At 43.4% G+C, this 130,491-nt stretch overlaps 1 protein-coding gene across 1 annotated transcript; it reads right to left on the reverse strand.

The window, feature by feature from the left end:
• Window positions 1–5,591: 5,591 nt before the first annotated feature.
• Window positions 5,592–121,670, reverse strand: ADAMTS13 (ADAM metallopeptidase with thrombospondin type 1 motif 13). Its single transcript, XM_082262781.1, has 32 exons — window positions 121,491–121,670; window positions 117,015–117,078; window positions 112,968–113,236; window positions 108,827–108,950; window positions 108,498–108,646; window positions 106,763–106,846; window positions 104,768–104,892; window positions 102,113–102,259; window positions 96,549–96,683; window positions 95,679–95,829; window positions 94,637–94,741; window positions 92,327–92,478; window positions 91,919–91,982; window positions 74,452–74,578; window positions 71,201–71,346; window positions 70,050–70,170; window positions 69,358–69,438; window positions 68,979–69,160; window positions 68,757–68,892; window positions 63,502–63,631; window positions 61,832–62,011; window positions 61,352–61,541; window positions 55,046–55,160; window positions 49,592–49,721; window positions 47,388–47,567; window positions 47,083–47,268; window positions 43,690–43,894; window positions 41,056–41,374; window positions 38,195–38,341; window positions 32,619–32,795; window positions 30,249–30,433; window positions 5,592–5,887 (listed from the first exon to the last, which is right to left on the reverse strand). Exons 1-32 carry the CDS (start codon window positions 121,566–121,568, stop codon window positions 5,699–5,701), a joined length of 4,773 nt encoding a protein of 1,590 aa, XP_082118907.1. The 5' UTR covers window positions 121,569–121,670; the 3' UTR covers window positions 5,592–5,698.
• Between the last annotated feature and the right edge of the window lie 8,821 nt (window positions 121,671–130,491).

Genomic DNA, 130,491 nt, shown 5'->3' on the forward strand with positions numbered 1-130,491 from the left:
CAGCCACTCACGAGAGCGGTGCATGCGCTCTGAAGGTCCGGGGGGACCTTCAGTTTTGCTTGCCGGGAGCTTGCCAGGAAATTCACTCCCGCGCATGCGCGGGAGTGACGTCGTCGCGGCTCCGGCCAATCACAGCGCCGGAGCCGCCGAACCCGGAAGAGACGCCGAGGGATCATGGCAGCGCCCGCAGCGATGTCCGGGGGTCCGTGTCGGGGCTTCGTTCTAAGGTAAGTAATACATAATGAGCTAGTATGCGATGCATACTAGCTCATTATGCCTTTGTCTTGCAGGGTTTTTTTTGTTAGCGTTTTTGGGTTTACAACCGCTTTAAATACGTTTTGAATCACTTATAGGTGTTGGCTAGAAATTCATTAAGCACAGATTGCATTTATTTTATTGGATTGCACTGATTGACCACTTGTACACAATACTTGAGAGGACTATCGATAACTGCAGACCATAAAACAGATATTGGGGAACTGGAGAAAGTGCAGAGAAGGGCAACCAAACTGATAAGAGGCAGGGAGGAGTTCAGCTATGAGGATACATTAGAGGAACTGAACTGATTCCCTCTTGAGAAGAGTAGATCAAGGGGGAAAAGGATCAATGTGTATAATATTTATGGGTAGTTATAATGTGAATGGGTGGGTATAGTATTTATAGGTGGTCCATATAGTGAACTTGGTGTTGAGTTATTCACTTTAAGGTCATCACACAGGGCAAGGGGGCAATCCTTACATCTGGAGGAAAGGTAATTTAATCTCAAAATGCGGAAAGCCTTCTTCACTGTAAAAGCTGTGAAAATGTGGAAAAGCTGGTTCTGGCCAGCTCAGTAGATTGTTTAAAAAAAGGCCTGGATTCTTTCCTAAATGTCCATAATATACATAGATACTAACATTTATAGGTAAAGTTCATCCAGGGAACATCCGATTGCCCTTTGGGGGGTCAGGTAAGGAAGGATTTTTTCCCCTGCTGGAGCAAATTAGATCATGCTTTGTTGGGGTTTTTTGCCTTCCTCTGGATTACTTGTGGGTATGGGATTGTGTATATACGATTGTAAAAAGTTTTGTTTGTTTTCCCCTTTTAAATGGTTGAATCAGATTGACTTGTGTCTTTTTTCAACCAGACTAACTATGTGAATGTTATAGTTCTTAAAGAAAACTTCAAAACTACTCAGGAAAGGAAAACTTTTGAACTAGAAATGATTATTTTTTTAAGAGGTGTTTATTTAAGTTTCGGATTGTACAACTCAAAGTACAAAACAAGAACAAAGAAAATTGGTTATACAGTATACAAACAACACCATGAACTGAGCAGTAAAAGACGAATGTCTTTGAAATGGTATAAACCGTTTGGGCTACGCAGAGCCCATATATCACAGAGAACATCATTGACAATAATATGAACTAAGGATGATAATTCTAATTGACACAACAGATAATGAACTAGATGTGGACCTCAGTTTTCTAGATCACTTTCCAACCCAGTACATAGCCCTCTCCCTGTCTTATCTCTCTAGCAACCCAAGTTTAATTAAATCAGAGTTATGCCTCCCCCTCCACCCCCTCCAAAAATTAAAAGTCAGCAGCTACACATACTGTAGTTGCTGACTTTTAATATTAGGACACTTACCTTTCCTGGAGTCCAGCGATGTCGGCACCGCAGCCGATGCTTCCATCGGCTGTCGGGTGCTTCCGCCGCCATTGCCGGTAAGGGAACAGAGCAGTGAAGCCTTGTGGCTTCACGGGCGGGTCCCTACTGCCCATGGGTGAAGCGCGCTGCGCATTCCTATTGGCTCGGCAGCGGAAAAGGGGGCCGAACTTCTGAGGGACGGCGCCGCGGCGCCGTATCCCGGAAGTGGGGAAGGGTACCTGTCAAAAACAGGTACCTGTTCCCCCACTCCCCCCCCCTTAAAGTTGCCAAATGTGGCACCGGAGGGGGGGAGGAAACAAAAGAGTGGAACTTCCACTTTTGGGTGGAACTCCGCTTTAATAAGTATGTATGTGTTTTTTTCCCCCCAGAGATTGTCTTCCTAACATTTTGCTAAAAAACTTTGTGTATTAGTACTGCCTGGACCTTGAAGAAGGGGTTATACCCCCAAAGCTTGTCCTGAAAATTTGGATGTTAGTGCAAATAAAAAAAGTATGACAGACAGTACTCAATTATTTTTGTAAAAAATTACAAAACTAGCAGATCTAAGTGCGGTTAAGACAACTCTTTGTGGCAATGGTAACATTTTCTCTATATAAATATATAGATTATTTCAGAAGGCTGCATTTAAACAACACCTATAGTGGTTAAAGGGTTAGTTCACTTTTACAAAAAAAAAAAAAAGCTGCCTATGCAGGTAAGGGGTGACTGTAGATGTGAACAAACTGTGCAGCATTGACAGAAGTTAAATAATGTCCTTGCTATAGTTGGGGTCATTTACATATCTAGAAATCTGTCTGAAAAGCTGCCATCCTGCCTTGTTGCTAAGATGTTGCTAAGACCCTGCCAGGCTCAAACTCTCTTGCATGCACTCTCTCCTTTCACTGTAGTTCTGAGCTCAGCGATGCTGGGACAGTGGGACAGAGGAAACCACGGAATACACATGTGTGGGGGTTTGAGAGCCCACTCCCTTGATAGTGGGGGTGAACAGTAACGGCTGGGGGTGTCTTAGCAATGTCCTGGTAACAAGGAAGGATGGGATGATGCCATCTCTGGGAGTTTTTAGGTCAGGCTACAGGAGGTACAAAAATGGTCTACACCTATAGCAAGGGCATTATTCAACTTTAGTCAAAGCTGCACAGTTTATTTGTCTAAGGGTGCTCCTTACCTGCATAGCCAGTTTTTAGGTAAAGGTGAAATAATCCTTTAAGTATGCTTCTGCTGAAAATGCTAATGTCTGGCTGTCACCCTGATCCTATGATTTTAGTAATTTGAGTCATTAGCTTGGAATAAATATGCAGATTTTTACTTGACAGTCGACATGCTTGTTCTTGGTATAGTGATGCATGGAACAACCACGGCACATAGTATTTTTCAGTACGAGGTCAATGGTAATAGTGGTAATAGTAAACTTTGTATTTCTCTAAGTACAGGTTTTACTTAGCACGAAAATAAAATCCAGTCATCAAACTTCTCTTTTTGTTGGATTGAAAGCCTTCAAATAATGATGGTACTTTATACCTCCAATGTCAAATACACTATACTACCAAAAGTAGTGGGACACCTGCCTTTACACACACATGAACTTTAATGGCATCTCAGTCTTAGTCCGTAGGGTTCAATATTGAGTTGGCCCACCCTTTGCAGCTATAACAGCTTCACCTCTTCTGGGAAGGCTGTCCACAAGGTTTAGGAGTGTGTCTATGGCAATGTTTGACCATTCTTCCAGAAGCGCATTTGTGAGGTCAGACACTGATGTTGTACAAGAAGGTTCGGCTCGCAGTCTCCGCTCTAACTCATCCCAAAGGTGTTCTATCGGGTTGAGGTCAGGCCAATCAAGTTCCTCCACCCCAAACTCCCGCATCCATGTCTTTATGGACCTTGCTCTGTGCCCTGGTGCGCAGTCATGTTAAACTAAGACTGGGATGGCATTAAAGTTCATGTGTGTGTAAAGGCAGGCGTCCCAATACTTTTGGTAATATAGTGTATTTCACATGTCACTCCAGATGAGATCAGGTTCCACAATCACATTCCAGGTGTTGACTCGGCTCATCTCCACCAAAGCAACCAACCGTACCAGTTCAACCGTACCGGCAACCCAAACCTGCACACCAAGATGCAAAACAAGGTTCCTCCTCCATCAAAATATTCAGAGCGAGCTCTGTGCATAGCGCAAAACGTCAAAATAGAACCTGTTCCTGCTGGATATTTTGATGGAGGATGAATGTTGTTAGGCATGTCGGTGTGGCTTTCCTGTTGCTGGTATGGTTGAGTACTTTATATGTCATGTTAATAGTGCATCAAGTATGGTGATTTCTTTGTGAATCTGTCATACAACCATTTTTTAAATAAGCCTGTGGGTATATTGTTACACACAGACTGCTCTCAGTTCATCCACCCACCATGAAGATACAGTTTGAAGTGGATGTTTTCATTAAGGCCCCTTTCACACTTGTGCGACCTGAAAGTTGCGCGATTTTGCTGTAATTGTTTGTCCTGATATAGCAGTGATTTTGACGCGCCTTTGACTAGACTTGAAGCAATGTCTGTGGACCTCAAGTCGCATCAAAGTCAGACCAAAGTAGTGCAGGGACTACTCTGAAGTCGCACAGATATGAACGGTACTCATTGGAAATCATGGAGTATGACTTGTCATGCGACTTTGCAGTCCCAAGCCGCAGGCCAAGTCGCACATGTGTGAAAAGGGCCTAAAGAAAATTTCACGTAAAAAATCCTTTAACGCTTAAAGCTGCCGTGTACATGTGTGCAACATGAATCACACCTCCAACAAAAGCTTGTCATAGGGGCATATTTATACAATTTGCTGGATTCCTGACACAATGGCGTGGGTTTGACCACATTAACCCTCCAAATTCACGATGGGTGTAAATATAAGTAGATGGCAATAAATATTCCAGCCTATATCTGCAGTGTGGCATTTGTGGGTCGGACTCAGACAATTAGGTCATATCCTTAATAGACCAGGGTTTCTCAACCAGGGTTCCTCCTGAGGTTACTAGGGGTTCCTTGAGCAATGGGCAATTTCTGCCTCTCCAATAAGTTCCCAATGACACCATTATTCCTTTTAGCTATCTGTAAGAGGGTAATTCTTCCCAATGATGACAAGAGTAAGGAGCATTCTTCCCACTGACTGTCACACTAATGTGGTATGAGTTGTAGATTTTTAATTTTTAGCAGGGGTTCCCTGAGACCAGAAATTTATTTCAAGGGTTCCTCTGTGTTGAAAAGGTTGAGAAAGACTATAGACAATAACTCCTAAAATCATTTTTTGCCGGTTGAACTTCGCCAACAATCAGCGAAGGAGAATATAACATTAGATGTGATAAGTGTTTCAAATACTACTGCATTATACATTTTCTGGTAAACTGCAGGAAAATCAGGGTGTTTTTTTTATAAATATATGGAATTATTTTACAGCAGGAACCTGGAAAAAATGGCAGTGAATGGATGACGAAACAATCAGTTTTCTATGCACAGTATGAGAAGGCAGCAGATCTGCTCCTGTTTTTAAGGTAATCCTAAACACACTTGTGGTCCAGGTTCAGGTGTGCGCAGCCTATGGCATTAGGGTGTGCACCTCAAAGCTCAAACACGTGTGTGTGTGTGCATGTGTATTTATACTGACGGTGTCAGTAGAGCAGTGGGCAGTGTGAGTAATGCAGGAATTGGTGCCAGTGGGGCAATGGATGGTGTTAGCAGTTTTTATTTTTATTCTTTTTTTAAATTTTTTTTTTTTTTTGTGTTTCACAAAATTTTTAGGAGCTCCATTAGGGGGCTTTGGTAAAATATCAGGGGTTTAAACAGGGGCAATCTGCGCCTCACAAAGTGATTAGGGTGTGCCCAGGCACGCCTGGCATACCCTGTGCGCACACCCATGCATCAGCTGACATATTAAAGTGAGGGAGGACAATGTACAAAGGTAATCAGCCGTCTAATCATACAGAGTCTGTTTTCTCCCTACTCAGCCAGTGGCCACTCTAAATTTCAACAAACAAGATCTTTGCTGGGAGAGGCCATGATGGCCTGGTCAGACAACAGACTCTCCTTTCTGGGTTTGTTTCCCTCTCTCCTTCGCCCAGTACTGCGCTCGGAAACTGACTCTGTCCTGTGAGAAGTCACCATTGAATTCAACCTCTGCCCGGTTCCCTGTGGACTCCCAGTAGAACAAGTTGTTCCCATGGAAAGCGGTGGACTTCATCGATTTCATGTCGCGGATCTGGAGACGAGAACACACACAGATCAACACTTAAATACAGAGGTAGAGAAGGAACAACATTGTGAAAGTGATACTTTTTAGTGGCTAAGTAAAAAAATTCAAGATTTCAGGGCTATAAAGCCTGTTCTTTAGGTATTATGAGAGCTAAAATGCTGAAAATGTGAATATACTATAAATATACTGTGTATTGCATTTTCAGCATTTTATCGCTCATAATATTTTAGGAAGGCGTTTACAGACCTGAAATCTTGATTTTTTTTAAATATTCTAGTCAGCAACTAAGGGTATTCCTTTGACATTTTCTTTGCCTTTTCTACATTAGTATGATGAGCTACAGTAAAATTGACTTATGACTATTTGCACTGGTGTATGCTGGGGGAGAGTATAAACATTTGGAGAGGCCAAGTGATTGGGCTCTTCCATCCAGCCCTGCCCTGGGGTGAGTGTAGGTGGAGAAGCTGTGTGACTATTCCTGAAGCCTGAGCCTTACCATGTGCTCAAGGTTCTGAGACTTGGGAGCATTTCTGAGGATACTGAGGGATCTGATGAGGACCAGTGATGAAGTACCATTGGTTACTCTGCCATAGGGGGAAGCCGTGGAGAGCCTGGGGAAGCATCAAGATGGACATATCCAATCAATTTCTGCATTTTTCTGTAAGTCATGGTTGCTATTGGGGGACAGCTGTTGCTAAGAAGATACAGAACACATGGTACAGCCTAAAAGCTCTTTACTATACTGCTGTCTATTTTTGGAGGTGTCTGCTTGATTGCATGCTTTTCTGCAGGTTTCCTATCCCTCTCTCCCAAAAAAAAGTTTGAGCAAAAAAAAAAAAAAATATATATTTTTGTACTAAAAGTGACTGGAGTCCATCTATTCACATCCAACCATGCTTAACAACCTACACCCTGAGGTGACATGTCAGCCTGCCCTGTCTCTGGGTCCCCATCATGACCCTGGGGGTCAGGGAGGCACTACACACATTTCTTTTGTGTTGCAAATGTAGCACTGCCCCCTTGAGGACTGCTGGATTTCACACTTACAGGTCCCCCTGGGTTACCAATAGCAACTTTGACATTCACAGTCTATCACTTTACTTCTTGGCTCAGTCAATAATCCATCCAGGGGTATGTAGTTGTTTTGTATTTTTTTAAATTTAATTAGGGATGGGAGAAGGGAATAGTGGGATATTCCAGATTAACTATTCACAAAATGGAGGACTTCTAACTTTCGGTATAGCCAGGCTGTTAATCCACCTTGCCACTTAGGTGGGTTCAGGGTTAAGTCTCTTTCCAGATGACTTGATGAACTAAATTACCTTCAGGACACTATCCTAGTATCCTCTTTCTTGACTGCTGACACCCATCCGCTGACTATCCTACTCTTTGGGTAGCCCCCCTCAGGTCAGGCCCCCTGACACAATCCCCTGTGCTCACGATTCTGTTTTTCTAGCGTCTCCTGTGTCTCCCCCTCAGTCAGCTCTCCTGGACCTCTGGGTTCAGCTCCGTTCCTACTGGCCCTCAGGACGCCACATGCCACTGCTACAGAGGAGGAGGCAGCCGCCACCACCCTCCCTCCGGAACTCTACTCAGCAGCCAAAGACCTCACAGCACATGTGCTCCTGGCTTTTATACAGTATCCCAGAATGCACTGAGACGACCTGCCCCTGCCAATCACCAGGACTGTACCAAAGCCTATGCATCCATTGGTCAGGTTTCCTCCCACTGTCCAACCTGCCTCCCTATTGCACCAGTTTGAAACACTCTCTAGACATAATGAATCACATACTGAGCACAATGAGCAGACCTCACTAACAGATCCTGCTCTCTAATGGGCAAAGAGCAACAAAGATTTCCCTGCTGCTCCTCTGATAGGCAGACAGAGCCAAAAACTATACTCTCTCTTTAGCACCTACCTAGGAGGGGGCTACACAAATATAACTGGTTCTATTTATAATCAGGGGGGCCTGACCAGTTAGTGAGGCTGTCATGTGTTTCCAGGTGTGGTCTGTTGGGTCTGGGTAGTCTCCCCACTGCATCCAATGAGGGCTCTTGTTGGACAGTGGAGGAAACCTGGCCAATAGTGTACCAGGGTTTATGGCTGTCCCAGTGGGCAGAGTTTGCTGCAATGCACCCTGGGATTGGGTATAAACCTGGAGGGAGCATGTGACAGAGCGTCTTTGGTGGGAAGTGAAACGCAGGGTCCTGGATTTAGTAACACTTTAGGATATTTGCACAGCAATTTTTTTTTAAAAGACCCCAGTGTGCTTTTCAGAACAATTACATTCAACATAAAATTCTCTTCTGTTTTTATTTATTTATCTTTGTTTCCAGGTGTGGTCTGTTGGGTCTGGGTAGTCTCCCCACTGCATCCAATGAGGGCTCTTGTTGGACAGTGGAGGAAACCTGGCCAATAATGTACCAGGGTTTATGGCAGTCCCAGTGGGCGGAGTTCGCCGCAATGCACCCTGGGATTGGGTATAAACCTGGAGGGAACATGTGACAGAGCATCTTTGGTGGGAAGCCGAGTCCCAGGAGGAGGCTGACAGCTGTCTTGTCTCCTGTCAGAGCGAGTGAAGGTGTCCTAGGCAGTCGGCCTAAAGGACCGGAGGTTGAGCTGTGCTGCAGAAAGGGATCCAGAGTGTTGCTGACCGAGTGGAGCTGCTGGGCAGGAGTTTCAACAAAAACAGTGTCGTGAGTACTCAAAATCTGCCCAGAGGTCTGCCTAAGAGAGGGGGGGCACTCTAGAAGGTCAAAGGGATCCAGGTGCCAGATAACCAGTAGTTGTGGCATAGAAAGGGGGCGCCAAGTGTTAAGCCCTGAAGATAAGGGAGTGAAAGGGGGCGCCAGATGCGGGCCCTGAAGCGTTCAGCAGTGCAGCAAAAGTGTACAAGTAGCTACCTTAGGAAGGAGTACCTAAGGCAGTTAAGAGAGGATCTCTTTAACCACTTTACCACCGGAGGATTTTGCTGTCTTACGTCTGGGCCACTTTTTGCGATTCGGCACTGTGCGAATTTAACTGACAATTGCGCGGTTGTGCGACGCCGTACCCAAACTAAATTTACGTCCTTTTTTCCCACAAACAGAGCTTTCTTTTGGTGGTATTTGTTCACCTGTGCGATTTTTACTTTTTGCGCTATAAACAAAAAAAGAGCGTACATTTTGAAAAAATAACAATATTTTTCAAATTTTTTTATATGAAATTCCCCCCCCCCCCCCCCAAAAATGTAAAAATCAAAATTTTTTTACATTTTTGGCCAATTTGTTTTCTGCTACCTTTGTTTGGTAAAAAAAATCACAATAAGCGTATTTTGATTTGGTGTTTTTTTTTTTAACGAGTAATGGCGGCGATCTGCGATTTTTTTTTTGCGGGACTGCGACATTGCGGCGGACAGATCGGACCCTTGACTGACATTTTTGACACTTTTGGGGGTACCAGTGACATTACTGCAGTAATCAGTGCTATAAATATGCACTGTTACTGTAAAAATGACACTGGCGGGGAAGGGGTTAATTTTATTGGAGAGGGAGGGGTTAATGTATGCCTGGTGCTTACTAACGTGTGTGGGGGGAGGTGACTGCTATGCTGAACCCTGCAATCTGACCCTGTCTGTCACTTAGGAGATCCGCCCGCTTTTGTTTACACAAGCGGGCGGATCTCCACACTTGATTCCCCGACGATCGGGGAAGAGCAGTGGCGATCGCCGCCGCTCCTCCCCTGGCCCGACTCCCGCTGTGACTGAATACAGCGGGAGCGAGCCTCCGGCGGCGCCGCCGAGAAAGGGGAGTGTCTGACGACGTATGTCTACGTCGTCAGGCCTACAAGAGCCACTTTGCCGCAGTACAGCTCTAGTGAGCAGTCGGCAAGTGGTTAATTGAAGCTCAGTTATAAGAATAGTTCAGCGTTAACCGGCATCCGGCCAGCGTTAACCAGCATCAAGTCAGCATTGACGGGCATTCAGCCAGCGTTAATCAGCGTCAAACAGTACTTCTTAAGTGTCTCCGCCCAATTGTGCATAGTTGAGTTAAAGGAGTATCCCACTCATCCCTTCTCCCATCAAAGTTCCTAAATAAATAAAGATACTGGAATGGTCACTGTCTCAGTGCTCACACTTGGAGAAACATGCTTAAATGTGCTGTTGTTGTTAGCGGTAACCCAGGGGGACCCATATCCAGCAAAACGGCTGGGAATTGTGCTACATCTGCATTGTGTAAAAAGACTGTTTGATCCTGTCTTCTCTGATCCTCCCCTTCTTCCATCGACTCCAATATATTTCCCAGACATGGGAGTAAGTCACACATGTGCAAGTCACAAGTCTTAACCTTCAAGTCTCAAGCAAGTGCCAAGTTACTGTGGCAAAAAGCAAGCAAGTCAAGTCGAGTCCCTGCTAGAAGTCAAGCAAGTCAAGTCATTTATTTTGGTCAAGTCACAAATCAAGTCAAAATACTGATCTACCCCAATTTTCACCTTTAAATCAGTTAAAAGTCCACTAGTGGTGAGGAAAGGTTTTGTTTTATTTTCAACATTAACAAAACTGCTTAGTGCTTTTTTCTTGGCATATTAAAGAAACACTTTGAATGCCCAACAGTGTTAATTTTGGCAGCAAATTTCAATTTAGTTTTAGTCTTAGTCTTAGGACTAAAATGGCATTTTAGTTTTAGTCCTATTTTAGTCTTCTGCAAGTGTTTTAGTTTTAGTCGTATTTAGTCGACTAAAACTCCAGTATATTTTAGTCGACTAAAACGCCCTACATTTTAGTCGACTAAAACGCATTTTAGTCATCTATAATCAAATGGGTGTAGTTCAATTGTAATTTGTAATGCATTATTTAAGCATTTCTCTACAATTTCCAAACTCATTATATAGGGTTGAGCGGACACCTAGATGTCCGTGTTCGACGGGTTCGGCCGAACTTTAAAAAAAAGTCCGGGTCCGTGTCCCGGACTTTTACCGAACTTTTCCCGGACACCGAACCCCATTGAAGTCAATGGGGACCCGAACTTTAAGGCACTAAAATGGCTCTAAAACACCAAAGGAAAGGGCTAGAGTGCTGCAAATGGCAGCAAAACGTAATTAAGAGCATGGCAAGTGCTCTGCAAACAAATGTGGATAGGGAAATAACTTAAAACAACAAAAAAAAACAGAAAAATAAAACAATGTTCTTCTTCATCTCTGAAGGACGAGGCCCATATGGAGTAGGAGGGAGGTTGAGGTGGTGGTGGATGTGGCGGTGACATAGGCGTGCGCACAGGGTGTGCTGGGTGTGCCTGGGCACACCCTAATCACCTAGGGCACATAGCATTGCCAGTGAGGAGATGGGAAAGATCTCCCTGGGACCTGCTCTGCTCTATTTCTCCTTGCCTACAGGTACATGGCCCCGATACATTACTCTCCCTGCTGGCAAACACATGCATGTGTATTTCAACTTTGGGGTGCACACCTTAATGCAATAGGCTGCGCACACCTATGGGCGGTGTAGGTGGAAGCGGCGGTGGAGGAGGACCAGGGCCGGATTAACAGCATCATGGGCTTGGTGCTGAGGATTTTGAAGGGCCTTAAGGGCCGTGCCTTGCCATGCACCCAGAGGAGGAAGGGTGCAGCCATGCATGCCTAATTCAACATGGGATGCTGTCTCTGAAGCCCATAAACACATCCATGCATCGCCAACTGTCCCTCCTTGTCCGGCCTTCACGCTGTGTGGGGAGGTTCTGAGGGTGCTGCCTGGGGAAGCGAGCATAGAAGCCAGACTTCTGTGTTTACAAGTGACAGAAGAGCGGTAACAGTGAATATGGCCAACCCGGGGCCTATATAAAAGGTAGGGGCCTGGAGCTGCAGCTCCAATAGCCCCTACATTAATCTGGCCCTGAGGAGGAGGACGAGGTAGCCAACACTGCTTCTTTTCAAAAATTTTAAATGAGGGTACACCCCAAAAGAGTGAGAAAGAGCAAAAATGGAACAATGGGTGGGTAAGGTCGGTATCCATTGCTATTCTGCATAAGGTACGGAAAAGTCCCGTGGGATCCATGCCTGGTTCATTTTAATGAACGTGAGCTTGTCCACATTGTCTCTGGACAGGCGGCTGCGCTTGTCTGTTATAACGCCCCCAGCCGTGCTAAATACCCGTTCAGATAATACACTGGCTGCAGGGCACGCCAGCACCTCCAAGGCGTAAAGGGCAAGCTCAGGCCATGTGCCCAATTTGGAGACCCAGAAGTTGAAGGGGGCAGACCCGTCATTCACTACATGTAGGCGTGTGCACACATACTGCTCCACCATGTTGGTAAAATGCTGCCTCCTGCTAAGACGTTCCATCTGAGCTGCTGGTGCTGCTGTTTGTTGTGGCGTGCTGACAAAGCTTTTCCACATTTCGGCCATGCTAACCCTGCCTTCTGAGGTGCTGGCGGTGCCCTGGTTGCGTTGGCGACCTCCTCCTCCTCCTCCTCTGCCTTGTGCTTCCACTGTGGCCCCGCTGTCAGATGGGAATGCCAGCAGCATGGCGTCTACCAGCGTGCGCTTGTACTCGCGCATCTTGCGATCGCGCTCCAGTGAGTGAATTAAGGACGGTACGTTGTCCTTGTAACGGGGATCCAGCAGCGTGGCCACCCAGTAATCAGCACAAGTTAGAATGTGGGCAACTCGGCGGTCGTTGTGGAGACACTGCAGCATGTAATCGCTCATGTGTGCCAGGCTGCCCAGAGGCAACGAAAGGCTGTCCTCTGTGGGAGGTGTATCGTCCGTGTCCTCTGTATCCCCCCAGCCACGCACCAGTGATGGCCATGAGCTGGCCTGGGTGCCACCCTGCTGTGAACATGGTTCCATCTCCTCCTCCAGCTCCTCCTCCTCCTCATCCTCCTCATCCTCCAGAACTGTGCCCCTGCTGGACAATTGCGTCCCTGGCGTTTGCGTGTGCAGGAACCCACCCTCGGAGCCCCTTGCGAATGACTGCCCTGAAAGCCTTGGAAATGTTACCTCTTCATCCTCCTCCTCCTCCTCATCCTGTGCCACATCCTCTTCCATCATCGCCCGAATTGTTTTTTCAAGGAGGCATAGAAGTGGGATAGTTAAGCTGAGAACGGCGTCATTGCCACTGGCCATGTTGGTGGAGTACTCAAAACAGCGCAACAAGGCATACAGGTCTCGCATGGAGGCCCAGTTATTGGTGGTGAAGTGGTGCTGTTCCGCAGAGCGACTCACGCGTGCGTGCTGCAGCTGAAACTCCACTATGGCCTGCTGCTGCTCGCACAGTCTTTCCAGCATGTGCAAGGTGGAGTTCCACCTTGTGGGCACGTCACATATGAGGCGGTGAGCGGGAAGGCCGAAGTTACGCTGCAGCGCTGCCAGGCGAGCAGCAGCAGGGTGAGAACGCCGAAAGTGCGCACAAACGGCCCGCACTTTCTGCAGCAGCTCTGACATATCGGGGTAGTTTTTAAGGAACCTCTGCACCACCAAATTCAGCACATGCGCCAGGCAAGGGATGTGCGTCAAACCGGCTAGGCCCAGAGCTGCTATGAGATTTCGCCCGTTATCGCACACCACCAGGCCGGGCTTGAGGCTCGCTGGCAGCAACCACTCATTTGTCTGCTGTTCCATGCTCCTCCACAACTCCTGCGCGGTGTGTGGTTTGTCCCCCAAACAGGCAAGTTGTAAAACTGCCTGCTGTCGTTTACCCCTGGCCGTGCTGAAGTTGGTGGTGAAGGTGTTACGCTGTCCGGATGAGGAGGCGGTAGAGGATGAGGAAGCGGAGTAGGAGGAGTTAGGAACAGGAGGCAAACTGAAGCGCCCTGCAATCCTCGGTGGTGGAAGGACATGCGCCAAATTGCTATCCGCCTCAGGCCCATCCGCCACTGCATTTACCCAGTGTGCCGTTAGGGAGATATAACGCCCCTGACCGTGCTTACTGGTCCACGTATCCGTAGTTAGGTGGACCTTGGCACAGATGGCGTTGCGCAGTGCACACCTGATATTTTCCCCCACTTGGTTGTGCAGGGAAGGGATGGCTTGCCTGGAAAAGTAGTGGCGGCTGGGCACGACGTACTGTGGGACAGCCACCGACATAAGGTTTTTAAAACTGTGCGTCTCCACCAGACGGAATGACAGCATTTCAAAGGCCAATAATTTTGAAATGCTGGCATTCAGGGCCAGGGATCGCGGGTGGGTAGGGGGGTACTTCCTCTTCCTCTCAAGTGTTTGGGAGATGGAAAGCTGAACGCTTCCACGGGACATTGTGGAGATGGTTGTTGGTGACCCAGGTGGTGGTGTTGCTGACAGATCGTCTGTTTGCGGGGTGGCAGGTGCCGGTATCACTACAGATGTGGCTGGAGCGGCCGAGACTGCAGCAGAAGAGGAAGCAGGATGAGCCAGAGACGTTTCTTGGTTTTGAAGGTGTGTACTCCACTGCAGCTCGTGCTTTGCACTTAGATGCCTGATCATGCAGGTTGTGCTCAGGTTGAGAAGGTTTATGCCTCGCTTCAAGCTCTGATTGCACAGGGTGCAAACCACTCGTGTCCTGTCATCAGCACATTTTCTAAAGAACTTCCACGCTAGAGAACTCCTTTGAGCTGACTTTGGTGCGCTCGTTCCCTTGCTGCGTTGGGCAGTAGCGGGCGTAGTGTCTAGGGCACGGCCGCTCCGCTTCTGCACCCTGCTCCCTCTTCTGCTGTGCTGGTGGCTCTGTGCGACCACCGCCTCTTCCTCCAAACTACTCAGGTCACCTGCATGACGTTCATTCCATGTGGGGTCGAGGACCTCATCGTCCTCCACATCATCTTCCACCCAGTCTTCACCCCTGCCCTCCTTGTCGGTCTCCACAATGCTGAACGCCGCAGCAGTTGGCACCTGCGTTTCGTCATCATCGGAGACGTGCTGCGATGATCCTTGCATGTACTCATCTTGAGAAATAAGTGGTTGGGCATCGCTGCACTCAATCTCTTCCACTTCTGGGGCAGGGCTAGGTGGATGGCCCTGGGAAACCCTGCTGACAGAGTCCTCAAAAAGAATAAGAGACTGCTGTATGGCTTGGGGCTCAGACTGCTGGCCTGATTTGCAAGGGGGTGAGGTGAAAGACGGTTGGACATTGGCTGCAGGTGCCAACTCTGACCTTTCTGCAGTAGACTGGGTGGGAGACAATGTGAAGGAACTGGAGGCACTGTCAGCAGCAAACCAATCTACTATCGCCTCAACTTGTTCTGGCCTCATCACTTCTAGGGGCGTTTGATGCCCTACCAAATACTGATGCAGGTTCTGTCGCCTACTCACACTTGAGGAAGGTGTTTCACTTGTGCGTGTAGCTGGCACAGATCGACCACGTCCTCTCCTTGCAACAGGAGCTCTACCAGCAGCACCACGACCCAGGCCACGGCCCTTATTTGACGGTCTCCTCATATTTCTGTAATTTAAGATCTTGCCCTAGAAAGGTTTTTATTGAATAGCGGAATAGGAAATATGATCCAAAAAAGTGTATGTATCTCGCACGTACAAAACCACACTAGGCCCCAATTACTATTGTTTCTACCCCTAAAAGGATGGATGAGGAGTAGGAGGAGTATGGAACAGACAGCACCCTCAAATCTTCAGAAGTATGAGATGAACCCCAAAAACTTGGAAAGGTGGATCTCACACGTACCGACACAGACTATCCCGCAATTCAATTGATCCTCAAAGGTTTTTATTGAATAGCGGAATAGGAAATATGATCAAAAAAAGTGTATGTATCTCGCACGTACACAACCACACTAGGCCCCAATTACTATTGTTTGTACCCCTAAAAGGATGGATGAGGAGTAGGAGGAGGAGTATGGAACAGGCAGCACCCTCAAATCTTCAGAAGTATGAGATGAACCCCAAAAACTTGGAAAGGTGGATCTCACACGTACCGACACAGACTATCCCGCAATTCAATTGATCCTCAAAGGTTTTTATTGAATAGCGGAATAGGAAATATGATCAAAAAAAGTGTATGTATCTCGCACGTACACAACCACACTAGGCCCCAATTACTATTGTTTGTACCCCTAAAAGGATGGTTGAGCAGTAGGAGCAGGAGTATGGAACAGGCAGCACCCTCAAATCTTCAGAAGTATGAGATGAACCCCAACAACTTGGAAAGGTGGATCTCACACGTACCGACACAGACTATCTCGCAATTGAATTGATCCCCAAAGGTTTTAATTGAATAGCGGAATAGAAAATATGATCAAAAAGAAAGTGTATGTATCTCGCACGTACACCACCACACTAGGCCCCAACTACTATTGTTTGTACCCCTAAAAGGATGGTTGAGCAGTAGGAGGAGGAGTATGGAACAGGCAGCACCCTCAAATCTTCAGAAGTATGAGATGAACCCCAAAAACTTGGAAAGGTGGATCTCTCTCACACGTACCAACACAGACTATCCCCCAATTTAACTGATCCCCAAAGGTTTTTGATTAAATAGCGGAATAGAAAATATGATCCAAAAAAAGTGTATGTATATCACACGTACACAACCACACTGGGCCCCAATTACTATTGTTTGTACCCCTAAAAGGCTAGATGAGGAGTAGGGGGAGTATGGAACAGGCAGCACCCTCAAACCTTCAGAAGTATGAGATGAACCCCAACAACTTGGAAAGGTGGATCTCTCTCACACGTACCAACACAGACTATCCCCCAATTTAACTGATCCCCAAAGGTTTTTGATTAAATAGCGGAATAGAAAATATGATCCAAAAAAAGTGTATGTATATCACACGTACACAACCACACTAGGCCCCAATTACTATTGTTTGTACCCCTAAAAGGCTAGATGAGGAGTAAGGGGGGTATGGAACAGGCAGCACCCTCAAACCTTCAGAAGTATGAGATGAACCCCAACAACTTGGAAAGGTGGATCTCTCTCACACGTACCAACACAGACTATCCCCCAATTTAACTGATCCCCAAAGGTTTTTGATTAAATAGCGGAATAGAAAATATGATCCAAAAAAAGTGTATGTATATCACACGTACACAACCACACTAGGCCCCAATTACTATTGTTTGTACCCCTAAAAGGCTAGGAGTAGGGGGAGTATGGAACAGGCAGCACCCTCAAACCTTCAGAAGTATGAGATGAACCCCAACAACTTGGAAAGGTGGATCTCTCTCACACGTACCAACACAGACTATCCCCCAATTTAACTGATCCCCAAAGGTTTTTGATTAAATAGCGGAATAGAAAATATGATCCAAAAAAAGTGTATGTATATCACACGTACACAACCACACTAGGCCCCAATTACTATTGTTTGTACCCCTAAAAGGCTAGATGAGGAGTAGGGGGAGTATGGAACAGGCAGCACCCTCAAACCTTCAGAAGTATGAGATGAACCCCAACAACTTGGAAAGGTGGATCTCTCTCACACGTACCAACACAGACTATCCCCCAATTTAACTGATCCCCAAAGGTTTTTGATTAAATAGCGGAATAGAAAATATGATCCAAAAAAAGTGTATGTATATCACACGTACACAACCACACTAGGCCCCAATTACTATTGTTTGTACCCCTAAAAGGCTAGATGAGGAGTAGGGGGGGTATGGAACAGGCAGCACCCTCAAATCTTCAGAAGTATGAGATGAACCCCAAAAACTTGGAAAGGTGGATCTCTCTCACACGTACCAACACAGACTATCCCCCAATTTAACTGATCCCCAAAGGTTTTTGATTAAATAGCGGAATAGAAAATATGATCCAAAAAAAGTGTATGTATATCACACGTACACAACCACACTAGGCCCCAATTACTATTGTTTGTACCCCTAAAAGGCTAGATGAGGAGTAGGGGGAGTATGGAACAGGCAGCACCCTCAAACCTTCAGAAGTATGAGATGAACCCCAACAACTTGGAAAGGTGGATCTCTCTCACACGTACCAACACAGACTATCCCCCAATTTAACTGATCCCCAAAGGTTTTTGATTAAATAGCGGAATAGAAAATATGATCCAAAAAAAGTGTATGTATATCACACGTACACAACCACACTGGGCCCCAATTACTATTGTTTGTACCCCTAAAAGGCTAGATGAGGAGTAGGGGGAGTATGGAACAGGCAGCACCCTCAAACCTTCAGAAGTATGAGATGAACCCCAACAACTTGGAAAGGTGGATCTCTCTCACACGTACCAACACAGACTATCCCCCAATTTAACTGATCCCCAAAGGTTTTTGATTAAATAGCGGAATAGAAAATATGATCCAAAAAAAGTGTATGTATATCACACGTACACAACCACACTGGGCCCCAATTACTATTGTTTGTACCCCTAAAAGGCTAGATGAGGAGTAGGGGGAGTATGGAACAGGCAGCACCCTCAAACCTTCAGAAGTATGAGATGAACCCCAACAACTTGGAAAGGTGGATCTCTCTCACACGTACCAACACAGACTATCCCCCAATTTAACTGATCCCCAAAGGTTTTTGATTAAATAGCGGAATAGAAAATATGATCCAAAAAAAGTGTATGTATATCACACGTACACAACCACACTGGGCCCCAATTACTATTGTTTGTACCCCTAAAAGGCTAGATGAGGAGTAGGGGGAGTATGGAACAGGCAGCACCCTCAAACCTTCAGAAGTATGAGATGAACCCCAACAACTTGGAAAGGTGGATCTCTCTCACACGTACCAACACAGACTATCCCCCAATTTAACTGATCCCCAAAGGTTTTTGATTAAATAGCGGAATAGAAAATATGATCCAAAAAAAGTGTATGTATATCACACGTACACAACCACACTAGGCCCCAATTACTATTGTTTGTACCCCTAAAAGGCTAGATGAGGAGTAGGGGGGGTATGGAACAGGCAGCACCCTCAAACCTTCAGAAGTATGAGATGAACCCCAACAACTTGGAAAGGTGGATCTCTCTCACACGTACCAACACAGACTATCCCCCAATTTAACTGATCCCCAAAGGTTTTTGATTAAATAGCGGAATAGAAAATATGATCCAAAAAAAGTGTATGTATATCACACGTACACAACCACACTGGGCCCCAATTACTATTGTTTGTACCCCTAAAAGGCTAGATGAGGAGTAGGGGGAGTATGGAACAGGCAGCACCCTCAAACCTTCAGAAGTATGAGATGAACCCCAACAACTTGGAAAGGTGGATCTCTCTCACACGTACCAACACAGACTATCCCCCAATTTAACTGATCCCCAAAGGTTTTTGATTAAATAGCGGAATAGAAAATATGATCCAAAAAAAGTGTATGTATATCACACGTACACAACCACACTGGGCCCCAATTACTATTGTTTGTACCCCTAAAAGGCTAGATGAGGAGTAGGGGGAGTATGGAACAGGCAGCACCCTCAAACCTTCAGAAGTATGAGATGAACCCCAACAACTTGGAAAGGTGGATCTCTCTCACACGTACCAACACAGACTATCCCCCAATTTAACTGATCCCCAAAGGTTTTTGATTAAATAGCGGAATAGAAAATATGATCCAAAAAAAGTGTATGTATATCACACGTACACAACCACACTAGGCCCCAATTACTATTGTTTGTACCCCTAAAAGGCTAGATGAGGAGTAGGGGGAGTATGGAACAGGCAGCACCCTCAAACCTTCAGAAGTATGAGATGAACCCCAACAACTTGGAAAGGTGGATCTCTCTCACACGTACCAACACAGACTATCCCCCAATTTAACTGATCCCCAAAGGTTTTTGATTAAATAGCGGAATAGAAAATATGATCCAAAAAAAGTGTATGTATATCACACGTACACAACCACACTAGGCCCCAATTACTATTGTTTGTACCCCTAAAAGGCTAGATGAGGAGTAGGGGGGGTATGGAACAGGCAGCACCCTCAAACCTTCAGAAGTATGAGATGAACCCCAACAACTTGGAAAGGTGGATCTCTCTCACACGTACCAACACAGACTATCCCCCAATTTAACTGATCCCCAAAGGTTTTTGATTAAATAGCGGAATAGAAAATATGATCCAAAAAAAGTGTATGTATATCACACGTATACAACCACACTAGGCCCCAATTACTATTGTTTGTACCCCTAAAAGGCTAGATGAGGAGTAGGGGGAGTATGGAACAGGCAGCACCCTCAAATCTTCAGAAGTATGAGATGAACCCCAAAAACTTGGAAAGGTGGATCTCACACGTACCGACACAGACTATCCCGCAATTCAATTGATCCTCAAAGGTTTTTATTGAATAGCGGAATAGGAAATATGATCAAAAAAAGTGTATGTATCTCGCACGTACACAACCACACTAGGCCCCAATTACTATTGTTTGTACCCCTAAAAGGATGGTTGAGCAGTAGGAGCAGGAGTATGGAACAGGCAGCACCCTCAAATCTTCAGAAGTATGAGATGAACCCCAACAACTTGGAAAGGTGGATCTCACACGTACCGACACAGACTATCTCGCAATTGAATTGATCCCCAAAGGTTTTAATTGAATAGCGGAATAGAAAATATGATCAAAAAGAAAGTGTATGTATCTCGCACGTACACCACCACACTAGGCCCCAACTACTATTGTTTGTACCCCTAAAAGGATGGTTGAGCAGTAGGAGGAGGAGTATGGAACAGGCAGCACCCTCAAATCTTCAGAAGTATGAGATGAACCCCAAAAACTTGGAAAGGTGGATCTCTCTCACACGTACCAACACAGACTATCCCCCAATTTAACTGATCCCCAAAGGTTTTTGATTAAATAGCGGAATAGAAAATATGATCCAAAAAAAGTGTATGTATATCACACGTACACAACCACACTAGGCCCCAATTACTATTGTTTGTACCCCTAAAAGGCTATATGAGGAGTAGGGGGGGTATGGAACAGGCAGCACCCTCAAACCTTCAAAAGTATGAGATGAACCCCAACAACTTGGAAAGGTGGATCTCTCTCACACGTACCAACACAGACTATCCCCCAATTTAACTGATCCGCAAAGGTTTTTGATTAAATAGCGGAATAGAAAATATGATCCAAAAAAAGTGTATGTATATCACACGTACACAACCACACTAGGCCCCAATTACTATTGTTTGTACCCCTAAAAGGCTAGATGAGGAGTAGGGGGAGTATGGAACAGGCAGCACCCTCAAACCTTCAGAAGTATGAGATGAACCCCAACAACTTGGAAAGGTGGATCTCTCTCACACGTACCAACACAGACTATCCCCCAATTTAACTGATCCCCAAAGGTTTTTGATTAAATAGCGGAATAGAAAATATGATCCAAAAAAAGTGTATGTATATCACACGTACACAACCACACTAGGCCCCAATTACTATTGTTTGTACCCCTAAAAGGCTAGATGAGGAGTAGGGGGAGTATGGAACAGGCAGCACCCTCAAACCTTCAGAAGTATGAGATGAACCCCAACAACTTGGAAAGGTGGATCTCTCTCACACGTACCAACACAGACTATCCCCCAATTTAACTGATCCCCAAAGGTTTTTGATTAAATAGCGGAATAGAAAATATGATCCAAAAAAAGTGTATGTATATCACACGTACACAACCACACTAGGCCCCAATTACTATTGTTTGTACCCCTAAAAGGCTAGGAGTAGGGGGAGTATGGAACAGGCAGCACCCTCAAACCTTCAGAAGTATGAGATGAACCCCAACAACTTGGAAAGGTGGATCTCTCTCACACGTACCAACACAGACTATCCCCCAATTTAACTGATCCCCAAAGGTTTTTGATTAAATAGCGGAATAGAAAATATGATCCAAAAAAAGTGTATGTATATCACACGTACACAACCACACTAGGCCCCAATTACTATTGTTTGTACCCCTAAAAGGCTAGATGAGGAGTAGGGGGAGTATGGAACAGGCAGCACCCTCAAACCTTCAGAAGTATGAGATGAACCCCAACAACTTGGAAAGGTGGATCTCTCTCACACGTACCAACACAGACTATCCCCCAATTTAACTGATCCCCAAAGGTTTTTGATTAAATAGCGGAATAGAAAATATGATCCAAAAAAAGTGTATGTATATCACACGTACACAACCACACTAGGCCCCAATTACTATTGTTTGTACCCCTAAAAGGCTAGATGAGGAGTAGGGGGAGTATGGAACAGGCAGCACCCTCAAACCTTCAGAAGTATGAGATGAACCCCAACAACTTGGAAAGGTGGATCTCTCTCACACGTACCAACACAGACTATCCCCCAATTTAACTGATCCCCAAAGGTTTTTGATTAAATAGCGGAATAGAAAATATGATCCAAAAAAAGTGTATGTATATCACACGTACACAACCACACTAGGCCCCAATTACTATTGTTTGTACCCCTAAAAGGCTAGGAGTAGGGGGAGTATGGAACAGGCAGCACCCTCAAACCTTCAGAAGTATGAGATGAACCCCAACAACTTGGAAAGGTGGATCTCTCTCACACGTACCAACACAGACTATCCCCCAATTTAACTGATCCCCAAAGGTTTTTGATTAAATAGCGGAATAGAAAATATGATCCAAAAAAAGTGTATGTATATCACACGTACACAACCACACTAGGCCCCAATTACTATTGTTTGTACCCCTAAAAGGCTAGGAGTAGGGGGAGTATGGAACAGGCAGCACAGCACCCTCAAACCTTCAGAAGTATGAGATGAACCCCAACAACTTGGAAAGGTGGATCTCTCTCACACGTACCAACACAGACTATCCCCCAATTTAACTGATCCCCAAAGGTTTTTGATTAAATAGCGGAATAGAAAATATGATCCAAAAAAAGTGTATGTATATCACGCGTACACAACCACACTGGGCCCCAATTACTATTGTTTGTACCCCTAAAAGGCTAGGAGTAGGGGGAGTATGGAACAGGCAGCACCCTCAAACCTTCAGAAGTATGAGATGAACCCCAACAACTTGGAAAGGTGGATCTCTCTCACACGTACCAACACAGACTATCCCCCAATTTAACTGATCCCCAAAGGTTTTTGATTAAATAGCGGAATAGAAAATATGATCCAAAAAAAGTGTATGTATATCACACGTACACAACCACACTAGGCCCCAATTACTATTGTTTGTACCCCTAAAAGGCTAAATGAGGAGTAGGGGGAGTATGGAACAGGCAGCACCCTCAAACCTTCAGAAGTATGAGATGAACCCCAACAACTTGGAAAGGTGGATCTCTCTCACACGTACCAACACAGACTATCCCCCAATTTAACTGATCCCCAAAGGTTTTTGATTAAATAGCGGAATAGAAAATATGATCCAAAAAAAGTGTATGTATATCACACGTACACAACCACACTAGGCCCCAATTACTATTGTTTGTACCCCTAAAAGGCTAGATGAGGAGTAGGGGGAGTATGGAACAGGCAGCACCCTCAAACCTTCAGAAGTATGAGATGAACCCCAACAACTTGGAAAGGTGGATCTCTCTCACACGTACCAACACAGACTATCCCCCAATTTAACTGATCCCCAAAGGTTTTTGATTAAATAGCGGAATAGAAAATATGATCCAAAAAAAGTGTATGTATATCACACGTACACAACCACACTAGGCCCCAATTACTATTGTTTGTACCCCTAAAAGGCTAGATGAGGAGTAGGGGGGGTATGGAACAGGCAGCACCCTCAAACCTTCAGAAGTATGAGATGAACCCCAACAACTTGGAAAGGTGGATCTCTCTCACACGTACCAACACAGACTATCCCCCAATTTAACTGATCCCCAAAGGTTTTTGATTAAATAGCGGAATAGAAAATATGATCCAAAAAAAGTGTATGTATATCACACGTACACAACCACACTAGGCCCCAATTACTATTGTTTGTACCCCTAAAAGGCTAGATGAGGAGTAGGGGGGGTATGGAACAGGCAGCACCCTCAAATCTTCAGAAGTATGAGATGAACCCCAAAAACTTGGAAAGGTGGATCTCTCTCACACGTACCAACACAGACTATCCCCCAATTTAACTGATCCCCAAAGGTTTTTGATTAAATAGCAGAATAGAAAATATGATCCAAAAAAAGTGTATGTATATCACACGTACACAACCACACTAGGCCCCAATTACTATTGTTTGTACCCCTAAAAGGCTAGATGAGGAGTAGGGGGGGTATGGAACAGGCAGCACCCTCAAACCTTCAGAAGTATGAGATGAACCCCAACAACTTGGAAAGGTGGATCTCTCTCACACGTACCAACACAGACTATCCCCCAATTTAACTGATCCCCAAAGGTTTTTGATTAAATAGCGGAATAGAAAATATGATCCAAAAAAAGTGTATGTATATCACACGTACACAACCACACTAGGCCCCAATTACTATTGTTTGTACCCCTAAAAGGCTAGATGAGGAGTAGGGGGGGTATGGAACAGGCAGCACCCTCAAACCTTCAGAAGTATGAGATGAACCCCAACAACTTGGAAAGGTGGATCTCTCTCACACGTACCAACACAGACTATCCCCCAATTTAACTGATCCCCAAAGGTTTTTGATTAAATAGCGGAATAGAAAATATGATCCAAAAAAAGTGTATGTATATCACACGTACACAACCACACTAGGCCCCAATTACTATTGTTTGTACCCCTAAAAGGCTAGATGAGGAGTAGGGGGAGTATGGAACAGGCAGCACCCTCAAACCTTCAGAAGTATGAGATGAACCCCAACAACTTGGAAAGGTGGATCTCTCTCACACGTACCAACACAGACTATCCCCCAATTTAACTGATCCCCAAAGGTTTTTGATTAAATAGCGGAATAGAAAATATGATCCAAAAAAAGTGTATGTATATCACACGTACACAACCACACTAGGCCCCAATTACTATTGTTTGTACCCCTAAAAGGCTAGATGAGGAGTAGGGGGAGTATGGAACAGGCAGCACCCTCAAACCTTCAGAAGTATGAGATGAACCCCAACAACTTGGAAAGGTGGATCTCTCTCACACGTACCAACACAGACTATCCCCCAATTTAACTGATCCCCAAAGGTTTTTGATTAAATAGCGGAATAGAAAATATGATCCAAAAAAAGTGTATGTATATCACACGTACACAACCACACTAGGCCCCAATTACTATTGTTTGTACCCCTAAAAGGCTAGATGAGGAGTAGGGGGAGTATGGAACAGGCAGCACCCTCAAATCTTCAGAAGTATGAGATTGTGTTCACTGTACCCCACAAAGATTGAGTTCACTGCACCCCACAATGATTGTGTTCACTGCACCCCACAAAGATTGTGTTCACTGCACCTCACAAAGATTGTGTTCACTGTACCCCCCAAAGATTGTGTTCACTGCACCCCACAAAGATTCTGTTCACTGTACCCCACAAAGATTGTGTTCACTGCACCCTAAAAGGATGTTGTTCACTGCACCCCACAAAGATTGTGTTCACTGCACCCTAAAAGGATGTTGTTCACTGCACCCCAAAAAGATTGTGTTCACTGTACCCCCCCAAAGATTGTGTTCACTGCACCCCACAAAGATTGTGTTCACTGCACCCCAAAAAGATTGTGTTCACTGTACCCCCCAAAGATTGTGTTCACTGCACCCCAAAAAGATTGTGTTCACTGTACCCCCCAAAGATTGTGTTCACTGCACCCCACAAAGATTCTGTTCACTGTACCCCACAAAGATTGTGTTCACTGCACCCCAAAAAGATTGTGTTCACTGTACCCCCCCAAAGATTGTGTTCACTGCACCCCACAAAGATTCTGTTCACTGCACCCCACAAAGGATTTTGTTCACTGCACCCCAAAAAGATTGTGTTCACTGCACCCCAAAAAGGATTTTGATCACTGCACCCCAAAAAGGATGTTGTTCACTGCACCCCAAAAATGATTTTGTTCACTCCACCCCAAAAAGATTGTGTTCACTGCACCCCACAAAGATTGTGTTCACTGCACCCCAAAAAGATTGTGTTCACTGTACCCCCCAAAGATTGTGTTCACTGCACCCCACAAAGATTCTGTTCACTGTACCCCACAAAGATTGTGTTCACTGCACCCCAAAAAGATTGTGTTCACTGCACCCCAAAAAGGATGTTGTTCACTGCACCCCAAAAAGGATGTTGTTCACTCCACCCCAAAAAGATTGTGTTCACTGCACCCCACAAAGATTGTGTTCACTGCACCCCAAAAAGATTGTGTTCACTGCACCCCAAAAATGATTTTGTTCACTGCACCCCAAAAAGGATTTTGTTCACTGCACCCCAAAAAGGATGTTGTTCACTCCACCCCAAAAAGATTGTGTTCACTGCACCCCAAAAAGATTGTGTTCACTGCACCCCACAAAGGATTTTGTTCACTGCACCCCAAAAAGATTGTGTTCACTGCACCCCAAAAAGGATGTTGTTCACTGCACCCCAAAAAGGATTTTGTTCACTGCACCCCAAAAAGATTGTGTTCACTGCACCCCACAAAGGATTTTGTTCACTGCACCCCACAAAGATTGTGTTCACTGCACACCAAAAAGGATTGTGTTCACTGCACCCCAAAAAGATTGTGTTCACTGCAGCCCAAAAAGATTTTGTTCACTGCACCCCAAAAAGATTGTGTTCACTGCAGCCCAAAAAGATTGTGTTCACTGCAGCCCAAAAAGATTGTGTTCACTGCAGCCCAAAAAGATTGTGTTCACTGCAGCTCACACACAGAAAAATGGATGTGGATCACTGACACCTGCCTATCTCCAATCCCACACCACACAGCAATATCGATTGTAGTTTGTAGAACACAGTTTCCCTAAAATTCAGCAGACTCTGTCCCTAACAGGATTGAGAAGAGATCGTAGATCAGGATTGAGTGCAGATTCACCCCACCCCCCACACAGCAATATCGATTGTAGTTTGTAGAAGACACTGACCCTATAATTCAGCAGACTCTATCCCTAAAATGCCTACAACTCGCCCTGCCTAAACACTCCGACCTGTCCCTCAATTCTATCCGGACACAAATGGTTTTTTCCTGCCTATCTTTCCCTAATCAGCAGCCAGCACATTGATGTGTGCTCTGTCCCTTAGCTAAGCAGCAGAATGACGCTGCTGCGGCGGCTGCCTCGAACTTATAAAGACTTGGTCACATGCTTCAGACGGCCAATCACAGCTACTAAGACATTTGCAGGCATGGCTGGGATGGCTTAAGGCACACCAGTTAAACGATTGTTGATTGGCTGTTGAAAGCCCGCCATGAAAAGAGCGCCAAAGCATGCAAAACCCGGAAATAAAACGACCGAACACGGATTTTTACCCGAACATACAGTAAAGTGTCCGTGTCCGTGTTCGGGTAAAAAAAATCCAATTATTCGGTACGAACACGAATAATACAGTCCGTGTTCGCTCAACACTATCATTATATACTACTGCTGGTCCTGGAGTGAAAAATCTAATATGTTATTATTTATGCTTTGAGCATGCACCAGTGTTAATTTTTGGCAGCAAATTTCGATTTAGTTTTAGTTATAGTCTTTTGACTAAAATGCCATTTTAGTTTTAGTCGTATTTTAGTCTTAAGACTAAAATGCCATTTTAGTTTTAGTCGTATTTTAGTCTTAAGACTAAAATGCCATTTTAGTTTTAGTCGTATTTTAGTCATCTGAATTGTGTTAGTCGACGAAAACGTTTTAGTCGGTTTTAGTCGACGAAATTAACACTGATGCCCAAACAGCTCAAAATCCTTCGTCCGGTCATGTTTCAACACCACAGTCACTAAAAACATGTTAAGTATTTCCATTGTTAAACAGCCAGTGTCCTAAAATCAGAACACACTGATGTGTTTTAACCACTTGCCGACTGCCGCACGACTATCTACGTCGGCAGTCAGCCCCTCACAGGCTCCCGCGTGGTCACGGACCCGATGTCCGCCGGTCACTCTGCGATCGCCGCTGCAGAGGGAGAAAGTCAGGCAGCTTGTGTAAACAAGCCGCCTGTCATTCTCCCCTGTGTAGAAACTGTGATCACACGGTTCTACTATGTAGAACCGTTGATCACTGTTTCTACAGCTCAACAGACAGCCAATCACAGTTAGAATCACGCCCCTAGGGACACACACAGCCCCTCCCTCTCAAATAAAGTTAACCCCTTCACTACCAGTGTAATTTTGCAGTAACAGTGCATATGTATAGCACTGATTACTGTAGAAATGTCGCTGGTAACCCCAAAAGTGTCAAAAATGTCAGTCAAGGGTCCGATCTGTCCCCCGCAATGTCGCAGTACCGCAAAAAAAATCGCAGATCGCCGCCATTACGCGTTAAAAAAAAAAAACAACAAAAATGACAAAAATCTTTCCCTTTGTTAGTAAAAGCGATAACTTTTGCGCAAACCAATCAAAATACGCTTTTTGCGATTTTTTTACCAAACATATGTAGCAGAAAACAAATTGGCCGAAAATGTTAAAAAATTTTGATTTTTACATTTTTTTTTGGGGAATTTCATATAAAAAAATATGAAAAATATTGTTATTTTTGCTAAATTTACGCTCTTTTTTTGTTTATAGCGCATGATCAAAAAATCGCACAGGTGATCAAATACCACCAAAAGAAAGCTCTGTTTGTGGGAAAAAAAGGACGTCAAATACGTTTAGGTACAGCGTCGCACGACCGCGCAATTGTCCGTTAAAGTCACGCAGTGCTGAATCGCAAAATACCCCCTGGTCAGGAAGGGGGTAAAATCTTCCGGGGCTTAAGTGGTTAAGTGACTGTGGTAACAAACATAACAGGCACATTCATTTTGCTTTAACACATCTTGAGAAAATGCAAATATTTAATAACTTAAAAAAGTAAAGCAATTTCGAGTCATATGTCTCAAGTCAAAGTCAAGTCGAGTCTTTTATTAATTTTAGTCAAGCAAGTCTCAAGTCCTCAAACTGTTGACTTAAGTCTGACTTGAGTCAAGTCATGTGACTCAAGTCCCCCACCTCTGATATTTCCTGATATTTACAGACCCAAGGGGCAGGCTGCCCATGCTCAGTTTGATGTGTATTGCTAGAGAGTTTTTTTTTTTTTCTTGGGAGAGTGCATGTAATCAGTACAGGGCCAATCAGCACTATCCAGACAGAGGGTCAGGGGTCCTGCAGCCTCAAAGGACAATCGTGGGAGAATGAAAACTCCTCCTACAAACTTTAACCAGACACTCATAGAAGTCACAAGATTGCTCTAACTGCTAATGAGAAAAGGTATTTAGCAGTTTATATTAACTAAAATAATTCCGCGTCTATGTTCTGTGTACTGTGGGGACCAGATATAGTGAAATGCAGGGTCCTGGATTTAGTAACACTTTATGATATTTGCACAGAATTTTTTTTTTAAATAGACCCCAGTGTGCCTTTGAGAACAATTACATTCAACATAAAATTATCTTCTGTTTTTATTTATTTATCTTTTGAAGTTGGTTTATATAAAGATATTTGTGCCCAAGCCACACAAGACATGAGATCAAATCTATCCCAACGTGCTGGGAGAACAGCCTGCCTGTCTCCCAATGATCAGACTTGTGCTGACATGCCCCCTGCACAGCCATTTACTGGGAAGATCAGTGTTCTGCAGTTTCTCCTCCCCCACCTTTCTAAAACCCTTATGCAGCTGAGAACAGAGGACATGTGATCACTTATAAAAAAGGGAAAAAAAAAGGTATTTAGAATGTTTTTGTTTATATGTATGCACAAATATTTTGCCCTGTTTTTCTAATTTAAACTAAATGGGTTGTTTTTCAAGGTAAAGGTTCACACATGGTTCACATATAAAGGTCAAATACAGGTTCACATATACTTTAATGCAATCTGGCAGCCATGACCCTAATTCCTAGGGCACTAAATAGGAGACCTGAGGTCCATGCTGTAGGTGCTGGATACTAATGATGTCCATGTCTCTGCTCCTTCCACAATGGAAATCTGTCATTGTCTCACCACTGGACCACATCAACGGAAAAACAAACCGTCATTCGGCTGTGATATTTGTGCAAAAATAGAAAGTCTGGTAGGCGCTCCCATCACTGAGATATACCGCAGTGGCGACCCGTCCATTGGGGGCGCAGGGGCGCTGCCCCCCCCCATCCATGCGTCCAGCCCCCTAATCTACATGCAGGGCACCGGACGCCTGCATTCCAATAGGGGACTTTTTTTTTTTTTCTGAAGCACGTCATTAGAGACAGAGGCTCTAATAGGCTTCAAAAAAGGGTGGGCTTGGGTCGTCCCGCCAGGGGGGGGAGTTGTTGGTTTTGCCGACCCCCCCAAATTTTCATTCACCAGCCGCCACTGGATATATGTCATGTGATTCCACCTGCCAACAACCATAGAAAGGTTCCATATCTGTTTTTGGTGGAGTCTGTCCATTTATCCCTTCATAGGCAGTGTGACTATTTACTTACCAGGATGTAATCTGACTGCGTCTTATTGGTCCCATTTTCAAGGTCCATATATAAAGCGTGGATTGCGATGGTATACTTAGGAGGCACGTCAATAAAAGTACGACAAGCAGGGGAGTCCAGCTCAGACCGTGGCTGTACAGGATTTTGTATGTCCCCTCGCATCCTGAACAGCTGCACATCACAGTCTATGGGAAGTAAGGAGACGTCATACCGCTGCTACATCAGACTCCTAATGTTGTCTATACATCATCCAATGTGCACATACAATAGTGAGTGGAATTTACTAAATCTGTGGCAGACAAAATCTGCTGTGCCTGGCAGCCAATCAGCTTCCAACTTCATCTGGTTCAGTTAAAGCGGTATTAAACCCAAAAGCACACATTTAATGTATTACACCTTACCATTTCTTAAATGTGGTGGCTGCATGCGTTTTCCATTTTGGGCTTTTTTTCCCCTTTATTTTTGCCTAGTTATCTAGCCAGTAAGTCTGGTGTTTTTCAAAAGAACATCTTCCCCTACAAGTGTAGCAGTTACAGGGATGGGACAAACCATTTACTACAGACAGGGGTGCTTACAATGAACAGCTTTTTTTATTTAATGTAAAACCTTTATCCCACAAGGAAAAAAAAAACTGTTGCTGTAACTGTTTATAAAGTGTGAGCTGGAGTTAGGCTTCAATTTGTTAGTGTATTTAAATCTGCTAGTGCATCTAACACTACCCTCTCCTTCAGACTGACAATGCTGCTGTCCAAAGGTGCCTCCGGTATTTCTTCATCCACAGTGGGGGTATTCTGCTGAAAACTCCAACTCACCAAAATCTCCAACCACGTCACTTCCGGTGACTGCACAGCAGTAATAATTGGAGAAGTTGTAGTTTTCACAGACCATCGTCAGCCTGTACACGTTTACGGTACACGTTTTAATGACTGGACATTGTTAGTAACGCCCGCTACTAGCCAACAACATGGCCGCCACCAAGGCAGCTACAACTTTCTTCCACCTTACATGGTGTTCCGTGAAAAGAGACAACTGCTCGTGTACCGTAGTGTATAGGCTGCCGGTGGTCTGTGAAAACAGCAAGTCGGCAAAATCTCCAATTATTCCTGCTGTAGACTCACCGGAAGTGACGCGGTTGGAGATTTTGGCGAGTTGGAGTTTTTGCCAGAACAGGGGCACTCTAATACAGGAGGTGTGTTAATGGCCAGACCACCAGGTAAAGTTAAGCTATGATAAGGCTTACCTGTAGGTAAAATTAATATCTCCTAAACCTGCATGGTTTAGGAGATATTCGTCCTTCATGCAGCCGCTGGCACCAGTGGCGCATGCGCTCTGAAGGTCCGGCGGAACTTTGCAGACAATTACAGCTCAGTCTAACACTGCAGAGTGATTTCTAGACACAAGTTGGTGTGCTATTTTGTGGAACAAGTGATCATATCAATGTATTTTGGCTTCTACCAGTGGGGGAACTACCAGAGTAGCAAAAGTCGCAATTGCGACTGGGCCCTGACATTCTGCCACTGTTAGGGGGCCCCAGCAGGATTACTAGCGGCAGGGCTCTGAGCTGAGAGCGTCTCTCTCATACAGCCCAGAGCTTGGCAGTTCCCCCTCCCTCCTCCCTTGCGAGAAGATCTACTCCTTCTCCTACCCCTCTCCTCTTGTATGCACCATGAGAAGTGTGTAGCTAAGCAGATTAATTTGATGAGCACTGATAGGTGGCAGGGAAAGGCGGCACTGATAGGCAGCCTTTATGAGCACTGATAGGCTGCACTGATGGGCACTGATGGGGCTGGACTGATAATGATAGTACCCTGATTATCAGTGTAAACAATGTATTGACAGTCTTGCTGGTTAACGGCTCTCCTTTCCTTACACAGACAAAGCAGGGGAGGAAAGAACTGCCGATGACCGACAAGTATATTTACATGTGATCAGCTGATCACATGGTAGAGGGCTGCTTTGATTGACCCTTTACTGTAAGCTGTGAAGGACACAGCAGTCACAGAGCACGCTGGATGCACGCCCCAGAGGGCACGCTGGACGCGGGGTTCTGGGAGTATGTCCCTGGAAACCCTCCCAGAACTGGAAGCACAGGGCTTGGATGGAAGGGGGGCCCTTCATGGTTTCTTGCACTGGGACCCAGAAGGTTCCTAGTTATGCCTCTGGCTGCTACTTATGAAGTAATAAATGTGAGTAAAGAAATATTTCATGGCAGCAGCACTTCAGCCATCATAGCTGACTTTCAATTCAGCAAATGTGTTGTTGCCTGTCTTTCATACCATTAGAAACATTACAGAAGTGAGAGGACCAATATGACACCCAGGCACATTTAATTTAATCTGCATTATGTTATATTAAACAATTTTGCCGTACCTTTGTGATAGCTTATGGAGGTCGGTCTAGTTGAGTACTCCAGGGCTATTCCATTACCGGGATGAACTTGGCGCTGTCTTACAATCACTGTGTTTGATCGTGTTTGCACTGTGACTCCTGAGAGACGGGTACAAGCCTTTCTCCATATATATCTGCCATAGAACAATACAAGCTCCCCTACAAAGATAGTAAATCAATCTGTGAAAAATCAATCCTAGAGTTTGCAGAAGTCCCTAGACCAGTGGTCTCCAAACTGTGGCCCGAGGGCCAGATGCAACCCCTTGCTTGCCCCTATGTGGCCCTTGGGGCACGATTCCTCTCACTGATACAATGATTCACTGATTCACTGATAATGAAGCATTATTTCCTCCTACTAACACCAATGATGATGCACCATTCTTTCCACCGACACCAACAGTGGGGCATAATTCCTCTCATTGACAACAACAGTGGGCCCTAATCCTTCCACTGTTATAAACGTTAGAACGATATTCTTCCTACTGACATCAGAAGAAGCACTATTGCTCCCACTACTACCAACAATGGAGCAACGACTAAGCACTATTCCTTTCACTAATACTAATGATGGGACAATATTCCTTCCCCTGAAACTAACATTGGAGCACTATTCCTCCTACTGATAACAGGGATGGGGCACTATTCCTGCCACTGATACCAATGAAGGGACACTATTCCTTCCACTGATACTAATGAAGGGACACTATTTTTCCCACTGATACCAATAATGGGGCATTATTCCTTCCACTGATACCAATGAAGGGACACAATTCCTCCTACTGATACCAATAATAGGGCACTATTCCTTCCACTGATACCAATGAAGGGACACAATTCCTCCTACTGATACCAATAATAGGGCACTATTCCTTCCACTGATACCAATGAATGGACACCATTCTTCCCACTAATACCAATAATGGGGCATTATTCCTTCCACTGATACCAATTAAGGGACACAATTCCTCCTACTGATACCAATAATAGGGCACTATTCCTTCCACTGATACCAATGAAGGGACACCATTCTTCCCACTAATACCAATAATGGGGCATTATTTCTTTCAATGATACCAATTAAGGGACACAATTCCTCCTACTGATACCAATAATGGGGCACAATTCATTCCACTAATACCAATGAAGGGACACCATTCTTTCCACTAATACCAATAATGGGGCATTATTCCTTTCAATGATACCAATGAAGGGACACTATTCCTCCTACTGATACCAATAATAGGGCACTATTCCTTCCACTGATACCAATGAAGGGACACAATTCCTCCTACTGATACCAATAATAGGGCACTATTCATTCCACTGATACCAATGAATGGACACCATTCTTCCCACTAATACCAATAATGGGGCATTATTCCTTCCACTGATACCAATTAAGGGACACAATTCCTCCTACTGATACCAATAATAGGGCACTATTCCTTCCACTGATACCAATGAAGGGACACCATTCTTCCCACTAATACCAATAATGGGGCATTATTCCTTCCACTGATACCAATTAAGGGACACAATTCTTCCTACTGATACCAATAATGGGACACTATTCCTTCCACTGATACCAATGAAGGGACACCATTCTTCCCACTAATACCAATAATGGGGCATTATTTCTTTCAATGATACCAATGAAGGGACACTATTCCTCTCACTAATACCAATAATGGGGCATTATTCCTTTCACTGATACCAATTAAGGGACACAATTCCTCCTACTGATACCAATAATGGGGCACAATTCATTCCACTAATACCAATGAAGGGACACCATTCTTTCCACTAATACCAATAATGGGGCATTATTCCTTTCAATGATACCAATGAAGGGACACTATTCCTCCTACTCATACAAATAATGGTGCAATATTCCTTTCACTGATACCAACAGACATAGACGCTATGTAATTTTTTTTACTCCCAATGACCACCAAGTGAAATTATTTTCTACTCCCACTGGCCACAGTCCAGCCCTCCTAACGTCTGAAGGACATAAACTGGCCCTTTGTTTAAGAGGTTTGGAGACCCCTGCTATAGACTATTACTGACTTTCTGAAAGTCACTATTGCATTTACTTGGGCCCCGCCCTATCCCTGCCCCTCATATGATAGTCCTTGGACCTGGCTATGGGGTAGGGGGCCTTTCACTATTCTTCCTACACCCTGGGAAGTTGACACTTTGCTGGAAGGTCTGATAAAAATATTATCCGTCACAGTGGCGGCTGGTGATCCATGGGCCGAAGAATGAACATTTGCTATTGTCACTCAAATGGGTGGGCCGAGCCCACCTTTTTTTTAGCCTATTAGAGCCTCTGACTCTAATCACATGCGCCTGGCATTAGGGGGTCGGACGCATGGATAGGGGGGACGGAGCCCCTGCGCCCCCAATGCACCAGCCACCACTGATCCTTCATATTATTCATATTATGGTGCATACTAAGTTTTGAATCCTAATGAAAGAGTACAGATTTACTTTAATTATAGTCCTGTAATATATATTGCAGCCAGATTCAGCAGGCTTTTCCTAGTACTTCTAGGCAGGACTGCATCTTCTGCACATTATTCTTTTTTGGTCAGTTTTACCTTTTACTGATTCAAAGAATGGCAGCCCTTCAGTGACAACTTGGCCTGTCATTTCCAGGCTGCACTTTTAGTGACTTAAGCCTAGTACACATGATGAGAATATCGGACGAATGATTGCCCCTTTTTTCTGCATGCTAGTCTCATATTAAAAATAAAGAGGTAGGTTACAAAAATCCTTGGACGACAGAATAGAACTTCGGAAGTGATGTAATGTGTTGTATTGTATTGTATTGTAATGTATTCTTTCATTTTCGAGCATGCGTGGTCTTGGTCTTCCAATTTTTTTCCCGACAAATATTGTACTGAATAAATTTAAATCATTCATTCTGGTATCCTACGAGAAAAGTTTTCGTGTTTGTCCCTTCAAATAATTTAGCATGAACTGTCGTGATCGGCTGTGTAAAGCTATGTACTAACAATCAGATTATCAGACGATCGCTTTGAAAGCGGGAGTTTCTGGTCGATTTTCTCATCTTGTGTACTAGACATGTCATTGCATCCTGTGTACATAGTATGAATGGTATAGTTGATACTCAAACATTGGAAAGTTGAGGACAGTGGCATCAAACTCTGCTCACTGAGAACAGCACTGCTGTAGTACACCATTTATGTCATTAGTTGGCGCTAATAGAATACCTCACTTTTGATTAAACCCTTCATGATGACGGAATGCAAACATGTGGCCTTGGCTTCAGGGGGTTGTACCGGGGTGATGCCTGCAGCTAGAGGCTAGGGGTACCGTTAGTCGCGCCCACATATGTAAACTGTGTTTAAACATGTGAGGTATCGCCATGATCGCTAGAGTGAGAGCAATAATTCTAGCACAAGACATCCTCTGTAACTCTAAACTGGTAACCGTTTTTAAAGTGTCGCCTTTGGAGATTTTTAAGTACCGTATTTTTTGCCATTCCATGAGTTTGCGCAATTTTAAAGCTTGACATGTTTGGTATCTATTTACTCAACGTAACATCATCTTTCACATTATACAAAAAAAATGGGCTAACTTTACTGTTTTGTTACACAAGTACCATGTGACATAAAATATTGCAACGATCGCCATTTTATTCTCCAGGGTCTCTGCTAAAAAAAATAATAATATATATATATATATATATATATATATATATATATATATATATATACACAGTATCTCAAAAAAGTAAGTACACCCCTCACATTTTTTAAGTATTTTATTATATATTTTCACGTGACAACACTGAAGAAATGACACTTCGCTACAATGTAAAGTAGTGAGTGTACAGCTTGTATAACAGTGTAAATTTGCTGTCCCCTCAAATAACTCAACACACAGCCATTATATTCGAAACCGCTGGCAACAAAAGTGAGTACACCCCTAAGTGACAATGTCCAAATTGGGCCTAATTAGCCATTTTCCATTCCCGGTATCATGTGACTTGTTAGTGTTATAAGGTCTCAGGTGTGAATGGGGAGCAGGTGTGTTAAAGTTGGTGTTATCACTCTCACTCTCTCATACTGGTCACTGGAAGTTCAACATGGCAACTGATGGCAAGGAAATCTCTAAGGATCTGAAAAAAAAAATTGTTGCTCTACATAAAGATGGCCTAGGCTATAAGAAGATTGCCAAGATCCTGAAACTGAGCTGCAGCACTGTGGCCAAGACCATACAGCGGTTTACCAGGGCAGGTTCCACTCCGAACAGGCCTTGCTATGGTTGAACAAAGAGATTGAGAGCATGTACTCAGCATCATATCCAGTGGTTGTGTTTGGGAAATAGACATATGAGTGCTGTCAGCATTGCTGCAGAGGTTGAAGGGGTGGGGGTTCAGCCTCTCAGTGCTCAGACCATACACAGCACACAGCATCAAATTGGTCTGCATGGCTGTTGTCCCAGAAGGAAGCCTCTTCTAAAGATGATACACAAGAAAGGCCGCAAACAGTTTGGTGAAGACAAGCAGACTTAGGACATGGTTTACAGGAACTATGTCCTGTGGTCTGATGAGACCAAGATAAACTTATTTGGTTCAGATGGTGTCAAGCATGTGTGGCGGCAACCAGGTGAGGAGTACAAAGACAAGTGTTTCTCGCCTACAGTCAAGCATGGTGGTGGGAGTGTCATGGTCTGCGGCTGCATGAGTGCTGCCAGCACTGGGGAGCTACAGTTCATTGAGGGAACCATGAATGCCAACATGTACTGTGACATACTGAAGCAGAGCATGATCCCCTCCCTTTGGAGACTGGGTCGCAGGGCAGTATTCCAATATGATAAAAACCCAAAACACACCTCCAAGACGACCACTGCCTTGCTAAAGAAGCTGAGGGTAAAGGCGATGGACTGGCCAAGCATGTCTCCAGACCTAAACCCTATTGAGCATCTGTGGGGCATCCTCAAATGGAAGGCGGAGGAGCGCAAGGTCTCTAACATCCACCAGCTCCGTGATGTCATCACGGAGGAGTAGAAGAGGACTCCAGTGGCAACCTGTGAAGCTCTGGTGAACTCCATGCCCAAGAGGGTTAAGCAGTTCTGGAAAATAATGGTGGCTACACAAAAGATTGACACTTTGGGCCCAATTTGGATGTTTTCACTTAAGGGTGTACTCACTTTTGTTGCCAGCGGTTTAGACATTAATGGCTGTGTGTTGAGTTTTTTTGAGGGGACAGCAAATTTACACTGTTATACAAGCTGTACACTCACTACTTTACATTGTAGCAAAGTGTCATTTCTTCAGTGTTGTCACATGAAAAGATATAATAAAATATTTACACAATTTGAGGGGTGTACTCACTTTTGTGAGATACTGTATATATATATATATATATGTTTTGGGGTTCTAAGTAATATTCTAGCACAAAATACTGATTTTAACTTGAAAGCAAAATATGTCAGTCAAAAAAAGGGTTAGGCTCCAAGAGGTTAAACAAAGGTCATTGCTAGGACAATTAAATGTACAGAAAATTTAGGACCAAAACACCCACCAGCTGAGCAGTTCAGAGAGCTAGACAGAATCTTGATGACAATAATCTCTCCTAGCGGCCGTCCGATTGAGAATATACAATCGTTTCCCACAATCCCGGTGGTGTTGATTATTCCAGAGGCGTTCAGGAAAAGCTGCCCGCATACACCTGGAGGAGTTTAGAAGAACATAAGTGGCAGTTATCTTTTTTTGCTCTTTCTGTCCCTCTTAAAGCATTCTCACTAACACCGGCCATACACTAGTACATTTCTGCACAGACGTTCGTATGAACATTCCTACAGAAATTCTCAGGACATTCAATGACTTGACAAACATCATTCAAACGAACTTTAAAATTACATTTTCTTTTAACATTCAATTAAGGAATGAAACAACTTTACCAAATGAAAACTATATTCCAGAAAAATTGTCCCTCTTGATTCTTTTGGTCATCCATGCAGTCAAAAACCAACATAGATTTGGACTAACAAAACTGAACGAACGTTTTAAAAACACATTTTTTTTAACTGAATTTCACTAGTGTATGCCCAGTTTAACGCTGGCCATATAATAAAGGGACTGGACGAGAAATCCATAGATTTCCCCATCTACACTAAACAACATGGACAAATCTCCTTCTGCCAGCTATAGTATCCGGACAGCCGGCACCCACAACTGTCAGAATACCTGAACAGTGACTGCAGCTGATTGGCTGCAGTTGCTGTTCGGCCAACATATTTTCACCCATCTCCTTCAATTTCTCATTCTAAGTGTGGCAGACCAAGTGGTGTTGGCAAGGCTATCCAATTCAGCCAATTCACAGGAATTCAAAGCCATGTATGGCCAGCTTTACTGAAAGGAACACATTAGGTGACTGACTTTCCCATCCTTTCAGCATGAAATTTGCACTATTATATGTGGCAGCAAATTTGTGTGTGCAGACTTACCATTACAAACACCCCCAGTTCTCTAAATCATATCTATCAAGATTAGCCTTTCACAATTCCTGAAGCTGTGGTTTAGGTCAGGGGTCTCCAAACTTTCTAAACAAAGGGCCAGTTTACTATAATTCAGACTTTAGGGGGGCCGGACTGTGGCCAGTGGGAGCAGAAAATGTCCCAGCGTCAGTGGCAGTAAAAAAATGATATAGCCCCTTTGGTCAGTAAGGGGAGGAATATTGCCCCATCATTGGTGTCAGTGGAAGGAAGAGTGCTTTATCGTTGATATCAGTGGAAGAAATGGTGCACATCATTGGTGTTAGTGGAAGTAGTAGGGACGCATTTTTGGTGTCAGCGAAAGGAATAGTGACCCATTGTTGATGTTGGTGAAAGGAATAGTGCTCCATCACTGGTGTCAGTGGAAGAATTAGTGCCACATCGTTGGTGTCAAAGGAAGAAATAATGCTCCATTGTTGGTGTCAGTGGGAGATATAGTGCCCCATCATTGGTGTCAGTATGAGGAATGGTACCCCATCATTGCTATCAATGGAAGGAATAGTGCCCCATCATTGGTGTTAGTGGAAGTAATAGTGCTCAATTGCTGTTGTCAGTGGAACGATTCGTACCCCATCATTGGTGTCAGTGGAATGATAGTGAACCATCATTAGTGTCAGTGGAAGGAATAATGCTCCATTGTTGGTGTCAGTGGGAGGAACAATGCCCTATCATTGGTGTCAGTGGAAGGAAGAGTGCTTTATTGTCATCAGTGGAAGAAATGGTGCCCATCTTTGGTGTCAGTGGAAGTAATAGGTCTGCATTGTTGGTGTCAGCAAAAGGAATAGTGACCCATTGTTGGTGTTGGTGGAAGAAATAGTGCTCCATCACTGGTGTCAATGGAAGGATTAGTGCCACATTGTTGGTGTAAAAGGAGGAAATAATGCTCCATTTTTGGTGTCAGTGGGAGATATAGTGCCCCATCATTGGTGTCAGTGAGTGGAATGGTACCCCATCATTGGTATCAATGGAAGGAATTGTGCCCCATCGTTGGTGTTAGTGGAAGTGATAGTGCTCCATTGCTGTTGTCAGTGGAAGGATTAATGCCCTATCCTTAGTGTCAGTGCCAGTGGAAGGAATAATGCTCCATTGTTGGTGTCAGTGGGAGGAATAGTGCCCCATCATTGGTGTCAGTGAGAGAAATGGTACCACATCATTGGTATCAATAAAAGGAATAGTCCCCCATCGTTGGTGTTAAAGGAAGGAATAGTGCCCCATCGTTAGTGGAAAGAATAGTGCCCACTTGTTGGTGTCAATGGAAGGAGTGGTGCACACTCGTTAGTGTCTGTGGAAGGAAGAGTGCCCCATCATTGGTGTCAGTGCAAAGAATAATGCCCATCATTGGTGTCAGTGGAAGGAACAGTGCCCATAATTGGTATCAGTGCAAGGAATAGTGCTGCAACATTGGTGTCAGTGGAAAGAATTATGCCCCACTGTTGATGTCACAGGAAGGAATATTGCCCCATCATTGGTATTAGGAGTGGAAGTACCCCAAATTTGGTGTCAGTGGAAGGATGAGTGCTCCATCACTGGTGTCAGTGGAAGTAATAGGACCGCATTGTTGGTGTCAATGGAAGGAATAGTGCCCCATTGTTGGTGTCAGTAGGAGGAATAGTTTACCCAAAACCATATTTTCTTCTCTTTCATTCATTTAGTTGTGGGCTTTTGAAGCCTCTCCAAAACCTCTTTTACAATGTGGTACTTTAATCTGGATACCATATTGTACCTATGGTTTTAGAAGCGATTTTATACAGAGGTAATACTATATTAGTGTCAGGTGCTTTTATCTCCTTTTTTATACATGATTTTCTTCTCTTTTGCAGCTGCCATTAGGCATTGAGTGGTGCTGCACGCTAACCGGGTGGTGATGAGGGTGAATTTTCTATATTACCTTTTTCATCTCCCGCATCATCTGCTGGTGGTGCTCCGCGGGGCCTCTGTGGTGCGTTATTACTGCCAGGGAGTGTAGCTCTATATTGAGGTCTCTGGTGATCCGGGGCAATAGAGGTCAGCGGTGTTCCCATTAAAATGTGGGCTGGATCTGGTCGGGTGGTCTGTGTGTCCTGCGGGCATGGTCTTTCAGAGCAACCACGTAGTGTGATGGGTTTTGGCGTGTGTCCACATATCGCGGGGCTGACATGCTGGTGGGTTTTTGAGTTGATGCAGAATTCTTCTCGCTGTTGAATCCCATTACCACAGGTGACTGAACACTAAAGAGAGAGACATTTCAGTTACATACTGTGACAAACTCACTCAGGACAGGGGCTTTTGGAGGGGACTGCAGGCTAGCCTCTTGCCTACTGACTATGGGCCCTGGCTTGTGAGGGCACACTGCTCTTTGTGGGGTGTATGCTGGGGGGACCCTTGAAGTAATGTTTCTTTGGATTCAAGTACACATCTCCCCAAGACACACAGACTCTGGAAACCTAGGCCTAGGATCCATGTTAAAGGTATAGCTGCCTATTGCCAATAGGGGACTGCTCCACACAGTTAGACTCATGGCAGATGCTAATGTCATCAGCTTAACCACCTGTCTTCCACACATTCTTGATTGTGCTGATTAACTCATCTATTTTCTACTGTAGAGATGTATTTACACTTATAATAACGTGTATTGTACTTCATGAGCTTTATGACGGCAAGTCTGCTAGTTAATTAGCTCAAGTTAAATAAATCACTGTCATCTATTAGTTACCGAGACAAGAACTCACTGCTCAAGGTGGTGTAATTGCCTAATGACTCACACCGGTACATGCCCCGGCTCGCCTCCGTGAAAACTTGATAAAGGAAAAGGAATTGGCAGCACTCCAGGTTGAGTCAAAATCCAGATTTATTGACTGGACATCCAAATATGACAACCGTGACAAGATAGACGCGTTTCACACACTGACTGTGTGCTTAATCACTAGGTAATGATTAAGCACACAGTCAGTGTGTGAAATGCGTCTACCTTGTCACGATTGTCATATTTGGATGTCCAGTCAATAAATCTGGATTTTGACTCAACCTGGAGTGCTGCCAATTCCTTTTCCTTTATTTATTAGTTGCCAGTGGGAACGTAGAATGCTGTTTGTGTTGGTTGTTCCATAGATATGTTAATTATATTTCTGTACACAATTTCATCTGCATATGATAATGTAATCAGGCACCTGACCTGGTGGGGTATATATTCGGTGTGAGTTTGTTAAATGAATGCTCTAGATCTTAAACAAGCTATTCTTGGCTAGTTTTGTATGGGGGCGGCTAGAATATCTGATATCTATGTTCAAGACTGAAGGAAGCAGTATTCTGACGGAAGCCCACAAGCACATTGTGGGGTCGCGGTTCCGTTACACATACATATTACTTCTGCTTTGCCAGCTGACATGTCCCTATCGGCTTTATGAGATGGGAAAGAGGGAAACCTTAACAATAAAAATACTCAGGAAAAAGATACACCCTTGATAGATGGAGGATGGAAAGATTTAAGACAGGTGTATGGGTCCATTTAAAGCCATAATTAACAAGATAAAAATGAATAGCTCATTAAAAGATAAAATAACAAAACCAGCTTTTGCTGCAAATTCTTCCTTTAATGCAGATTTTCTCTGTAATACTTATTTTCTGTCACTAGATGTCTTCAGTCTCTAATGGCTAATATCATTCAACCCGATTACTCTGAGCCCAGGTCGTCCTGGACCCACCCCAGTCTATATGGGCTCTTTCACTTTGACAGCTGGGGCAGTAAAAATAATTAGCTGATTCATAGCTTTACACCCCCCCCCCCTTCCAGAATTCTAACATTACAGCCTGACAGGGCTGTACACATACCATGGCCGTGATGCTTTCTGCAACAGTTTTAACTTGGGCTGCAGAGTTTGACAGGCAGCACCACGCATTGAGACTAATGAGTCTGCACCACAACCATGAGTGAATTGCTTAGCTTGCAGTTGCTGCGGGGTCCTCCAATGTAAAATTGCCATTCGGCAATTAAAGTGGTTCTAACTTCAGAAGATTTTTATATCTTAAAGCATTAAGATAAAAACCCTTCTGTGTGCAGCAGCCCCCCCCTAATACCTACCTGAGCCCCATCTCGACCCAACGATGTTGCACGAGAGTCTCTGCTGTCTGGGTCTCTCTCTCTCCTTATTGGCTGAGACAGCAGTGAGGCACCATTGGCTCCAGCTGCTGTCAATCAAAGCCAGTAAGCCAATGAGGAAAAAGAGGGGGCGAGGCTGAGCGGTGCTCCGTAACTGAATGGACACACAGAGCAGTAAAAATAAAAAATATAAAAGCTGTCAAGAGGCAGCAGTAGCACTTCCTAAACGCCTTCCAGCTGCTGCTTTACCATCTCTGAAAAGCGATCCACTGTGGATAGCTATTCAGCGGGTGGTAAGCTTACCACTTGTCTGAAAGAGCCCTAACTGGACAGTGAAAGCAGAGAAAGCAGTAGAGTATTAGAAGTACAAATTAGGTCAGTTTGCTTGAAAAATATGTTTGGATTTTTTAATGAACTGGGACTAAATATATGGCCTGTGCACTTTACCTTTGTCCAGGGCCCCAGGTCCCAAGTGTAGAAGCACTGGGTGATAAAGCAGGGAACAGCAGACAAGGGCTTTTCATGGGATGGACAAGATTCAGATTCCACCTCTGTATCTCTGCCTGCCACTGTCTGCATACACACCACCTTCTGCCTGGATATGCCATAGCCACAAGCAGCAGAGCATGGACTGCTCTCCACCACTCGCCACCTAGAGGTCAAAAAGAAGAAGGCAGCTTATTAGAAATATTTGTTTCAACCTGAACACTATTAGCTTACCAGCAATGCTAAGAAGATGTGAAACGAAATGCTACATGACACTACTTTTCTAACGTAAACTCTTTTCAGGAAATCAAGAAGAATGCAAAAACATGCATCAGTGGTGTACTATTTGTATTTAAAACAGTATCGAACCCATAACCAAAAATGTAATATATTGCAGCTTACCAATCCTTAGATGTTATGGCTACATTAGTTTATATTTAAGGCTTTTCACCTGGTGATCTGGCCAGTAACACACCTCCTGTATTAGTGCTTACACTCTTGATGAAGAAGCAACAGAGAAACCTTTGGACAGCAGCATTGTCTATCTAGGCGCAGGGATCTTCAAACTACGGCCCTCCAGCTGTTGCAGAACTACAAGTCCCATGAGGCATTGTAAAACTCTGACATTCACAGACACGGCTAGGCATGATGGGAATTGTAGTTCCTGAACAACTGGAGGGCCATAGTTTGAAGACCCCTGAGGGGATGTAGATATACTAACAAATTGAAACCAAACCCCAGTTAAAATGTTTTAAGCAGTTACAGTAACAGTTTTGTTCTTTTCAGGATACAGGTTTTACATGAATAAAAAAGCTAATTATTGTAAGCACTCCTGTCAGCAATAAATTGTTTTTCTCCACCCTCTAGCTGTTACATCTGCAAGACAGTTTGCTGTGTTGAAAAACAACTGATTTACCAGCCAGATCACCAAGTGAAACTAAAAGAAAGAAAGCCTAAAAAAGAAAACAAATGCAACCTTCATATCTATAGTAAGAATTGGTGAGCTGCAATATAATAAATGTCTCTTTTGGTTTTAATACTGGTTTATTCTCTTTTTTATTAGTCTGTATGATGTATTGTATTTTGTGCAAAAGCAGTGTACAAAAAAAAAAAAAAAGTAAAAAAGAACAATATACTGTATATCATTTTCCACAATGTCAAAAACCATAAGTAGATTGAATAAAGCAATGATATCTGTCAAAAACAACTTTACAGGGTCATCTTTATAATACTTTGTATTGAGTGTACAGCTTGTATAACAGTGCACATTTGCTGTACCCTCAAAATAACTCAACACACAGCCATTAATGTCTAAACTGCTGGCGACAAAAGTGAGTACACCCCTAAGTGAACATATGCAAATTGGGCCAAAAGTGTCAAAATTTTGTTTGGCCATCATTATTTTCCAGCAATGCCTTAACCCTCTTGGGCATGAAGTTCACCAGAGCTTCACAGGTTGCCACTGGAATCCTCTTCCACTCCTCCATGATGACATCACGGAGCTGGTGGATGTTAGAGACCTTGCACTCCTCCGCCTTCCGTTTGAGGATGCCTCACAGATGGTCAATAGGGTTTAGGTCTGGAGACAAGCTTGGCCAGTCCATCACTTTTACCCTCAGCTTCTTTAGCATGGCAGTGGTCTCTTGGAGGTGTGTTTGGGGTCGTTATCATGTTGGAATACTGCCCTGCAGCCCAGTCTCTGAAGGGAGGAGATCATGCCCTGCTTCAGTATGTCACAGTACATGTTGGCATTTATGGTTCTCTTATTAAACTATAGCTCCCCAGTGCCGGCAACACTCATGCAGCCCCAGACCATGACACTCCCGACCACCATGCTTGACAGTAGGCAAGACACACTTGTCTTTGTACTCCTCACCTGGTTGCCGCCACACATGCTTAACACCATCTGAACCAAATAAGTTTATCTTGGTCTCATCAGACCACAGGTCATGGTTCCAGTAATCCATGTCTTTAGTCTGCTTGTGTTCAGCAAACTGTTTGCAGGCTTTCTTGCGCATCATCTTTAGAGACGATAGCCATGCAGATCAATTTGATGCAGTGTGCGGCGTATGGTCTTAGCACTGACAGGCTGACCCTCCACCCCTTAAACCTCTGCAGCAATGCTGGCAGCACTCATACGTCTATTTCCCAAAGACAACCTCTGGATATGATGCTGATCATGTCCACTCAACTTCTTTGGTCGATTATGGTGAGGCCTGTTCTGAGTGGAGCCTGTCCTGTTAAACCGATGTATGGTCTTGGCCACCATGCTGCAGCTCAGTTTCAGGGTCCTGGCAATCTTCTTATAGCCTAGGCCATCTTTATGTATAGCAATAATTCTTTTTTCAGATCCTCAGTGAGTTCTTTGCCATGAGGTGCCATGTTGAACTTCCAGTGACCAGTATGAGAGAGTGAGAGCGATAACACCAAATGTTATCACACCTGCTCCCCATTCACACCTTAGACCTTGTAACACCAACAAGTCACATGACACTGGGGAGTGAAAATGGCTAATTGGGCCCAATTTGGACATTTTCACTTAAGGGTGTACTCACTTTTGATGCCAGCAATTTAGACATTAATGGCTGTGTGTCGAGTTATTTACTACTTTACATTGTAGCAAAGTGTCATTTCTTCAGTGTTGTCACATGAAAAGATATTTATAAAAATGAGAGGGGTGTACTCACTTTTGTGAGATACTGTATATGGAAGGAGAAAACTAACACTGAACACACCACCACTAACATGAAACATGGAGGTGGCAGCATCATGTTGTGGCGATGCATTAATTCAGCAGGGAGGGAAGCTGGATGCTTTACTTCAGCAAGGAGGGAAGCTGGTCAGAGCAGACTGCTGTTCTGTCTCCACAGGGAGAGATCGCGGGTGCCCAGCGGCAATCGAGGGCGCTGGACCCGCTGATTGGCTCCCCCAGTGGTGAATGGGTGTGTGTACAGTTACGTCGTTTGGGGGACAGAGCCGACCTGCCGCAGTATATGTACTGCTAGCAGTCGGCAAGTGGTTAAGGGTGGCTATGGGAGGGGGAAGGGGGGGACTGGTATTGGAAGGTTTTTTACCTTGATGCAGAGAATGCATTAAGGTACAAAAAATATTTTGCCTTTAGAACCACATAAAATAAAGTTTGATGAACCCGCTTTGAACCAAACCCAGACATGATTGGCTCCTCTCTACTAACTACACATAATAAAATGATACATACATAGTTACATAGTTAGTCAGGTTGAAAAAAGACACAAGTCCATCTAGTTCAACCAATAAATAAAATAAAATCATACAATCCCATATACACAATCCTATACCCATGTTAATGAGGATAAAAATATTGGATGACTTTACCTTGGTGGGCAAGGCTGTTGGTTGCAAGGTTCCTGTTCTTGAGGATGAGGTAGGTGCTGGCATTCCATATCTGCCACAATGTGTTCCTCAGTACTGCCTTGCTGAGTATCCCGAGTACAATAGAGAACACGTTGTAAAATTCCTCCTCCGCAAGTCACACTACAAGATCCAGTCTTGTAGCGCCACCTAAAAAGCAAAGCAATGTGTTTACTGTTTTCTCACAGCGCTGTATAGGTAACTGATATTTCTCTTTAGGGCGTACAGTTCTTTGATGTTAAATATGTATAATATGCTATCAATCCTACCGGACTGGGCAGGGCTCAGTGGCGCATGGTTTCAGGAAGCCTGGATGAGGTAAGTGGCTGCATTTGGAACGGGCTAGTTGGTGTGAGATATCATTTTCTTTTCGGACACATGTGACAGAAAGCGGGATTAGTCCTCCTCCGCAGGTCAACGGACACGGTGACAACTCCTGGACCTCCCAGCTGTGCAGACAAGTACACAATATATTTAACAATGTAATAACACCCAGGGGTGGTCCAAGACATTGTGCTGCCTGGGTCCAAGAATGAAATGCTGCCCCCCCCCCAAAAAAAAAATCACACCCACCAAAAGGCCTCCCCACATCCATTATTTTATATTATGATAATTAAAACTAATATTAAATTTATCAGGAAGTCAGATTTACATGCAACAGTTCCTTGTCTATATGCAAAATCATATGACATATCATTATGTTCAATTCCAAACCACAAACTGCAGTTTTATTTTGTTTGTCTAAATGCCTGACGTCATTGCGCACACAACGATTAGGTGAGGGACGTTCCCCGGAGGAAACGCTCCGCCTCCTCATACTCATCAGTTTGCACTATGGGCGGCAGTATGAGATGGGGAAATACAGCCCATAATGCTGACACGCAAAACTGCAGGGAAAAAATCTTGGGCGTCAATTTGCTGCCGGTTCATGCACAGCAGTTTGTAGTTCTAAATGAAGTATAGATTTTATGCACATTCCTTGCTCATCCCTGAAGAAGATTATGATTATCGTTATGAATATCTAGAAGGGTTCCAGGTATTTATTAAAACTCAATATGCAAAGTCCTAGGTTTTAAAAACATTGGCTTTATCAGACAACAGTCAGAGCTGTTGAGGATTTTGGGAGAAATCCCAGGGGACAGCACAAGCAAGCAAATTAGCATAAATTTATATTTACAAACTTGTATAATCTGCCTTTATAGGCAAGGAGCTAAGGTGAATAAAGCTGCAGTTATTATATAACAAAATCACTGAGCAATGGTGAATTGTGAATATATAGCCACCATTTTTTGCCCTTTCGCAGGTAGCAGCAGTCAGATCAATAAAACATCTTGCTGATTGGTTGTGATAGGTTAATGCACTTTTAACATAGGTTTTTACTAAAGTTGATTTATGGAAATCCCACAAAAGGGTCTTCCCAGTTCAACTGATTTTACAGAAGGCAGAGGCTACAGTTCTGAGTTTTCTTTGCAGAGCTCCCTCCTGGTAGAAACTAGTATTGCAGCATAACCATACAAATATAAGTTTGTGTGAAAATGTATATTATTATTACAAGCAGGGCCAGGACAAGGGGCGGCTGCCCTGGGAACTGTGGTATCATATGAGGGGAGAAGGGGCTACAATGAGGAAATGGGGGAGGGGGATTAGTGTTGGGAGGGGGAAGTTGGAAGGTGGCAGAGGATAAGTGGAAATTAGTAGGGGTGCTGGGAATGGTGATTTGGGGAAAAATGATTTTTGCTAGGTTTGGGGATTTGGGGGGGGGGGGGGGGGTTGTGCTTCAAGAGCTGATATGGTGGAGGGGGGGGGGGAATTGTGCTAGGAGGGGAGTTTTTGTGTGTGTGTGTGTGGGGGGGGGGGAGATTTGTGCTAGTAAGGATGATTGGGTACAATTTGCTAGGAGGGGACATTTTGGGGGTGGGGGGGGGGGGTGATTTGTGCTAGGAGGGGGGAATGGGAGTAGGGGGAGAGAATTTGTGCTTGGAGGGAAAATTTGAGGGGTAGAGGATTTGTGCTAGGAGGTTTTTTTTTGGGGGGGGAGGTGGATTTGTGCTGGGGGAGATTTGGTAAGAGTAGATTTGAGCTTGGGGGGGGCAAAGATTTGTGCTGGCAGTGGAGATGTCAGCAAAGGGGGGAGGGGGCAGATTTGTACTGAGAGGAGGGGGGATGTATGCTTAAGGGGTAAGCATGCAGCTTAGTGCATAATTTTTTTTCGGATGGGGAGGGATTTTTGCTGACACATAATGCTCATAGGTCTTGGGGGGGGGGGGGGGCACAGTTTGGTATGTTTGCACTGGGCTCTAGATGGCCTTGTCCCGGCACTGATTACAAGTATCAGAGGCAGGATTAACTGAGACCTGTAGTGCCTAAACAAGTTTGAATACAGGCAGTGCTATATACAGTATTTGCACTCAGTTGCAGGAACTCATTAAATGAACACACATATTGAGACATATAGTTAACTGAAGTTCATTACAAAGGTGGACAGTTTTGCGGTCGGCATGGGTGGTGTTGTGTGTCTGGTTTCAGTGTTTGGTTGCAGTTATTTTCAGGCACTTCTTCTTTGGAGTAAAACTGGACACAAACGTAATGTAGTTCCAATGTTCCTAAAAAGAGAAGAGTATGATTATCACAATCAGAGCTTCTCCAGTTAGTACAGTGCATAGCAGTATAGACAAGCAAAAAATATTATCTGGGCAACCCGAACAGTTTAGCATTTTTCTATTCTGAATTTGCAAACAAGAAGACATGAAATGTCAAAGAACATAAATAAGAACAAGAAAAAGGTGAAACACAAGTACAATTACTGTATTACATTGACACTAGGGATAGACCGATTTTCGGCAAGGCCGATATGCACTTTCGCTGATATATCGGTATCGGGCCCAGAACTGGCCGATATTGCCAAAATTTTTGTGACGTCATTCTGCCTTCTTAAGCCGCCTTCCTCGCCTTGGACAGCCTCATCTGGAGTCGGGACTAGTCTCGCGGGAGTGTATGACAGCCAAACACCCACCAACAGCAGCCCGGTGCCAGCCAGCCACCCACAGCCACAGGCCCTGTATCAGCCAGCCAGCCACAGGCTCTGTACCAGCCAGCCAGCCACCCACAGGCCCTGTATGAGCCAGCCACAGGCACTGTACCAGCCAGCCACCCACAGGCCCTGTACCAGCCAGCCACCCACAGCCCCTGTGCCAGCCAGCCATCCCCCACGGGGTGCCAGCCAGCCAGCCACCCACCCACCCACCCACCAACCACAGGGTGCCAGACAGACAGCCATCCACAGACAGGTTGCCAGACAGCCAGCCACCCACCCACAGGCCCTGTACCAGCCAGCCACCCACAGCCCCTGTGCCAGCCAGCCACCCACCCACCACAATGTGCCAGCCAGCCATCTCCAACAGGGTGCTAGCCAGCCATCCACCACAGGGTGCCAGCCAACCAGCCACCCACCACAGGGTGGCAGCCATCCACCACAGGGTGCCAGCAAGCCAGCCACCTACCACAGGGAGCCAGCCAGCCACCCACCATAGGGTGCCAGCAAGCCACCCACCACAGGGTGCCAGCAAGCCAGCCATTAAGCATTAAACAAAAATTAACCTGTTCAGTACCAGATTTGTTTTAAAAATTGTCTTTATTTTTCAAAACTTTAAATGTACAAAATATCGGCCGATACTGATATGTTGTGACCAAAATATCGGTATCGGCCCTGAAAAAAACATATCGGTCTATCCCTAATTGACACATTGTATATCACCCTTCAACTGAGATGTTTATGAGTTTAGATGGTTAGGTTAGGGATTTAGTTTACAAGGTAAAGGCACATTTTTGGATCCAGGTTAAGCGCTGGCAATCAATCATCAATATTCCCATTGCACTTATTCCTGGAATTGACTTAAAAATAAACAGGTGCTGCAGTACTGCAGCAACAGCCCACTGGAAACTGGTATGGCCATGATTGAGGCCTGAATGGCTGAAACATGTTGGCTTTTTATTCGCCTGTATCTCAACATATTCAATAAAGAATTAACATTTGTGCTGACTTTACCGTTGTTAAGGCTTTTTTTCCGTGCACTGAATATTCGTCAGCACACCATGGATCTTCAAATAAATTCCAGAAGATTTTATTCAAACTGATTAAATCACAACGGAAGAGTGCAGTGTTTCAGGGCCATGCAAGACCCCTTCATCAGGCATGTGATAAATGCATACAATGGTACAAAGACATTTTAAAATACCATCCACATCATTTAACATCATAAATACCACCAAAACCAGGTAAAAACAAGGTAAACAAAGGGTCATCATTAACCTTATTATTATGGACACATGCAAAACCATTAATCAGTAACAGAAATTTTAATCCATAAACGGGGTAGGGCGAAGGGGGTAGGGTGGCAGTTTTGCTGCGGGTACCAATCATAGAGTGCATCACCTGATTGGACACATCTGACAGAAATGCCGATTAGGAAGCGTGATTTTGGGAGTCCAATGTCACATTTGCTAGCCGAATGGATTGCTCACCAATCCTTGCCCATACCGTGCCATCCATGCCTGCACGCTGCAGCCAGCTGTGCTATGCAGCCAAGAGATGCTGGATGTTAAAGGGCTAGGGACGTTTAGGGACATTTACAGTTAAGAGCTAGGGTAAAGCATTATAGGTTGAGTGTTAATGAGTAATGACAAACGTTGTATCAGTATCCTCTGGGAGCCCTACTGATACTACTCCTGTCAACATTCCATGGAAATTTCCCTTCACTTCCTGTTTATTTCACAGCTATCGGGCAGAAAAGAAAAATGAGCGAAAATCCCTTTAAGTCCTGAAGTTTAACTTTTCCCACTCCTTGATAACTAAAAAAATCTTTTTGAAGATTAGATTTCAGAGTAAGTGTTAGGGTGATATGCTAAAGCTAGCTTACATAATATGAATGTTCTTTATCACACCTTATTGTACTTGATACTTGAATATCTAAGCTCTGAGAACCAACTACACCATAATTGGAGTCACCAGTTATATTTGTATATAGCACAATTTTACAACAAACGATAGTAGTGACACACATTTGACACAAGTATTAAATATCTAAAACAGCGCCTTCTTATTATTATTATAAAATGTATTTATGTGTGCGTTGTCACACACTAAGGGGCAGCAGTTTTTTGGATGGGATTTAGATTTGGCGCAGTCACAGATAATTTAAAGTTTTAATGTTACTGGGGAAAGATTGCCAGAATCCTCTTTCTCTGCTGTCACTGTTTAACCACTTAAGCCCCGGAAGATTTTACCCCCTTCCTGACCAGGGCCTATTTTGCGATTCAGCACTGCGTGACTTTAACGGACAATTGCGCGGTCGTGCGGCGCTGTACCCAAATGAAATTGACATCCTTTTTTTCCCACAAACTTTCTTTTGGTGGTATTTGATCACCTGTGCAATTTTTTGATCATGCGCTATAAATAAAAAAAGAGTGACAATTTTGCAAAAATAACAATATTTTTCAAATTTTATTATATGAAATTCCCCACCCCCAAAAAAATGTAAAAATCTAAATTTTTTAACATTTTAGGCCAATTTGTTTTCTGCTACATATGTTTGGTAAAAAAAAATCGCAAAAAGCGTATTTTGATTGGTTTGCGCAAAAGTTATTGCGTTTACTAACTAAGGGAAAGATTTTTGTCATTTTTATTGTTTTTTTTTTAACGAGTAATCGCGAGGATCTGCGTTTTTTTTGCAGGACTGTGACATTGTGGCGGACAGATCTGAACCCTTGACTGACATTTTTGACACTTTTGGGGTTACCAGTGACATTACTACAGTAATCAGTGCTATACATATGCACTGTTACTGTAAAAAATGACACTGGGAGGGAAGGGGTTAACTTTATTGGAGAGGGAGGGGTTAAGTATGTCCCTAGGGGCGTGCTTCTAACTGTGATTGGATGTGGCTGTGTGTGTAACAGCAGAGATCAACGGTCCTACATAGCAGGACCGTATGATCTGTGCTTTTACACAGGGGAGAATGACAGGCGGCTTTGTTTACATTAGCCGCCTGCCTTTCTCCCTCTCCACCCGACGATCGCGAGTGATGTCCGCCCGATGTCCGCCGGTCACACGTGCGGGCTGCTTAGGGAACGAGTGGGGGCGGGAGCGGGCCTACCAGGTTAGTGACGTACCGGTACGTCACTTTGCCTTGGAGGGGCTGACCGCCGCCGTATATAGTCGGGCGGCGGTCGGCGGTCGGCAAGTGGTTAAAAGAAGAAAATGGTCTCACACCACCACGGGACCAATGAAGAAATGTTCTTTATTCACATAAATGGTACAAGGTACAGCAGGGTAGGACAGTAAACGCGTTTCACACGACTGCAACGTGCTTGTTCCCTGATATGTGAATAAAGGAACTTTTCTTCATTGGATTCAGTGGTAGTGTGCGACCATTTTTTCTTTTATGTTTCTCCTGGTGGCGAGCCGAGGTTCAGCACTTACCTTGAATCGTGGACTTTGACTAGCCTTATCTCTCTTCATTACTGCTGTCACTGTTGCCTGCCACCAAGTCTTTCATTGTTAAAAAAAAAAAAAAAAAAAAAAAAAACCTTACAAATTGAATTTACATTAAAAAAGTGACAAGCTGCATCTGGTATATTTGGTGGCAGGCAACACTGGGAAGCTTCAGCTGGTGCCAGGATAGTGACAATCCTCCTCTGGTGGCAGGCGACGTGGCAAGTGATACACTCAGGGCACCAAATGATTCTGCATTACGGTGAGTTGAACTATTTCATTTTATATTACAATGTAATAATAGAAATAATGCGCTTCAATCATTCTGACACCATATCAGCCATGGTGCCGTGATGACTGAAGCACCAACACCAGCTATTGCCCTGACAAATTGCCCGCAAAACCTCCCCCAAACGCCTCGGAGGTAGCTTTTTCCATTCTTATTTATTTTTTGCTGCTGAATGCAACATAACATAAGGCTTTCAAACACACCTGTGTTAATGTGCCCATGGACCTCTATTCTGCTGTGCACAGTTGCATACAAGGCTAGTATATACGCATCAGTACTACGCATTTTGACGATTAATTGAATGAACCCTAATGCATTTTTTTTATGCAATCAGTGTAAGTACCTGAATTTATTTTGGTATCAGCCTCTTGCAGTCACTGAACAACAGACTAAAGGGGGGAGAAGCAGCACAAGGCACCAGTCAGTTGTGCCGCAGTGCAAGGAACATGCTGATGGGAGGAATAAGCAGAGTGATGAAGAAATTAGCATATCAGCTTGCTACTTCTCCCTTTACTGTCCAGTCACAGGAGGAGAAGGAGACCTGTAAGTGTTATTAAACTACAGCAGAAAGCAGAAAAAAAATCAGAAAAAATGATCAGGTCCCCTGCCCTGCCCTGATCTGATGTGAAAGGGCAGCGCAGTGGCTGAGTAGTTAGCACTTCTGCCTGGCAGCACTAGGGGCGTTCGTTCAAATCCCAACCATGGCACTACCTGTACAGAGTTTCCATGTTCTCCCTGTGCCTATTTGGGTTTCCTCCCACGCTAGAAAGACATCTGGTAGCTTAGTTGGCTCCTGTCTAAATTGCTCCATGCATGAATGTGAGTTAGGGACCTTAGATTGTAAGCCCTGAGGGCAAAGACTGATGTAAGCATACAATATATACAGTATATATGTAAAGCACTGCGTCAATTGACGGCACTATATAAGTACCTGTAATAAATAAAGAAAATGTGCTGTGTGACGGGGCTGTGTAATCAGAACTGGATGAACAGAAATCCTTTTGCAGGTAAAATAGGCTCCCTTATTTCATTTGTGAATTTAATTGTTTGCCTGGAGTTTGAATTCTAGTCATTGCTGTCAGATTGAATGGATATGAAGTTTGCATGGATGACAGCAGAGCATTTGTTATTGGATAATCCAAACTCACCAGTGCCACAGGTCACAGAACATTCACCCTGTATTGGGCTCCACACAAAAACCTGCGTATCATTCCAGAAAGGGAAGACGCTGAGAGGCATATCTCCTTTTACTGAAGAAATGATCTGATGGGGAAGAAAATAAATCAGAATAAATATTAATATAAACATGTACTGTAGGCCCAGATTTTTATCTGGAAAATAGAAATAACTGAAAAGATATAAAATTTAGTGGCTTGGCAAGAAAAATATTAAATCTTTCATCGGACAACTTTTTCTAGTTGCATAGGCGTGCGCGCAGGGTGTCTGGGCACACCATGAGTACCCATCTGCTGCCCTGGCCCCCCGCAACCCCTCACAGCGCTGATGGCTTCCCTCCTCTCCCGCTGGCTGCTGCTGGAGAACAAGGGAAGGGACTGGTAAATATGTAATTTTCCAGGCCCTTCCTTTTCTGAATTAACTCAGTGAGTGATCAGTACCAATCACTCCTGTGTCCATCCATAACTAAAGTATAGTAAACTGTTATTACTATGCTTCAGCTTGTGAATAAACAGGAGCCACTCAGCACAGAGCATTTCCCATTTATTCACTGTCCAGTGAAACTGAGGCTTCAAAGAAAGGGACTAGGCAAACTCTGTCCTCAGTCCCTTTCTCTGTTTAAAAGTGACATATCAGGGGTCTGTTCATATCCCTGATAATTCCTTAATGCCCCCCAATAGGGCATGAAAAAATTTATAAAAATAAAAAACTACTGACACCATTCTCTGCCCTATTGACACTGTCTACTGCTCTACTGACACCAATCTCTGCCCTACTGACACCAATCTCTGCCCTACTGACATTGTCTACTGCTCTAATGACACCAATCTCTGCCCTACTGACACTGTCTACTGCTCTAATGACACCAATCTCTGCCCTACTGACACCAATCTCTGCCCTACTGACACTGTCTACTGCTCTAATGACACCAATCTCTGCCCTACTGACACTGTCTACCGCTCTACTGACACCAATCTCTTCCCTATTGACACCAATCTCTGCCCTACTGACACTGTCTACTGCTCTAATGACACCAATCTCTGCCCTACTGACACTGTCTACTGCTCTAATGACACCAATCTCTGCCCTACTGACACCAATCTCTGCCCTACTGACACTTTCTATCGCTCTACTGACACCAATCTCTGCCCTACTGACACCAATCTCTGCCCTACTGACACTGTCTACTGCTCTAATGACACCAATCTCTGCCCTACTGACACCAATCTCTGCCCTACTGACACTTTCTATCGCTCTACTGACACCAATCTCTGCCCTACTGACACCAATCTCTGCCCTACTGACACTGTCTACTGCTCTAATGACACCAATCTCTGCCCTACTGACACCAATCTCTGCCCTACTGACACTGTCTACTGCTCTAATGACACCAATCTCTGCCCTACTGACAACAATCTCTGCCCTACTGACACCAATCTCTGCCCTACTGACACTGTCTACTGCTCTAATGACACCAATCTCTGCCCTACTGACACCAATCTCTGCCCTACTGACACTGTCTACTGCTCTAATGACACCAATCTCTGCTCTACTGACACCAATCTCTGCCCTACTGACACTGTCTATCGCTCTACTGACACCAATCTCTGCCCTACTGACACCAATCTCTGCCCTACTGACACTGCCTACTGCTCTAATGACACCAATCTCTGCCCTACTGACACTGTCTATTGCTCTACTGACATCAATCTCTGCCCTACTGACACCAATCTCTGCCCTACTGACACTGTCTACCGCTCCACTGACACCAATCTCTGCCCTACTGACACTGTCTACTGCTCTACTGACACCAATCTCTGCCCTACTGACACCAATCTCTGCCCTACTGACACTGTCTACCGCTCTACTGACACCAATCTCTGCCCTACTGACACCAATCTCTGCCCTACTGACACTGTCTATCGCTCTACTGACACCAATCTCTGCCCTACTGACACCAATCTCTGCCGTGCTGACACTGTCTACTACTCTACCGATTTACATCATCCACTGTCCTACTGACAAGTCAATTGCTCTACTAACTGACACCGTCCACTGCCTACTGACATAATCCATCTTTTAATACATTTTAAAATGTTTGTGTACATTTATTTACAAGTGTGTGTGTTTATACGGTATACAGTATATTCACCTATGCATTTAAAGAGAAAACTCCAACTGACACATTTTGTGAGCTGTGCCAGAGAAGGAAACAAGGCAGTCTAATGCAGGTTTTTTTTCTACAGGACATGGGAGTTGGACAGACAGAAGGGAAGGAATATTGAGCCCAGGTTCACACTGAGGCGGGTTTGAAATCGAGCGAGTTCAGCTGAACTCACACGATTGTAAACTGTCATTTTCAGTCCGACTTGCGAGGCGGTCTGACAGACATCTGTGCAGGTTCATGCACAGACATCACTGAAATCTCCCCCCCCCCCCCCCCCGAAGTCGCAAAAAGTAGTGCAGAAACTACTTTTGGGAATCGATGCGGCGCCGCAAAGTCTGCATCGCACCGATTCAGGCGGTGCCATTGTCGGCAATGTGGGCTGAAGGGGAGAAACACTGGATTCAAAGAATAAAACATTAGCAGTAGCAGTACATACATTTAAACGTAGACAAAAGGAAACTAAATAATTTTTGTGGATTTTGTAAATTTTGTTTTTAAAGTTTCCGTGTTTTTACACTGACATTATATATAATATATTACAGTTTATTTTTAAAAATAAGGCCCCATCTACGCAGGAGCAGATGGCTGCCTGCGCTTTACTTCTCCAGCTGCTCTCCATTCCCGACTGCAGTAGGGGGCAGTGTGGTGCAGGATTCAGCACATCACACATGGCTCCCTTTTTATTTTTGTATTTGTACATACTTTACAGCTATACGCTGTGCTGCTGTACAGGTGTGTACAGTGTGCTGTAATAAAATTCAGTATGTCTGAATTTTAGCACAGCTCCGGGCTGCCTTGCAGTGTGAATGGGACACACAGTAAACAAATGTTTTCTGTGTGTCCCTGGGGTGGGTGACAGGTGTTTTACAGTGAAACGCCTATCACAGCACCATGTGCAAATAAACTCTAAATCCCCAGTACTGGGTGCACCCATGACAAGGAATCCCCAGAGCATTATTGTATATATAAAAATGGAAAACAACAACAATTATCCGCTTTCAGGCAGCCTGTCTCTGATTGAAACCTATGGAGGGAGGAGGAGGAGTAATTGCTAGGAATTTTGTGTGTGATTAAAAAAATAACAAAATAAAATGTCAAATAGGTATAACCAGTGTTGGGGGTAACTAGTTACAAAGTAACTGATTACAGTAACTACATTACTTTTTTTGGTAACTAAGTAAAGTAACTAGTTACAATACTAATATTGGTAACTACACTACTTTACTAGGCTATAGGAGGTAACTACACTACTTTACTAGACTATAGGAACGTGCTTTCCTGCGTTACCCAAGCCGTGCAATACAATCATTATTTCGAAGAATAGAGAGGGATGAAGTTTATGACTTTTTGTTGTACTTTATGTTTTATTCTGTTTTTCAGGTTTTATTCTCATGTTTCTCAAAGCCTGTGTTTATACAATAAACTCTATGCAGAAAGAGTGTCATGTATCTTCTTCTACAAGGTCAATTAAGAAAGAGGAAAGTAAAGTAATACGTAGTGAAGTTACTTTTCAAATGCAGTAACTAGTAAAGTAATCTCATTACAATTTACAGAAGTAACTAGTAACTAGTAACTAGTTACATTTTTTTAAGTAACTACCCCAACACTGGGTATAACACACCCTACATAGGAGCCACTGGTGAATAGGGATCCCCCACCCTGCACAGCCAGGCACACTGAATCATAACAGGCTCTCAGAGTCAGAAAACAGTCCAGTGCTTGTTTTTGTGTCTTTATTGAGGGGGTAAAACTTGGATAGGGAATATGGTTATTATGGGATGTCCACTTGACTTTAAAGAACTCATCAGGGACAACTCTCCTATATACAGACTATATACACTCCTCTACTTACTCCAGTACACTTGCTTGCGGAAATCCTAGCTGACACATTGATAATTGATCTGGCAAGAAGGCAACAGTCAGGAATTGTAGCAAAAGTCCTTTACAGGCAGAGACCCTGGGTCCCTTGGGTCGTGTAGAAAAAATACAGTGTCTAGCTCACATCCCTGTGGCTACTGATCTTAGCACTACCACTTCAGGCACTGCCAGCCCGCCTTGCTGCAGCTGCTCCTTTTTCTAGCCCACCTGGCTACCTCTCCACAGTTCTCCCAGACTGCACACTATCCAGCTACCTGACTGACTTCTCCCTCAAGATCTCCTGGATGTGCTGACTCTTTTCCGCTGTCCTCACACCAGCTCCAGTGCATCCATGACAGGACTCCTCTGTGTGTTGTTAGAGGATCCCTCCAGCACCGGAGCCCCAGGCCCGAGGTCACCCCCCCCCAGACTAGGGGGCACCCTCAAGGGCCACCAATAGCCTCTCAGCACTCTATCTACATCTTTCACCCGACTCCCCTTGCTGGCATAACCCAGAGTATTTAAGAGGTGCCCACCCACTGCCAGCCCACTTGCTGGAGATTGGCTGGGGCCCTCCTCAGTCCTCAATACTCCAGGCAGCTCATCCTAACCTCCCTCCCATTCTTCTGGAAGCTTCTCCAAGGCTCCAGAAAATAGGGAGAGGCACCAGATTTGCTGCCTGTTGATTCATACAGCCTCCCTGAGACCCTGACTCAGATTTGATCCAGCCTGGCTCTCAGCCAGGCTAAATATTCCTACACTATAAAAACAATGTACACCTAGCACTCTACACTAAAGAGTATGCATGACTCTACTAGAGTCGGCTGCAAATGAGGCATGTGAAAGTTAAATAACGCTGCTCCCAGGTGAGCTGACAAGGCGCAATCCAAACTCCTGGTCTGTGAGGGGTGCACGCCCTGTCAATGCAGCAGTAGTCAGCATCAATACAAATCCAGATGGTTGCACTCCAAAAACCGATGTAAAAAAAAATTACCTTATTGGCAAAAGATAAAAACACCAAAAGACAGGCATAAAGACGATGGAAGAGAGAGGTTGACGCATTTACACGTTAAACTTGCTTTATTAAAACCATATTTCCAAGAATGTTGATCTTCTTGGTCCCTCGCAACTCTCACTGGTTCGTACCACCAACCTTCACATCAATACTTTGTCCTGTAGTGATGCTGAGGTCAGCAGGAGCAATCTGTGAAGACTTTAGCAAATGCAAAAAATAGACACTCCTGAAAATGTTGGTTTCCCTGATGACTTTAGAGAATTTAACCTGAACATAGCAGTATTCTGACAGCACAGGCAATGAGATGATCTCATCAGGCAGTTGTTGCTCCTTCACTGTCCAACCACAAACCAGGGGAAGGGAGGAGACCGAGTTCTGTTGATTGACTGCAGCAGAGAAAACTAGGATCACCAGGCTGGCTGAGCGGACTGGTAACGGTTGTGTAATTCTAAGGACTTAATATACATAAATACGAACTCCTTTGGCAGATATATGTATTTCAAAGGTGCATTTCAAAGAGGTATTAGATCGAACTGCCTGCAGTTCGGCTTTAAGTTTGTTTAGTGTCCATAGCAGTGGCAGCCCCTTCATTGGGGGCGCAGGGGTGCCGCCCCCCCATCCATGCATCCGGCCCCCTAATCTACATGCAGGGCGCCAGACGCATGGACTAGAATGTTTTTTTTTTTTTTTGGAAGCACCTGATTAGAGCCAGAGGCTTTAATAGGCTTCAAAAAAGGGTGGGCTCGGGGCGCAGAGCACTGCTCCCTGAGCTGACCCAGTTGTGTGACAATAGCGAATGAATATTTGCTATTGCCACACTGATTCTTGTCACGGCCAACCAGGAAGCAGGTCCTGAGACCTGTTTCCCAATTGGCTGAAAGGAGAAGGCATGCTATTGGCCAGAAAGGGGGGGAGAAGATGGCTGCCGAGAAGGGACATGAAGGAGCCTGAGCGGGAAGCCGCCGCCGCCTGTCATTCCGGAGGAACAAGGTAAGTAAACTGGCGGGTGGGGGGGTAGAGATGTGGTGGTGCAGGCTGGAATGACATGGGGGCGCAGGTCCGTCTGCCCACCCCGCTGACTGATGGAGTACCAGCCGCCACTGGTCTATAGTCCTATAGTGCTATAGTCCTTAAAATAAGCAACTTTGTTTTATTCCATTCTTGAAGGGAAACCATTTTAAACTTCCCTGTGCATCTCTCTTTCTTTCTAGATTGTATATGAAGACAAAGAATACTCACCCTTTCCCAGCCAACAGGGCACACACTGACCACACATGGAACATGTTCTGATGGCTTCTCCTGCCTTGAGCATTTAGAGGCATCCACCACAGTGTCCAAGCCAGACTGAGATTGTACACAGGAGACTTTGCGCCTTGCTGTCCCCGAGCCGCAGATTGCTAAGCAAGGACCTGTCTCTGATACCTCCCACCTGCACAGGAGGAAAACATTTATGTAAGCTTGGAGTTCAGAAACAAGTAGGCCAAAATGCTACACAGTTTCTCATTGCTTCCAGTGGTTTCTGTATATCCAGTGAGCAAAAAAAAAAGAAAATGACAAACAGTTCAATCATTTTATGGATTCTTTCACATAGGTAGCTAAATATATTGGTGGTAATATTTTTCCCTCTTTCCCATCTATGAAGGATAAGAGGGAAGGTACATATTAGAACGTTTTTGAAATATCTACTAACGCTGCTTTCCACATCATGGTGATGGATACCTTGCTAGGCATGGCTCTGTGTTACAGGAAACAAAGGCTTCTGGCCTAGAGGTGTGGGTACATTGCCATTCCGGCACAATGATCTCAGTGTCACGCAGCTTTTGGACGCACTGGATTGTCCTGCTCATAAGCCCCCCTCCACAGGAGACAGTACATGCAGAGGACTCCATTACATCCCACCTGGGGGGAAAAAAAAGACAGACTGAAGGAGGCAATAGAGGCAATAATGTAGAACAGAATTGTAAAAAATAAATCTTCGAACTTCCAGAGCTCCCACAAGTCATAGGCAGACTTTCATTTGCTGCATATGTATTCCAGGTCTGTGCCTTGGAAATACTGAAAGCAGGTACAGAAAATTAAAATTTCAAAAGCAGGCCAACAAGGCCAACTACCATATATTCTCTGGTGACAGGTGCACTTAAAAGCTGATAGTTATGACAGAGGATTAAAAAAGATGCAGCAGCACGCTACACCGCACACATCATACTATACAGAAAACCACACTGGAAGAAGACAAGACCTGTATGGAACAGACAGCGGGACTCGTAACATAATCGGTAATTGCTGAATGATCAGATGGAAAGATTTAACTTGCACCAGTTTCGTAAACTGTAACTTGCAGTTTACTAAACAGGTGCAAACGTTAGAAGTATAGTAATAATTCTAAACAGGGTCAGGGTAGCAAACAACATGCATACACTGCAGAATAATGAAAGCTGCACAAACATGGATTCTTCACAACAATGTCTCAAGTCTTTGAATTGAGCAGGGTAATATTTGGCTGCATTGCATAGTCTATACCATGGGTGTCCAACCTTTTGGCTTCTCTGGGCCACAATGAGTGTAGAGAAATTTTCTTGGGCCGCATATAAAATATATACTATTAGTTAAGGTATATAAGTAATAAAACGCGCCGCGCCCTTCCCGTGCTGCTGCTTCCAACTAGTGGAAGATCCCCTCCGAGGCTGCCTCTGTGGCCGTGCCCCCGATTCGACTTCCTTCCTCCCCAGCAAAAAAAAAGAAAATTGTCAGGGGGCAGTGGGCCGCATTGCCTGCAGTTCTGGGCCGCAGGTTGGACATGCCTGGTCTATACATTTCTATAACCATAGACAGTCAAGCTAAGTATTATCATTTTATAAAAAAAAAACAAAAAAAACTACTTGTAATTATTCTCAAAATCAGAATCCCTCTAAGTGAAGTCCAAAGTAGCTCTGGTAGCACAGGTGAACAGCTGGAGGGATCCAAGGCCCAAAAAGGAAGCGCAACACCACTGGAACTGTAGTACTCTGGTAGCAATTGGGAAGGGGCTCCCCACAATTGTTGGGCTTTTTAAAGAAGCTGCATACTATTAGGCTCCTGTCCAGCTGCTCAAACGCTGGTTCTGAGAGTGGAAGTTTTTTTTTACCTGGCTGCAAATCACTGGCCAGCTACCTCTGCCTCATCAGGTGTGGACTCTTTAAACCATTGATGGAGGAAAGAAAATAAATGGATTTTCTCTAGGCATATCCAAGAACCCAGATAAGATAAATAGGAACAATTGATGTAGGATCACTTCACTGGGTATATGTAAGGGTTTACAACCACTTTAAGCATTTTGTTTCTAATGTGATTATAATGCAATATCCTTTTTATTACTCCATCCAAATATGGACCAAATAAAATGAACACACCTCGGAGGGCAGGGGTCATCTCCACAAGGTTCCTGTGCTGGGCCAAGAATCTCAGAATAATTACAAAACTTGGATTCAGCTGGCATTTGAAGAATGTGGTCAAAGCATTCATAGACAACATTTTGAAATCCTAGAGGATGACATTACAAGCACAGAATATTTATGATGATTATATTGATGCTAAGGTACAATGCATCACTGTAACCTATGTTGGATCTTTAGAACAAATGTGAAATTTAGCCTTATATACAGTATCTTACAAAACACCCCTCACATTTTTGTAAACATTTTTTCATATCTTTTCATGTGACAACACTGAAGAAATGACACTTTGCTACAATGTAAAGTAGTGAGTGTACAGCTTGTATAACTGTAAATTTGCTGTCCCCTCAAAATAACTCAACACACAGCCATAATGTCTAAACCGCTGGCAACAAAAGCGAGTACACCTCTAAGTGAAAATGTCCAAATTGGGCCCAAATTGTCAATATTTTGTGTACCTACCATTATTTTCCAGCACTGCCTTAACCCTCTTGGGCATGGAGTTCACCAGAGCTTCACAGGTTGCCACTGGAGTCCTCTTCCATGACAACATCACGGAGCTGGTGGATATTAGAGACCGTGCCCTCCTCCACCTTCCGTTTGAGGATGCCTCACAGATGCTCAAAAAGGTTTAGGTCTAAAGACATGCTTGGCCAGTCAATCACCTTTACCCTCAGCTTCTTTAGCAAGGCAATGGTCATCTTAGAGCTGTGTGTTGGGGTCATTATCCTGTTGGAATACTGCCTTGTGGCCCAGTCTCCAAAGGGAGGGGATCATGCTCTGCTTCAGTATGTCACAGTACATGTTGGCATTTATGGTTCCCTCAATGAACTGTAGCTCCCTATTGCCGGCAGCACTCATGCAGCCCCAGACCATGACACTCCCACCACAATGCTTGACGGTAGGCAAGACACACTTGTCTTTGTACTTCTCACCTGGTTGTGGCCACACACGCATGACACCATTTGAACCACATAAGTTTATCTTGGTCTCAATAGACCACAGGACTTGGTTGCAGTAATCCATGTCCTTAGTCTGCTTGTCTTCAGCAAACTGTATGCGGGCTTTCTTGTGCATCATCTTTAGAAGAGGCTTCCTTCTGGGATGACAGCCATGCAGACCAATTTGATGCAGTGTGCGGCATATGATCTGAGCACTGACAGTCTGACCCTCCACCCCTTCAACCTCTGCAGCAATGCTGGCAGCAATCATACATTTATTTCCCAAAGACAACCTCTGGATATGATGCTGAGCACGTGCACTCAACTCCTTTGGTCGACCATGGTGAAGTCTGTTCTAAATGGAACCTGTCCTGTTAAACCATTGTATAGTCTTGTCAGCTCAGTTCCAGGTTGGCAATCTTCTTATAGCCTAGGCCATCTTTATGTAGAGAAACATTTTTTTTTTCAGATCCTCAGATAATTCTTTGCCATGAGGTGACTGGATGAACTTCCAGCGACCAGTATGAGAGCGTGAGAGTGATAACACCAAATTTTACAAACCTTCTCTTCATTCATACTGGAGACCTTGTAACACTAACGAGTCACATGACACCGGGGAGGGAAAATGGCTAATTGGGCCCAATTTGGAAATTTTCACTTAGAAGTGTACTCAATTTTGTTGCCAGCAGTTTAGACATTAATGACTGTGTGTTGAGTTTTTTGAGGGAACAGAAAATGTACACTGTTATACAAGTGTGTCTTGCCTACCGTCAAGCATTGTGGTGGGAGTGTCATGGTCTGGGGCTGCATGAGTGCTGCCGGCAATAGGGAGCTACAGTTCATTGAGGGAACCATAAATGCCAACATGTACTGTGACATACTGAAGCAGAGCATGATCCCCTCCCTTTGGAGACTGGGCCACAAGGCAGTATTCCAACAGGATAATGACCCCAACACACAGCTCTAAGATGACCATTGCCTTGCTAAAGAAGCTGAGGGTAAAGGTGATTGACTGGCCAAGCATGTCTTTAGACCTAAACCTTTTTGAGCATCTGTGAGGCATCCTCAAACGGAAGGTGGAGGAGGGCACGGTCTCTAATATCCACCAGCTCCGTGATGTTGTCATGGAGGAGTGGAAGAGGACTCCAGTGGCAACCTGTGAAGCTCTGGTGAACTCCATGCCCAAGAGGGTTAAGGCAGTGCTGGAAAATAATGGTAGGTACACAAAATATTGACAATTTGGGCCCAATTTGGACATTTTCACTTAGAGGTGTACTCGCTTTTGTTGCCAGCGGTTTAGACATTATGGCTGTGTGTTGAGTTATTTTGAGGGGACAGCAAATTTACAGTTATACAAGCTGTACACTCACTACTTTACATTGCTGCAAAGTATAATTTCTTCAGTGTTGTCACATGAAAAGATATAATAAAATATTTACACAAATGTGAGGGGTGTACTCACTTTTGTAAGATACTGTAGCTGCCTCTTAAAATGCCTTTGCTTACTTTGTCATGGGTCAACAGTCACTTACAGCCTAACAGCTTTTGCCCTGTAAACTTCCTGACCTCATTTCCTGTCTCCTGACTTCCAAGAGGGCCTAACAGTTCCAAATATCAGAGTCCACATTCTTAACTACATAAGCTGTCAGGACAGCCTAAAAGGCTAGGCAATTGGCAAGGCAGCAACTGTCAGAACTTAGGTGACGGCTAACTTCTGACTGTCAAGCTGAAGTGTCAGGCCTAGATAAAGTAAGCAAAGCTAAATAGGGAGGCTGTTATATATATAAATTAAAAAATATATATTTTTTAATATACAGTATATATATATATATATATATATATATATATATATATATATATATATATATGTGTATATATACTGTATATATATATATATATATATATATATATATATATATATATATATATATATATATATATATATATATATACACACTGGAGATCAAAATTAGAGAAAAACCTACAATTTCCTAAATTTCAAGGTCACTGCTAAGCCCCGGTTCACACTTATGCGATGCGGGAAGGCTGCGAATTCGCAGCCTGTTCCAGCATCGCAAACGCACCCCTGGCAGTTCACACTGCCATATGCGATACGCTGGGGGTGTCAATGTGATCTTAACGACACCCCCAGTTTGATCACATATCGCAGTGCGATCTTACAGTTTGCACAGGATCGGATCGCACAAGTGTGAACCACTGTGCGATCCGATCCTGATGCGGCTGCAAAAAAGGGTTCTGTGCGTCTTTGCTGCGGGTGCGGTGCGAATTTAGCCATACAAAGTGTATGGCTAAACTCGCACCGCACAGCCGATCGCATGTAATGAAGGAGCAGTGCGCTCCGATATTACATGTGATCGCCGCAGCCGCACTAGTGTGAACCGGCACTTAGTCCTATTTGAAATTATCCAAACATGAGTAAAAGATCAGTGTTTTGTTAAGCATATTTCACGAGTTACATATATTTTGAAGCACAGAATAAAAAACTTCCATGAAATTTGAAAAAGAACATTGATCAAAATTAGAGAACACTTTCATATACCTCCCAGTTATTGGTGTTATTCTGGCACCTTGTGCTAATTTCTTTATTTATCTGACAAACCCTATTTAACTGCCAGCCTAACTTTCCAGTTTTCACTGACTTTGCAAGATGGTGAGCCGTTCTAAAGTGACTGAAACCCTTCAGCAGCAGGTTGCCCAGATGATGGCCAAATGGATGATTGTTTCAGCCAAAGCAAGAGAAGTTTGTCGTTCCAAATCTGTAATTTCTAGAATACTGCATCTTTGCAACGTCTCAAACTCATTTAAGTCCCCCAAGAAAGCAAGTCATCCATGAAAGACAAATGCAAGAGCTGAACAGAGTAAGGATCTGTCTCATCATACAGTGTCCCGCCGTTTAAGAGAAATTGGACTGAAAGCCCACTCTGCAGTGACCAAACCTCTCATTAGCAGAAAGGCTCAAAAGGCTAGACTAACCTTTGCTGAGGAGCATGTCGTGTGGACAGAGGAGAACAGGTCCAAAGTTCACTTTAGTGATGAAAGCAAGATTAATTTATTTGGGTCCTATGGGAAACATTATGTTCATCGCCAAACTGGGGAAAGACTGAACTGGACTGTTTAAATAAAGGTGGAGGGTAAAGCGTCATGGTTTGGGTTTATTTTCTGCAGCAGGAGTTGGGCCTCTTATACAGCTAGATGGCAAATGTTTTTTAGAACCTTCTTTGAAAACATGTGGTTCCTTCCCTGCATTTATCACCCAATCAGCCAGCAATATACATGCCTGACAATGCTCCCTGTCACACAGCAAAACGGGTAAAGCAGTTTCTTGAAGCTGAAAACATTGAAATATCGAAATGGCCTGCCCATTTTCAGAGTCCTGATCTAAAACTAAAAGAAAACCTCTGCAAAATCCTTGAGGTTATGACCAAGAAACCCACTACAGTCACCAAACTGTGGAAAAGACTGGAAGAAGAGTGGAACAAAATCACACCAGAGCAACGAGAGAGATTAGTGATGTCCTGTGGCTGCAGATGTGCTGAAGTAATTCAAAGCAAAGGCTTGTACACTTCCTACTAATTGTTGATTGCTGTAACCTTCAGAAAGTTTAGTTGTAATCTTTCTTCGAGCTACAGTCATTGCTGTTCCCTAATTTTGATCATTGTGTTTTCTACAAAATAGTGTTTTTTTTGTTGAAGTGCTTTGGTGACTTTGAAAAATACTGTTCTATTAGCATGGTATAGCCACAACAAACATTCCATAAAATGTTGCGCAATGAAGATTACATTATTTCTGAATAAAATCAAGTGTTCATAAGTGCCGGTTCACACTACGTCGCTCCGACTTCGGGGGCGACCTGTGAAGTTGCGTGCAGCGCGACTTCGGCGCGACTTGCACGGACTTCATAAAATGAATGTCTATGCAAGTCGCTCCGGTTCCTTAGAACCGGTCCTGTACTACTCAATGGACCGCGATGGTGCGCGACTTGCCAGGCTGACCAAGTCGCCTGACAGGTCGTATTAGTGTGAACCGGCACTAAATTGTTTTCTAATTTTGATCTCCAGTCTATATATATTTGCCACCATACCACCAAGAACTGAAGCCTTTGCTGGAAATTTCACTGCTTTTTTCCAGTTTTCCATGTTCTTTTTGACTGGTGGTGTCATAAACCAATCCTTACACATTCTACTTTCTATCTGGAAGAAGGAAATATACCATTTGGTTATATTATGAAGAGAAAGGTTTCAATGGTCTCACCTCCACCACAGCTGGCTGAACAGGGTGCGGGGACCGGTAGCCAGGCATACGAATGATCCTGATTGGCAACATAATAGCTGTAGTTGATGTCCGGATTGGTAACCTCTCCATATTCTGGCCCATATTTTCTGTAGACCTTTCAAGACAATAGCCTTAATAATTCCAAAATATACAAAAAAAAAAAAAAAGTTACAAATCAGAATGCTTCACATCATTTTGTACCTGGATCTCAATGTCGGAGGTAGTGGGTCCACTGACTAGGACTTCTTCCAGACCAGGTAGCTTGTTAGCAGTTAAAGTCAATCTGTACTCCATCTGCTTGTCCTCCACAACAGAGGGGTGAGTGATGTTTAAAGAGATACTCTGCTTTCCAGCTACAATGAAGTCAGAGTTCTCTTTAATAGCTGAATAACAACAGAAAATGGAGATATCTGTTAATGTTTTTAACTAGGCCATAACAGCTTCTTTTTTTGTGGTATGATACAAATATAAAAATACATAAATGCAAAAAACATTCCTGAAAATAGGGTCTACCCCCATTCTTACTCCCATTATATGACTATAGTCACAAGGGATTCTGGGATAGCATGTTATTTCTTACCTAAATGAGTAAAAAGTGGCTTTTTATTGGTCACTCTGAGTGTCATGGCTCCGACTGGGACGGTCAGGAATGTGAAATACTCTGCAGCATAAGAAAATAATAAAAGTACAATCGATAGATAATAAGATGGATAGATAGATAGATAGATAGATAGATAGATAGATAGATAGATAGATAGACAGACAGACAGACAGACAGACAGACAGACAGACAGACAGACAGATAGACAGACAGACAGATAGACAGATAGATAGATAGACAGATAGATAGATAGATAGATAGATAGATAGATAGATAGATAGATAGATAGATAGATAGATAGATAGATAGATAGATAGATAGATAGATAGATAGATAGATAGATAGATAGATAGATAGATAGATAGATAGATAGATAGATGGATAGATGGATAGATGGATAGATGGATAGATGGATAGATAGATAGATAGATAGATAGATAGATAGATAGATAGATAGATAGATAGATAGATAGATAGATAGATAGATAGATAGATAGATAGATAGATAGATAGATAGATAGATAGATAGATAGATAGATAGATAGATAGATAGATAGATAGATAGACAGATGGATAGATAGATAAATAGATAGACAGCAGATTTAGCAGTTTAGATTTTATTTTTAGCAAGTTTGGATTTCGATTTCGCCTTTCAAAGGACTGTAACTTACCCCCAGCTATTCCTTCTGTAAAAGAGCCACTAACTTTGTTACATGTACTGTTGTCTCCACCACACACTCCACAGTGATCCGCCACCATCCCAGAATCCATCACTCCATCGCAGCCAAAGACCTGAGCGAGACACCTGCATTACACACAGGCAGATTTAAAGCCCAACCTTTTTTCATTTTGGATAGGCTTGGAAAAAGTAAATACTTTTGTCAGAAATGTATTGCTGCCCATGACCCTGTTGAGGAGATTTCACCTCACTTCCTGTTATTAGGAAAATATGTATCAGCAGGTCAAAAATTGAGGGGAATAGTTGTCACTGGGGCAGAAAGACAAGACAAGAACAGTCATTTTAACCTGACAGAGGTTTCAACCCTTCCCTAATTTACTGAACAAAATGTGTTTTATCCCTGCTGGAGATTTTTATCATCACTTATTGTACTGACAGGGCATGAGGGGAAGTATCTCATGGGGAATGAGGGCATGAGGGGAAGTCTCTTTAATAGGGACATGGCCCACAATATAAAAAAAATATATAGGTGTTTATGCTTTCCCTAAATTTGGCCAAAACTAAAAAAAAATTAGAGTTGGGCTTTACAAAGACTCATTCTGCGCCATCTTCCCTTATACTTTTTAGAGTGAAATTCCTACCCTTACCTATGTAATTTTAGAATTGCCTAGGATTAGGCTCTCCTGCATTTACAAATCATTATTTTCCTGTAAAGGTGATATCAGCATATTTTATAGAAGCATAACCATCCCCGTCCATATGTAAGTGGTGCTGTACAAATAGAAGTTACAGTATTTATTAAATATTATATGGAATGATCATCAAATAAAGTTAAGGTTTTAAATCGCAAACCTCTAAATATATTATACTTTGCAAAGTAGAAATGTCACTTCTGAAAGTTATGTTCAATTTTTATAGCAGTGACATCACCCTTCAATTATATTTTACGGTGACATCACCGTAAATTAAATTTATAAATTCTAGACTGACATTGCTGCTGTCCAGTTTTACTCTCCATTAGTGATGCCAGTATTTTCCAATTACAATTTATTTTCGATGATATTGTCCTTATTGGATTACATTCAGTGGTTACTATATTTAAAAAAAAAAATTAAATTTTAAGTCATTTTTTACTGGTCCCACCTTGCATCGGCCAGCAATGCAGATGTTAAACATGCCATTCGCCTGAACGCTTTGCTGACATCGGGTGCCGTCTACAAAGCTCTCCCCTCGTCGCACCATGAAACTCATCCCCTTTGCCTGACACATATGCTGACAAAGCTCATCACCTGGTTATCAAACAGAAGAATAACGATATCAGTTGTTTTATTTAATCCAGCTAGAAGCATTGACTATGGTATAAAAAATGTAGTTCAGGTCTTTCCCAAACTGCTTGGCCACTCCATTACCCACCCCACCATCAAAATAAGACACACTGACAAAAACTGGGATTTAATGGTCACAGCAGCCACTTTATTTGACCAAACTTATCGATATAAATAAAAAATGAAATTACCATATACAGTTGTGCTCATAATGTTACATACCCTGGCAGATTTCTTGGCCATTTTTCCGAGAATATGAATGATAACACAAAAACTTTTCTTTCACTCAGGGTTTGTGTTTGGCTGAAGCCATTTATTATCAATAAACTGTGTTTACTCTTTTTAAATCATAATGACAACAGAAACTACCCAAATGACCCTAATCAAAAGTTTACATACCTCCTTTCTTAATACCGTGTATTGCCCCCTCTAACATCAGTGACAACTTGAAGTCTTTTGTGGTATTTGTGGATGAGGCTCTTTTATCTTCTCAGATGGTAAAGCTGCCCATGAACTGCACGTTTGACATCTCCCCAGAGTGGCTCAATGATATTGTGGTCAGGAGAACCTTCACTTTATTCTGCTGTAGCCAATGACAGGTCGACTTGGCTTTGGGTTTAGGATCATTGTCATGTTGGAATGTCCAAGTATGTCCCATGCGCAGCTTCGGGGCTGATGAATGCAAATTGTATTTTTTGATACCATAAATTCTGACCAAATTTCCTGTCTTTGTAGCTCATACGTCCCCAAAACATCAGCGATCGACGTCCGTGTTTCACAGTAGGAATGGTGTACCTTTCATCATAGGCCTTGTTGACTCCTCTCCAAATGTAGCGTTTATGGTTGTGGCCAAAAAGCTAAATTTTGATCTCATCACTCCAAATGACTTTGTGCCAGAAGGTTTAAGGCTCGTCTGTTTGGTGTATTGTAAGCGGGATACTTTGTGGCATTTGAGTAGTAAGGGCTTTCTTCTGGCGACTCACCTGAAGTTATTTGTGTTTTTTTTTTTTTTGCACCCCGAACAATTATCCTGCCAGTTGTGGCTGAAATTTTAGTTGGTCTACCTGACCGTGGTTTGGTTTCAACAGAACCCCTCATTTCCCACTTCTTGATTAGAGTTTGAACACTGCTGATTGGCATTCTCAATTCCTTGGATATCTTTTTATATCCCTTTCCAGTTTTATACAGTTCAACTACCTTTTCCCGCAGATCCTTTGACAATTCTTTTGCTTTCCCCATGACTCAGAATCCAGAAACGTCAGTGCAGCACTGGATGAAAGTTGCAAGGCTCTGTCAGGAGTCCAGAAACTCATTGACCTTTTATACACACAAACACTAATTACGAGCAAACAGATTACAGGTGAGGATGGTTACCTTTAATAGCCATTCAAGCCACTTTGTGTCAACTTGTGTGCATGTTATCAGGCCAAAATCACCAGGGTATGTAAACTTTTGATCAAGGTCATTTGGGTAGTTTCTGTTGTCATTATGATTTAAAAAGAGTAAACACAGTTGATTGATAATAAATGGCTTCAGCCAAACACTAACCATGAGTGAAAGAAAAGTTTTTGTGTTATTATTCATATTTTCAGAAAAATAGCCAAGAAATCATAAATTCTGCCAGGTTATGTAAATTTATGAGCACAACTGTAAATACCAATTATACATAGCAAATAACAAGCAAAAGACTGAATGTATACTGGAGTCTCAAGGCCCCTTGTAGGCAACCAATACCTAGGACCCATAAAGTAGACTTTACCTGCATGCCACCGACCCGCAGACAGGGTCAGGTACACCATTTACAGTCATACAGGTACTAACTTAGGGGACGCCATACCCAAGATGGGTCCCCAGCCTATTGACCTTCACTACTGCCTAACTTCTCGAGCCCAGCAACTCACCCATGACAGAATTGAAAACTCAAACATTACAGGGGAGAGACGGTGGGAAGATTTCTTGATGTCTGCCATCTTCCTACTGAAACTTTCTTGGGACTGTCCTACCTACAACTCCCTATGGACCCTCTCATCTCATTCACTTCACCAATCAGGTCAGTACCCCTCCTTCTTTGCCTACTTCAAACTTTCAAAACTCTCCATCCCTGTCCTCCACTCTACTTTTAACCCAGTCATGCTGTACCATTGTCTATTCTTTTGGATTTTTCCTCCGGGCATTACTTTTTCTTGTTTTGAATTGAGCGTGGAAAGGTTAGAACATGCCTTATATGTGACCACTTCAGAGATTTACCCTCTCAATCTGTCCTGGTGATCACTGTCACCAAGACAGAAAGTGATGGAAAACCCAAAATGTTACAGTTGTCATCAAAACAGTAACAGAGAGGAAATCCTCCAATGGGGGTACCTGTTCCAGTGATAATTAAAGGGGATTTGCCCTACTTTAGAAAAATCCTCCTGTTGTGGCATGAAATGAGGGTAAATCACTCCAACAGAAAAAACAATTCTAACTATTCCATCTCTCTATCCAAAAACTCAAAAAGTTTTTTGGCTATAGATGCACTTCACCAAAATTGTCCCAGCAAGAAAACATACTGCAATAAAAAAAAAAAAAATAAAAAAACCTAACAGGAGTTTTTACCCTTCAATGCTCTATTGAAAAAGAAAAAAAAAAAGTTTGTGTTGGTGTTCCATTTTGACAAGCTTACGCCTTGGAACTACCCCATGAATGCATCAGCATTCCATGGTCATGCTGCAATACATTAGCAGTGTTTTTGCAATGCAGGATCTCATATAAAGTTACTACATGTTGATTTACTAAAGGCAAATAGGCTGTTCACTTTGCAAAGGAATGTTTCCCAGAGCTTAGTGAATGAGGTGAAGCTCTTCTGATTTCAAACAAGAAATCACGTGCAATCAAAACTGCTGCTTTTTTATTTTCTCTGCATGTGATTGGGTATTCTTTACAAAGTGAAACTTCCCCTCATTCACTCAGCTAAGAGAAAATGACCTTGCAAAGTACACAGCCTATTTTCCTTTAGTAAATCAACCCCAATATGTCATGGTCCTGTTGCCATTTCTTGCAAATATTTTTTGGATAGATAGACACACTTACCATAGGCAAAGGCAGCAGCTGACGTCCAGCTGTATTTGGAAATCACACCGGGGGACAAGACAAGGGGTTTGTTGTCTGTAGCCGCACATTGTTCTGTCATAAAATCTAGTTGTGTCTTTTCACAATCCTTGAGGATAAACACACCAAAAATGTTATTTTTTTACATAGAAGTAAGCCTGGGTTTAGACTCATTTCTAACATTGCCACTTATCCGAATATGACAAGGTAAAGATAAAAACAGCATCAGCAGCCTTAACAACTTCGATACCGGGCACTCTCTACTTTAATTGGCTGAGACACAGCCGTGGCGCTATTGGCTCCTGCAGCTGTCAATCAAAGTCAGTTAGCAAATCAGGAGAGACAGGGTGTGGGGCCGAACCACAGTTCCATGTCTGAATGGACACACCGAGCTGCAGCTCGGCTCAGGTGCCCCCATAGCAAGTTGCTTGCTGTGGGGGCACTCATCAGGAGGGAGAGGCTAGGAGAAGCAACGAGGGACCTGAGAAGAGGAGGATCCAGGCTGCCCTGTGCAAGACCAACTGCGAATATGAGGTATAACAAAAAAAAAAATAACAGACTTTACAATCACTTTAATCACCACTGGGTTATATATTTTTTGCTAAATAAACAAAAAAAAAAAGATTTCTTTGGTGAAAATAACCCAAATCAGTGTAAATTTTTGAGTCTTTGGTATATATCTGAAAATCAATCAGTCCTGATGTACTGATGTAATAATTTAACGTCTAATTTCTTGATGCCTGAAAATGCAAGGACAGTAGAAATACCCCCAATTGAACCATTTTTGTTAGGTAGACAGTCTAAAGTATTTAGTAGATGGCATGGTGGTTTTTTTTGAAGTTGTAATTTTTTGTCCAAATTTTTTGGAAAATGAAGAGATTTTTTTTTTACATACTGTCACCAGTGCAGTTCGTCATTATCATATAACTAGTGTGGTGGTAATCAGGTGACATAGTTACATAGTTACATAGTAGGTGAGGTTGAATAAAGACAATAGTCCATCCAGTTCAACCTGTGTAGGTGTGTGTGGCTGTAATCATCTCACATACCCCTGAATGTTCTGATCCTTGAGATGCACGTCCAATAGTCTTTTGAAAGCCACCATACTACCCGCAGAAACCACCTCTTTTGGTAGAGAATTACACGATCTTGTAGCCCTAACAGTAAAGAACCCCCCACGTTGCCTGAGGTTAAAACACTTCTCCTCTAATCGCATTGTATGCCCCCGAGTCCTCATGCAATCCCTTCGACTGTACAGCTTTTTTTCTAAGCTGAGATCCCCATTGAGATATTTAAAAATTGCTATCATGTCCCCCCCAGGCGTCTCTTCTCCAGGGAGATGAAATCAAGCGATTGCAGACGCTCTTCATAATCAAGGTCCTCCAATCCCCTAATTAGTTTAGTTGCCCTTCTCTGGACTTTCTCCAGCTCCAACACATCCCTTCTGAGGACTGGCGACCAGAACTGGACAGAATACTCCAGATGCGGTCGGACCACAGTTTTATAAAGTGGAAGGATTATAGTCTTATCTCTGGAATACATCCCTTTCTTTATACATGCTAATATTCTGCTAGCTTTGGCAGCTGCCGCTTGACATTGCATGCTGTTGCCTAGTCTATCATCAACCAAGACTCCCAGATCCTTCTCCATTTTTGATTCCCCCAAGGGTTCCCCCCCTAAAGTGTATTGTGCTTTTATGTTTCTAGTCCCCAAGTGCAAAACCTTACACTTCTCTACGTTAAACCTCATTTGCCAAGTCGTTGCCCACTCCGTTATTTTGTCCAGGTCATCCTGTAGGATATCTGCTTCATGCTGTGCAGTTATTGCCCTGCCCAATTTTGTGTCATCTGCAAAAACTGCTATTGAACTACTGACCCCAACCTCAATGCTGTTTATCAATAAATTGAACAAGGTTGGTCCCAGGACTGAGCCTTGGGGGACCCCGCTTACTACCTCAGTCTGAGTATGCGCTGTTTATTACCACCCTTTGGACACGCCCTTTTAGCCAGTTCCGTATCCAAAAGCAAACCCTGCTGTCGATACCTGCAGACCTTATTTTATAAATTAAGCGCTTGTGGGGAACTGTATCAAACGCCTTAGCGAAATCTAGGTACACCACATCCACTGGTCTGCCCCTATCTAGCTCACAGCTCACCTCCTCGTAGAATGCTAATAGATTGGTTTGACAAGAACGCCCATTTGTAAACCCGTGCTGATTATTACTGATGATGCTGTTGTCTTTAGCAAACTCTACGATATAGTCCCTTATCATCCCCTCCAGAAGTTTACATACTATCAATGTCAAACTGACAGGCCTATAATTTCCCGGGATATGCCTCTGACCCTTTTTGAATATCGGAATCACGTTAGCTTTCCTCCAATCTCCTGGTACATCTCCTGTCCTAATACTGTCCGCAAAGATCAGGAACAGTGGTCTGGATATAACCTTACTGAGTTCCTTGAGTACTCTCGGATGTACGCCATCCGGGCCTGGTGATTTGTTTGTGTTAAGTTTATCCAGCCTTTCCCTGATTTCACCCTCTGTTAGCCATAGTGGCAAGTCCTGTGTATTACTACTAACCATACAGTCATGGTCAGTGTACCCCTCCTTTTCCTGTGTAAATACTGACGAGAAAAAAGCATTCAGCACGGTTGCTTTTTCAGTGTCCTCTGTAACCATCCCCCCATCATCGCTAATTATGTGTGCAATATGCTCTGCCCTAGTTTTTTTGCTGTTGATATACTTAAATAATTTCTTTGGGTTTTTTTTTACTATCCTCCGCTATTTGTCTCTCAAAGTCTATTTTAGCCATCTTGATTTCGTGTTTACACTTCTTATTTGCCTCCTTGTATTGGTCGAAAGTCAATACTGTGCCTTCTGATTTATATTTCCTGAAGGACAATTTTTTTCCCCTAATAAGATTTTTAACGCTACGGTTTAGCCAGCCAGGTTTGGCCTTGTCTCTTCTAAATGTATTTCCCATAGGAATGCACTGCAAGATGCCTTTGCTTAATATGTTCCTAACGCATTCCCATTTTTCCTCTGTGGTCAGGGATCCCAGGGTTTGGTCCCAGTTTACCCTTTCCATCAATGAGTACAATTTTGGAAAGTCTGCCCTTCTGAAGTTAAGGGTTCTTATGTTCCCCATTTGCCTTGTTCTATTGTTATTTACACTAAATGTGATCATCCTGTGATCGCTAGAGCCCAGGTTGTCCTGGACTCCTACCTCCGAGATTATGTCTGGGTCATTAGTGATCAATAGATCCAGGATTGCGTTTTCTCTAGTAGGAGAATCCACCAGCTGTGCCATGTTATCCTGTAAGGTTTCCGTGAATAGACGGGCCTTATGTGAGTGTGTAATCCCCTCTCCCCAGTCAATGTCGGGATAATTGAAGTCCCCCAATATGATGACTGATCCTAGCTTTGCCACTTTACCCAAAAGTGCTAAAAATTCCAGCTCTACCTCCTCCCCTTGTTTAGGTGGCCTATAGCAAACCCCCACTATTACTTTTCCCTTTACTCCTTCCCTAAGGAGTTCTACCCACACGGATTCTAACTCCATACTCATCCCTTCCGTAATGTCACTCCTCTCTATCACCCTTACATTGTTCTTGACGTAGAGACATACCCCTCCCCCTCTTTTTCCTACCCTGTCCTTCCGGTACACCGAATACCCTTGGATATATGCCAGCCAGTCATGTGAGGGGTCGAACCAAGTCTCCGCTATTCCCACAAGGAATATTCATGAGGAGGACTATTCATGTCCTCCTCATGAACTAACATTTCCAACGCATCCATTTTATTAGCTAGGCTCCTGGCATTAGCATATACCCCTCTTAGTTTTACGGAAGTTAAATGTGACAGTACGTAAAAAATATATAAATATATATATATATATATATATATATACAAACCCAATTCCAAATAAGTTGGGACACTGTACAAACTGTGAGTAAAAAAGGAATGGATTAATTTACAAATCTCATAAACTTATATTTTATTCACAATATATAACATATCACATGTTGAAAGTGAGACATTTTGAAATGTCATGCCAAATATTGTCTCATTTTGGATTTCATGAGAGCTACACATTCCAAAAAAGTTGGAACAGGTAGCAATAAGAGGCCGTAAAAGTTAAATGTACATATAAGGAACAGCTGGAGGACCAATTTGCAACTTATTATGTCAATTGGCAACATGATTGGGTATAAAAAGAGCCTCTCAGAGTGGCAGTGTCAGAAGTCAAGATGTGCAGAGGATCACCAATTCCCCCAATGCTGCAGCGAAAAATAGTGGAGCAATATCAGAAAGGAGTTTCTCAGGGAAAAATTGCAAAGAGTTTGAAGTTATCATCATCTACCGTGCATAATATCATCCAAAGATTCAGAGAATCTGGAACAATCTCTCTGTGCGTAAGGGTCAAGGCCGGAAAATCATACTGGATGCCCGTGATCTTCAGGCCCTTTGACGGTACTGCGTCACATACAGGAATGCTACTGTAATGGAAATCACAACACGGGCTCAGGAATACTTCCAGAAAACATTGTCGGTGAACACAATCCACCGTGCCATTCGCCGTTGCCAGCTAAAACTCTATAGGTCAAAAAAGAAGCCAAATCTAAACATGATCCAGAAGCACAGGTATTTTCTCTGGGCCAAGGCTCATTTAAAATGGACCGTGGCAAAGTGGAAAAATGTTCTGTGGTCAGACGAATCAAAATTTGAAGTTCTTTTTGGAAAACTGGGATGCCATGTCATCCGGACTAAAGAGGACAAGGACAACCCAAGTTGTTATCAGCGCTCAGTTCAGAAGCCTGCATCTCTGATGGCATGGGGTTGCATGAGTGTGTGTGGCATGGGCAGCTTACACATCTGGAAAGGCACCATCAATGCTGAAAGGTATATCCAAGTTCTAGAACAACATATGCTCCCATCCAGACGTCATCTCTTTCAGGGAAGACCTTGCATTTTCCAACATGACAATGCCAGACCATATACTGCATCAATTACAACATCATGGCTGCGTAGAAGAAGGTCCTGGGTACTGAAATGGCCAGCCTGCAGTCCAGATCTTTCACCCATAGAAAACATTTGGCGCATCATAAAGAGGAAAATGCGACAAAGAAGACCTAAGACAGTTGAGCAACTAGGAGCCTGTATTAGACAAGAATGGGACAACATTCCTATTCCTAAACTTGAGCAACTTGTCTCCTTAGTCCCCAGACGTTTGCAGACTGTTATAAAAAGAAGAGGGGATGCCACACAGTGGTAAACATGGCCTTGTCCCAACTTTTTTGAGATGTGTTAATGCCATGAAATTTAAAATCAACGTATTTTTCCCTTAAAATGATACATTTTCTCAGTTTAAACATTTGATATGTCATCTATGTTGTATTCTAAATAAAATATTGAAATTTGAATTTTCCACATCATTGCATTCTGTTTTTATTCACAACTTTTTTGGAATCGGATTTGTATAATTTTTTTTTTAACACACTGTGACTAGAGCAATATAATGTTACCATAGTAACATTGTACTGCTCTGGGGAAGTGATCAGTTTTTTTATTTATATTTTTAAACTTTAGGTTTGCTTATTACAGTGCATTACATTGCTATAAGCAAGCATTTTACTGAATGAAACTGATTCATTCCGTTTGTTTTGTTGTGATTAGCTGTGATTGATCAAAACTAATCACATGGTACAGACGGGGTGTGATTGGCTCTGTCTGTACCATGTAATCAAATTGACCAATCACGACACACATTTCTGGATCCGGCGCTGTATGGGAAGGAGGTAGGCAGAGACACTCCCGCGCCTCCCATCCCCCTAACGTCTGCTGCTGAAGAACCGGCTACCAGCTACTAAAACTACTGTTGAAACCAGCTATACGACAGGGGAATCCTCTTCACCTCTCTCCTACCTTGTCAGGGACGCTCATGGACCGCTTTGTGGAGCGGAATTTGTCTCGCAGCGCTTCTATATGCCCTCTGATTCAAGGAGATGCGGGGACAGACGTGGGGACAAGCACGGCCCCAGACAGCCAGATAGCCAGGCCAGATAGCCAGGCGGCAGCCCCAGCATCCCTCCAGTCGCAGAAGGCTTTAGGCACACAGGCGGCAGCCTCTGCATCCCTCCAGTTGCAGAAGGCCTTAGGCACACAGGCGGCAGTCCCAGCATCCCTCCAGTTGCAGAAAGCCTTAGGCACACAGGCGGCAGTCCCAGCATCCCTCCAGTTGCAGAAGGCCTTAGGCACACAGGCAGCAGCCCCAACATCCCTCCAGTCGCAGAAGGCCTCAGACACTCAAGCTGCAGCTGCAGCATCCCCCCAGCCACAGAAAGCCCTAGACATTCAAGCGACAGCCCCAGCATCCCTACAGCTGCTGAAGGCGGCTACTGACTCCTCTGTATCCCCGGCGGATATAGCACAAGCCGTGGTGGCACTCCTCACCCCCACATTGACTGCCACGATTGACCAGGCTATACAGAGGGGTCTGGAGCAGATCAGGATGGAATTAGCAGATCGGGGCAGAGACTTTCCCATGCTGAAGATCGCATCTCCTTTATAGAAGATGAACAGACCGTGGCTGCGGCCACCCCAGCAAGGATACATCATTCAAACAAGGAGATCTGGGACAAGTTAGAGGATCTGGAAAATAGGTCCCGTAGAAATAATCTCGGAATTATTGGGCTGCCAGAGTCCCTCTCTTCCACTCAGCTTATGGACACCTGTACGTCCACTATTCCTTCACAATTGGGGTTATGTGCCCCCTGTACCGTTGAATGGGTGCACCGCATTGGCAGGCCTAAAGAACACTCTGACAGGCCTAGACCTGTAATTGTTAGGTATCTCAATTATGCGGATAAGAACGCCATCCTGCAACAATATCGTTTTTGAGCCATGTTACTTTGTCCACTGCGCCCCCTCCGGGCACCTTACTGGTCTTATTTAGGGCCTATATACCCTTTAAGTTACATGGCAAGGGGTTTTATGCCATATATTCTCTGTTTGATACTCAATGGCTGGACCCTCATCCACAGCACTAATTAGTAGATCTCTGTTTCCTACTCTATAAGTTTGTTCTAGGGGGCATTGTTACTCTGTATGTTCCTTCTATAGATTCCCCATCCATTCTTGGGGCTTCTTTGCTCAGGGTGATGGTTGGCCTGTGGGAGACCTGCATGGAGTTTAGTTCTCATGCGGTAAAAGGTCAAGTATGTGGTTTTATTAGGATGTTGTTTGGTTTTTTTTGCTTTTTTCTTCCTCTTTTCTCTTTTTCTTTTTATATTTTGTCCTGACCTCTTATGCCTGTGAAATAATTTTTTTTGTTTTTCTCAGCTCCTTTCTGCCTGGGCCGACTACTGGGAGTGAACATGGTTTTCCCTGCTTATCGTTTTCATTTCATCCACAGTTATGGTTTCTCCTATCAACAGGAATCACTTGAACATTGTATCGTGGAACGTCAAGAGTCTCCGGTCCACAAGTAAGCGTATGCAGGTTCTTAGACATCTTAAACGTCTGCGGACAGATGTCATGCTCCTCCAGGAGACCCATCTCTCCTCAGACGACTTTCATCGCCTACGCAAATTGTGGGTAGGTACAGTTTATGGCTCTCCTGCTGTAGGTCATAAAGCTGGAGCGGCTAACTTGATACATAAAAATCTTCAGTTTAATCTTAAACAAATCTGAACTTACCTTAGCGTCGGGTGATTTGGCAGTCTCTAATATCTATGCACCTAATTCTCCCAATTTGCGTTTCTTTCAAGATATGACTTCCTGGATGCCCAAGAGGGTTAAGGCAGTGCTGGAAAATAATGGTGGGCACACAAAATATTGACACTTTGGGCCCAGTTTGGACATTGTCACTTAGAGGTGTACTCTCTTTTGTTGCCAGCGGTTTAGACATTAATGGCTGTGTGTTGAGTTATTTTGAGGGGACAGCAAATTTACACTGTTATACAAGCTGTACACTCACTACTTTACATTGTAGCAAAGTGTCATTTCTTCAATGTTGTCACAGGAAAAGATATAATAAAATGGGGGGGGGGGTGTACTCACTTTTGTGAGATACTGTATATGTGTAGGTAGTGTAGTAGGCGGGGACTTTAATTTGGTCATGCACCCATTCGAAGATCGTACAACCACTGTCCCTATGCCCCCCCAAACTGTACGACAATCTATGTTGGATCCTACGCCGTTAGCCTTACATATTTCTTCTGCCTGCCTCACAGATGTATGGCGCATCACGCATTCTATTGACCGTGAATTTACATTTTTTTCTTCTCCCCATCAGTCCTTTTCACGTACCGATTATTTTTTTGCGTCATCCTCTCTCATCTCTTTAACCCAGTTATCTATGACATGGTTATCTTGGATCACTGTCCAATAGCGAAATCTCTTCCTCTTGTCGAATTTTCTACATCTACGCCTATATGGCGTTTCCCATCCTTTCTAAAGGACAATGAGGACTTCTTGCATGCGATGCGATCCACATGGGAGGAATATACTTTACACAATGCCTTTCACCTCACCTCTGGTCCCAATCTTTTTTGGGAAGCAGCACCTCCCAATATAAAAAACATGCACGTCAACAGTTCTCAAGGGCCAGTTGTGAATTGCGTCATGCTCAAGATGCTTTGACATTAAATCGTACTCCTTCCACAATTAAAATCTGGCAGAGGGCTAAAAATTCCTTTGATTTATGGGCCACACAACAAGAAGTGTTTAAATCGTCATATTACTCTCTACGCTTTCATAAATTCGGGAACAAAGCTGGCAAACTCCTTGCTAAATTATGCTCAGACACCCGCCGCCCGACACGTATAATAGCCCTTAAATCAAAGGATGGTACCCTCGCTGTATCACCGATAGATATCCGCAAGACGCTGGTAGACTATTACACAGCTGTATATTCTAATGACCCCATTGACCATGATATTGCCCAGACTTTATTAAAGGAAAGTATGTTTGCCTACCCTTTCTTTGGCTGATTTAGAGACTTTAAATTCTCCCATCACACTGGAAGAGATTTGACTTACCATCAAAACCCTCCCATCAGCTAAAGCCCCCCGGCCCAGACGGCTATTCAGCCAAATTTTACAAGCTTACTAATGCTTTCATTTCGCCCACCCTGCTTCCCATTTTTCAATCAATGTGGTCAGCCTATCTCCCTACGGGACCACTTTCTCACATCAAACTCATTTCTAAGAAAGGGAAAGACCCAATTCTCCCAGGATTATACCGTCCGATATGCCTTATAAATGTCGACGCAAAGATCCTCTCAAAAATAGTTGCCTCACGTCTCGCCCGCCTACTCCCCCCCCCATTGCTACCTGCCCAGTAAGAACGAAAGGGACACGCCAACGCTGCCCCCTTTCCCCTCTTTTTTTAACAAAGTTCTTTTTAACTTTGCCCTCGAACCTTTATCTAGAATTCTTAATTCACCAGAGGGTGTTAGGGGAATCCCTATTGGGAACCAGACCCTTAGATCCGCTTTATTTGCGGACAATATATAGATTTTTTCTTCTAACCCTTTTTCAGATTTTTCTATTCTCAAAGATTTGTTTGTGGCCTTCCGTCTCTACTTTCGGATAAACTTTGATAAAAGTGAGGTTCTGGACTTACATCCCCACTTGTCCGCTCACTGGCGTAAGTCATCGTCTTTTACGATGGCCTCTCAATTTGTAACATACCTAGGCATACGCATAGGAATATCCACTGCAGACACTCCCTCTACTCTTGAAGCACACTGATGTGCAGAAAATACATAAAGCATTGAACATTTTTCTATGCTCTTCAAAAAAACCTTGTATTTCTCTACAAAAACTCTTTCTCCCGAAGTTTGAGGGTGGGGCGGGTCTCCCTGATATCCGCCTTTACAACTTAGCATGTCTACTTAGACAGGGTCTTGACTGGCTCACAGGAGCATCAAGATATTCCAATTTTGAGCTCAAGGACGCACTGGTGGTAAAGGGAGGATGACCAGCGCTATGGATTAAAGATATATGAGGGGACAGATAGATAAATAAAATAGAAGGTGTGAGCTGCCACCAATCAACCCTTAAGTGCAAGGGTGAAAGTGAAATGTATAATGTGGCGATTGGTATCGGCGCTACCTTACAGTATAAAAACGTGACTACCCCAAAGTGTAGGTGAAGATATATAAGGGTGTCAACAGAAAATGTTTATTTGTGAGGAAATTAAATGAGATAAACAATACGTGTGTGTTTATTAAGTTTCAAATAAAAAACAAATATAGTGATACATGTGCAATATGCATATCAAAAACGGTGGAAAAAAAATATATAATGGGGGGGGGGGGGGGAGGGGGGTGTTCCCACAACCACAAGTGTTATATCAGGTATATACTTATTCCTGATATATTTGTGCCACACAAGTATTGAAAAATAAACAGGTGCTGCTGTGCAAAGTTCGAAAATGACCACAACCACAAGTGTTATATCAGGACTTCCCTGATATATGTGCCACACATGTGCTAAAAATAGGCAAAAAGTTGCTGTGCAGAGTCCAAAGAGTCCACTAGGTGGCGTCTGCAATACGACCTGTGTAGCTGTATGGGGGGTCTCTTCTCCGTATTTGGGGGAGCACTTCCGAGCCGGTGGTCTGGTGCCTGTTAAGATGATCTGGATCAGAGTAGACAAAAACAGTCCGCGCCGGGATGCTTCCGCGTTCCACGGCCGACAACCGGAAGTGACGTTGCACGTTCTAGACTCCGCCCTACGCGTTTCGTCAGAGGGACGTCAACTGGAGCGGCCGCTCCAGTTGACGTCCCTCTGACGAAACGCGTAGGGCGGAGTCTAGAACGTGCAACGTCACTTCCGGTTGTCGGCCGTGGAACGCGGAAGCATCCCGGCGCGGACTGTTTTTGTCTACTCTGATCCAGATCATCTTAACAGGCACCAGACCACCGGCTCGGAAGTGCTCCCCCAAATACGGAGAAGAGACCCCCCATACAGCTACACAGGTCGTATTGCAGACGCCACCTAGTGGACTCTTTGGACTCTGCACAGCAACTTTTTGCCTATTTTTAGCACATGTGTGGCACATATATCAGGGAAGTCCTGATATAACACTTGTGGTTGTGGTCATTTTCGAACTTTGCACAGCAGCACCTGTTTATTTTTCAATACTTGTGTGGCACAAATATATCAGGAATAAGTATATACCTGATATAACACTTGTGGTTGTGGGAACACCCCCCTCCCCCCCCCCCCCCCCCATTATATATTTTTTTTCCACCGTTTTTGATATGCATATTGCACATGTATCACTATATTTGTTTTTTATTTGAAACTTAATAAACACACACGTATTGTTTATCTCATTTAATTTCCTCACAAATAAACATTTTCTGTTGACACCCTTATATGTCTTCACCTACACTTTGGGGTAGTCACGTTTTTATACTGTAAGGTAGCGCCGATACCAATCGCCACATTATACATTTCAAGGACGCACTGGTGTCTCCGTGCACCCTGCCAGCCATCCTTCATTCCTCTATTAGGGCGCTAGCGCCCCATCTTAAAAATATGATTGTTATCAGAGATACAGTGGTGGCATGGCGGGAGGTACGGAGGATACTAGGACTGCCCTCTAACATCTCAAGTCACCTTACTATTCAAGGTAATCCCATGTTCACTCCCTCCATTTCACAAGCAGCCTTCATACTATGGTCAACTCTGGGTCTAACTAAAGTCTCTTCATTGTACGAGAACACAACTAACCAATTCAAGCCATTTCAAACATTGAGCCAGGAATTCTCTCTTCCTTCTACTCATTATTTTTTTTATTTCCAAATCACTTCTTTTCTGCGGACTCGCTGTGGACATCGGGCAAATACTTTTCAGTCCTCTTTTGTTGATGTAGTGCTCCATCGAAAAGACTATTCCACTTCTACCTTATACACACATTTACTTTTTCATTCCTTAGGCAAGATCCAACGGACATTATTCCAAAAATGGTCTCACATTCTGGGAGATAAAATGTTACCGGAAAAGCTGCTCAAGAGTTATAAAAGTGTACATGAAAACATCACTTCAGAAAGCTGGCGCAAAACTCACTTTAGAATAATGCATCGGGCCTATTTTCCATTTCGACGTCAGCCGGATGACCCCACCCAATCTCAATGCCCGTGGTGCAAATTTATGCGCCCCACACTTTTACATAGACTCTGGGACTGCCCCCACATTAGCAATTTTTGGGATAGAGTCCTGGACTATATCCGTCTTATTTCTGGTATGTGCTTACCTAAGGTCCCTGATACTTGTTTTTTCTGTTGCATACCCTCCCCTATTTCTGGGGCGGGCCCCAGCATCACCTCTCTTTCACAATGGACTCACTTTTGTCTCTTGGCAGCACGTAGGACCATCATAGCCAACTGGATAAACCCAATCCCCCCAAACCTTTCACAGGTTCAACGATCTTTGATATCCTCATGCGAATTGGAGAGACTTGATGCTATGCTGTCTAGTCTTCGCTCTACCCCCAGATTTTTTATCAGATGGAGATCATTTTTGGAGCACACATTTTCAGGAGAGACCCTGGCAGACATGATACGTCCTTTCAGATTTACTGAATGGTATCTTGCTAGAGACACAACCAACTCCCTTGGCAACTTGAAGGTTGCTCCCCCAATCGGCTCAGACTGAACTCTGCTACGTCTTTTTTTTCTCTTCTTGTCTTTCTCCTTCCCTATTCTATCCCTTCTTCCATTTTCCAAGATTTTTCTATTTTAATTTATGTTTTCCTATTTGTTGAACTACTATACATTACCTCGGGCGCTCCTCCTCCCCCCCCCCCCCGGTACTTGTTTGCACTAATACTGTTGTTTTGCATTTGTCTATTTTGGTCTGGATTTTGTATGTTAAAAAAAATTCAATAAATATAAAAAAAAAAAGAAAATTGATCAATCACAGCTAGCAACACAGTTGTACGCATTGGATAGCATGAAGGAAAGCCATCCATTGCGTTCAACTGTCATGTGACCTGCTGTGATTCGTCACGGTGGTCACATGGTACCGGTGTTCTGCCTAAAACTGTCCCCGGACCAAGTCTGTCCCTAGTTTTGTCCCTGGTACTGATCTGTATGGCAATGAGGGGTGTTACAAGCATTGATCTCCCTGTGTGGCTTTCAATGAAGCAGCTGACAGCTGCTTCTCCTCCTCTCCCTCCCGTGGCTGTCAGCTGTTTCAATGAAGGCCACACAGGGAGATTGGTGCTTGTAACTCCCCCACTGCTGCACAGATCACCCCGAATGCCCATGAAATGCCCCTAATCTTTGGGCTCCGTGCCCTCCTCTGGCTCCCTGGGTCCTCCTCCGGCTCCCCATGTCCTCCTCTGGCTCCTCGGGTTCTCTGTGCCCCTCCGGCTCCCCCTCTGTTCCCCTCCGGCTCCCCCTCTGTGCTCCTCTGCTCCCCCTCTGTGCTCCTCCGGTCCCCCTCTGTGCTCCCTCCAGGTCCCACTCTGTGCTCCCTCCAGGTCCCCCTATGTGCTCCTCCAGTCCCCCTCTGTGCTCCTCCGGTCCCCCCCTCATCCTGGATCTGTCAGGATAGAGAGCGGAGGAAGGAACCGGTAAATATTTGATTTACAGGCTCCTTCCTTTTCTGAATGAGCAGAGTCAGTGATCACTGACTGTTTATTCATAACTGAGCATCGTAAACAGTGTTTACCATGCTTCAGTTTATGAATGAACAGGAGCCTATGTCTCCTGTCTATTCATCTTCATTGCAATGGAAAGAAATCAAGCGCTCTGGGACACCTCCATGGGAGGCCGGATGTAGATCAAGGATTAAAAATTGTCTGAATAAATTATAAATATAAATTATAAAATATAAAACAATCATGTACATGGGGGAACATGGAAGATATTCAAGTCCATAATAGTATGGTCTAAGTGCAGTATTATTTATTCCAAGGAAGTACACAACAATCATAACTCACATAGGGTACGGTCATAGGTTCAAGGTCAGTCCGGTGGTCTGCGGGAAGGGCTGTAGGGTCCAGCATCTGGAGATGTACGAGTTGTAGCAGCCAGAAGATGAAGTAGGGAGACGGAGAGGCTGGCTGTGCGTCTTCCGGGTTTGGCTGTTTCCGAGAACCAAGCTGGAACGCAGCGTTAGCCATCTGACGTCACCGGGGCCGAGAGGATGACACAACGCGTTTCAGAGCATGCGCAAAGCTCACAACGGGCACACACGCTCTTTTCTCAAGTGTGGACCCACGCGTTTCAGAGCTTGGCTTACCCTATGTGAGTTATGATTGTTGTGTACTTCCTTGGAATAAATAATACTGCACTTAGAGGCGCTCCATGTCTTTCTTCATATGATTCATCGTCATTGCAGCTGAGGCTGCAGAGAAAGGGACAAGGGGAATCTGTGTCCTCAGTTCCTTTCTCTGTCTTAAAGGCGAGATTTCAGGTATCTATTTAGACCCCTGATATCTCACCAAAGCCCCCCAATAGGGCTGATAAAAAAAGAAGAACTGTAATAAATAAATATTTTAAAAATTACATTTTAAATATAATGAAGAATGAAAAAAAAAAACAAAAAAACACTGACACCGTCCACTCCCTCCCATCCAAAAAAAAAAGCATTATACAAAAAAAAATAATGAAAAAAATATAGATTGTAAAAAATAAAATTGTAAAAAACAAAAACAAAATAGAAATAAAAAACTACTGATACCGACCACTTCTCCACTGACAAAATCCACTGCCCAACTGATATGATCCACTGCCAACCTTCTCCCCCCAAAAAAGAATTGTGAAAAAATTAGAAAAAAAAAAAAAGAAATTAAATAGTAAAAAAAAGTAAATAAATATATTTGTAAAAAATGTATAAATAAAAAAAAAACTACTGACACTGTCCACTGCTCTACTGACACCATCCAGCCATAACCATCCACAACCCCCACCCCCAACTGAAGCACTTTGAAAAAAATATTTGAAAAAAAAGAATAAAAATAAAATTGTAAAAAATAATAAAAAATAAAATAATAAACAAAAAAAATTGACACTGTCTATTGCTCTACTGATACTATCCACTGCCCTACTGACCCCATCCTGCACATACTACCGACAATGACACCGCCATATACTCCACACTCATCTCCTGCACATACTACCCACCGCCAAATACTGCACACTCTTCTCCTGCATATACTACCCACTGCCATATACTCTTCACTCCTTACCCTTTGTTGATTATTATATTAGTGTCACTGATGATGTCAGTATCAGTTAAGCAAGCCATAGATGATTAGAATCTTGTCTGGTTTAGCAGGGACCAGTGAAGATTCAAACCATCTCTGGGTGCAGCCCCGAACTCTGCACTCTGTACATAGTGCACCTCTGTGCTTCTTTGGTAAGAATAAATACCAAAATATGCATTGAAAAGTTTTTTCTTTATCTTATCTTCTTAACATTTGGTAGTCATATTCCAAAAAATTCTAAGAAGTATCTTTTATTTATCTCATGGCCAAAATGTGAGAAATAACATACAGTATATATCAGACAATCATTCCATTAACACATACCACATACACTGCATTTATAATTTTTTAGAAATGATGCTTATAAATAGTTTACCATTTGCCATTAAAAAAAATATATATATGTTTCCGGATTTCATTTTAAAAATCTGGTCACCTTACTTTACACTCAAGAAGACGCTATAATTAGTGCAGATTGTTAGTCCACCTGCTAGTAACCAAAAACATGGCCGCCTCCAAGGCGGTGACAACGGGCGGACTGACAATCTGCAATAATTATAGCATCTACCAGAGTGTATAGGCTGCCGGTGTTGTGTGAAAATACCAAGTGGTTGAAATCTCCAATTATTCCTGATGTACACTCACCAGAAATAACGTCATTGGAGATCTCAGCAAGTTGGAGTTTTCAGCAGTTCAAACAGAAAAAAAGGATGGCGCTCTGGCGTGCATGAAATGAAATAAATGCCCTAAAAGTGTTCTCATATAAAGTCTTAAGAAATTTAATATGCACATGCAAGTTAAAATAAAACAATTGGCATACTTTCCAGCCAAACCTTGAAGCCTCTGTATCTCCTCAGGGTGCCATGGAGATCCCTGGTGGAAATCATGGGATTACAGTACCTCAAAAAACCCAAATGGGAGGAAAGAAGGGTACACTCTGGTAGAAGATGCCGACCTCCGATGACAATGGCTCACACGGTCCAGTGTGCGGCCGCTTCCTGGGACCTGGGCCAATGCGTATGACTACCGCCGTGTCTTCCGTGAGAAGTCGGTGACGTCATCCAAGCGTGACTTCCGGTTCTCACGGAAGACACGGCGGTAGTCATACGCATTGGCCCAAGTCCCAGGAAGTGGCCGCACACTGGACCGTGTGAGCCATAGTCATCGGAGGTCGGCATCTTCTACCAGAGAGTACCCTTTTTTCCTCCCATTTGGGTTTTTTGAGGTACTGTAATCCCATGATTTCCACCAGGGATCTCCATGGCACCCTGAGGAGATACAGAGGCTTCAAGGTTTGGCTGGAAAGTATGCCAATTGTTTTATTTTAACTTGCATGTGCATATTAAATTTCTTAAGACTTTATATGAGAACACTTTTGGGGCATTTATTTCATTTCATGCACGCCAGAGCGCCATCCTTTTTTTCTGTTTGAACTTCTCCAGACACCATCCCGTGTCAAGGATTGGGCGACCAGCGGTGCAGTTGATGTACTGTCATACTAGTCCACAGCCCTTGGGGCCAGGATATCACAGGAACGCTGCATTCAGGAATAGCGCCTGAACTTCTTTTTGTGTTTTATTGGAGTTTTCAGCAGAACACCGGCAGCAAGCTGGTACACTGATCAGTCGTTGGCTGTGTCCCGGGGCACCCACCTAGATCGATGAGAGGCGTCATTCGGCCATAGGCCAGGCAGTACCCGGTTAAGACTTAGCATAGCCATTTGCCCAGTGAAAGTGTGTGTACATTCATTCCACATGAATGGGACAAAAACAAATGTAAATAGTCTGTATCCTGTTTGAATGCAAACCATTAATTAAGAAGGAACATACTATGTTTGGCCACTAGATGAAGCTAAGCATCATAGGAATTTCCTATATAACTTAGTTCCAACTAGTGGCAAAATGCTGCATTTTGCTATTTAAAATCAATAATTTATATTCGAACAACACAGGCTATAGCTACTATTTACATTCATTTTTTGCCCTATCCGCTCAGAACGAATTTACATGCACTTTCATTGGGTGAATGGCTACATGAATTCTTTATAAATCAATCCCTTTGTGTAGAGATATTTCAACATGTTAAAAAGTCTTTGTGTAACACTATTCAGCCAAACAGCCATTGGGAGGAAAGCCATTCAAGCTTGAACCAGCAGCTCGAACAAGTGTAGCAAAAATGAATGGGCCGACAATCCAAAAATCAGAAACAGAGACCTACCTCTATATTACACATTTTAGCCTGGAGACTGGATCCTTTGCAGTCCTGACCACCAAATGCTGGCCTGTGAAGGAAAGTAGGCCAAATATACTGGGCTTATTTGACATTGCAGTGATATTTAGTAGCAGACAGGTATCAAGTTTAAGCAGTTCTTTTGGATAACTGTTACACATTTTCACAGCTCTTACAGTAAAGAACCCTTTTTGCATACAAAGGGTTTACAAGATTCTTTAAATTGAAGAATGTCAAATGTGCAGTGGAGAAAGTGCACTGTGGAGCTTTAAAAACTGGAGAACCCTGTCAGAAATGAGAATTATACCTTCTAAAAATGCTAGCTTCCTGGTTTTATTGGAAATACTAGGTATCAGGATACAATGTTTGAGTCACAGCCTCAAGCATCTGTTTTACCTGGGATTGTTGCATTGCCTTTTCCGCACAATTACTCCACCTCCGCAGCTCCGAGAACAGGGTGAGAAGGCGCTCCAGCTGGACCAGACGCCATGTACTGCCGCAACTGGATTGAGCTCTTCAAGGGAGCTGCAATGACCTTTGTGACACCACTGTTGAAAACATACAGTACTTATTGTTATTAGGACTAAGAAAAATGGCCGTTCATTCAGACTATTTCATAACTTATTGCAAATCTGCAAAACTTGTCACATGAAATGCTATATTTTAGACAACAGATTGACAAGAGGACCCACTAGTCCCCATATACACAGAGAAATGTCTTCCAGGCTGCTGCAATGTTTTTAAAGTAGTAAGAATAAAATATTTGGGGGGGGGCAGAAGGGGACTTGGCTGGGAAGGCTAGTGTGGTATTTGATGCTGGGAGAGTACTCAAGATATGCTGCGCTGGTATATAGACTGTATTATATTTTGTCTAGAAAGTAACCTCATGTTATAAGTGATGTAAAATAGTATCTAGTATTCTTATTATCATATAAATATATATAAAAAGATTAAAGTATATGTAGTCAGTAGCGTACAATTGAGATGTCAGCACCCGGAGCAAGTCAAGTAATATGCTCCCTAACCCCCTGAGGAGGCTTTATTTGTTGCAGCCTAGCGCAACTGACAGCCTGAGTCAAGGCTTACAGCTGGCCTGTGTTAAGGCCTGGAGAATCAGGAAGATGGGTGTCTTTTGAAATATATTCAGAGTCTGCTATGTGAACTTATGTCCATAAGCGCTTAGGGCAAGCTGCTACTAGATGGACATGGCATTGAGATCTCATTACTCAGCTGTTGAGAAACCTGCAACTACTCTCTTAGAGTAGTGGCAGCACCTTGGCCACTGATGGTGGTAGTTAAAGAATCAATTGTCAATGAAAGTCTGCTATTGAAGGATTGAGGGACACTAATTAGTTGTCTTCAATGGATTTGTAATTGGAAAGCTGTCATTGAAACTAGGGATAGACCGATTATCGGCAAGGTCGATATATCGGGGACCGATATGCACTTTCCCCGATATATTGGTATCGGCCCCGGAACTGGCCGATATTGCCAATATTTTTGTGATGTCATTCTGCCTTCTTAGGCCGCCTCCCTTACCTTGGACAGCCTCATCTGGAGTCAGGACTGGTCTCACGGGAGTGTATCACAGCCATATGCCTACCCACAGCAGCCCGGTGCCAGCCAGCCACCCACATCCACAGGCCCTGTACCAGCCAACCAGCCACAGGCACTGTGCCAGTGAGCCAGCCAGCCACCCACAGGCCCTGTACCAGCCAGCCAGCCACCCACAGGCCCTGTACCTGCCACCCACAGGCACTGTACCAGCCAGCCACCCACAGGCCCTGTATCAGCCAGCCAACCACAGGCACTGTACCAGCCAGCCACCCACCACAGGGTGCAAGACAGCCAGCCACCCACAGACAGGGTGCCAAACAGCCAGCCACCCGCAGGCCCTGTACCAGCCAGTCACAGGCACTGTACCAGCCAGCTGCCCACAGGCCCAGTACCAGCCAGCCACCCACAACCCCTGTGCCAGCCACCCACCTACCACAGGTTGCCAGCCAGCCACCACAGGGTGCCAGCCAGCCACCCACCCACCACAGGGTGCCAGACAGCCAGCCACCCACCGCAGGGTGCCAGACAGCCAGCCACCCACCACAGGGTTCCAGCAAGTCAGCCACCCACCACAGGGTGCCAGACAGCCAGCCAGCCAGCCACCCACCACAGGGTGCCAGCAAGCCAGCCATTAAGCATTAAACAAAAATTAACATGTTCAGTACCAGATTTGTGTCAAAAATTGTCTTTATTTTTCAAAACTTTAAATGTACAAAAGCCGATACAGATACATTGTGACCAAAATATCGGTATCGGTATCGGCCCTAAAAAAAACATATCGGCCTATCCCTAATTGAAACATCAGAGTCACCATCTATTTTGGTATTAATTGGAGGCTGCTGCTGAAGAAATTAGAGCCACCATGCTTTTTTGTTGCCCACATACAGTAATAAGGCCTGGGATGTTTTGCTGTTTTGGGGTATCCTTTACCTTTGACCCTCTCTACACAACTTATTGAGCAAATAAAGTACAGAAAAGACTAAAGTGACTGAAACCTAATTGTTGTGATTGGAATGTTAGTGTTTCCAGGCTGAGCTACAGAGTGGGTTACCATTAGTAAAGACAGGCAAGCCTGTAAAATTCCAGCAACTACTTTGGTGGTGAGTCTTACACAATCAAATGAAATCAACAAGACCCATTATACTTCACCTTGTTCTGGCCGCACTCAGTGCCATCTAGAAGTGGGACGAGGAGTCGGTTGCAGCTGGTCATATCTTCATGGCTGACGTGACAGGAGAGGACGCTGCACATATCCTGTATAGAGCACCCTAATTACTCAACAAAAGGAATAATGTAACTCCACTACAAACAGTAAAATGTGATTTAGTGTGGATTAAAGTTCATACCCAAGTATTCCTGCAAATGTCCCAAAATAAAAAATAAAAATGTTTCTGCTGTACAAGTGAATTTTAGACTGGACTTTACAAAGATTGACTAACTGGGTTTTTTTTTTACAACCTAACCATCAAAAATGTAAATTAAAAGGGATTTTTTGTGGATGACTTTTGGTACAAACAAATTGGTCATGGAATAAATAATCAAGAGAAGATTGCCCCAGTTTCAAGCTACAGCTTATCCAAAAAACGAAATAAGTCTTTCTTTCTAGATCTTGAATGATACACTCCCTGACAGTTTTCTTTTATCTCTTACACTCTATTAGTGAGATCGCTGTGCTCAGTTCCTAGTTCTGTATACCAGCTGTGGCCATTATACGGGACTATCACCATCACTGCTGGATATTTTATTTATTTTATATTATGAAAAATATAACAGGTAGGGCTTAAACACACAAAGGTGGATGAGAACACCCAAATCTTTCAGGTGGACATAAGCAGAGTCATGGGATACGGCATGGAAATTTCCGAAGCCACCAACTGATTCTGCTAACCAGGCTTCAATATATCTAAAGTATAACATTTAGGCAAAGTTGCCCTTTAAATCCTGGTACATATTATTACCTATTCCTGTATAAAAAGGGCCAAGGGAAAAAGGGCCAAAGGAAAACTCCCTTTTTTCCTTTACTCCCAGATCTGGCATTGAGGAACGCCCCATTCTTAGTATTAAATCATACATTTATTTTAAAACATCGCTGATCTTTTATAGATCAGTCTAAGCTGATTGCTGGTGGCTTAGTGGGTTGTAAATAGTCTGTAGAGTGTTGGATAAGTATGGAAATAAAAAAGATTCCTACCAGATCATTCCTGGAGAAGGTACAGGCCAGCGCTGAGTTTCCAAACGCGATTTGGCACTGCTCGTTGGCTCCATAATACAAACCAGGTTTCAGGTTCGGTATATTGTCCTCTAGGGCTGGTAAGTCATTGACGCAGCTTGCAGTGCTACTGCTGTAGAAGGAGTAGAGAGAAATCTTTCATGTCACTGTGCATCATTTACTCACATGTACAGGCTTATAAAGGAGCAATAATGGTATGCAAAATGCAGCACCTTATACCAAGCAGACCTCATTTCACTACAGTCAGTGATAATTTGGCTGCAGTGAGTGATAGCAGTTTCGATTATGTTTGCAGATAGGGTGGCCTAACTTTAGTTTGATTTTTTCTCATTTGCAAACTTTTTCTGGTTAAGTGACTAAGCCAGGAAACTAGCATTGTGTGAAGGAGACAAGCAGAGGTATCCGCCTTGTTTAATTTTACAATGCAAAGGTAATGTTTGCATTTGTCTGATATGCAAGTGACCAAAATAAGGGTGTAGTTCATTTTAGGATATACAAATATCATGAAAATATGGAACAACAAAGAACCCTGTATTGAAATCTGTGTCAAGTAACCTTTGCAATAATTGAAATGTGCCCTCATTGAAAAAAAAAAAATGATACAAGTAGTTTCCCTTTAAAAAAAAAGTAAATCAAAGTTACATTGGAACTCCAGCCAGAATAGGGAAGGGTTAGAAACTGCTGGGTCTCTATTGTTGGTTGCCAATGGAGAAATTTCACTTCCCTTCCTGTCCCAGTGACAACCATAACAACACAGGAAACGATGGTCAGTCTCCTGGCATAGTTCTCTTCTGCAGGTGGCTCAGCTTCATGTCCTTCTCTGTCAATTACCTGAGAAAGTAAAGGAGTTGCTCACGACTGCACTCCGACCATGTCAGATGGATGTTGTTTTGATTCCCTTCGCCTGCCATGATGTAGCCACTTCCTCTGCAACTGTTTTCTGTCCCATCGTGATTTATTCCAAAACTGCAGGAAAAAGGGAATAAAATCAGCTATGCCCCAAAAAAGTTAAAGCTCTGGTGAATCAATGAAAATAAAAATGCAATAATGTTGATGAAATGATAAAAGTTCTGAATTTAGGCCACTGACATTGCTTGCCTTATCCCACAGGGAGATAATCATGTGATAACATCATAGAATGGAGATGACTACATGAACCAACCATTTTATCCTATCACACAGTCAAACCCAAGACTGGTATTTGACAGGCCTGTAGGCAGGTGTAGTATATGCTCTATGCCAGCTTTTCTCAACCTTTTTTCTGTCAAGGCACCCTTTAAAATTATAGGCACTCTCAAGGAACCCTCCCGATGCACCCCATTCTAAAAAGTAAACAACTATTCTAATAGCTTTACACCACGCAGCCACATCCACACATAAGAAACCCAACGTTAGAGGTAATTTATTCTTCCAAAGCAAATACACTTTTGCACACGGGTGCTCTTCTCCATCAATTTCTCTCCATCAGTCAGCTGTTGTCACCCCAGTACTGAGGGAAAGGGGCACAGGAGGGTTACTCAAGGATGCTGTGGAGTCGAGAGACATCCTCCTTATTAACTGATGATGTCATTGGTTATTGGGATGCCAGTGTCTAGAAAGTCGTAATGGTGCATAATGCAAACCCATAGCTTTGTATAACTAAAAGGCAGGCTTGATCCATCTGCTGGCTTGTATACAATTTTTGATCAAATTTTAGGCATTTTTCCAAGGCACCCCTGAAGAAACCTTAAGGCACCCCTGGTTGAAAAAGGATGCTCTATGCTGTAGGTGGCACTGGTGCTGTGCCACTGTGCAGGGGAACTGGAGTCTAAGAGGAACATTGTTCTTCCATAGGTGTCATCAGGCGAGCTGTGATACAATTGGACACAGCAGTCCTAAGTGATCTTGGCCACCATCTTTAGCATGGGCTGTGCTAATAAAAAAATAGTGCCCTGCTGGCGTTGGCGGCATTTTGTGAGTGGCTAGAGAATTGAAAGGAGCCACACTAGTGAGAGACATAGAGTTAGCTCTAGGGAAAGGTTCCTGCTTGAGGAGGCATAGATTGAGACCGCTGCATGCTTCACCAACTTCCAATCTGTGGTGCGGTGCATTAGGACTTGCAGCACTACCCTGCTTGTCAGCCAACCCTATGCAGATGCCATCCTGATAATGCAACTTTTACCTAAGTACTTCCTTGCTGCTGGACTCTGTTAAGGCATATTTAACATCTCTGAAAGCAAAAATACTAGCTACTCAACCGTGCTGCTGGTGTTGCTGTGTTTGTGGATACCAAATTGTTTGGAATTCTTACCTTAAGTGTGTGCCGCAGTTTCCATAGCCATTATACAATTGTTAGTGGTTGTAGATTACTGATGTTCTATTGACTGTTCACCTACAACCCTACAATAGAAGAATCACTGAACTCTGTTCTAGACTCTGCGGGCTGTTCCTTCTCTTTGGGTACCCAATTCCTGGCCCTGTCTATATCCCAGTTCATTGCCAATGGACAAAGAGTTCAGCCTAGTCTATATCGCTCACCAAACCACTGGAGAATACTTACCTTTGAACTAAAGAATAAAAACTTCAAGAAGTCAGAATTTAGAAGGAAATCATATTCTCCACGAGTGCATATTTTGAGTTATTATTGTATGTGATATTTCTTTTACATTTTTAAATGCCTGCTCTTTTTTTAATGAATAAATGTTTGGATTTGTAGATTAGCCACTAGAGGGAGATTAGTTACTACAATTATTCTGCCTAACTACTTATTGCCTAAAAGAAAAGTTCCGATGCTGCATCTGTCCCCCACTGCCTCTGCAATGAGAACTTAGCGAGCAAACACAGCTAATCACTCAGTTCTCCCCTCTGCTCTAAACAGACAGCTGCAACTGTCAGTTACCGGCTCTCTGCTCTCCCCTCCAGCACTCACTGGAGTGCTGAGCTAGAGGATTAGAGGGGCTGGCTCATGCTCTCAGCAGATCGCTAAGAGGCTGAGCCAGGTGCCGGTTCAGGCATCTGGGTGGATCCCAACCATATGTTCGGGATCTTTCCCGAGCCTGGACAGGCTGAGTGATGTCAGCCGACAGCAGGCTTTAGCAGAACTAAGTGTACTCCTGTGATTCATAGGAGAAGTATGGCCTAAAAAGCTTTGGTCATACTTCTCCTTTACCAATTGTTGACATACAATATCAGCCACACAGGGAGAGCATTGTTTTTAGTGTGTCTGCTGACTCACAGAACTGTGAGAAGGAGCAGTAGAGTGCAAACATTGTATAGGGCTGAAAAGAAGAACTTGCATACTGTATGTAGTGAGCAAATCTGGCTCCTCAATGGACTGTGCATATGTAATTTGAAACTATACATACATATTGTGATAGGAGTCACTTTGGTTGGGGGGCCCGTAGAACCCAGCTTATCTTTGAGAGCTCTGGAACCCCATTTTTCAGCTCCCCCGGCCCCTCTTATGTGTAAGTCACCCTGTGTCCATTAGGGGCACAGGGTGATCATGAAAATTATGGACAACTACTTAATGGCTTGGATAACTTCAAATGGGACTCTAGGCCTAGGATCCATGTTAAAGGCCTAGCTGCCTATTACCAATAAAGGACTGCTCCACACAGTCAGACTCATAGCAGATGATAATGTCATCAGCTCAACCACCTGTCTTTCACACGTTGTTAATTGTGCTAATTTACTCACCTATTGTCTACTGTGGGGACGCGTTTACACTTATATTAATGTGTATTGTACTTCACCTGACCTGGTGGGGTATATATTCGGTGTGAGTTTGTTCAATAAATCTTCCAGATCTTATACAAGCTATTCTTGGCTAGTTTTGTATGGGGGCGGCTGGAATACCTAATATCTATGTTCAAGAAGGAAGCGGTATTCTGACAGAAGCACACAAGCACCGCGTGTGGTGGTTATGTTACACGTATATTAACAAGGTTTTTAAAAACAATATGACACATTGGGGTTTATTTACTAAAACTGAAAAGTGCAAGGTGCAAAAACTGGTGCAGCTCTACATAGAAACTAATGAGCTTCCATTTTTGGCAAAGCTAAATGAAAGAAGCTGAAGTTGGATAATTTATTCTAGAAGGCTTAAAACTATATTGACATTTAATTTGATTGTACGATTGTTGGTATTGTAAAATAAATGTCTAAAAACGAATAAAAATTATTGCAAAAAAAAAAAAAGCTTTAATAAAATGGAGTTCTGTAGACGAAAAAAAAAAAAAAAGAAGCTGAAGTTAGAAGGTGATGATGGCTACCATGCACAGCTGCACCAGATTTTTCACTCTCCAATTTTAGTAAATCAACACCATTGACAAGATCAGGCTAAACTCTTTAAGGCTTCATTCACACAGGGTACTTAAGCATACATCCGTGGATTGCTAGCGCAGAAAGCACAGGTGTTCTGCGCATTCGCATGAAGGTAGTCTCATTTATGCCTATTGGGATGTAGTGGTTGCACTGACACAGCTGCGGGTCCTAAACCTACATCTGTGCAGGTGTGGATGTGTGCCCAAGATGCACACTGTATGTATTTGGGTGCACGCACCTGGACCTGGACCAGAACACCTGTGCATCTCATGCGGGCAAACATGGACCTTCGCACAGATGTATGCTTGTGTGAATGAAGACTTACATATACCTGTATACCAAAAAAAAAAACCTGAAAAAATTGTTGTGTAAAGCCCCGTACACACGTACCGATGGTCGGCTTACAAATGTTCCTCTTTTCTCCCCGGGATGTCGGTGTCTGCTGAAAAGTGCAAAGACAGCACAAGGACAGCACAAGAATTTTGTCCGCCGACTGCAGAAGTGATGTCATGTAATGGTTAACTTTCCCTGTGTTTTCTATTTTCTGAGCATGCCCAGTCTTGCAAATCTGCGGTCTGTCGGCCGAATTGTGTACTGACAGGCGAACAATCGTCCGTTCTGGTGTCGGCATACAAATATTTTCATGTTTGCACGAAAGACTTTTGTCCGCGGATTGTGCGCAGACATCTGTCGGAGGCACCATACTAACACGCGTACAATCGGCAGATCCTTCGTCCACCGACGTTTGTATGCCGACGATCGGTACGTGTGTACGGGCCTTAAGTGTTGTGGGAAGTATGTCATTGGGACACAACGGGGTAGATTTTCTAAAGGCAAATAGACTGTGCACTTGTGTAGTTGCACTCTGAAAGAGCATTTGCTCCAGAGCTTAGCAAATTAGGCGAAGCTTCACTGTCCAAAGAATACCCAATCACATGCAAAGAAAATGAAAAACACAGCATTTCTGATTGCACATTATTGCATAGTTTACTAAGCTCCAGAGCAAATTCCTTTGCAGAGTGCAACTGAACTTGCAAAGTGCCCAGTCAATTTGCCTTCATTAAATCCACCCAAAAGTAATAGAAAATCTAAAAATGAACAGATGTCACCAAAACAGGAAGCAAGCGGAAATATTCCAATGCAGATACATTTTCTGGTGACAGCTATTTTAAGTAGCCCATACATGTGGCATTTTCAGTCAATTCTAATTCCACCAGGAATCACAAACACAATCATAGGAAAGCGCCAGAAACTACCACCTATAACTTTAATTGACTAGAAGAATTTGGTTGATTGTAGAATTGAAACTGGGCAATAAAGGGACAGCCTCTTGGAAGATCCAGTCAAAAGCACAAAAAAAAAAAAAGAGCAATATCATTAAACATAATCTGAATTTTCCTACAGAGTTTGATCGAGACAGTTTCAATTAGTTGATTAAAACAATAATTTTATATCTTTGATTGCTTTGCGATTTTGAAAAAAAAACAAAATTTGATTGCTCCACTAAATTCCACCATGTATGATCAACTTAAAAGAGGATTTCCCCTCACTATGGAGAGATTTTCTCTGACTTCCTGTTTTGTCACTGGAGGAGGAAGTGACGAGGAAATCCCCCAATGCGCCACTCCCTTCTTTATCCAAACAGGAAGAAAAACAAGACTGTGTGCAATTTTACTTTAAAGAGTCGTAATTCAAATTCTGGTAAGCCATGTGTAATGTTTTATAATGTCTAATATACTAATCTTTAAAGTAAACCTATTCTGGAAGAAACACAGAACAGCTACTGCTGATCGTTTCCTAATATGCTAGTTGCCTGTTTCTGGCACTAACACTTTCAAAGTCACTGATCCAAAAGCATGCACATTAGAAAGCCATAATGAAGCCAGAAAACTTCATCCACATTCTTGTTTCAGGTCGGTGAATGAAGTCATTAGATGAACATGACAGCCAGGCAACTATGATTTTAAGAAGATGGCAGCCAGGCGACTAGCATTTTAAGGAGATGTCAGCTATGGCGGTCCCCCTGTTTTCTCTGTACAGGTTTCCTGTATAAAATCATTGATCTATAATATATAACAATGATTGGTTACCTGTGCCCAATCTCATGGGCCATAGTGATCCCCAGGTCAAAGCCGGTGTCTTCAGTGATAACGCAGTTCCAGGAGGATGAACAGGCCCCACCCAGCTGGGTCACTCCTCGAACTTGCTTATTTCCATCCGGTAACTCTAGGTCAAACCTTCAGTAAAGAAAGACAGCAGAATGGTTGATTAGTGGCTCATCCACATGGGTAGAAAAAACATAATTTTGTGCACATCTAAAAGCAGCACTCTAGTAATAAATGCATCCATGCTCACAGCTGCATGTACATGCAAAAATGTGCGCTGCATTTAGCTGCAGAGAAAAAAAAAGTAGGACACCTCTGCATCCAGAACCACACAGATCTGCAGAATTTATGCACATGCTCCTAAACATGCCTAAACATTAAATGAGTACACATGTAAATGTGTAGCCATGCATTTTACTGAAAGAAGAATTGTACACATCTAAACCATGTATGCATCTAAACTCAATTTCTTTCCATGTGTGTTTTCTGCAGGATATTCTGCCAGCAAGAACCTGCGTTCATGCAGAAAACACACATGTGAATGGGTCCTAATAGTAAGTAAAGTCCATCTATCCTGTGTACTGAACAGAAACCTGTTATAAAGGGAGCTATACTTGACCTCTCTTTCTATACATATGTACTGTCTGCCTGTCATTTTGATTCTCAGGTTTCAAGGGCTGCAAGGGTGCCCGGTTTTAAATTTTTATTTTGGCTGTCTGAGATCACAAAGAAAGGAGGAAATAGTAATAATTGGTTGCCCTCAGTAATAATTGGTTGGGCTTGGTGATCTCAAAACCTGCTCATTTTACAGCAATATACACATACATAACTTTATATATATATATATATTGTGACAGGAAGTCAGGTAAATCTGTGGATGTTGTCACAGACAGGAGATACATGTCTGCTTGGTTTAGACAATTCACCAATTACTATAGGGTGTCGGCTGCAGAGGTAGCCAGCAGGAAGTTGAAAAACCTTCAGCTGTTCAGAATGAGGAAATTAAGGCCTCTATAATTTGTCCAGAGGAAGTCTATTGATTGCTGCCTCCTGACGCTGTGTGAGTAGAAGAGGACAGTCAGATGTGTGCCTCCCGACGCTGTGTGAGCATGGGAGAAGGAATGCCTCCTGAAGCGATGTGCGCTGAGGAGGGTAAAAAGTCTGAAGACTTCTCAAGGTGAGGTCTTGGATTGTTTCTATGTGAAAAGAAACCAATGGACATTGCCTGTGTGAAGGGAAAATGAATTAAGACTGAAGACTACTCAAGGTGAGGTCTGGGATTGTTTCTATGTGAAAAGAAATAAATAAACTATTTCTATGTTAAGAAAAAAGGGACATTTGCTGGGTGAAGAGAAAAACAAAGGAATGTGTTCTATGTGAAGAGAAAGGGGACATGTTCAATGTGAAGAGAAAAGGGACATGTTCAATGGACATTTGTTGTGAGAAGAGAAAAAACATGGACTATTGAGTGTCTGCTGTAGGATCAGCAAAGTCTGCCCAACAGTAGGTTGGAGACAGACTCCGTAGGTAGGTTCCTGTGTGTGAGAAGGTAGCCGTCCACAGTGGCAAGGATTTATTTTGTGTTTTATTTTATTTTGGCTGTTTTTGACGCTTGCACTTGTGTGAAGAAAATTGCATGAATAAACCAAACTGTTGTTTGCAACCACTTCTCGGCTATCTCCCTGTGTAACGAACCCCCCCCAAAGGGGTCATCCACGCCCACCACCGAGCTAATCCCCTCACAATATATATATATATATATATATATATATATATATATGTATGTGTGTGTATATATACATATATATATATAGAACGTACACTCAAACACGCTTCTTGTCCTCTTATGCCACTGGATGCAGAAAAATCAATTAACAAGGTAAATAATAATCCATTAGTAATCCATTAATACAGCAGCATGAAAACAAAGGATAGCACACAGTATTCAGTAACTCCCAGCACCCAATCAGGTTCCATATCACTGGTGTGCAGGGCTGGGACAAGGGGTGGGCAGGAGGATCGGTTGCCCGGGGCACTGTGGTATCATGTTAGGTGGGAGGGCACCACAAGGGAGATTAGGTGGGAATTTGTGTTAGAAGGGGGAATTTGGGGGTGGCAGGGGGTAATTATTGTGCTAAGAGTGGTGATTTAGGGGGATTTGTGTTGAGAGGGGGGTGGAGAAGATTTGTAGTAGAAGGGGGGATTTGGGGGGAATTTGAAGGGGGAGAAGATGTGTATTAGGAGGAGAAACTTTAGGGGTAGAGGATTTGAGCTACGAGGATTACATTTTTTTTGGAGGGGGGGGGGGGGGGGCAAAGATCTGTGCTGAGAGGGGGATTTTAGCAGGGGGGGTGGATTTGCACTGGAAGGAGGAGGGATTTATGCTAAGGGGGTAAGCATGCAGATCAGAGCTCAGTGTTGTGTTGTGGGGGGATTTTTGCTGACACGTAGTGCTCATACATCTTGGGGGGGAAGGGGGCACAGTTTGGCATGGTTGACCTGGGCTCTAGATGACCTTGTCCAAGTACTGCTAATGTAAGATCACTAAGCAAAGTTCTAAGGAGTGCTAAGCAGTTGCTATGGGTTACTGCAGCTTGTGATTAAAAAAAGTCTTGATATCACGTTGTCCTTATCTCATACCTGGTGACGTAGAGCACAAGATCAGCGTGCTGGGGGTCAGAGTCACTCGGAGGATTGATTTTCCTGCTCCATTCACACATACTCATCAGAGAGGACGTGAGGTTGTTGTTGATCTGGATCCCAGCCTGCTGGCATAAGGGTAAAGACCAATACAGTGATGTGCCTGCTCTGCTTTCATTCTACCCTCTGTACTTAGTGATAATCTGTTTACACACAGGAATGACAATTCTATTCATCTCTGATCATCTTTCTTTCTCTGATTTGCAGATTAACACTATGACAAATGCAGTGTCTTTTTTTACTCCTTCTATGGGTCAGGATGATTTAAGATAGAAGTTGCTGAGGGTGCTGGCTTTGGGTAAATCTGGTATCCCTAGGATCCCTATTACATAATGCTCCCCCTAATACCTGATTGAATTTGAGTTGCCAATGCTAAATCACATAGAATATTGGAAGGATAACAAAGATAATGTATATTGGAAGTTTGAATGCGTCCAGGAAAAGTTTTCTCCACCAAGACAGGTAAACAGTACTCCAATGCGTTTCCTGGCATTAGAACTCCCCCTTCATAAAGGCTTGTATGCCAGCAGTGAATTTGAGTTTGTAATGAATAACTGTTAAATTATATGAATACTTGTACCTGGTGCTAGGGGCAGACGGGCACTTTCAGCCCAGGGGGGGCAGTTATAATCTAGAGGCCCATGGTGCAGCGACTCAGCCCGCTTCCACTCTCCCTCTTCCTGTCCTCCTCCTGACCATCTTTCCAGGCTGAAGCTTCACCGGCTGAATCCCGATTCCAGACCTGGCCAGCAGGGGGCAGTTGGGGGGAGCTGAGACAGCTTGGTTGGGGATGGCTGGGGGGAGGAGAGTCTCCAGTAGGGCATTAAACTGGCCTCTGCTCAGGCACAGTTTAAACCATCCATGATGGGGGGGGGGGGGGGGGGCATGTGCTCTGTCCTTGTCTTCAACCTGCACTCAGTAGGTCAGCGGCAGGGACTTTTTACTTCTCTTCACCAAGAATCCTTTAGGCATGTCTGTAGCAGAAGCGGTGCAGCCTATTTACAGGGCATCAGAGCGGCCCAGGGGGCAATTGCCCCCCTGCCCCCCTGGCCCAGTCCTCCCCTGCCTGGTGCTATTTTTCTATGCATTTGCTTTCTGTTTACATGTCCTGAAAAATAAGATTCTTACTGGACTTGTTCAAACCTTTCTGGCACTCTCATTCTTCCAATATTCCTCAGACTACTCCAGGGAATGTTTGTGATACCCCAGTTAATAGAGAGCTGCATTTTAACAGCTAAATTCTGACTTCTGATTCTTATCCACTACAACAGTGATGGCAGCAGTATTCAGGGTACTGTGCTGGGAAGCTATCCTTCTGCATAGTAACCTCAGTGGGTTGTAGAAACAAAAGATGTCTGGACGGCACTCCAATGCAATTCACATTTATTGAAGTGGACAAAATTCATACAGCATGCAAAGGAGCAGGAACAGAAACAACTGACGCGTTTCACCCTTGTGTCAGTCCTTAATCATAGCTATCATAGCTATGATTAAGGACTGACACAAGTGTGAAACGCATCATCTGTGTTTGTTCCTTTACCTTTGCATGCTGTATGAATTTTATCCACTTCAATAAATGTGAATTGCAATGGAGTGAGGCCGTCCAGACATTTTTTGTTTCTACATGCTTTGCATACAGAGTCAGCACCCTTTCTCTGTGCTTAGACAAGGCTAATTGGAGGAACTCTCACCTCGAGCGGTATTTTATCTATTGTTTGTTCCTTGATTTACCCTCAGTTGGTTGTTTGCATGGCATAGCCAGTATTTACAGATTGCCTTTTCACTTTTTGCAAGGCGTTCTTTGATTGAAAGAAGTGAAGAGGCGAAGTGGTGATGTCACTGACGGTGACTGACAGTTAAAAATGCAAAGTAAAAACTAGGTTACATAGATTTCCCAATGCCAGCTACAGTGTCCCCCCATGATGAAACCATCACCTCTGGCTCAGTGAGAATGATCATCTTGACCAGGTGCACGCGAATCGCAGCTCCGAGGGAGACGTCTCTCAGCAGCTCTGCTCCCTACAATAGAACATGGACAAGTTTAATATTAGTTTAATAACTGGGTTTTAATATGAACTAATTTAATTAAGAATTTGTATCCTTATCAGTCATGCCTTGAGTCATTCAGCTTGAGCTATTGTGCTCTATAAAAACTGGCATGTTTTAACCACTTGCCGACTGCCGCCCGACTATATACGGCGGCGGTCAGCCCCTCACAGGCAAAGTGACGTACCGGTACGTCAGTAGCCTGGGAGCGAATAGGGGGCGAGCACACGCCGCCGGAGGCACGCTCCCGCCCCCGCTCGTACCCGAAGTCCGCCGGTCACTCGCGATCATCGTGTAGAGAGGGAGAAAGGCAGGCGGCTAATGTAAACAAAGCCGCCTGTCACTCTCCCCTGTGTAAAAGCACTGATCACTCGGTCCTGCTATGTAGAACCGTTGATCTGTGCTGTTACACACACAGCCACATCCAATGACAGTAAGAAACACGCCCCTAGGGACACACTTAACCCCTCCCTCTCCAATAAAGTTAACCCCTTCCCTCCCAGTGTCATTTTTACAGTAACAGTGCATATATATAGCACTGATTACTGTAGTAATGTCACTAGTACCCCCAAAAGTGTCAAAAATGTCAGTCAAGGGTCCGATCTGTCCGCCGCAATGTCGCAGTCCCGCAAAAAAAACGCAGATTGCCGCCATTACTCGTTAAAAAAAAAAAAAACAATAAAAATGACAAAAATCTTTCCCTTAGTTAGTAAACGCAATAACTTTTGCGCAAACCAATCAAAATACGCTTTTTGCGATTTTTTTACCAAACATATGTAGCAGAAAATAAATTGGCCTAAAATGTTAAAACATTTAGATTTTTACATTTTTTGGGGGGAATTTCATATAAAAAAATGTGAAAAATATTGTTATTTTTTCAAAATTGTCGCTCTTTTTTTGTTTATAGCGCATGATCAAAAAATCGCACAGGTGATCAAATACCACCAAAAGAAAGCTCTGTTTGTGTGAAAAAAAGGACGTCAAATTAATTTGGGTACAGCGTCGCACGAGCGCGCAATTGTCCGTTAAAGTCACGCAGTGCCGAATAGCAAAATACCCCCTGGTCAGGAAGGGGGTAAAATCTTCCGGGGCTTAAGTGGTTAAGAAAGCAGTTAAAGCAAAGCTCTATCCAAAACGTTTACTTATACTTTAGATAGAGCAGGAAAACATTTATACTAAAGCATTATGTGTTTCCTTTGTGCTGGTTCACACTGAAGCGGCACGATTTTGGGGGGTGACCTGTGAAGTCGCGTGCACCGCTGTGCACCGCGACTTCGGCGCGACTTGCAGGGACTTCACATAATGGAAGTCTATGCAAGTCGCTCCGAGGTCGCCCCAAAGTAGTACAGGACCCTTTTTCTAAGTCGGAGCGACTTGTGTCGCTCTTATTAGAACGGGTCCTGTACTACTCAATGGACCGCGATGGACCGCGACTTGTCAGGCTGACAAGTCGCCTGACAAGTCGCTGCAATGTGAATGGGCTATTAACAAAACTCCTTGTTGCAAACATTGACAGGCTTTATGGGAACCCAATCTAATTTCTGCATTTCTGGTTAAATAAATACATGACCACAGCTCATTGGTTGTTGCAGTTAGTAAGGGGTGAGTCACTCTATGTACATACAATGTTTAGATTGGTAAGGATATATCTCTCTGTGTCCTCCTGATGGAACTGATAGACATCATGACCAACGACTACCAGAAGTTCCAGGTGTCTAACCCCGAAAGCTGCTCTTTTTGTCAGTTGATGACCTTCATGGTGCTTCGGTGATTCTACAAGGCCAGCAAAAGTCAAGTCACTTGATATAATTTATGGACAAGACATAACTGCAATTCCATGTGTGCTTTAGGCATAAGCATACTATGCAGTGTAGGTACACCAACACACTTTTCACTCCAAAAAATTGCATAGCAGAAAAGCAGATGCTACTGCAGCGTATGCAGTCTCCTTACCTCTGTTTGCAAATTTTGCTCGAGACATTATATGAAGGCCCCCAAGACCATGTCTCTGCAAAGAATGCCTCTTCTTCAGTGGCTGGATAAAGAAATTGTACACGTCCGTCGTGATAAACCCACGCTGGGAAAATATGTAGATTAAAAAAATATATAATTGTTATTAGTCAGAAAAAACAAAAACACAATAATTTTTTTTTTTTTTTCACGTAAAAAGAATACCACTAAGATCACATTAAAACTGTCACATTGACCCCAACTAAATAAAATGTAAGGCCACTATTACACTGTCACTATTAAATAGATGTAAGCCAGCTAAAGTGGTTTCTTAGTCAATAGCCTATTTTAGCATACCTACTTTTCTGGCATTTGTTGCTTAGTAGAAATCTGTATTTTTTGCTAGAAAATTAGTTAGAACCCCCAAAAATGATTTATATAACTTTTTTTAGCAGAAACCCTAGAGAATAAAATGGTGGTGGTTGCAATATTTTATGTCACACTGTATTTGTGCAGCGGTCTTTCAAACGCAATTTAAAAAAAAAAAAAAAAAAAAAAACAGTAGAGTTAGCCCAATTTTTTTATCTAATGTGAAAGATGATGTTAAGCTGAGTTAATAGATACCTAACATGTCATGCTTTAAAATTGCGCACACTCGTGGAATATCAACAAACTACGGTACTTAAAAATCTCAATAGGCAATGTTTTATAAATGTTTACAGGTTACCTGTTTGGCATTACAGAGGAGATCTAGTGCTAGAATTATTGCTCTTGCTCTAGGGATCGCAGTGATACCTCACATGTGTGGTTTGAACACTGTTTACATATGTGGGCGTGACTTACGTATGCATTCGCTTCTGCGCTTGGTCATGGAGGGATCGGGTCCTTTACATTTTTTTTCCTTATTTATTTTACTTTTAATTTTTATTTTTACACTGTCCCTTTATTTATCTAGTTTTTTAAAAATCACTTTTATTCCTATTACAAGGAATGTAAACACCCCTTGTAATAGAAATAAGCGTTACAGGTCCTCTTTTTTGAGAGATCTGGGGTCAAAAAGACCCCCGATCTCTCATTTACCTTTTAAAAGAAAAGAAAAAAGTTTTGACATTTTGACTTTAAGAAAAAAAAATAGTTGATAGTTGAGAACTGGAAATGACGTCAGGGGTTGCTCTGGACCTCCCAGGGCATAGAGCCAAGTGAGGGCCATCTTGCCCTCACTTGACTTCCTGGCCAGCCATCTGCTGGACTGGATTGCTTCCAGGTTTACTGACAGCTCCAGTAAATCCAAGAACATCCAGGAAGCGGCAGGGGGGGGGGGGACACCTCTCCTGCCGCCTATAAAAGTGATCCCGTGGCGAATTTTATCTGGAAGCTGGCCGTCTAACAAAAAAAAAGATACTGGGGTTTTGGCAGCTAGCTAGCTGCTGCCATAACCCCCTGTATTTAATGTCAAAGTAATGACGTATATTTACAGTTTGGTGGTCGGCAAGTAGTTAAAAAAACTTTTTTCCTGAAGCCAACATGGCAGCATATGTGTGATATAGCCCCACTCCTATATCCACCCACAGGACCTGTTTAAATCTTTAAAAGGAAAGCTAGAGCAACCCCCCCCATTCCCTGATTACTTCACGGTCATCCAGATAGCTTAGAGTGCCACCAGGCAAGAGCCTCCAGAAGTGATAGAGGCTCATTCAGTTGGGTCAATTTTTATATCTTTGGGCAGTGCATGCAAAATGCCTATGGAGACACCTGCAAAGCAGCAAGCTGGTTGGTGCAGTGCACCTGCCTTAGGTGCTATAGAGAAAATCCAGGGAGGGGCTCATACATCAATGGACTTGGATGGAATGACAGTCCAGGCTTCCATGTCCATTGTATTAAAGTTTGATTATACAGGTGGTATTCTTCATGCTTTCAGGGCTCATATTGTAGCCGGTTCTTCCTCTGTAGAAGTAGATGCTAAGTCTAGCCAGCGATCCCAGATTTTGTGATACTTATCTGGGTACTTTCTTTGTGTATAAATAACTTTTTTGTATGGTAAAGACTGAATGACAGCCGTCATCCAGTCCCTTAATGTAGGTGGGGAGGCCTGAAGCCGTACTTTCGCTATCATAAATCTTAGTTTGTTTTTTGGGGTCTGTACCCAAGATAACCTCCAGTGGGTACAAAGTAGATATATCTGGGACTAAGTCACCAAACTGAGTATGCAGCACGTGACGAAGCTGGAGCAAGCGAAAGAACATAGAGTTGGGTAAACTGAATGACAATTTAAGGTCTTGGAATGACCTGACACCATTATTGTCAAATACTTGAGAGAGATATACAGTATGACCCCAGGAGCAATCCACAGATCAACATCAGGAATAGTAAGTAGTTCTGGTAGACATGAGTTACCCCAAAGGGGTATATGGGCGTAAATATTGGGAGCCTTTTTTCTGTGTGTCACAATGTCCCATATTTTACAATGGTGATAGACCAATCCCCGGCGACGTCCCAGTAAGTTGGGTCTCTGGCGCCACTGAGCAGGGTTAGGAAGGGGTGTATAACCAGGCCAGAGGTTCGTGGGCATGCTAAAGTAATGTAGCGTTCCTTATCTTCTTTATCAAAATAAAAAAAATGGGAAAGTCGGGCAGTCAAATAATATAGGATGAGATCTGGAAGAGCAGTACCAACCATGTTTGTAGGGTTTTTTAGGGCACGCCAGGATAGTTTGTGGCGGGAGTTACCCCAGATAAATGACTTACGGATAGAGTCCATTGATAGATTGAAAGGGGAATGCCAAAAATATATAAAGGAGCTTGATGATCTTGTTATATTTACAGAGAATGGGGGAGGTTGCCCTAGCTTTCCTTTAATAGATTTAAACAGGTCCTGTGGGTGGATATAGGGGTGGGGCTATATCACATGTGTGCTGCCATAGATTGGCATCAGGAAAGAAAACTTAAGCCCTGTACACACGCAACGATTATCGGCTGACCGATCGTCCGTCTTTTGTCCAGAGTTGTGTTTTGTTGGTTGGAATGTGCCTAGACTGCACACGAATTTTTTCGGCCAACAAAATTCTACTTCAGAAGTGATGTCATGTGTTGGTTTGCTTTCTTTGTGTTCTTTCTTCACTGAGCATGCCCAGACTTGCTCATCAGATTTTTCCCTGTACTGACTGCACGAAAATCGGCCGTTATGTTGACGGCCAACAAAAATTTTATAGTTTGCACACCAGATTTTTTTCGGACGAAAAGTCGGAGTTGGTTGTCGGAAGCATCATACTAACAAGCCGAAAATCGGCAGATCGGACGTTGGACGAAAATTCCCGGCCAAATTTCGACGCGTGTGTACGAGGCTTTACAGTAAGTGTCTGATACAACTTTCCATTTTGATATCCCCATGTCCCTTAAGTTGCCAGGTTCATATACACGCATTTGTATTTTATTTCCCTTTAGAAGTCACTTATCCCCCTAGCAGAGCAGACATTCCAGGAAGAAAGTTCAGCTACCACGATGCATAGGAGTTCTCCCAATGGTTTGTGAGAATGTCAGGTAATTGTTATCTCCTCTTCTATTGCAAAGAAAAAAAGGCAGAGTGAGGTTGATTTACTAAAACTGGAAAGAGCAAAAGCTGGTGCAACTGTGCATGGTAGCCAACATAGGCGTGCGCACAGGGTGTGCCAGGTGTGCCCGGGCACACCCTAATCACCCCATGTGCATTAGCATTATTGCTCTGTGTGCCAATAGGAAGATGGGAAAGATCTCCCGCTTACCAACTTTGCCATAAGAGAAGTGTTTACATACTTCTCTTTCACTGTGTCGGCATGGAGAGCTATGTGCCGAGGTCATATATATATGTAGACACACACTCACGTGTGTTTGAGCTTTAGGGTGCACACCCTAATGCAATAGGCTGCGCACATCTATGGTAGCCAATCAGCTTCTAACTCCAGCTTGTTCAATCAAGCTTTGAAAACAAAAAAAACCTGGAATCCGACTGGTTTCTTGGCAGAACACTGCAATAGATTTTGCACTCTCCAGTTTTAGTAAATGAACCCCAGTGTGTTGGCTTAGTATAATTGTTTGGAGACCAGATGTGTACATAGCCAGTCAACTAGTATAGACAGGCACCTCTATACTTTTTTATCACTAAGACTCACCAGCTGTCCATCACAGAAAGTGACCAAAGATTTAGACCCAGAGGGGTGTAGAGTGGTGCCTATTGACCCGCAGGACTTTGGAAATTGCATGAGGTGGTGTAGAGAAGCATTTAAAACCCGCTGTACGTTGATGGGCCGATGCCCATTCTGGAATGTAACTATAAATTTCCCCAGGTGTGAGTGAAGGATGCAAAGGGTGGCAGAGCACAGAGGGGTCTTCGCTGTGTCCTCACAGGTACACGTCAGGTTTGTCAATGCCACGTCAGAGGCTGCGGAAGAAGGAAAATAGTTTTACGCTTCTGTTTTTACAAGGAAAATTTTAAGGACTTCACCCCCTCTAGTTGCTGGTATTTGTGAATTTGCTGGTATTTGTGAATAGCTTTATGCCCATCACAGACCAAATTGGTATTAAAATATATCTAAAACTGAAACTTTGTTCACTTTTTTCCACAAAGTGCTTTCATTTTTTTAAATATTGATATTGATCAGTTAGATCCAAATATTCAGTCTCCTTGGAAGAGTTGACTATGTTTGCACTTATTATTTTGCCAATACTCAAAAGAGGACTACAGTGATGGATATGCCTGTAAAGCCCCATTTTGTATTGTGATGATTCTACCTGTCATTATTACGTATGTGGTTATTTTTCCAATACAAACTTTTATGGAAAAAAATCTAAAACCTTGAGTGTGGAAGGATTGGAACAGGTGTCAGTTTTTTGGGGGTTTTTTTTTGTATCCCATTAGAGAAAGTTTCTCTTACTTTCCCAACACAAAATAGGAAGAAGAAATCTCTCCAATGTGAGAGGAAATCCACTCTTAGCTGTCGCCGGAATAGGCGTCCCTATGGAAAGAGTTTCCTTCAAAACAATGTGGTGTAAGAAACACCTTTCTCCTGCGCTCAAAATCCAAGCTCCCCGACTATTCTTCCCACGGGACTCTCTATTGGCATCTCGGATGTCTGAGGTCTTGCTGCCCTAAAGGACTGGGGTAGTCCAAAAGTACTGCAAACAAAGAAACACAAAGAAGGGCGCACCGACCTAGCGCATTATCCTCAATTTTGGCTTTATTAATAATACATAAAAATGACTACTCACAAACTGAGGTGAAAAACGATCATATCAAACTCAATCACTTGAGTGTCAGGAGTAGTCCATACAAGTGTCCATTGTCCTAATTGGATGATGGCTGACGCGTTTGAAGGCATTCGCCTCTTCCTCAAGGCGAATATTATTAATAAAGCCAATATTGAGGATAATGCGCTAGGTCGGTGCGCCCTTCTTTGTGTTTCTTTGTTTAAAGAGTTTCCTTCTCCTGGGGTTCCTGCATTCCCCATCTCTTTCTGCCCTTGTGACAGTGCTGTATTTTGGCACTAGGCCTAGGCTATGGCGGCACTTTGCAAGGGGGCAGCAAAAAAGCTACCCCCCCTCCACCTGAGACTCTATTGGCCACTGGTTGCTAGAGCCGCCTTTCTCACCCCCCTCTCTCTCACTCACCCCCTCTCTCTCACCCTTCCTCTCTCTCACCCCCTCTCTCTCTCTCTCTCATCCCCCTCTCTCTCTCATCCCCCCTCTCTCTCTCTCATCCCCCCTCTCTCTCACCCCCCCTCTCTCATCCCCCTCTCTCTCTCATCCCCCTCTCTCACCCCCCTCTCTCTCTCTCACCCCCCTCTCTCTCTCTCATCCCCCCTCTCTCTCTCACCCCCCCTCTCTCTATTATCCCCCATCTCTCTCACTCTTTGATTTCCCCCTCTCTCTCTCACCCCCCTCTTTTTCATCCCTGCCTGTCTCTCCCCTCTCTCTCTCATCCCCCCTCTCTCGCTCCCTCTCCCCTCTCTCTCTCATCCCCCCTCTCTCGCTCCCTCCCTCACCCACCCCCCTCTCTCTCCCTCACCCTTCTCTCTCTCCCACCTTCCCTCACCCCCCCCCCCCGGGAGATCTCAGGGCTTCATGCTGGGACTTGTAGTCCTTCCATTTTGGAGGGTGTCACATTCGTTAAAAAAGGAGTGGGCCAAATTTACATAGGAGGGGCGCCCAATTTTAGTCTTGCCTAGGGCAGCACAAAACCAAAATACACCACTGCCTTGTGACAATTGTCACCAGAAGAAATAAAGAGGGGGATCTCCACAGCAGGAATAAAAACCTAACAGGGGTTTTATTCTTCTCTATCCAAACATTTAAAAAAAAAACTTTTCGCTTTAGATATACGAATTCAAGTCTAAATTTAAGAGCAAACATTTTGGATATGGCAACTCACTAGCCTATAGATACAGTAGCTGCATTTGTTTTCCTTTTTTTAGGACAAGTATCATCCTAATTGGATGATGGCTGACACGTTTGAAGGCATTCGCCTCTTCCTCAAGGCGAATATTATTAATAAAGCCAATATTGAGGATAATGCGCTAGGTCGGTGCGCCCTTCTTTGTGTTTCTTTGTTTAAAGAGTTTCCTTCTCCTGGGGTTCCTGCATTCCCCATCTCTTTCTGCCCTTGTGACAGTGCTGTATTTTGGCCTAGGCCAACAAGGCCCAGGCCTATGGCGGCACTTTGCAAGGGGGCAGCAAAAAAGCTACCCCCCTCCACCTGAGACTCTATTGGCCACTGGTTGCTAGAGCCGCCTTTCTCACCCCCCTCTCTCTCACTCACCCCCTCTCTCTCACCCCTCCTCTCTCTCACCCCCTCTCTCTCTCTCTCTCTCTCATCCCCCTCTCTCTCTCATCCCCCCCCTCTCTCTCTCATCCCCCCTCTCTCTCACCTCCTCTCTCTCACCCCCCCTCTCTCATCCCCCCTCTCTCTCTCATCCCCCTCTCTCAACCCACTCTCTCTCACCCCCCTATCTCTCTCTCATCCCCCTCTCTCTCTCACCCCCCCCTCTCTCTATTATCCCCCTATCTCTCTCACTCTTTGATTTCCCCCTCTCTCACCCCCCTGTCTTTCATCCCTGCCTCTCTCTCCCACTCTCTCTCTCTCTCATCCCCCCTCTCTCGCTCCCTCCCTCACCCACCCCCCTCTCTCTCCCTCACCCTTCTCTCTCTCCCACCTTCCCTCACCCCCCCCCCCCTCGGGAGATCTCAGGGGTTCATGCTGGGACTTGTCACAGGAGGGTGTCACATTCGTTAAAAAAGGAGTGGGCCAAATTTACATAGGAGGGGGGCCCAATTTTAGTCTTGCCTAGGGCAGCACAAAACCAAAATACACCACTGCCTTGTGACAATTGTCACCAGAAGAAATAAAGAGGAGGATCTCCACAGCAGGAATAAAAACCTAACAGGGGTTTTATTCTTCTCTATCCAAACATTTAAAAAAAAAACTTTTCACTTTAGATACGAATTCAAGTCTAAATTTAAGAGCAAACATTTTGGATATGGCAACTCACTAGCCTATAGATACAGTAGCTGCATTTGTTTTCCTTTTTTTAGGCCAAGTACCTTCTCTTCAAGTCTTCAAGTATGGAAAATACCTTTTGATCCTGCCAGAAATTCTGTGTCCTTGCATCATTTTGTCCAACTTTGCTGTGACTAAACTTCTGTGAACTACAAAAAACTATTTCCCTCTTTGTAATAGGGGTGAGGAAACGGGAGGTGTTTTTATTCCAAATCAGCAGAGCAGCCTAGTGTGACAACACTGCTCCTCCATAGATACAGTGCAGGGACTGAGTTGTGATCCTTGGACAAGAAATTTGTTACTGGCAGGATCACAAGGTGAAAATAAAGGACAAAAAGCCTGAAAAAGGAAACTCATGCAGCCACCTCTAAAGACTGGAAAGCTACAAAAAACAAATTCTTGGGCTTTTGGGTTTAGATCTGATAGGTTGTATTTACATTGGTAGTTAAAAAATTAATGAGCAGCTCATGCATTGAGGCAGAATCTTCATTCAGAAAACTCCCTGCACCAGATGCCTGGAGCCGAGAACAAACATATCTTATTATTAATGTCTCCACAATCAGCAGTGCCGCTGTATATACAGTACATTCAATTAGAAATGATCAAATTTCACAGTAGAATAAGTAAGCAGAAATTGATCCGTTGTCATGTGGTTACTTGAGCGTACCTAAAACATTTTCTGTGCCAAAATACGAAAGGAGCGCCTCAGAATCCAGCGTCTTCAGGAACATCTAAAAATATGCAAGGCTGTTAAATATGGGGGTTCAGGAGTGTAATATGAAAAATATTTATATTAAAATGTGCAGCTAAATATAAAAAACATAAGTCCAAACAATACCAAAAACAATAATTCTAATAAGAATCACAACTGCAATTAGTGCCGGTTCGCACCAGAATGCACATTTCACGCACACAGCCTTCAAAATGTATTGCCTTTATGATCTGCTGCAGGTGCCAATACATCGTTAATGGCACCCAAAATGCAGAGAGCAAACGCAGTGCGTTTGTGGGCACTAGATCACATTTTACTACAGTAACATGTGATTTGGTGCAGCGTGTTTTTCAAAAGTAGTGCATGCGCTACTTTTTGTGGAATCCAGGGTGATTTGCAGCCTATTCAAATGAATGGGCTGCCTAATCTCACTGCAGGGGATGGCACAGGAATTGCACACCCCGCCTTTCTGTGCGATTCTGTTATGAACCCACCCTAAACTTTGATGGCAAATTTAAATTTGGATGTGTCTGTGAGAAACTTCTTATACATGTTGAGTTGTTTTTTTTTTTCATTCAACCAGCTAGATCCCCACATGCGTGCAAGCGATATGGATGTCGGGATCTCCCCCCACTGCCCTGTTGTATTCTGACAGCGGGACTCCCTCGAAACCCCCGTCAGAATACGTAGGTCAGTGCTGCTGATGCAGTGGCTGATCAAATGCAGGTTTTTAAGCAGGCCCTTTTTTACAGAAGCCAGTCTGTCGACCAGCTATACATGGGGCTAATCGGCTGGTTCCTGCTGCTCAGTCATTTTTATGAATTTTCTGTTTCAATCGTTTTTTATTCGGTTTTAACAAGTGGTTAACAGGCAAAAGTTCCACCAACGCTGGGGCTAGCATAAGGGTTATAACAGAAGTTAGCTCAAAAGGAAGGCCAAAATAAATGATACATAAATATATAAAAAAAAAGAGAGAAAAAAAAAAGCGAGCTAACACAACAAAATAGAAGTGTTCATGAAACCATAAAGACTAAGGGGTCCTGGAGAGGTTCCCCACAACTACGGGGCATCCCCTGAACCCATCAATATCCAAAAGGTGGTGCAATATACAGCCTAGACTGGACTAAAGAGGAAAAGAGGTGCACAAACCAGAAAAAAGCTAGGTGGAAAGATGACGCTAGAGAAAAGGAGCTAAGCCATCTACCGAGTTAGGCCATCTACCAAAAAGGAGCTAGAGAAGGGATAGAATAGTCTATGGAAGGAAGGGAAGCCAGAAGGGTAGAGGAGATGAGGAGGAGGTAAGGGCCCATGAGCATCAGAACCATCCATCACAGGTGGCCCAAGCTGGCTTGAGGGCGGGTAGGAAAGGCATATTATGGCCATAGCTCCCAAATTTTGAGAAATTTGGCATGAGAGTCATTGCGAATGCTCGACATCTGTTCGTTAAGCATCATCGTGGTCATGTGATCTCTCTTCCCCTGAAAGTAGAATTGTATGACCCGACAGCAATAATGATTGTTTATCCTGTAAAACACTCACAATCTTTTTATTGAGCATAATCCAGGTCAAACTCCACTTTATCAAGGCCAAGTCTATCACTGGACTTTAAAAAGCAGTAGCTAATGTGATTTTTGCCGCCAATAAAATAAAGTATATCAGCGTTTGTGTGTGTCTCGGGATATTTTCCACCCACTCATTTAATAGCACTATCCGAGCATCTTTAGTAATACTGACCATGGTCACAGAGTTTATTAAGAAATAGACCCATGTCCAAAAGAGTATGACTTTGGGACAGGTCCGCCAAGTGTGCGCCTGACCACAACCCTGAAAGCAGAAGGACGAGGAACCTGGGTGCATTTTAGCAAGGATTCCGGCATTAAGAACCATCTAGTGTATACCTTGCACCCTGCCTCAGCCAAAGCTACATTCATGATGCCTTTATGAATATGAGCATTCCAGGTCCGCCAATCCTCCACTTAAGGAGCTATGCCCAGGTTCTTTTCCCATGCAATTTGGTAAGAGAATTTAGAAGATGGGGCAACATATGATTTGTATAAAATTGAGATGCATCCCCACTGGAGAATCCCTTGTATACATCTATTTTCACACAGATCAGATTTAGATCAAGGAAATGTTCTATGCTATGTTCAGCCACCAGTGAAAGCCTGGCAGGAATAGTGGGTTATTAAAAAGAGGGGCCATAGGCGTATGAGGAGAGCAGAGGGACCATTTTTTACAGGAGGAATCCCACAGGCTGATGAAATGGGAGAGCATGGGACACAGTGTAGCTTTGCGGCATTTTGAAGGGATCCAGAGGATTATATCTATGGGAAGCGGGAAACAAGCCTGAGCTTCCTGAGCTTCCCAATCAGGCCGATAATGGCTAAAATTTAATTAACACAATTGTATGTGTTGCGCAAACACATAGTACTGTACTTCCAGAAGTCCGGGGGCCCCCAAACCACCCAAATGCTTAAGGGCCTACAATGTCGCTCAGGCCGGTCTACTGCCCTTCGTTCCCCATAAATATTTAAATATTTTAGCCTGAAACTGCAGGATTGCCTCCAGTGGCACAGAGATGGGAAAGGTTCTAAAATAGTATAATAATTTAGGTAGAACCGTCATCTTTACAAACGCTATTCTCTCCATCCATGAGAGAGTTGCATTAGACAATGTCCTCACATCCGTTATTTAATAAACAGGGTCCAGTAGTTAGCCTTGTAAAGGGATGAGATATGGGGTGTCACCTTAACTCCCAAGTAAGAAAGCGAATGGGTACTGGGGCTGTATGCTCTGTAGCACTGCTGCTGGCAGATTGATATTTAAGGCTTACGACTTATCCCAATTAAATACTAACCCCGATAAACAATAGCAGAACTGGTTGAATTTCGATATGTGTATACCCCGCTTTAGTACAGTGGCTTAGTGGTTAGCACTTCTGCGTCAGGGCCCTTTCACACGGGCGTTCTGCATGTCCGTATATCATTCTATTTTTTTGCGGATGATATACGGACATAATGTATGTCAATGGCATTGCGGATGTCAGCGGATGACCATCCGCTGACATCCAATTTTCGTCCTTTCAGTTCTGTTCCATTTTTTGGAACGGAACAGAACCCTATTTTTGTTAAAAAACGGAACGGATGCAATATCGGATGTCAGCGATGTCATCCGCAATGCCCATAGACATCCATTATGTCCGTATATCATCCGCAAACGGATGGGATGATATGCGGACATACGGAGCGGATGACACAAGTGTCATCCACTCCATGAAAAAAAAAAAAGTGCCGGAGCGGATCGCAATGCGGCCTGCTCCATGTGAAAGAGCCCTTACAGCATAGGGGAGTCCTCAGACTGAATCCTGGCCAGGACAATATCTGTATGGAGTTTGCATGTTTTACTTGTGCTTGCGTGGGTTTCCTCCAAGTACTTTCCCACACTCCATAGACAGGCAGGTTAATTATCTCCTGTGTACCTGTCACGTAGTGACCTTAGATTGTAAGCTCCTTGATGGCTGGGACTGATGTCAATGTATAGTATGTAAAGTGCTGTGTCAATTTTGGGCACTATATAAATGCCTATAAAACTAAATTTGTTACATTTAGAGATTTCTTTTAACACCAGGCTTTTTATGGTTGAAAGGCAGGCTGCAGTGCGTTCCATCATCACCAGCAGGTGTGATCCAGGATTACCAGATAGGACAGAAGAGAGGTGGTGTACAGGTGTACTGATGCACTACAGCAATGCCTCGATAAAAAAAAAAAAATATTACAATGCTCCTTACATGCATCCCAAAGTTTAATTCTCAATTTTGAATGAAATGTTAAAGGATAGCTGAGATAATTTTGAAGAAATCTGAGTAAGTTGCATTAAAAAGGGAAAACAAAAGTAAGCATCTATCCTGCTCAAATAGCTACAACTTCAAACTGTACAAATAAATAAAATCTAAAAAAAAAATGGAATGAACTGCAGCTAAATTAAACAACATTTTACTGTAGAAGTAATGTGTTCACTTTTTGGGCACCTTCCAATGTAATAAACTGCTTTACATTAAAATAATCCAGAAGAATTAGGTTAAAGGTTTCAAAGGCTAACTTTGCACGTATTTATTTAAATAAAATGATATTTAAGGTAAACTAAAATCATATTAAAACAAATCCATGTGCTATAACAAAAATGTGTTTTTCAAATACTAATGCATGTTTGATGTATATTTGGCATTTATAATCTCTTTATTTTCAAAAAAACTGTTCTTAGCTCAATTCCTTAGTTTAGTTTGTGATTCCCTTCCCAAATAGTAACCCTCTTAAGGTCAAAGTTTGAAAGACAAATTTGAAAGCAGGGGTCATATTCCAATACCCTGCTGTACAGCATGGAATGTAAACACACGCCAGCAAAAATCCTTATTTAAATAATACAAACTTGTACCTCAGTGGTGTCCCACGGCACGCAGACCCCAGGGGAGAGCATGGTAAAAGCTAGCAGTACCAATGCAGACTGGATCATTATTTCCAGAGGGGATGATGGTTCGTGGATTGTTGATGAGAAGTTTTCAAGCGATGGGTAATACAGAGGCCCAGTAAAATGAAGAGCATGTTCGGTGGTTGATTAATGACAGAGCTAGAGGGAGGGGATACATAGAGTAAGCAACATGTGGACAGAGGGCTGGACACAGCTATCAATACCATAGAAAGGCAACTTGCACAACAGTCTGGAACTTTGCAGAACAATGGAAGATAAAAGTAGAAAATACATTTTATATATATACTGTATATACAGTATCTCACAAAAGTGAGTACACCCCTCACATTATTGTAAATATTTTAATATATCTTTTCATGTGACAACACTAAAGAAATGACTTTGCTACAATGTAAAGTAGTGAGTGTACAGCTTGTATAACAGTGTAAATTTGCTGTTTCCTCAAAATAACAACTTAACACACAGCCATTAATGTCTAAACTGCTGGCAACAAAAGTGAGTACACTCCTGTCCATATTGGGCCCAATTAGCCATTTTCCCTCCCCGTGTCATGTGACTCGGTAGCGTTACAAGGTCTCAGGTGTGAATGGGGAGCAGGTATGTTAAATTTGGTGTTATCGCTCTCACTCTCTCATACTGCTCATTGGAAGTTCAACATGGCATCTCATGGCAAAGAACTCCCTGAGGAGCTGAAAAAAAAAATTGTTTCTCTACATAAAGATGGCCTAGGCTATAAAAAGATTGCTAAGACCCTGAAACTGAGCTGCCAAGACCATACAGCGGTTTACCAGGACAGGTTCAACACAGAACAGGCCTCGCCATGGTCGACCAAAGAAGTTGAGTGGACGTGCTCAGCGTCATATCCAGAGGTTGTCTTTAGGAAATAGACGTATGAGTGCTGCCAACATTGCTGCAGAGGTCGAAGGGGTGGGGGGGTCAGCCTGTCAGTGCTCAGACCATACGCTGCATACAGTATCAAATTGATCTGCATGGCTGTCGTCCCAGAAGGCAGCCTCTTCTAAAGATGATGCACAAGAAAGCCTGCAAACAGTTTGCTGAAGACAAGCTGACTAAGGAGATGGATTACTGCAACCATGTCCTATGGTCTATTGAGACCAAGATAAAATTATTTGGTTCAGATGGTGTCAAGCGTGTGTGGCAGCAACCAGGTGAGGAGTACAAAGACAAGTGTGTCTTGCCTATAGTCAAGCATGGTGGTGGGAGTGGAGTGTAATAATCTGGGGTTGCATGAGTGCTGCTGGCACTGGGGAGCTACAGTTCATTGAGGGAACTGTAGCTGAAGCAGCATGATCTGCTGAAGCAGTGACATACTGAAGCAGAGCATGATCCCCTCCCTTTGGAGACTGGGCCACAGGGCATTATTGCAACATGATAACGACCCAAACACATCTCCAATATGACCACTGCCTTGCTAAAGAAGCTGAGGGTAAAGTTGATGGACTGGCCAAGCATGTCTCCAGACCTAAACCCTATTGAGCATCTGTGGGGCATCCTCAAATGGAATGTGGAGGAGCGCAAGGTCTCTAACATCCACCAGCTCCGTGATGTCGTCATGGAGGAGTGGAAGAGGACTCCAGTGGCTACCTGTGAAGGTCTGGTGAACTCCATGCCCAAGAGGGTTAAGGCATTGCTGGAAAATAATGGTGGCCACACAAAATATTGACACTTTGGGCCCAATTTAAACATTTTTGTTGCCAGCGGTTTAGACAATAATAGCTGTGTGTTGAGTTATTTTGAGGGGACGGCAAATTTACACTGTTATACAAGCTGTACACGCACTACTTTACATTGTAGCAAAGTGTCATTTCTTCAGTGTTGGCACATGAAAAGATATAATAAAATATTTACAAAAATGTGAGGTTTGTGAAATAAGGTATATATATATTTTTTTTTCTTTTTTTTTTTTCTTTTAATCCCCCAAGCTGACACTTAAATAAGTCACTTTTCTTTAAACAAGTTTCAAGGATGTTTAAATAGATCTAAAATAATAGTAGATATATAGCTTACGTCCTGTACTAAAATAAACATATACATGGAAAAAAATAATACTTCTAATGGTGTTTTAGGCAGAGAGGGGATTTGTCACTTTTCTTTAGTCTCATGTTAGTGGCGTTTAATTTTAGTTATCTTCTATGTCACTTGTTCTTCTTTGTCTTTTTTTCAATGTGTCACCCACTCTCTATTGATTATTAACTTTTCTGGCTTGCTGACTTTTTATTTCCCCCAGAAATTCACCTTTTCTGGCCTTGGAGTGCTATCTGTGTACATCTGTGATTGCTGTGTCTACCTTGATCAGTTCAGTATCAGCATGTTATTGACAGAAGATATATCAGTACCAAATTTGGATATATACTGTAAAACAAAAGTGCAGCGCTATAAATAAATGATGTTGTGAACATATGAAAGCCCATATAAGTAAAATCTCATTGAAGAGTTTCAAAGTCATGAAAAAGATCCCACACCCTGTGAATAGTGATGAAAAATATTGGAGGTGTCACCATGTCGTGATCTCACACTGCGCTTACCGTGTGCAATGTGACCCCCTAGTCTCACTCGCTTTACTGGGATCACATCTCTCCTGGGGGGGTCACATTGCACACGGTAAGCGCAGTGTGAGATCACGAGATGGTGACACCTCCAATATTTTTCATCACTATTCACAGGGTGTGGGATCTTTTTCATCACTTTGAAACTCTTCAATGAGATTTTACTTATATGGCCTTTCATATGTTCACACCATAATTTATTTACAGCTCTGCACTTTTGTTTTATATTTGTATTGGTCTAGTGTCTGGATTGTATACAGCTGCTGTAGTTTATACTATATTATGTTTCACTGGTTGTGCAGATTTCTTTTATTATTCACAACATTGGATATGATTATAGGTAATTTTTTTCCATAAACAGCAAATTGACACTGCTATACAAGCTGTACACTCACTACTTTACATTGTAGCAAAGTGTCATTTCTTCAGTGTTGTCACATGAAAAGATATAATTAAATATTTACAAAAAATGTGATGGGGTGTACTCACTTTTGTGAAATACTGGATAGGTCATTTTTTTGAGTGTGAACTGCCTGCAAAGCCTGCATGGAATGTTGCCAAAACCCTTTGCACCAATTGAAATCGATTTTTCTAACCGATGGGATAGGGCAGTGAAGGAGCCAGTGTTTGGTCATACTTTATTCTGTACAATGACTGATATGTCACAGGCTGTTATTAATTATTGTTCCCAAATCTCTCTGTGGACTATAGAACACCTTTCCACTATCTTTATGGAGGGGAGCAGAGGTGGAGGGGTTCTGCTGTCTTGTCCTAGGTCCTAGATGACAACTTTGCTTTTCCATAGATACATATACAGTGAGGGATCGTTGCATTCCCGGGACAGGAATTATGTTGCTGGCAGGATAAACAGGTAAAGATAAAGAAAAAAGCCTAAAAAACAAAAGCAGTCATCACATCTAAGGACTGGGGGGCTGCTATATGTTACGTTGTTAGTTTTCGGCTCACATTTTCACATCCTTCCTCTGCTCCTGAGAGGAGCGCCACATCGTCATCATTCATTGCCGCGGACCGCGCTGCAGGCGGCCGCGGTTACCTCTCTTCGGTCCAGTTCCGATGTTTTGCTAAAGACGTTTTATGTAAGTGCACCCTTATTGTCTATTATTAAATGGTTGGAAGATACTGCACTATTGTTTGGTCTTTATTTTATGAAACATCTTGAGACATTGAAAGACACCAGAGTGGATACATCCAGACCTAGGCTGCCCAGGAAGGAGGCTATTCATCATCAGGATAGTTTGTGAACAGCTCTATACTAGGGTTGAGCGAACACGGACTGTATTATTCGTGTTCGTACCGAATAATTTGATTTTTGTTACCCGAACATGGACCCGAAAACTTTACTGTATATTCGGGTAAAAATCCGTGTTCGGTCATTTTATTTCCGGGTTTTGTATGCATTGGCGCGCTTTTCATGGCGGGCTTTCAACAGCCAATCAACAAGCGTTTAACTGGTGTGCCTTAAGCCATCCCAGCCATGCCTACAAATGTATTAGTAGCTGTGATTGGCCATCTGAAGCATGTGACCAAGTCTTTATAAGTTCGAGAAGGAGCGCCGCTGCGTCATTATGCTGTAGTTCAGGGACAGAGCACACATCATACGTGCTGGCTGCTGATTAGGGACAGACAGGCAAAAATCATTTGTGTCCGAATAGAATTGAGGGACAGGTCGGTGTGTTTTAGGCAGGGCGAGTTGTAGGTCATTTTAGGGCGAGGCTGCTGATTTTTAGGGTCAGTGTTCTACAATCGATTTTGCTGTGTGGGGGGGGGGGGGGTTTGTAGTGACCGATCTTATCAATCCTTTTAGGGAGAGGCTGGAGATAGGCAGGTGTCAGTGGTCCACATCGATTTTGCTGTGTGTGGGGTGCAGTGAACACAATCTTTTTGCCCACTGAGGAGGAGGGGGAAAAGTATTTTTTATCAGTCACTGTGTGCAGCGTTTTTCCTTCAGTGCTGCTGTGCTGACTGTGATAATACACTACTGTGTTCACATGTGCTATTATTGAGTGATTTCAAAAGTTATACACTTTTTTCTATTCCACTATTCAATATACACCCTTGGGTTAAAAAAATTAAATTGTGGCATAGTCTGTACTAATCTAGTTAAAAATTGCAAACTTAAAAGGGGAATTTTTTTTTTCCCTCCATAGCCTGCAGCAGAGCTGGTCCACATCGATTTTGCTGTGTGTGGGGTGCAGTAAACACAATCTTTTTTGCCCACTGAGGAGGAGGGAGAAAAGTCTTTTTCATCAGTCACTGTGTGCAGCGTTTTTCCTTCAGTGCTGCTGTGCTGACTGTGATAATACACTGCTGTGTTCACATGTGCTATTATTGAGTGATTTCAAAAGTTATACACTTTTTTCTATTCCACTATTCAATATACACCCTTGGGCTAAAAAAATTAAATTGTGGCATAGTCTGTACTAATCTAGTTAAAAATTACAAACTTAAAAGGGGAATTTTTTTTTCCCCTCCATAGCCTGCAGCAGAGCTGACTGATATAAGACACTGCTGTTCACATGTGCTATTGATAAATCACCAATTTTATATCATATTTTCTATTCCGCTATTCAATAAAAACCTTTGGGTATAAACAATTAAATTGCGGGATAGTCTGTGTCGGTACGTGTGAGATACACCTTTCCAATTTTTGGGGTGCATCTCATACTTCCGAGGATTTGAGGGTGCTGCCTGTTCCGAACTCCTCCTACTCCTCATCCTGCCTTTGGGGGTACAAAAAATAGTAATTGGGGCCTAGTCTGGTTCTGTACGTGTGAGATACATACACCTTTTTTTGATAATATTTTCTATTCCGCTATTCAATCAAAACCTTTGGGTATAAACAATTAAATTGCGGGATAGTCTGTGTCGGTACGTGTGAGATACACCTTTCCAATTTTTGGGGTGCATCTCATACTGCCGAGGATTTGAGGGTGCTGTCTGTTCCGAACTCCTCCTACTCCTCATCCAGCCTTTGGGGGTACAAAAAATAGTAATTGGGGCCTAGTCTGGTTCTGTACGTGTGAGATACATACACCTTTTTTTAATAATATTTTCTATTCCGCTATTCAATCTACACCTTTGGGTATAAACAATTAAATTGGGGGATAGTCTGTGTCGGTACGTGTGAGATACACCTTTCCAATTTTTGGGGTGCATCTCATACTTCCGAGGATTTGAGGGTGCTGCCTGTTCCGAACTCCTCCTACTCCTCATCCTGCCTTTGGGGGTACAAAAAATAGTAATTGGGGCCTAGTCTGGTTCTGTACGTGTGAGATACATACACCTTTTTTTGATAATATTTTCTATTCCGCTATTCAATCAAAACCTTTGGGTATAAATAATTAAATTGCGGGATAGTCTGTGTCGGTACGTGTGAGATACACCTTTCCAATTTTTGGGGTGCATCTCATACTTCCGAGGATTTGAGGGTGCTGCCTGTTCCGAACTCCTCCTACTCCTCATCCTGCCTTTGGGGGTACAAAAAATAGTAATTGGGGCCTAGTCTGGTTCTGTACGTGTGAGATACATACATCTTTTTTTGATAATATTTTCTATTCCGCTATTCAATCAAAACCTTTGGGTATAAACAATTAAATTGCGGGATAGTCTGTGTCGGTACGTGTGAGATACACCTTTCCAATTTTTGGGGTGCATCTCATACTGCCGAGGATTTGAGGGTGCTGCCTGTTCCGAACTCCTCCTACTCCTCATCCTGCCTTTGGGGGTACAAAAAATAGTAATTGGGGCCTAGTCTGGGTCTGTACGTGTGAGATACATACACCTTTTGATATCATATTTTCTATTCCGCTATTCAATCAAAACCTTTGGGTATAAACAATTAAATTGCGGGATAGTCTGTGTCGGTACGTGTGAGATACACCTTTCCAATTTTTGGGGTGCATCTCATACTTCCGAGGATTTGAGGGTGCTGCCTGTTCCGAACTCCTCCTACTCCTCATCCTGCCTTTGGGGGTACAAAAAATAGTAATTGGGGCCTAGTCTGGTTCTGTACGTGTGAGATACATACACCTTTTTTTGATAATATTTTCTATTCCGCTATTCAATCAAAACCTTTGGGTATAAACAATTAAATTGCGGGATAGTCTGTGTCGGTACGTGTGAGATACACCTTTCAAATTTTTAGGGTGCATCTCAAACTTCCGAGGATTTGAGGGTGCTGCCTGTTCCGAACTCCTCCTACTCCTCATCCTGCCTTTGGAGGTACAAAAAATAGTAATTGGGGCCTAGTCTGGGTCTGTACGTGTGAGATACATACACCTTTTGATATCATATTTTCTATTCCGCTATTCAATCAAAACCTTTGGGTATAAACAATTAAATTGCGGGATAGTCTGTGTCGGTACGTGTGAGATACACCTTTCCAATTTTTAGGGTGCATCTCATACTTCCGAGGATTTGAGGGCGCTGCCTGTTTCCGAACTTCTCCTACTCCTCATCCTGCCTTTGGGGGTACAAAAAATAGTAATTGGGGCCTAGTCTGGTTCTGTACGTGTGAGATACATACACCTTTTTTTGATAATATTTTCTATTCCGCTATTCAATCAAAACCTTTGGGTATAAACAATTAAATTGCGGGATAGTCTGTGTCGGTACGTGTGAGATACACCTTTCCAATTTTTGGGGTGCATCTCATACTTCCGAGGATTTGAGGGTGCTGCCTGTTCCGAACTCCTCCTACTCCTCATCCTGCCTTTGGGGGTACAAAAAATAGTAATTGGGGCCTAGTCTGGTTCTGTACGTGTGAGATACATACACCTTTTTTTTGATAATATTTTCTATTCCGCTATTTAATCTACACCTTTGGGTAAAAACAATTAAATTGCGGGATAGTCTGTGTTGGTACGTGTGAGATACATACACCTTTTGATATCATATTTTCTATTCCGCTATTCAATCAAAACCTTTGGGTATAAACAATTAAATTGCGGGATAGTCTGTGTCGGTACGTGTGAGATACATACACCTTTTGATATCATATTTTCTATTCCGCTATTCAATCTACACCTTTGGGTAAAAACAATTAAATTGCGGGATAATCTGTGTCGGTACGTGTGAGATACACCTTTCCAATTTTTGGGGCGCATCTCATACTGCCGAGGATTTGAGGGTGCTTCAGTCTGCCTCCTGCCTGTTCCGAACTCCTCCTACTCCTCATCCTGCCTTTAGGGTACAAAAAATTAGTAATCGGGGCCTAGTTTGTGTTTGTACATGTGAGATACACCGTTTTGTAAAATTTGTCCTATTCCGCTATTCAATATACACCCTGTTTGAGTGTAAAAAATTAAATTGCGGGATAGTCTGTATCGGTACATGTGAGATACACCTTTTTTAATTTGTTTGGCGCATCTCCTTCTACCGCCAAGGATTGCAGGGCGCTTCAGTTTGCCTCCTGTTCCCAACTCCTCCTACTCCTCTTCCTCATCCTGCCTTTAGGGTACAAAAAATAGTAATCGGGGCCTAGTTTGTGTTTGTACATGTGAGATACACCGTTTTGTAAAATTTGTCCTATTCCGCTATTCAATATACACCCTGTTTGAGTGTAAAATTTAAATTGCGGGATAGTCTGTATCGGTACATGTGAGATACACCTTTTTAAATTTGTTTGGCGCATCTCCTTCTACCGCCGAGGATTGCAGGGCGCTTCAGTTTGCCTCCTGTTCCCAACTCCTCCTACTCCTCTTCCTCATCCTGCCTTTAGGGTACAAAAAATTGTAATCGGGGCCTAGTCTGTGTTTGTACGTGTGAGATACACCGTATTATAAAATTTTTCCTATTCCGCTATTCAATATACACCCTTTTGGAGTGTAAAAAATTAAATTACAGCATAGTCTGTAATCGGTATCGGTATTTGTACGTGTGAGATACACCGTTTTTTATCCTTTTTCCTATTCAATATACACCCTTTTGGGGTAAAAAACATTAAATTGCGGCATAGTTTGCATATTTGACTGTGAGATACACCCGTGCGATACTGTTGTTGTTTTGTTCCGCTATTCAATAAACACCTTTCTAGGGCAAGATCATAAATTACAGAAATATCAGGAGACTGTCAAATAGGGGCCGTGGCCTGGGTCGTGGTGCTGCTGGTAGAGCTCCTGTTGCAAGGAGAGGACGTGGTCGATCTGTGCCAGCTACACGCACAAGTGAAACACCTTCCTCAAGTGTGAGTAGGCGACAGAACCTGCATCAGTATTTGGTAGGGCATAATGCGCCTCTAGACGTGATGAGGCCTGAAGAAGTACAGGCGATAGTAGATTGGGTTGCTGACAGTGCCTCCAGTTCCTTCACATTGCCTCCCACCCAGTATACTGCAGAAAGGTCAGAGTTGGCACCTGCAG

Source organism: Pelophylax lessonae (assembly GCF_965119305.1).
Source record: "Pelophylax lessonae genome assembly, chromosome: 7".
NCBI lineage: Eukaryota > Metazoa > Chordata > Amphibia > Anura > Ranidae > Pelophylax > Pelophylax lessonae.

Bases quoted from the DNA above. Each gene is read 5' to 3' on its own strand.
- ADAMTS13 (XM_082262781.1), bottom strand. From the start codon at position 121,568: ATGATCCAGTCTGCATTGGTACTGCTAGCTTTTACCATGCTCTCCCCT. The intron at 55,161-61,351 runs GTGAGTATTCTT...CTTCCCCATCAG, and splicing joins GCCCTGTTGGCTGGGAAAGG to ATCATTTCTTCAGTAAAAGG. The intron at 49,722-55,045 runs GTGAGTTTGGAT...TTCTCTTTTTAG, and splicing joins TTCTGTGACCTGTGGCACTG to GAACATTGGAACTACATTAC.